The sequence below is a fragment of the Rhinoraja longicauda genome, chromosome 6, assembly GCF_053455715.1.
Source record: "Rhinoraja longicauda isolate Sanriku21f chromosome 6, sRhiLon1.1, whole genome shotgun sequence".
Classification (NCBI taxonomy): domain Eukaryota; kingdom Metazoa; phylum Chordata; class Chondrichthyes; order Rajiformes; family Arhynchobatidae; genus Rhinoraja; species Rhinoraja longicauda.
Genome location: NC_135958.1, coordinates 62,656,049 through 62,759,743, shown reverse-complemented (window position 1 = coordinate 62,759,743; position 103,695 = coordinate 62,656,049). Strand labels below are relative to the sequence as shown.

At 42.1% G+C, this 103,695-nt stretch overlaps 2 protein-coding genes across 7 annotated transcripts; one reads left to right on the top strand and one right to left on the bottom strand.

The window, feature by feature from the left end:
- Window positions 1-12,479: 12,479 nt before the first annotated feature.
- srp68 (signal recognition particle 68) lies at window positions 12,480-54,652 on the bottom strand. The gene is made up of 16 exons (XM_078401135.1): window positions 54,525-54,652; window positions 51,414-51,480; window positions 50,453-50,566; window positions 48,724-48,919; window positions 48,344-48,426; window positions 47,141-47,250; window positions 44,260-44,330; window positions 43,357-43,497; window positions 32,008-32,106; window positions 30,214-30,284; window positions 27,572-27,725; window positions 25,402-25,496; window positions 21,560-21,689; window positions 20,109-20,184; window positions 17,687-17,739; window positions 12,480-14,919 (listed from the first exon to the last, which is right to left on the bottom strand). The coding sequence occupies exons 1-16, from the start codon at window positions 54,601-54,603 to the stop codon at window positions 14,692-14,694; spliced, it is 1,767 nt and encodes a 588-aa protein (XP_078257261.1). The 5' UTR covers window positions 54,604-54,652; the 3' UTR covers window positions 12,480-14,691.
- A 79-nt stretch (window positions 54,653-54,731) lies between these two features.
- nat9 (N-acetyltransferase 9) lies at window positions 54,732-73,803 on the top strand. 6 transcript variants are annotated; one of them, XM_078401140.1, is made up of 7 exons: window positions 54,881-55,023; window positions 55,432-55,551; window positions 60,331-60,440; window positions 61,906-62,046; window positions 63,805-63,864; window positions 66,015-66,109; window positions 72,543-73,803. In XM_078401140.1, exons 2-7 carry the CDS (start codon window positions 55,526-55,528, stop codon window positions 72,714-72,716), a joined length of 606 nt encoding a protein of 201 aa, XP_078257266.1. In that variant the 5' UTR covers window positions 54,881-55,023; window positions 55,432-55,525; the 3' UTR covers window positions 72,717-73,803. The 6 variants fall into 6 exon arrangements, with proteins under 6 accessions (XP_078257267.1, XP_078257266.1, XP_078257265.1 ...); XM_078401139.1 differs by lacking the exons at window positions 54,881-55,023; window positions 55,432-55,551 and adding exons at window positions 58,580-58,701; window positions 66,922-67,025 and having other exon boundaries at window positions 72,543-72,679; XM_078401141.1 differs by lacking the exons at window positions 54,881-55,023; window positions 55,432-55,551 and adding an exon at window positions 54,732-54,782.
- The last annotated feature ends 29,892 nt before the right edge of the window (window positions 73,804-103,695 follow it).

Sequence of the window (103,695 nt, the reverse complement as noted above, 5' to 3'; positions counted from 1 at the left end):
ATCCTCCAACATTTCCGTCACCTCCAACGGGATCACACTACTGGCCACATCTTCCCATCTCCTCCCCTTTCTGCTTTCCACAGAAACCGTGCCCTCCGTAACTCCCTGGTCCACTCGTCCCTTCCCACCCAAACCACCCCCTCCCCAGCTACTTTCCCCTGCAACTGCAGGAGATGCAACACCTGTCCCTTTACCTCCCCCCTCGACTCCAGCCAAGGATCAAACAGTCTTTCCAGGTGAGGCAGAGGTTCACCTGCACCTCCTCCAACTTCATCTATTGCATCCGCTGTTCCAGATGTTAACTTCTCTACATCAGCGAGACCAAACGCAGGCTCGGCGATCATTTCGCTCAACACCTTCGCTCAGTCCACCTTAACCAACCTGATCTCCCGGTGGCTCAGCACTTCAACTCCCCCTCCCACTCTGACCTTTCTGTCATGGGCCTCCTCCGTTGGCACAGTGAGGTCCACCATAAATTGCAGGAACAGCATCTCATATTTCGCTTGGGCAGCTTACACCCCAGCTGTATGAACTTTGATTTCTCTAACTTCCTCTGAGGATAGTTCCTCTGTCCCTCTATTTCCCCTTCCCAGTTCTCCCATCTTCCTGTCTCCTACTACATCCTATCTTTGTCCCCGCCCTCTTCCCTGACATCAGTCTGAAGGGTCTCGACCCAAAACGTCACCCATTCCTTCTCTCCCGAGATGCTGTCTGACCCGCTGAGTTACTCCAGCATTTTGTGATGCCTTTGAAATTCAGACAGACTGATGATGACCTGCATTTATGAACATTACCCTCACTAATACTGATGTCTCCTTTCATCTTTGTAGCATCTCCTGCCTGCCACAGGCCACCTACATCTGAAGCTCCTGTTCATACCTTGTAGTGTGTGGCACGTTGGCTCAGCAGTAAGGTTGCTGCCTTACAGCGCCAGAGACCCGGGTTTGATCCTGACTATGGGTGCTTGTCTGTATGGAGTTTGTATGTTCTCCTCGTGGATTTTCTCCGGGATCTCCAGTTTCCTCCCACACGCCAAAGATGTACAGGTTTGTAGGTTAATTGGCTTGGTATCCAGTGCATTCAGAAAGTATTCAGACCCCTTCGCTTTTTCCATATTTTGTTACGTTACAGCCTTTGTTTAAAATGGATTGAATTCTTTTAAAAAAAAATCATTAATCTACACACAATTCCCCATAATAAAAAAGTGAAAACAGGTGTTTAGAGATTTTTATAAAGTAATTAATAAGAAATAACTTAAAAAGTCATATTTACATAAGTATTCAGACCCTTTACTCAATACTTTGTTGAGGCACCTTTGGCAGCAATTACAGCCTCATGTCTTCTTGGGTCTGATGCTACAAGCTTGGCACACCTGTATTTGGGTAATTTCTCCCATTCTTCTCTACAGATCCTCTCAAGCTCTGTCAGGTTGGATGGGGAGCGTCGATGCACAGCTATGTTCAGGCCCCTCCAGAGATGTTCGATCAGGTTCAAGTCCAGGCTCTGGCTGGGCCATTCAAGGACATTCACAGGCCTGTCACAAAGCCACTCCTGCGTTGTCTTGGCTGTGTGCTTAGGATCGTTGTCCTGTTGGAAGGTGAACCTCCGCCACAGTCTGAAGTCCAGAACGCTCTGGAGCAGGTTTTCATCAAGGATCTCTCTATACTTTGCTCCGTTCATCTTTCCCTCGATCCTGACTAGTCTCCCAGTTCCTCCCGCTGAAAAACATCCCCACAGCATGATGCTGCCATCACCATGCTTCACCATAGGTATGATATTGGCCAGGTGATGAGCGGTGCCTGGTTTCCTCCAGACGTGACGCTTGGCATTCAGGCCTAAGAGTTCAATCTTGGTTTCATCAGACCAGAGAACCTTGTTTCTCAAGGTCTGAGAGTCCTTTAGGTGCCTTTTGGCAAACTCCAAGCGGGCTGTCATGTGCCTTTTACTGAGGAGTGGCTTCCATCTGGCCACTCTACCATAAAGGCCTGATTGGTGGAGTGCCACAGATATAGTTGTCCTTCTGGAAGGTTCTCCCATCTTCACAGAGGAACTCTGGAGCTCTGTCAGAGTGACCATCGGGTTCTTGGTCACCTCCCTGACCAAGGCCCTTCTCCCCTGATTGCTCAGTTTGGCTGGGCGGCCAGCTCTATGAAGAGACCTGGTGATTCCAAAGTTCTTCCATTTGAGAATGACGGAGGCCACTGTGCTCTTCGGGACCTGCAATGCTGCAGAAATTGTTTTATACCCTTCCCCAAATCTGTGTCTTGACACAATCCTGTCGCGGAGGTCTACGGACAATTCCTTCGTCTTCATGGCTTGGTTTTTGCTCTGACATGCACTGTCAACTGTGGGACCTTATGTAGACAGGTGTGTGCCTTTCCAAATCATGTACAATCAATTTAATTTACCACTGGTGGACTCCAATTAAGTTGTAGAAACATCTCAAGGATAATCAATGGAAACAGATTGATCCTAAGCTCAATTTTGAGTGTCATAGCAAAAAGTGTCTGAATACTTATGTAAATGTGATATTTCAGTTATTTCCTTTTAATTACTTTGCAAACATTTCTAAACACCTGTTTTCGCTTCTTCATTCATGGGTATTGTGTGCAGATTAATGATAAAAAGAATAATTAAAAATAAGGCTGTAACGTAACAAAATGTGGAAAAAGTGAAGGGGTCTGAATACTTTCTGAATGCACTGCAATTGTAAATTGTCCCTAGTGTGTGCAGGGTGGTGTAAGTGTACGAGGATCTCTGGTCGACGTGGACTTGGTGGGCTGAAGGGCCTGTTTCCGTGCTGTCTCTCTAAACTAAACTAATCCTTGGGTACTTTAAGGCCAATACCATTCTGAGCCCCTCCTGGACAGCCTTCCAACCTCTAAGCTTGACCTAGGGAAAGCCTTGTGGTCTCGTAGGCAGCTTGCACCACATCCTCCCCTGTGCTAGCTGATCCGCACGGGGAGAGCAGGAGCCAATTTTAAAAACCTCATCATTTTCAAATCCTTCTATGGGATGGACTCACTCCTCCCTATCTCCACAGTCCGCACAATCCCTACAAATCTTTTGAATCTTGCCACTCCTCCCAAAGCTACGGTGGACACCATGTCATGTCAGGTCTGGCCACTCTCCCTGCTTCTGTCATCAATAATTGTACAACAAACCTTAACAAAACCTGTTATCTAATCAGAGAATTGCAGTCAACACTTTGCCAGCAATGATTCATGGATGTGGCAACACAAATCTCACTGTAACAACCATATACTTTAAGAAAGCTGTGAGGAAGGATATAGTGGGACGGAAAATAAGCCATACAGTTGGATTTACTGTTGAAGGGATTGTAAAACCACAATGGGGGGGGGGGGGGGGGGGGGAGGGACCAGCTTTCTGGTCATGCCCAAACCAATCATTGTAAATTGGCATTGTATACTGTTTGTAATTTACAGGTTCATGTCCGACTCAAGAGCTTTGAGCTCATAATCCAGGGCAAAAAAAAGTGAAGAGGGAATACGAAATGAACCATTAAAACAATGCCACATCTCATGTCACAAATGTAAATATAATTGTTGTGCCAATCCACTGGGACTATAGGGTGGACAGTTATTAGTGCTGCCGCCTCTTAAGGCCAGAGTTTCGGTTTGACCCCAAACCCCTATGCTGCCTGAGTGTTCTCCCCACGACTGCATGGGTTTCATCTGACTGCTGTGGTTTCCTCCCTCATCCCAAAAGTGGGTTGGTTAATTGGATCCTGTAAATTACCCCTTGTGTAGGTGAGTGGCAAAAGAGCCAGCGGATAGCAGGAGACAAGGGGAATCGCAGATGTTGGAAATGTGAGCAAAGCACAGGAGCTGGAGGGAACTCAGTGGGCCAGGCAGCGTCTGCAGAAGGGATGCACACAAGATGTTTTGGGTCGAGACCCTTCCGGGAATCACAGAGGATGATTAGTGAGAAGCGTCCTGATTCTAGGAAATCCACAATGTCCTCTTTCATTAATAAACGTGGTTTCCTCCCAGTGTTGTGGATGGATACCTCAACAATGTCACCTCTGTGTCCTTCAGTGATGCTCTTGCTTCCACTCCCCCCAGAGGGAGCAAGAAAAGTGTTGCCCTGACCCTCACCTTTCACCCCACAGCCTCTGCATCCCACACATCAAGCTTTGACAATAACGCCACTTTCAATGTGATCTCACCAAAAGGTCACATTTCCACCGCAGATCCCATTCTCTGTAACGTCCACTCCCTCAGCACCTCTTTAGTTCACTCATCCCTTCCCAGAGACTTGATACCCTTTAGGGGAAACAGACCACGGGTCTCCAGAGCTTGGGCAAAGGTCATGCCAAGCATTTTCCTTTCTGTCCCAACCTCTACACCACCCTCCCCTCTGAGCCCCAATAATACCTCCCCCCTTTACTTCTCCACTCCCTTAGAGGCTGGGTCTGACCCCAGTCCATATCCCTGTTGGGTTTTAACCATCTTCCCCTTACTTTTGTACACCTACACCTCAATGAGTTCCGAGCCCGCAATGATGTTAAGCTCTTCTTCTGTCGCCTCTGCATCTGGTCTTTTTCTCTGTAGGAAAATAACTGCAGATGCTGGTACAAATCGAAGGTATCACAAAATGCTGGAGTAACTCAGCGGGTCAGGCAGCATCTCTGGAGAGAAGGATTGGGTGATGTTTCGGGTCGAGACCCTTCTTCAGACTGATGTCGGGGGGGGGGGGGGTGGGACAAAGAAAGGATATAGTTGGAGACAGGAAGACAGTGGGAGAACTGGGAAAGGGGGGGGTGGAAGAAAGGGACAGAGGAGCTACCTAAAGTTAGAGAAGTCAATGTTCATACAGCTGGGCTGCAAGCTGCCCAAGCGAAATATGAGGTGTTGTTCCTCCAATTTGCGGTGGGCCTCACTATGACACTTCATCTATTGTCTCCGCTGTACCAGATGTTAACTTCTCTACATCGGCAAGACCAAATGCAGGCTCTGCGATCGTTTCGCTGAACACCTTTGCTCAGTCCGCCTTAACCAACCTGATCTCCTGGTGGCCGAGCACTTCAACTCCCCCTCCCACTTCCAGTCTGACCTTTCTGTCATGGGCCTCCTCCAGTGTCATAGTGAGGCCCATCGCTAATTGGAGGAACAGCACCTCATATTTCTCATTATTTGGTCACTCCCCTTTCTCCCTTCTCCCATCAGGCAAGAAGTACAGAAGTTTGGAAACACATTCGTTCAGATTCAGTTTCTTCCCAGCATTTATCAGACAATTGAACTACTCTCTCGTCAGCTAGTGAGGTCCTGACCTCCCATCTATCTAATTGGAGACCTTTGAACTATCTATAATCGGACTTGCACTAAATGTGGTACCCTTTGTCCTTCATTTGTGCACTGTGGACGGCTTAATTGCAATCACAGATAGTAATTTCTTTGATGGCTAGCATGCAAACAAAAGCTTTTCACGGTACCTCGGTACACGTGAAAATAATAGTCTCCACTTTAACTCAGTGGAAGTGGTATTTTGTCAAATATCAAAAGGGTGTGTACAGGACTGCTCTATAAACCTGGACCACAGGTGGTAGGTCCAGAATTGAGGAAAGTGCACTTGATGCTTCTCAATTTGTCACGCCACCAAATGCTCCATCAAACTTCAACAAAGGCATAGTGGAGAACATACTGATGTCAGAATCACAGACTGGTTTGATGACCCAAGAACAAAGGAGGCTGGAGAAAGTGGTGGACATTGTCCAGTCCATCATAGCTATTGATTCCCCACCATTGAAACAATGAAATAGCAACCATACGAGGACCAAATCTAGCTGACCGACTGGAGCCCTTTCATCTGATTCAGTACATATTGGACGAGTACAAGCCCAAACATGCTAAGTGAAACACAGAAGCATGAGTGTACTGGTAGGGAAACTAATGGAATAAATCCTAAGGGACAGGATTTATCTTCACTTGGAAAGGCAGAAATTGAGTGAGGATAGTCAACATGGCTTTGTTCATGGGAAATCCTGTTTCTAGAATTTGAATGATTTTTTTCAGGTGATAACTGAGCATGTGGATTAGGGGGTGGTGGTATATGGTGTGTACATGGGCTTTAGCAAAGCCTTTGACAAGGCTTTGTGTGATAGGCTGGTCCAGATGGTTGGAGCCCATGAGATCAGGGGCAAGGTGACAAATTGGATCCAAATTTGAAAATTGGCTTGGCAATAGGAGGCAGAGGCCGACACTTCCAATTGAGAGTCTGTTACTAGTGGTGTACCACAAGGATTGGCGTAGGGACCCTTATTGATTGTGATTAAATGACTTTGATGTGATTGTAGAAGGTATGATAAGCAAGTCTGCAGATTTACATAAAATGGTGGTGTTATAGAGCCATAGTCATAGAACTATATAGCACAGAAATAGGCCCTACAGCCTAACTCAGTTATGCTCTTCAAGTTGTCTAACCGAGTTAGTCCCACTTGACTGCACATGCCTCATATTCATTCAAACCTTTCCCATCCACATACCCAAGTGTGTTTTTAAATTTTATAACTGTACCTCCCCCATCACTTCCTCTGGAAGCTCTTTCACGTACGTACCACCTTCTGTGTGGAAAAAGTTGCCCCTTGGATCTTTTTTAAATCGTCCCCCTCTCATCTTAAACCTATACCCTCTAGTATTACTCTACGCTGGGGAAAAGACTGTGGCTATTCACCTCATCTATACTCTCTCATGATTTTAAAAACCTCCGAGGGCACTCCTTAACCTCCTTTCCCTCAGGGAGAAAAAAAAAGACCTCACCTATCCTTGCAATTCAGACATCCTCAAGAATCCTTTTGATATACTTTCAATAGACAATAGACAATAGACAATAGACAATAGGTGCAGGAGTAGGCCATTCAGCCCTTCGAGCCAGCACCGCCATTCAATGCGATCATGGCTGATCACTCTCAATCAGTACTCCGTTCCTGCCTTCTCCCCATACCCCCTCACTCCGCTATCCTTAAGAGCTCTATCCAGCTCTCTCTTGAAAGCATCCAACGAACTGGCCTCCACTGCCTTCTGAGGCAGAGAATTCCACACCTTCACCACTCTCTGACTGAAAAAGTTCTTCCTCATCTCTTTCCTGTTTAATGACATCATTCCAATGGGTGGCCAACCAGATCTGTACACATTACTCCACATGTGGCTTTACATTTGTACAGGTGTAATTTGATGTCCCAACTCCCATTCTAAATTTTCCGACCAATGAAAGCAAATGCGCCAAAGCCTTCTTTACCACCCTATCCAACTGCGTCGCCATCTTCATCAAATGCAGATAAATGCGATGGGTGTAGATTGGTACAATAGGCAGCCGCTGTCAGAGATCAGCAACACAGTTGTCAGAGTGGCTGTTCAATCCAAACAGTTGGGCTGGTGAGAGCAACTGGATGCACTTTACATCTGCTCCCCCAACTTCTTAGCAGGTAGAGCTACCACATAGACATAGTTCTATTCATCAGAACAGGTTGGTCGGCCAGGTGCAGAAAGGAAGGTGGAAATGTGAAATGAATACAAAGTGCTGCAGGTGTGCAGCCAATCATGCAGCATCTATGGAAAAAGAAACCAGGTTAATATTTTACATAGAACGGCATAGTCTGGTCTACCCCAACAGCTGCTGACGACCTTCTACCGCTGCACCATAGAGAGCATCCTAACGCATGACATCCCTGTGTGGTACCTCAGCTGCACGGAGGCAGAAAGGAAAGCTCTACAGCGCGTAGTCCATAGAGCTCAGAGGACCATCGGAACACAGCTACCAGATTTGGAGGGCATCTACAACACACGATGCCTCAGAAAAGCCACCAGCATCCACAAAGACTCTTCACACCCCTGCAACAGTCTGTTCGAACTCCTTCCAACGGGCAGACGATACAAGGCCTTCTACGCCCGCACCTCCAGACTCAGGAACAGCTTCATCCCCAGGGCCATAGCTGCTATGAACCGGTCCTGCTGAGCCGGATGGTCACAATGCATAGTGATCCGACACAGATCAACTTGCACTTTATCCTGTCTAAACTGTTACAATTGTTTCGTTGGGTTGCTGTTGTCTAAATTAATTAAATTATTGCATCGTATGGGAGGTGCATTCCCAATTTCATTGTACCCCTGGGTACAATGACAACAAAGATATATTGTATTGTATTGTACAGTACAGGCTGCTCGGCCCATGTTTGTGCCAAAAATGGTCTAGTTAAACTGATCTCATCTGCCTCTGCATGATCCATATCCCTCTATTCCCTGCACTTCCATATCTAAAATGTTTTTCGCCACTATCATATCTGCCTCCACCAACACCCTTCGTAATGCGTTCCAGACCCCCACCACTCTGTGTAAATTAATTTGCTCTGCACATCTCCATTAAACTTCCCCCCTCTCACCTTATAGCTATGACCTCTAATGTTGGACATTTCCACCTGGGAAAAAAGGTTCCAACTGTCTACCCTATCTATGCCTCACATAATTTTATATATTTCTATCAAGCTTCCCCTCAACCTCTGACGTTCCAGAGAAAACAAAGTTTATCTAATCTCTCCCAGTAGTTGAAACTCACCAAGGAAGGCTGCATTTCGGTGCACCTTCGCCAAAGCATTCACATCCTTCCTACAATGGGGACACAAGAACTGCACGCAACACTGTCACTGACCTCCAGCCAGAATATCCACCTTCCACAACCTTGAATCCATGCGATCAAGTCATCGTGAATCCCATACATTTTAATTTTCTGGATCAGCCTACCATGAGGGACCTTATCAAAATCCTTACTAAAATACAAGGATACAACATCCACCACCCTACCTTCATCAATCTTGTCACCTCCTCAAAAAAACATAATCAAGTTAAGCGAGACACGACATGCCACATACAAAGCTGTGCTGACTATCCCGAATTAGCCCCGTCTCTTCCAAATGGGAGTAAATCCTATCTCGAAGAATTCCCTCCAATAGTTCTCCTAAGACTGACATGAGGCTCACTGGACTATAGTTCATGGATTCCCTCTACTTCCTTTCTTAAACAACGGAACAAATTTGACCACTCTCTAGTCCTCCGGGACCTTGCCTATGGCAGGTGAAGACACAAAGATCCTCATCTTGCCTCCCTTAATAACCTGGGATAGATCTCATCAGGCCATGGGGACACATCTGCCTTCAAGAGCCTCAGCACCACCACCTTCTCGATCCCAAACTGTCCTAGCATATTTGTATTCTCCACGCTGATGTTATAACCCCATTAGAGTAATTGCTCTCTTCTTATTTTTGAACTAAACCTATAATACTTCAGTATTCGTACGCTCTAGTATATCCTCAGAGTACCACAGTGACATTCTCCCAGATTAGCCAAGCAACTTCACCTCTTTTATCCCCCTCCCCATCTCAGCCGAAACATCAAAACGCAGGCATGTTGAGCTGCATGTTGCCCTATGTTCCTCGCAACCAATTGTAATCACCACATCATAACTCCAAGCATGTACATGTGTGTGCGTGCATATATACATATATATATATAGAGGCATATATATGTAAAAGTGTGTATATATAAATATATATAAAAAATATGTGTGTGTGTACATATACACACTGAATTTTTTTTTCTCTCGTTTATCATATTGTTTACAGTGTACTATGTTTACATATTCTGTTGTGCTGCAGCAAGCAAGAATTTCATTGTTCTCTCTGGGACACACACTCGACTCTTGATCCATGTTCCAAGTTAATCAGTTTTACCCACAAAACTTCTTGCAAAGAGTTTTGATAAAGGATTTCACAGCTGAAATGTTAACTATTTCTCTTCCCACATATGCCATCTGACGTACCAAGCATTGGCAGCACATTGTTTTTATTTTACATTGAATTAAATACTTCCTTCAGTTCAATATATATATTTTTTTCCTGGTACATAAAAGGTGTCTTTAATTTTTAATATAATTTAGTTATTCAAAAATACTTGTCCTGATTTGAAATGAATCTGAGATGTTAAAAAAAACGTCAAAGGCAATTTGCCAGTAGCCAGCAAAGACCAACAATCTTCAGTGTATTCCTGGAGTGGGGCCTCAATTCTACAGTACTTGAGGTTTACACATCTCTGGGAACCTTCTTTGGTCTGGAAGGTCAGTTCATTTAGCCTCTATATCTGGGTGGGCATCCTGACCCATTATCCATTTTCTAGTAGTTGGTGGTAAAGGGATACATATTGATCAGAGCACCAAAGGAATCCCTCAGTTCTGTAACGTTTAAATCCACGGTCCCTTTCACATCCAAGGGACAGATGATACATCAGATTAACATCTCATTCAAAAGCCGCACCCTTGGCAATTCAGTCTCTGCCAAGTTGGAGGGTCAGATTGGACTTTGTGGAAGTCACCAAGATGGTCTTCAAAACGGGAGCCACCAGTGAACCACAGTTCGTTCACACAAGGGTCTGTACAAATAGGCGAGCATAGCAGATGTCGATCTGTTCAGGTATCAGGAGAAAGTAGTGTGCGACATTCCTGTCAGCATTCCTGCATTTAAACACCCAGAGTGGGTGCGGTTCAAGAATAGCTTACGCAACATTTGGTATCGTAGCCCGCAAAAGAAACCACCCAGCCCACCCCAAAAGTCAAGCAGCTTTAGAAGGGAGCTCCAACAAATATTTTGTAATTCAGTGGATATACCTAAGATCTTTAAAATGAGCTCAGCTACAATTACATTAAGTAGTATAAGAAGATATACCTAAGATCTTTAAAATGAGCTCAGCTACAATTACATTAAGTAGTATAAGAAGATAACTGCAGATGCTGGTGCAAATCGAAGGTATATATTCACAAAATGCTGGAGTAACTCAGCAGGTCAGGCAGCATCTCGGGAGAGAAGGAATGGGTGACGTTTCGGGTCGAGACCCTTCTTCAGAGGGTCTCCCCCTCTGTGATTTCTCCTGCCCTCCTACTCTACGACTACAATTACATTAAGGTTGTTCAACTAACATCATGATAATGACATGACTTTACTAACAGTAGCATAAAGTCAGTTCACAGTTCATTGCATTTCACAATCCCTTGCTAATGAGATATTCACTGGGGAAGTTGGTAAGATGCCAGAAGCAGCTTGTGCCTAAAGTCCTTTCCATGAAGGTGCTCCCAACTTAGTGTTCGTTGAACTCAATGTCTACTGGCCAGCGTATTTCACTCAGTGACATTTTCTATGGCAGTCAGAGTTGCCAAGACTCTGGTCTGATAATGTTGGTATTTCTCCATGATGGTCCTTATATTAGGTTACAAACTTCATATCAAAGGATACATGTTGCCTCTGGATGATTTTCTCAGACCCAGTATTGGGGTATGCCTGCTGCCATTGCCTGGATGCTGAGAAGGCAAGTAGCCCTCCCATCTTGGGCCAGAGGGGAACACCTGGTTCCCACTGAAGAATGATCACTGATGGCCAGGAGACGGCACCAGCACCTTCTAAACAGGAACCACCAGACAATTATTATTAGCAAGTAAAGACACAAAGCGGTGGAGTACCACAGCGGGTCAGGCAGAATCCCTAGAGAACATGGATAAGCGATGTTTTCTTCAGACTAATTGTGGTGGTAGATGGGGGTGTGTGGTGGTGAGTGACAAGTAGAGGTGTAGGAATTTTTGAAAAGCAGATGGTTGGACAAAGGGCAGAATGAAAAGACAAAAGATTTGAGATATAGATAGAAGGTGTGACATGTGAAGCTGGCAGAAGGAATATAGGTTGGAGGGTTAAAATGGGTGAGACTGGATGGAGTGGAGTACAGGGAATTTATGGGGTGGGGTATTATTTTTTGTGGGTAATGGGCCTGTCCCACTTAGGCGATTTTTTTGGCGACTGCCGGCGACTGTCAAAGTCGTAGCAGATCGCCAAACTTTTCTTTTACCCGGCGACAATGACCCCGATAATGCCGAGTCAGGTCGAGATTCCAGCGTCTTCTGAAACATCGCAAAAATTCCCACGCTGTCAATGCTTCTCGAGCGTACTAGTTTTCGCTGAAATCACTGACAAGTCGGTAAGTACTTGAGAGTTTTGAACTATAACACCTTGTTACTTAAAAACCAAGCTTCACTGTAACAAGGAATAAACTCGATTTACTTCAAGTTTACTAATAGCTGTATTAAAAAAAAATATTTAAAAGTGGTTGAGTGGATTTTTGTGAAAAGTGTGTGGGCATTCTTTGAAAATGTACAGGAGATATATATCTGGTTTCTGGGTTGCATATCTGGGTTTGGAGCTCACTTTAAATGTAATGGCTGAGGCCAAAAACATCACGAAAATTCCTTACCTGACCATCAAACTGTCGCCTCCAATCTATTTGTCAAATGTCCCGACGGTAAATAAATTGGTTAAACACAAGTATTTTATGGTATTTTGAAATGACTTTACTTATTTTAATATTATGTGCTTCTAAATGCATCTAAGAGAACCTATCAAACCTGGGGACAGCATGCGACAGCGCCCGCAATAAGCTACGATGTTTGGCGACAAGCCAGCTGTCGCCGAGAGATTTCAAACCATTTGATTTCTCGGCGACGCGCCGAGATCCACTCCGATCTTTGGAAGACTCCTCACCATCATGCCCGCGACATCCCGGTGAATGTTCGGCGACAGCCTAGTCGCCGGCAGTCGCCTTAAAATCACCTAAGTGGGACAGGCCCTTTACTTATTTAAATGTAGAGAATTCAATTTTCAACTTGAACTTACTCCAGCACTGTCGTTTTTTTTGTAAACTGGCTCCTTGTGTCTAAAAAAAAAATTCAAGTTCCCGGTTGCATCCATTTCAATTCTCCTTAACATTTCCATACTAACATCCATTCTTTGCCTTCTCCACTAGAGCAAGGCCAAACACGATCCAGAATAACAATATCTGTATTCCACCTGACTGTCATCTACAATCCAATGAACACTGCATTTTCTAATTTTAGTTAATCCTTAGCTCCAATGCTTCTCTCAATTATCCTTGAGGTCCAATGCCTCAAGGATAAGGCTCATGATGTTTTCCGTTGACAGAATCTGATGTAACATTCCAACTTCAAGGAAACACACTGACAAAAGTCCAGAATTCATGAGTTCTGCAATCAATTGAAGGCTTAAACTCTATGGTCAATACCTAATGACCACCATGTCCTGGCACACGACTGTCAGTTAATAGTCAAGCCTATCATTCCCTTGGTGAGAAGGCTGACAATATTTATCTCTTACACAGTAGCATAACATTCACTTTTTTGTAAAGAGTTTATTTCAGGGCTTTTAAAACAAAACTTGAATTTTCTAATTTAAACCAAAGATAATAACTCGAGCCAAGGTTAGTGAAAGTACAATGGGAATGGCCCAGGGTTTAACAGCTCCGCTCTTTGGATATTTTAATTCCAGTTCATTTGGACAGAGGATTATTAGTACAGACCAATCTTTTCTACTTGTTTTGTTTCTTTGCCTTGTTTAACAGTTTAAAAAAACAAAATACTATTTACCATTGGTATGCTTCCAGAATTTAATGGAATTCATTAAATTAAATAGTTAGCAAACTCTTCAGTGGCACAAGTTACTTTGAAGTGCTGAGATGGCATTATTCCAGCTCACAGCTGACTGAACTTAACCCAAGACTTAAATTGGCTTTCTGTGTTGTTTCCCCAAGTGGTCTGTCACATCATGAACCATTTAAAGAACTGCACAATAACGTTAAACTAGAGTGTTGGCGTTATTAATGAACAACTTCACTTTTGCAAACACTAAACCCCCAGTTCGTATGTACACAGTAGCTGCAAGATCAAGTACAGAGCAACACATTTGGGGCTTGCAGGCTGGTATCTGATCAGCTAACCAAGGAATTGGTGTGGGCGCACAATGGTGTGTTACAGATTTCTACGGTGACTCTTTTCATTGGGTCCTGCTCAACATGACAGAATACTCGGACAGCTGTTCTGGCCCCAGTCTTATACAAGGATGGACAATACAAACCAGAATCTTCACTCTTGAAATTTAGCAGGAGACAAACACCAACAAAAAGTCAGCAACAGAGTAAATGAACAACGATATACTTTGAAAGGCAGAAGATGCGTCAAAATATCTATGGAACAACAAATTAATTTGCAAGGTGATACTGGGACAGGGAAAGGAGGAGGAGGAGGAAGAGAACTAAAGCAACATTTAAAAAAATGTCTCCCTGACTTATGTGGGTGTTTTGGTGCTAAATCACTCTTTTATTAGCTAATTTTAAAGAAATCAAACAACCAAATATCATGTGGCTGCTGTAATTTATGGTAGCATTCCTGAAATTCTACTGGTCCTAGCCAACACCCACAATTGGGTTGACAGATAAAGGCAAGAATAAGACAAGTTTTTGGACTTTGCTGGTTTGGTGAAGCATTATTGAAGAAAACAGCAATTGAAACCGTATTTGAGCAATTGAGCCATATTTTTAAAAAAGTTTGAAGAGCCTGTACATTTGTACTTTTACGATTGTTCTGTCAGTAATTGACCCTATAACATACACATGTTTGAGGAACAAGGTCCATTCAGCGGTGCAGATAATGAGACAGGGTTGATTCCCGGATCTTGAGGTTAGCACCAGCGTTCAATTCAGCCTCTTGTGTTCTCTGTTTCGGTTTTCATTTGAACCATTAAAACTGCTTTGAAAGATGCAGCAAATGACATTCAACAGGTGTTCAATCCAAACTTTAGCCACGGAAGCCAAAGAAACCTTTGATGTAGCCTGTGAGGCCTCCCCGCCCTTTCTGCTCCACTTTCTCTTCTAAAGGTGGGAATGCAGCATGGTTCAGAGCCAGGTCAAAGAACAGGGGTTTGCAGGGAATGGGCTGGAACTCTGGTGGGAAGCACACTAGGTTGGCATGTTTGGTGACCAGAGAGGGATCGATGCAGAATACATCCAAACATTCTCTGAGGGGCTGCAAAAAAAAAAAAAAGCAAATCACAAAGTTACAATTGCAGCTCCATCAGCACAGATATCAATAAATTGCAGGCTTCATCTTGGTCATGGAAATAACGAGATCCAGTGTTGCCAAGGCAACACCAAATTATCCAGAATATCACTTGGGTGGCAACTAAAAGCACAATAATTTATTTTAAATGCCCCTAACGTATATGCTTTCCTGAAGCAGAGAAGTATAAAATATACAGATTAAGAGGCACATAAATTACACACAGCTCCAGCAATCCAGATTCAACCCTGGCCTCTGGTGTTGTCTGCATGTTCTCCTTGTGACCACAAAGGGTTCTCTTGGGCACATCAGTTTCACCCACACCAAAGAGATGCAAGCTGATAGATTGATTGGTTTATTGTGAAATTATTCCTTGCGTGGTTGCAGTGTATGTAAAGGTGAGAGAAAACAGGTCACAGGGAAGTAAATGGAGGGATGAGATCAATGGAAATCCTGAGCGCCAGCAGTGACTTAATGGTTTATTTTTATATTGTGGGAAATATGAAAATAATTCTTCGTTCTTGAGATATCACAATGTTCATGGAGGCAACACAATCTGGATCTCATCAAATGTCATCAAGCAGCAATTGGAGTGGAAATGGGTACGAAGCCTTGGACTTTCTCTCCAGCTTTGCTCAGGAATAGAAACCTAACTTAGAATTCAGCACTGTCATCTAGACTTACTTAGTATGATACAGAATACAGCTAATCAGCCCATTCGATTCATGCCAATAACCAAAACAAACCCCATCAGATTTCCGCATCTTTCTGTTGCCCTGTAACTCTGTTTTGACTCCCTTGCCCCATACAAGGCAAATTACAGGAGCCAATTAACCTGTCGGTTACTTTAAAATGTGAGAGGAAATCAGAAATACAGTGGAAACTGTCATCGACAGGCAAGACATGCAGATGGAAAAGACTGCACCGAGGCTGTAGAATTGCTGTGCTGTGCTTAACACACTGTGCTGTTTAAGCTCTAATCATAGACTTCAGCAGCTATCATTTGCTAGACTTTACCCTGCCTCCATCTCACTTCCAGTTTTGTCCGTTACCATCTGTCTGAAGAAAGGTCCAACCCGAAATGGGCAGCACAGTGGCGCAGCAGTAGAGTTGCGGCCTTACAGCGCTAGGGACCTTGTTTCGATCATGACTACGGGTACTGCATATTTTGTACATTCTCCCGTGACCACGTGGGTTTTCTCCATGTGCTCCAGTTTCTTCTCAAATTTCAAAGATGTGCAAGTTTGTACATTAATTGGCTTTTGTAAATTGCCTTTGAATGCAGGATGCAAAACTGGGATTCCATATAATTAGTGTACGGGTGATTGTTGGACTGCCTGGGCTCAGTGAGCCGAAGAGCCCGTTTCCATGCTGTACCTCTAAACTAAACAAATCCCCGATCAAAGAGCTAATATGAAACATGCAGGGTTCAGTATAAGGCATAGAATTTATACAATAATGATGTAAAGCAGATTCCAACAGATTACATACTATAGTTAGCAAAAGATTGACCAAAACTGAATGGAAAGAAAAAGAGGAAATACCAAGTGGGTTTTTATGATCTGCTAAACATTGCAGGAATATGGGGAAAGATTGGCAGCACCAGGTTCCCTTTTGTAAAGACTGGCAGAAGGTAAATATGAAACAGCCCATTTACTAAAGATAGTGTCAACAGGTAATTTGGCTGCTTCTCTTCATGTAGGCTTCCTTGTTACCTCATGGGATTGTGACCTCAAGGACTGTGACTGCACAGCTCTCAATTTAATCATAACTTTCCTTTATCTTGAGGAATAGCCACGTCATATTAGTGACCATAATATGATTAGTTTTAATCTGCATTTTGAGAGGGAGAAGGTTAATTTGATATAATTTATTGGTGGACCTGATATGTTCAGTTTTTTTTCTCACCTCCACCTTAATTTCCCCCCCCCCCCCCCCCATCTACTTTGATTCTGAAGAAGGATTCCGATCCAAAAGATCACCTATTCTTTTGCTCCAGAGACTCCAGTATTCTGTGTCTATCCTGCACCTGCAATTCCTTTCCACATGAAAGTAACTTTTCTTCCCTTCCACCTATATTCCTTCTCCTGGCATCGCGTTTCACACCTTTGGCATCTTCTCTCAGCTTGCCTTTTCATGTCTGGCCGTTGTCCAACCATCTGCCGACGCTGACCCTCCCCCTCCCCCTCCCACCTGTATCCATCTACCACTTGCCAGACTTTGTCTCGCCCCCGTCTCTTTTCTCACTTTCTCCCCTTGACTAGAGTCATATAGCATGGAAACAAGTCCTTCAGCCCAACAAATCCATTTCCACCTATCACTTGCTGGGCTTTATCCCGTCCCCACCTTCCTTTCTCCCCCCTACAGTCTGAAGAATGGTCTCAACCCAAAACATCACCTATCTATGTTCTCCAGAGATGCTGCCTAACCCACTGACTACTCCAGCATGTTGTATCCTTTTTGGTAAACCAGCATGCACAGTTCTTTGTGCCTTAAACCTACCAAGTACCCTGTGACCCAATAGATTTTTATCAGTCTTCAATTGGTGTCATACAGTATTATGCACCAAATACAGCTAAATATAATCAATTCAATCTGATAAATTTGATTTTGCTCAATTTCTAACCACACATTTAGATTTAAATCAGTGAAGCAATTGCCTTCTATTGATCTCAAAACATTTCTTACTAGTTCAGGGGAAAAAACCTCGCAGAAATGGTTGTGAACCCCTTACCTTCTCGCCTTTCACCTGAAGCTGCGATACCATCTCACCAACGTCTTCAGTGTCTAGATGGTATGGGGAAAGGCAAGTATATAGCATCACAATAGTCTGATAAAACAGTTACATAATCATTAGCCACAAATATTATTCCTGCCAGTACTCTCCCCAAAACGTCATAGGTACAGATAATAACAATTGTTACCCCCTGTTGCAGAGAATAAATTATAGTCATTCTTCCAAACACTATTAGATTACATTCTTCATTATATAGAGCCAAGACACCATTACTTATTTCATGACATAAAGCTATAAATTCTATTACTTTCCATTACTGTTACTTTCTACAAATAACTTGATCACAGTGATTAAAGCATTAAGTTAAATAACAAAATAACATTTATATGGTGATCGAGTTATAGAGTGATACAGTGTGGAAACAGGGCCTTCGGTCCAACTTGCCCACACCGGCCAGATGTCCCATCTGCACTAGTCCCACCTGCCTGCGTTTGGTCCATATCCCTCCAAACCTGTCCTATCCATGTACCTGTCTAACTGTTCCTTAAACGTCAGCATAGCCCCAGCCTCAACTACCTCCTCTGGCAGCTTGTTCCATGCACCCACCACCCTTTGTGTGAATTATAATATAGTAAATAAGATTCATAGAAGTGATTTTTCAACAGAACCTGAGCTAAAAATAAAGTGCTGGAGGAACTCAGCAGGTCAGACAGCAGGTGGAAGAAAATGGACAGTCGAAGAAGGGTCCTGACCCGAAATGGCATCTGTCCATTTCCCTCCACTAATGCTGCCTGACTGGGTGAGTTCCTCCAGCATAGTTTCCGGTTCAAAATTGCACCATCTGCAGTCTCCACTCGAGAGATTGAAAAAAAAAATTGCAAGGCAAGTGAATACATGAGATGAGCAGGTCTTGGTTAGAGAGATACCTTGAAGAAGTGTTAAATATTGAAAGAGCCAGGGAAATGTAAGGAAGGAATTTTAGAAATTTGGGTCCAAGTCCCAGAGTTACAAACCAGGGCAGTTGCCTACAGAGTGAATGGCAGAGCTCTGGGGAGTGTTGTACAGCAGAGGGTTCTAGGAATGCAGGTACATAGTTCCTTGAAAGTGGAGTAACAGGTAGATAGGGTGGTCAAGAATGCTTTTGGCACATTGACCTTCATCAGTCAGAGGATTGAGTATAGAAGTTGGGAGGCCATGTTACAGTTGCACAAGACATCAATGAAGCCTCATTTAGAGTATTGTGTTCAGTTTTGGACACTGGTATAGGAAAGACGTTAAGCTGGAAAGGATGCAGGGAAGATTTACGAGGATGTTATCAGGACTGGTGGGCCTGAGCTATAGGGAGAGGTTAGACTTTATTTCTAAGGACACAGGTCGATGAAGGGTGATCTTCGGTAGAGTTGCTGCTTTACAGCGAATGCAGCGCCGGAGACTCAGGTTCGATCCTGACTACGGGTGCTGCACTGTAAGGAGTTTGTACGTTCTCCCCGTGACCTGCGTGGGTTTTCTCCGAGATCTTCGGTTTCCTCCCACACTCCAAAGACGTACAGGTATGTAGGTTAATTGGCTGGGTAAATGTGAAAAATTGTCTCTAGTGGGTGTAGGATAGTGTTAATGTGCAGGGATCACTGGGCGGCACGGACTTGGAGGGCCGAAAAGGCCTGTTTCCGGCTGTATATATATGATATGATATGATATGAGAGGAATAAATGTCAGGCCAAAGGGTCTGTTTCCATGCTGCTTGACTATGTAACCTTTCATGATTTACCACAAAAAAAAATGCTTTACTTTTATTCTATTAAAGTAGATGACATCACATTTTTCAGCAAGTTCCAGCTAGCAGAGTAATGAACACCCGAATATAAATATAGCAAAAGCATGATTAGTATTAAACACAGGAAATAACAGAAACATTCAGTAAGCCAGGCAGCATCTGTAAGGTAGCTGGAAATAGACAGCAGTGAGGCAGAAACCATAAAGAGCAACTAGAAATTTCTCAGTCAGGGAATATTTATAGAGACGGGAAGTACTCCAATTAGTCAGCATCAGCAGAGAAAATGTTCCACAGATAAACACCACTGCACATGAGCTGGGAAGGTTGATGGTGATGTTGGGAACAGATGAATCTTGGTAAAAAGCTTGATTGGGTCAGATGTTTACTTTGGCACAGATAGTATGTTAACCCTGCAGTCTGTCTCAGCCTCAGACACTGGTCAGGAAGAGGGATGGCATCAGTAATGAGTTCATTTTGCTCATGGTGGCAGGAGAAGATAAAAGAGTTGGTGGTCTCGTTGAGTTACTCCAGCTTTTTGTATCTATCGTTGGTTTAAACCAGCACCTGCGGTTCCTTCCTATGTAACAGGATGAAATGTTCATGATACATAACCAAGCGCCAACTCAATAGAGTTAACCTACTCACCTAAAATAGCAGCTGCTTGGACAGAGTATTTCTCAGCATTAACTCGGGCAGCTAGTTCTTTCACATCAGGAAGATCCTGCATACATGGAGCACAGTATTATTCTAGTCCAATGACCACAATTGTATATATTTTAAAAAAATGCAAATTATCCATGATTGTTCTTGCAAACACAATTCCAATGACAAAACAAATACCGTACATTTTATATGCAGCTTTATGAAGTGGAATTTATAAATATTACTCTTGTATCTGATTGAACTAGGTTGTACCGTATCACTTGACTCAGACTATTATGTCTGGCATTTACATTAAGACAAGGAAAATAAAAAATCAGCAAATTGCTATAAAAGCCTTGAAAACTGGAGCTGTATATGCAATCATAAAAATCTTTACAGAAAAAATGATAAAACCAAAAGATAGTTTAATACTGTCCTGGTTCCAGTTCAGGTTGTTGACTCATTCAAACGGGTGATTAAAAACAGATCTTAAATCTAACCCAACACGACAAACTGCTTTGTGGCCAGTCTTTGGGTGAAGTTTGAAACTGCACCTTGGTCGCCTGTTCAGACAATGCAGTGACGGCACAGCACAGCCAAATGTGATTGGCATTCATTGCAGGGAGGACTTTCTCCACCATATGATGCAATGAAATGTTTCACAGCCAGTTACTTTATAAATAGGTTTTGTAGCCAATCTCAAATCTTTTTTTTGTACAATGCAACAGGCAAAATCAGAGAGAAGGGCAGAAACAGCTGGCTCTCACAAGTGCCTTTTTCCCCAAGGCGCCATCCCCTCCCATTTGCCCCACATATCTCACGTTGTTTAGTTTAGAGATACAGACACTTCGGCCTCCCAAGTGCACGCCGACTAGCGATCCCGGTACACTAGCATTATCCTACACACACACACTAGAGACAATTTTATAATTTTACCATGACAATGAATCCGTATGTCTTTGGAGTGTGGGAGACAACGGGAGCTCCCGGAGAAAACTACCGCTCTCTATTGGAGCAACTCTACCCGCTGTGCCTCCTTGGTCTGATTGACAAAGCTGAGGTCCAGGGAAAATATATAGAAGACAGACACATGGCTGCCTCACAACTCCTGCTGTGACATGTGACCGACCCAGTTACTGTCTGCATGGAGTTTGTATGTTCTCCATCTAACAACTTGGAAGTTTTCTCTGTGTGCTCTAGTTCCAATCCACATGTAATTGAGTGCTGGCTCAGACTCTGTGGCCCAAAGAGAAAATATTTGTACTGTATGTCTACAAGAACTCCAATTATGCCTTTCCCAACTGATTAATCATGAGACACATTTGAATTCCATTACCCAATGTAAGAAGATAGCAGCACCAAAGCACCACACGTTTCTTTTTATACTGTTTATTTCCTGAAAACACCCATAAATTAATATTTTTTATTAGAATATGGATTTGGCAATACCGTACCTGTAAAATACTTGTCAATTTTGCAGTTTGGGTCTGTGCTTCACTGGTGTATTTAAGGACTCGCTCATATAGAACCAGGGCTTCACTCCACTTCTTTACCAGCACATAGGACTGAGCAATGAAAAAACACCTATAAAATAAAAGACATTGAGGCAAAAGCTGAGGAACCTTTCCTGCAAAGTCACATTACGCCGTGCAACTGCTCGGTAATGCAAAAAATAAACCACCGGAGACTAACCAGTGGTTAGTTTGATATCTCTGGTAGAAAGAATCTCTAGAAAGCTGAAAAAGTGATGGGGGCAGGACAAGGCCCCATCAACTGTATCCACCTACCACTATCACTTACAAGTAATAAGTGGATACAGGTGATGGGGATTTTGATTAGCAGATGGGTGGACAAAGGATAGAGATGAAAAGGAGGATTCATGGGAGGTGGTCTTGGAGGGGAGGATGCTCCTCAAACTGCGGAGCATCTTGGACAATACAGCTCACCCCCTCCATGATACAATGGTCAACCTGAGGGGGTACCTTGAGCAACAGACTGGTTCCACCAAGGTACAATACAGAACACCACAGAAGATCCTTCCTCCCTGTGGCTGTAAAACTGTACAACTCCTCCACCTTTGGTCGTGAGGTAGACTGACCCCCCCTCCCCAATCTTTGCACATCCCAATCCTTTCCACTCGTCACTTTAATTTCAAGTTTCATGTATTTTGTGTTTTATGACTGTTTGCAGATCAATTTCCCATCTAGGATAAATAAAGTTCTACGTATCGTACGGAGATAAAAGGATGTCAAGTAAGGATAAGAATACAATGTAAAGGGATTTAGGTGGAAGGGGACTGGTCAGGTGGGTAGTGTTTGTGGGAGAAGGGGGCAGGATAGTGGAGAAATGGGTGCACACGGGGGGGGGGGGGGGGGGGGTTGGGGGCACAAGAAAGGGGTAAAGAAGAAGGAAGGGTGTAACCCGGAATTGGAGAATTCAATGCTTATACTGTTGGGGAGTAAGCTACCCAAGCGTAATACGAGGTGCTGTTCCTACAGTTTGTGTGTGGCCTCACTCTGGAAAGAGAGGCAGTCCAGGACAAACAGGTGGGTATGAGAATGGGAAGGGGAGCTAAAATGATTAACAACAGGAAGATCCAGCCTTCCTTGGGCGGACCAAGCACAAGTGTTTGGCAAAATGTTCGCCTAATCTATGCTTGGTCTCGCTGATGTAAAGACCACATTGGGAACACCAAATGTAGGAGGTGGTTAGAGGAGATGCACATGAACCTCTATCTCACTTGGAGGGGCAGCTGGGGTTACATCTCCTCCGGTTGCAGGGCAAAGAATCCGGGGAGAGGGTGGTGTGGGTGGGAAGGGATGAGTGAACCAAGGAATTGTGGAGGAAACGGTGTCCAAGAAAAGGATGGGAATGTGACCAATGGTGGGATCTTTTTGCAGACTCACTGCATGTCCAATTGTAAGGAAAGTATTGGAGTATTGGAGAAAAAACAAAGCAGGGACTGATTTGGAGGCAACATGGTTTAGTGAAGGGGAAGTTCTGTCTCAAAACTCTGATTGTTTTTTGAGGCAACTAAGAAAATTGACGAAGCCAATGTGGTAGATGTTGTTTTACATAGACTTTAGCAATGCTTTTGATTAGGGTACATGGGATTCAAGGTGTGTCGGCAAACATACTCAAATTGGCTCGATTTAAAGGAATGCTATTCTGTTAATGTGAATGAGTTGAAGGCAGGGCACCATTTACATCAAACAAAGCTGTATATTTACTCAACAAACAATAAATAATGCATGTCATCTATCCCATACAATCCCATGAGTAGAGAACATTCACAAATGATGTGGATGATGTAAATGTCCATCTCTGACAGCTGTCACAAGGTAGGACCAACGGGGTACCCTTTGTTCTAGACAGGCATAACCATTTGGGGTGACCATATAATCTTAATTTCACAAATAATCCCTCAGGATTGAGACCGATTGCTTCCACTCCAGTGCTGAGTGAAAGATGCCAGAGTGTGATCTAAAAAAAATGTGGTGTGGCCATTACACACAAGCAACCATATAATATTGGCCAAAAGTTAGCTTACCCAGCACTGGACACTCTAGATGGCTACCTAACTCTGCGCTATGAAAATGGGTAGTCATTGTTCCCAGCATCAGTCATAGAGTATTAGAGTGTGGAATAGGCCCTTCAGGCAAACCCGCCCACACCGGCCAACAATGTTCCAGCCACACTAGTGCCAACTGCCCACGTTTGGTCCATATCCCTCCAAACCTGTCCTATCCATGTACCAACCTGTCCTAGCCATGTACCTCAAATAACTTTTTTGGGGTTAGACAATTAACATACAGACATTGCTTACGAGGATATTGCCAGGACTTCAAGGACTGACCAATAAGGAGAGGTCGGGCAGGCTAGGACTTTATTTCTTGGAGCACAGAAATATGAGGGGTGATTTTATAGGCATATATTAGATCATAATAGAATGATCTTATTGAGATGTATAAAATCATGAGAGGAATAGATCGGGTAGATGCACAAGTTCTGGATTATTGTTCCAGGGACTCGAGTTGTAATTTCACCATGGCAGATGAAGAATATAAATTCAAGTGATAAGCAAATCTGGAATTTGAAAGTAATCAGGAAACTACTGGATTGCCATAAAAACCCATCTGTTTTTCTAATGTCCTACAGGTATGAAAATCTGCTTTCCTTATCTGGTCTGACTGATACTGGATTTGAGATGCATCAATGTGATTGACACTTAACAGTCTCCTCGGTTTAAGGGCAATTAAGGCCAATTCCATGCACATCTCATGAACAAATCTTTAAAAAAAACTAATTAGAGAGCAGGGTGCCACTGATATCCAGGGAATCATTTGACACGTTTCAACCATTCATGTGAAAAAGTCACATAAAGGGAATAAAAGCATCACTCTGTATCTTCAATACTGATTAGGCAGCAAGTATTAATTTATTTGTATTGAAATAGAACATGTAAAATGCAGATCAAACTAGAAAAGCATTAAAAAATAGGCACAACATTTAATTGTGCAACTGAAAGGGAATATTAAAGAAACACAAGGCTGCTTAACACAGATGGACAATTGAGACCTATTCATTGTAATTCCGATACCATAATGGTAGACTATGTCTTGCAGTGATCAAGTTCAAGTGCAGTGTTTCTAGCTTGAGGGAGAACTGGAGTCAGTGCAATGTAAAGGAACTCAAAGGGTTCCAGGATTATATATACATTTTCATCCTAGTCGTTCAGGATAACAGGCAGGTGACCATCTGCAAGGTAAGGAAGAGGACAGATGTGCTGTCTCTTTCAGGACACAGGCTAGTCTAAAACAGATACCGACCGGTGGGTTGATGAGACCCAAGGACTGTGACCAGAACTTAGCATCATGGAATCCAGGTGTGGCAACACCAAATGTAAATTCCCTGTTCTGCTCACACACACCACCCATCTGCTTTTGCTTATTAGCATTACCACCACCCTGCTACTGGTTGTCAACACAAATACTTTCCTCACACCTCACCCATTTGATTGCATTTTCTCCCAGAGGGCACTTATGACTCACATGAGGTTACATCTCTTGCAGAAAAAAAACATTTAATCTAACTTACTAAATGTGGGTGCGTATTGCATTTCACGCAGAATGGTGGTCAGTCTGCAATGTTACCCGATATCTCTCATTTCTCCAGCTCATTGGCTGTAGAATACTACCTAAATTGAGAACTGCCCAAAGGCAGGGATTAAGAAATTAATGGAGCAGTTGTTTCATTGAAGAGTCATGAAGAGAACACACCCCTCCTCCATTCTTACCTGTATGCCTTGTAAACTGAAGTCTTCAGCTCCACCTCTGCCTGGAAATCTTTATCGTCTTCCAGCCCTGATAGTTGTGGCAGTTCTGAAAGATTCTAAACAAACAAAGTGTAATATTAGGAAAAGATGTAGAAGGAATCAAATACATCACAAGAGCATATGGGTTCCAAAAATCTTTCAATACCGTTGAGCAAACATTTGGAAATGCTATTAGTTATAATTAGACAAGGCAAATGCAATGCTAGCATTTATTTTAAGAGGGCGAGAATACAAAAACAGGGATGTAATGCTGAGGCTCCATAAGGCACTGGTCAGGCTGCATTTGGAGTATCGAGAGCAATTTTGGGCACTATATGAGGAAGGATGTGTTGTACTTGAAGAGAGTCCAGAGTAGGTTTACACGGAATGAGTGGGTTAACTTACGATGAGCATTTGACGGCACCGGGCCTGTACTCGCTGGAGTTTAGAAAAATGAGGTGGGGGGGGGACCTCATTGAAATGTACCAAATAGTGAAAGGTTTGGATAGAGTGAATGTGGAGAGGATGTTTCCACCAGTGGGAGAATCCAGGACTAGAGGTCATAGCCTCAGAATTAAAGGACGTTCTTTTAGGAAGGAGATGAAAAGGAATGTCTTTAGTCAAAGGGTGCTGAATCTGTGATTGCCACGGAAGGCTGTGGAAGCCAAGTCAATGGATATTTTTAAAGCAGATAGATAGATTTTTGATTAATATGGGTGTAATGGGTCATGGGGAGAAGGCAGGAGAATGGGGTTAGGAGGGAGAGATAGATCAGCCATGGTTGAATGGTGGAGTAGACTTGATGGGGCAAATGGATCATTTCTGCTCTTATCATCTATGACCCAAGGCAACCAATACCCAACAATGCCTTATGGTACCTACTCACATGTACGCATCGCCTAACGCTCATTGTTATTGGTCATAGGGGCGGCACAGCAGTAGAGTTGCTGCCTTACAGCTCCGGAGACCCGGGTTCGATCCCTACTACGGGTGCTGTCAGTTCAGAGTTAGTATGTTCTCCCCGTGACCCTGAGGGTTTCCTCCCACATTCTAAAGACGTACAGGTATGTAGGGAAATTGGATTGGTATAAATGTAAATTGTCCATCGTGTGTGTAGGATATTGTTGATGTGCGGGGATCGCTGGTTGGTGCAGACATGGTGGGCCAAAGGGCCTGTTTCCACACTATATCTCTAAGCTAAACTAAATTCCTATATGTACAGAAGACTGAAATGTTGAATTTAGACCATCAAAGAGGAGAAACAGGACGTGTGCTAAAGTATTTGTGCACAGGAGTCAGCTTTGTCTTATTTCATACAATGCAAGTTTAACAACCATACTTCATTGCAGCTCAATTTTACCCTTCTCACAGGATATTTGGACAGGTACACAAATAGCAAAGGTTTAGAGGGATATGGGCTAGTGGGATTAGAGTAGATCGGGCATCTTGGTCGACATAAGCAAATTGGGCCAAATACGGTTCTGCGTTGTTCTATTAGGTCAGGTGGTGCTGGAGACAGAATTGAACTGGGCTAATATTACTCAAGGATGACCAACACCAGAAACTACCAGTCACAAAACAACAGAAAAAGCAAGTTACCAGAAATTGTAGAATTCAATCCAGAGTCTTATGCTGCAACAGGCCTGACCAACAGTGGGAGTGATCCTCAAACTTTGCAATAACAATTCAGGAGGCAAGACTGATAGGATTGGGATTGAGATCACCCAAACACAGATTGGCAACTGCCTTGTAAAGCACCCATGGTTGGACCATAGAGGGAATCCTAAACTTCATTGATTGCCACTTTAATTCTTCATCCCATGTTAACCTGTTTGTGGTCCAACAAAGCTTGAGGAACAGCACCTCATCTTCTGCCAAGGGATGTTGCAAACCTGGCCTAATCCTATTAGATCCTTTGGTTGTATCTGTGGCCGCTATCAATTTAAAACATTTGCTTTCATTCCCAGTTCTGATGAAGTGCCTTCAATCTGAAATATTAACCCAGTGTCTATTTCCACAGACGTTAGCCGACTGCTTCCAACATTTTCTGTTTATTTTATTGCATATTTTAACTAGCTCAAGGGCAACCGAATCAGAGTTAACTCCACAAAGTACCCAGATCCACGTATCAGCTTATAAACACAACCCTTACCTGCAGGATAATGTCATAAAGTCGGATCAAGTCTTGTGGCCGCAACACACGTTTCCCATCATCTTGTGTTGGGTCATTCAGTTGCTTCTGCAAGGCTTCAGCCATGATGACATTGCGTTTTATTGCCGTGGAAAGCTTAATGTACGTAAGGTAGCTGTGTGGATGCAAGCAACAATGACTACTGAGCTATGGAGAACACAAAGCCTTACTCAAACTATTTTACTGAAGAGTGTATTTAAAACTTTTTAAAAAATCAATTGGTAGATGCAAAAAAAGTAGTTAAAATTCAGATTCGTCACGAATACTAAAATAGGCTTATGGTGCTGAATAATCTATTCCGTTTCCAATAATGCTCACACGAGCTTAACAAATTGAATATGAATCTTCGGAAAAATTATGCCTGCAGCCTGTTCTTCATCCTCCTATCTCTTACCACTATGGACAACAGTGTATTTCTTATGCATTACAGTATTAATGAAAATTGAGCTGAGGCAAGAAGCCAACGTATACACCAGTTGCAGGTGACTAAAACCTGCTAATATTATTTGGGAAAAACAAGGAACTGAGATGCTGGTTTATACCAAAGAAAGACACAAAATGCTGGAGTAATTCAGCAGGTCAGACAGTATCCTGCAGAACGTGGATAGGTGACATTTTTGGTTGAAACCGATCTTCAGACACTTTGTGTCATTTTATTTTGGAATACTTTGACTCTATGAGTCTACAAGACTTCGGCACCCCTGACATAAATTGTGCAGGCATAAGCACCAAAGGCAGCAAATGATATCATGGTTTTCACAGCAAGAGATTTAAGTACAGGAGCTAAGATGTCTTGCTGCAGCTATACATGGTTCTGGTGCCACTGCACCTGATGCATTGTGTGGAGTCTTGATCACTTTACTGAGAGAAGATGTACTTGCCATAGGAGTGTATTGAATACTCACCAAACTGATTCCTGGGATGGAAGGCCTACTATACAAGGAGAAATTAGGTTGACTAGGTTTTGTATTCACTTGGGTTAAGAATGAGAAGGGATCTAATTGAAACGAGGGTGGTGAACATATGGAATTTGCTACAGAGGTTACAGATGTCAAATCAATGAATATTTTTACGAAGATGGATTATATGCCTGCCTGCTAAAGACATGGGAAGAGACCTGGAATACCATATTCATATCAATGAGAAACTAGGAATAGAGGTGCCATTATATGCAGACAAGGATAAGGATAAGACAAGGATAAGGATAAGACAGTGCTGGAGATAAGACAGTGCTGGAGCAGTTCAGCAGGTCAAGCAGCATCATAACACAGATAAGCAACCTTTTGGGTCGGGACCCTTCTCCAGACTCCTTTTTTCTTGCATTAAGAAAGGAGGGGCAGGATAAAGCCTAGCAGGCTACACAGGTCACGAGGATTATTTGATAGACAGCTGGCCAGACAAAGGACAGAAATGAAAAGACAGGTCTGACACTAAAGGATTGAAGAGTTCCAAACTAAGCTAGAGGAAGGAATGCAGAAGGGGGCCAGGACAGAAAGGTCAGTATAGGAATGGGTACAGGAGCTAAAATGTATAGCAAGCGGGAGATCCTGCAGGCCTTAGCCGACCGAGCGTTTGGTGAAATGGTCACCGAGTCTACAATTATCTGTGCCGATGTACAGGAGACCACGTCGGGAATACCAGATCCTGTAAATGAGGTTCGTCACAGTGCACATGAACATCTGCTCACCTGGAAGGACTGCTCGGGTCCCTGAATGTTGGTGAAGGAGGAAGTGCAGGGATATAGATATAGGTGCAATGATCATTTTACCTTCTCAGACAATCCTTCAGGATTAAGGTAGACACGAAATGCTGGAGTAACTCAGCGGGACAGGCAACATCCCTGGAGAAAAGGAATGGGTGACGTTTCAGGTCGAGACTCTTCTTCAGACCGAAGGGTCTCGACCCGAAACGTCACCCATTCTTTTTCTCCAGAGATGCTGCCTGTCCCGCTGAGTTACTCCAGCATTTTGTGTTTACCTTTGATTTAAACCAGCATCTGCAGTTCTTTCCAACAACCTCAGGATTAAGGATAATTTGTTTCCACTCTAGCGCTGAGTGAAAGATGTCAGAATGCAATTTTTCTTAAATGTGGGGTGCCATTATACAAAAGCTACCATATAGTCTTAGCCCACTTCTAGCGTATCCATCACAGGGAGAGATGCTCTCGGTGGCAACATAACCTGTTTGCGCTAGGAAGATGGGAACATTATTTCAAGGCTCAGTCTCAGAGGGATTTTATGAGTATGAAGCAGCCAAATTAGTTATAGTTCTCACCTTGCAAAGCAGGCTCAAAGGAGCAAATGGTCTAATCATGGCTTTACTTAGATTTGTGCATGGTCCATTTCTGGAATGCACATTGCCTCCAGCAGATTTTGAGAGACTACTGAATAGCAGGAGTCAAGTAAAAAAGACTTTACTCTCATTCACATACACGTTCACACAGATGAGCTCTATCATCCCATAGCTGCTATCAGCAATGAATATACAGCACCAGCCATCGATATCCTTCCTGGTGTCTGCAGTTCAATTGCATGCTGTTAAAACCAGAGCAGTCTTCAGCAGCGCTCAAAATAAAAAGCACATCAAGTCAAAGATATACATACCTGTGGAGATATTGTAGGCCAGACACCTTTCCTGGGTCAAGCTCCAGAGATCGCTCCCGCTGCTTCTGTGTCTGAATGAAGCACAAGAAAATAGCCAGCAATGCTACAATCATGCATACGGCACCATCTTCTTTCACATCTCTTGCATCTTTCCTGGCAAGATCATTGATACTTATTTTCCGCCCCCGCCCCCCACCCCACAATCTTCTGTAGGAAGATTGCCCTCTTATTTATTAATTATGTGCCTACGGTATCTATGTAACATCTGCCAATAAACTCAATTGGTCCTAACCTTATTAAAGTTACATTTTCTTGCACCATGTCTTTGTTTTTAAAAACACACAAGAATACACCTTTTAGCTTTTTCTTCCCATTGTCCATTATTTACGTGTGATATTGTTGGATGTTCTATTGCCAGATACATCAGAACTTTATTTTTGCCAAATGCCTAAACAAATGCATTATTTGGGACAGAAATCCCTTCAATATCTCTTCCTCATCAATTCCTTCATGGCCTTAACCCTAGCCATCCTTCATTTCTGCCTGCCTTTAATCTCATTCCAATACTAGCACTCTTACACTTGCCATACTAAAAATGCCAGCTCAAAACATATAAATGCAAGTGAATAGGAAGATCAATTTGCTCTTTACTACATGGTACTCAATACTCCTTGTTTCCTTGCATTACATGTCCAAGTGGTTCACAATGTCCACACTTGTTTGATATTAAAATGGAAATCCCAGCTAATTGCTAATAGGTCAGCATTCCAACCACACAGGATTAGCATTAAACATGTTATTCAATGACCAAACTCAAAGTACAGTATTTTAGGCACTGCACCTCGAAGAATGTCAGTTTTGTAGAGGTGCTTGGAGATAACATAACCTCAGAGTCCCTTCAGTACAAATGACAGAGATATCAATTCAAGATGAAAAAAGGATCTTATATAATAGAGAAATTAAGACAGAGACAACAAGAAACTGTAGCTGTTGAACTCTTGAGCAAAAAAAGTGCTGGAGAAATGTGACGGAAGGGTCCAACTCGAACATCGCCCGTCCATTCCGTCCACAGATGCTGCCTGACATGCTGAGTTCCTCCAGCACTGCTTTTTTTTTATAGATCGCGAAATTATTTCCCTTAGTGGGAAACCGGGAACTCAGGGACATAATATTAAATTATTTAGGAGTAAAATCTAAAAATGTTATAAAGAGAAATAGAGCAAAGGCAGAAAGATGGAACTGACCCGATTAGCCATGATCTGAATGATGAGGAGTAAATCAGCCAAGAAGGTTGTTGGCTGCAATCTTCCCCCCAGCGACAAACTGTACACTGCACGGGCCAGGAAGCGAGCGGGCAAGATCATCTCTGATCCTTCTCACCCTAGCCATAAACTCTTTGAAGCACTTCCCTCTGGAAGGTGACTCCAGACTGTAAAAGCCGCCACAGCCAGACATAAAAACAGCTTTTTTCCACAAGTCGTAGCTTTACTCAATATCCAAAAGTCTGTAGTCACTTTTTACTCTGGTTTATTTCACTCACATGTTTAAACTGTAATGTTGTATTCTTAATGTTTTAATGTTTTATGCTTTATTCTTAATTGTTTACTGTATATTCGTGTTGTTACTTGCGAGCGGAGCACCAAGGCACATTCCTTGTATGTGTACATACTAGGTCAATAAACTTATTCATTCATTCAAAATGACTCATTGCTCACAGCTACACTAGCACATATCAGTATATGATCATCAGCAGCCTTTATTACATTTCTCCAAAAGCCTTTCGCTCAATCTTACCGGATCAACCCTCAGCTCCTCACGAACTGCCTGAATGGCATCACGGCACTCACTCAACAAGCTCTCGTACAGTCGCTCCTTGGCCTCATCTGTTGTCGTCTGTAACAGAAAACCATTTGAGAATAAGACAACTGCAGCTATTTCCAGATAGAAGATAGAATGCTGGAGTAACTCAGCGGAACAGGCAGCATCTCTGGATAGAAGGAATGGGTGACATTTCGGTTCAAAACCCTTCTTCAGACGGAGTCAGGGGAGAGGGAGACACAGATAAGGAAGTGAAAAGTGTGAGAATGAGACATCAAAGGGGATGCGGTTCATAGAAAATGTAGAATAGATCAGTGTTAGCTGGGAGAGGATGACAACGAAGCATACAGAGATAAGATTTAATCAAGGGGACAGTCAGACTGGTCGGAGAACTAGGAAGGGGGAGCGATGGAGAGGGAAAGCAAAGGTTACTTGAAGTTATAGAAGTCAATATGCCTACCGCTGGGGTGCAAGGGGCCTAAGAGAAATATAAAGTGCTGTTCCCCCAATTTGCACTGGGCCTCACTCTGACAGTGGAGGAGACCCAGGATAGAAAAGTCAGTATGGGAATGGGGGAGGAATTAAAGTGTTTAGCAACCGGGAACAAAGGTAGGTGGGTTGAGGGCTAAGGGGCCTGCTGAGAGAATTGTGGATGGGCAGATTATGGGGGTGAGTGAGAAGGCGGGGTGTGATGGGAAATAAGTGTGTGGATGGGAATTTGAGGAATGGGGGATGGCAGAATGCCAAGTTACCTAAAATTACAGATTTTATGTTCAAGCTCTCAGGATGTACTGAGGTGCTACTCCTTTAGTTTGTGTTTGGCCTTATCCTGGCAGCAGGGGAGGCCGAGGACAGATAAGTGTGGAGATAGGGAGGTGAATTGAAATGGCTGGGAAATAGGATCACTAGGTGGCAATGGGGGACAAAACACAGTTGCTTGCCAATACAGTTGGCTAGTCTGCATTTGGTTTCATCAACATCGAGGAGGCTACATCGAGAACACGTAATGCAATAGACAAGGTTAGAGGAGGTGCATGCCAATACCTGCTTAACCTGGAAGAGCCGTTAGGGTCCCTGCATGGAGGCAAGGGAAGAGATGTAGAGATCTGTGTTGCATCTCCTGGCTTTACATTGGGAAGGATACAAAGAATGATACAAAGAATGATACAAGATACAGTGCATCCTTAAGTGCTCTCCGAAGGTCATAGACAGATTTCTTGTATCACTTGGAACCATTTGACTTGAATGCTGTAGACTTGGACTTGACCTAGGAGTGGAGCTCGCTGTTTAAGGTTTATAGTCAGGGAACATACATATCATCTTTGTTGATACACAGTCCTCTACACACTTGACAAACACTGCGACTACAGTAAAACATTCATCGAGATTTGCTGCAGTGTCATCGAATATGGAGCAGTCCACGGATTCAAAGCAGTTATAAAGTAATTGTCATACAATGGTGGTACTTTCCACTGCAACCACAGGAGATGTAACACCTATCCCTATACCTCCTCTCTTGCATCCATCCAGGGACCCCAGCATTCTTTCCAGGTGAAATGCGTTCACGTGCACCTTCTCTAACCTCATCTACTGCATCCGTAGTTGCTGATGTGGTCTCCTTTGCAAGACCAAGCGTAGACTCAGCGACTGTTTCACCGAGCACTTGTGCTCAGCCGCCAAGGGCCCCGTAGAACTCCCAGTTACTAACCATTTTAACTCATCTTGCCATTCCCATTCTGACCTTTCTGTCCAGGGCTGCCTCCATTGTCAGAGTGAGACCATACATAAACTGGAGGAATATCACCTCGAATTCTACTACAATCTAACAATATTGAATTTTCCATTTTAGGTAACTAACCACAATGCTTTCCCATGCTCCCTCTATTCCCTATGTGCACCCATTCTCTCCCCCCCAACCTATATTTCATGCAGATACTCTGCAAACTAGCCTGCACTTGATCTTTCCGATGTAGCTACATTAGGACCACTGAATGCTGTTGCTGAGGTAGGGGGAAGGTGGTCATGAATTTAAACATGAGGAACTGCAGATTCCAGTTTTTCAAAAAAAATGACACACGGTGCAAGAGTAACTTCAATGTTGACCATTGAATTCTGCAAATCTAAGTAACCCACAAAAAACACCCCCCACCCAGTTTCTTCCCAGTGCCCCATCTGAACCCATTTTTTCCCTTCCACCTACATTCTTTCCTCCAGCTTCACATTTTGCACCACTTCTAACATTATCAAGCACCTTTTGTCTTCTCATCTACCTATCAAAACCCTCTCACCTGTATCCATCTATAACTCACCAGGCTTTGTCCTGATTCTTCTCCCTTCCAACTTTCTTCCACCACAAATTAGTCTGAAGAAAGGTCCCGAGCTGAAACATCACCCACCCTTGTTCGCCAGAGATGCTGCCTGACCCGCTGAGATACGTGAATGCTTTGTGTAAACAGCTTCTGCAGTTTCTTGTTTATCTATGCTTCAGCTGTGGTTTTTGTGCACCAATATAAATTTAACTCTTTAAATAATTTACAATTATTGATCAATACTTTGCGAGGGGTGAAGGAGGATGGAAATATGACACACACAGGTGTGGTTGGGTAAACATTCCTTGCTGAATGAGTCTAAGATGAGTTGGAAAAGCTAACACCCTTTTAGCAAGTTCTTAGCCAGTACAACAGGCTGTGCAACATTCACATACAAACCCAGCATGTCTTCTTTGGGTTGGGCACCTAGTTAAGCAGGTTTGTAAACAATTATGCCCAATATCACATCAATGTTAGGTATATGAAAAATGCAACAATGCTAACAAATGCTAATGGTAAATGTTGTATGTGCCTTAGTCCTTGCTAATGACCTGCAGACTGAAATGATGGGGAAAATTTGTGTTTGTGTAATAACTTCATAACTTCTAGATAGCCGAACGTGCTTTAGGATCAGTGAAGTATTGTTCATGTCATTTTGCCAATGTATTTTGGTAAATAGCCATTTTATGTGTAGGGAGATCACATCTATGAGAAATTTGAATGGAAAGGCGTTGGCACTTTGAATAATTATATTCCCAGAACATGTAGTCATGTGCTGTGGAAACAGGCCCTTCAGCCCAACTTGCTAACACCAACCAACATGTCCTATCTACACTAGCCCCACTGGCCTCGTTTAGCCCATATCCCACAAAACGTATCCGGTCCATGTATCTGTCTAATCGCGTCTTAAACGTTGCGATAGTCTCTGCCTCAACTACCTCCTCTGACAGCTCGTTCCATACACCCATTATGTGAAAAAGGCTACCCCTCAGATTCCCATAAAATCTTTCCCCCTTCACTTTAAACCTATGACCTCTGGTTCTATATTTTGAAAATCCAAATCTGCTAAACCTGCTTGTACCATTGCAGTTAACCTGTCAATGAACATTCTCAAAGAACACCAATAAATTTACCTAAAATCGCATTATATTATTATTATTAGGGTTTTCTAAGCTCCCTAATGCTATTTTCTTCTTATTGGATTCCAGGATTTTAATTCTAGATTTTGTGCTACTTGGCTGGTGATTCGCTGCTTTCTCTCCCCATAGTTATATTTCTAGATTTCTATCAAGGCTGCCTTCACATCCCTTATGTCACCCTTCACATCTGGCACATCATTCTTTGTATCTGCCAGGCCGATACCTGTAACTGCAAGAGTTTTCTCTGGGTGCTCCAAAGATTTCTGTCCCAAATCTGTGCGGGTTTGTAGGTTAATTTTCTTCTGTAAATTGCCCCAGTGTGTAGGGAGTGGAAGCAAAAGAGGGATAACAGAACTACTGTGAACGGGTAATGGATGGCCATTGTAGACTCGGTCGGCCGAAGGGCCTGTTTCCATGCTGTTTCTTTAAACTAAACTGACCTTCCAATGTTCACTTTGCAGGAACTCATCCTTTTTCCTACCCATGTCCAATTGCACAACAACCTCTGCACTACTCACCCTCCCCATGAGAATATTCTGCAACCGCCAGAGATATCCTGCACCTTAGCACCGGGGCAACATGGAACATAGAACAGTACAGCACAGGAAAGGGATCTTTGGCCCACAATGTTTCTGCCAAACAGGATGCCAAGTTAAACATATGCCAACATTCTAGAATCTTGGTGCCACAGAATCTGCTGTCTATACCCTGAACTGACAAATTTCCTATGTCTATGGCTCTGTCTAACTTTTCCCTTCCACACCGTGCCTAAGAGCAATGCCCGTCACTGCAGATCAGACCACTGCTGCACTTCCCTGACCGGTCTTATTCCACAACAGATCAGCAACGAATCGAATAGCTGGAGGGTAGTATAGCGGTAAAGCTGCTGCCTCACAGTGCCACAGACCCAGGTTCAAACCTGACCACGCGAGCTCTTAGGGCTAACGGAATCAAGGGATTATGAGGGAAAAGCAGGAACGGGGTACTGTTTTTTGATGATCAGCCATGATCATATTGAATGGCGGTGCGGGCTCGAAGGGCCAAATGTCTTACTCCTGTACCTATTTTCTATGTTACTATGCCCGTGTGGAGTTTGTATGCTCTCCCTGTGGCCGTGTGGTTTTTGCCACTTATTTCCCTCCACATTCCAAAGATGTGTGGGTTTGTAAGTTAATTGGGTTCTGTAAATCGCCCCTAGTATGCAGGATGCGAAAGTGGAATAACATGGAACCAGTGTGCGCAGTGTTTGATGCTCAGCATGGACATAGTGGGCCGTTGGCCCTGTTTCAACGCTGTATGTCTAAACGAAACAAAAAATAAATCTACATTACTTGGATTTAATGAGAACGTTAGTCATCTTGTCTATGGTAAGTTACTGCTTATAATTTAGAAATCCTCGTGTTTACTTTCAGGCAGAAATGATAGAAGGAACCAGCTTGAAAATGCTGCAGAAAAGCACAAACAGAAGTGTAATCAGAAGTGGAACAGTGTAAATCCTGACAAGCACTACCCAAGTAATTCAGACATGACAAAAAAAAACATTTATCCCATGTTGGTGAGACAGCATCTGAAATATTATGTTTGGTTTTGGTCACCTTAAAAAGGATATTGTTAAGCTGGAAAGAGTGCAGAGAAGAATTGTTCCAGGACTTGAGGGCCTGAGCTACAGGGAGAAATTGGGCAGGCTAGGATTTTATTCCTTGGAGTGCAGGAGGATGAGGGGTGATCTCATACGAGTGTATAGATAGAGTAGATGCATAGATAGAAAATAGAGTATACTAGAAGTAAATTTCACCTACCCAGGGGGGAAATTTGTTGATTCTGGATTTGTACATATTGATTGACTGTGTTTGGTTCTGGTATACATTAGTTGTTCATAAATAAGTGAAATAACATTGTTATGTGCTATTATTATTGTTACTTGAACTTAAAATAATAATGTTAAAAACAGTATTTTAAAATTTCCCGTTTGTCAGTTGCTTTATTATGGTAGAAGTGTAAAGTCAAATTACTGAACAAAACAGGGTGGGGGTAAATTTACTTTCAAAAAGTTGCAAAGGGGTAAACGGGGCGAAAAAGGTTGGGAAACCCTGCCATAAATTGAGAATTGCATATTTGCTTTCAGCTCCACAGAGCTGCCACTCCTACAGCAACCCAACAATTACCATACCTCTAACTTGCTTACAGTCACTGCAAGATGACTGTACCCCAAATAAATACAGCAGTGTGAACACTGTTCAATTCAGTGTAAACATTCAGATTCGCATTTTCTAGCAGTGAGTTACAATTGCTACTTGGAAAGGTTACACAAACACACCACACCCTTGTCTGCAATGAGTCACTGGAACCTTCTCAAAAAAGGAAATGTCCTGAATATTTTATTTATAAATGAGGACACAAATTGCTGGAGTAACTCGGCTCTCTGGAGAACATGGATAGGTGACATTTCGTGTCAGGACCTGCTCTTCAATCTGTAGTTCCTTATTTCTACTTAATTTATGAATGATCATTTGGAAAGGACGGATGTTGCTGGTTATTGTGACAAGTACCAATTACGGATGAAGTATCCCATTGTTGCAAAAATGGTACTGGTTACTTAGGACCTGAGCACAAATATTTATTCACAATCATTTGTACTTCTGTGATATTACTACTGCAGCCAAAGCTGAGAACCGTGTGGCTGGTTTTGCAAATTAAATTAAAGATCTTCATTCAATAAGTGCCTCGTACAATTCCCAGGTAACTCCAAGTGCTTTACAGACAAAGTAGACCACAAGCCAATTGCTGGGATGAACTCTGGCTCTTCTGCACTAGATTATTTATTTTTGCAGTGGTGAGGTGTTTGAGGTGTGATGGTCAGTGACCCAATGCCAGCACTTTTAGCACCTCACCCTGCTGTCCTATTCTCTCTGTATCTCAGCAAAACGTTGTTGGCAGTCAGATTCAGAGCATGATAAATTGGTGCAGCAAAAGGGTAGTACAAAAAAAAATTCAGCTTGGATGCTTTTGTTACAGTAATGCAAGTTAAGAACCTTTGATGAATTTACTGTTTGTCATCTACATTAATGATTTGGACGAGTACAGGACAAGATTAGCAAGTTTGCTGATGATACAAAAGTGGGTGGTTTTGCAGATAGCGAACATGGTTGCGAAAAATTGCAGCAGAATCTTGAATCACCCAGAGAGTTGTGAATCTGTGGAATTCTCTGCCACAGAAAGAAGTGGAGACCAATTCACTGGATGTTTTCAAGAGAGAGTTAGATTTAGCTCTTAGGGCTAAAGGAATCAAGGGATATGGGGAAAAAGCAGGAAAAGGACACTGATTTTAGATGATCAGTCATGACTATATTAAATGGTGGTGCTGGCTCGAAATGGTGGTGCTGGCCTACTCCTGCCCTTTTTTTTTGTTTCTATGATCGATTGGCCAGGCGGGCTGAGGAATGGTTGATGGTATTCTAATACAGAGAAATGTGAAGTGTTGCATTTTGGGATGTCTAACAAGAGCAGGACTTACACAATGAATGGTAGGCCTCTCGGGAGTGTTTGTAGAGCAGAGGGATCTAGGAGTGCAGGTGCATGGTTCCTTGAAGTCGAGTTACAGGTAGGTGGTCAAAAAGGTTTTTCGCGCATTGGCCTTCATCAGTTAGAGTATTGAGTATAGAAGTTGGGAGGTCATGTTGCAGTTGTATAAGACGTGGGTGAGACCGCATTTAGAGTATTACTAGACCAAGTGGACCCGTTGGGCCCAAACCACTCCTACATTGGTGCAGCACACTCTCCTCCCCACTCCCCCATTCCACCCATTCCACCCCTCCCTCCCCCACCTCCCTCCCCCACCTCCTTCCTCCCCCCTCCCGGGAACAATCCACGGTTGCCGTAGCAACCCGCCTCCCAGCCCGGGCGGCTGCCATTGGTGGAGCTGAGGGGAGGGGGGCGGGGTTAAGAGTCCTGTCCCGTCCCGGTGCGGGGATGTTCAGTGATAGACGGTGGCGGCTCTCCCACTGTTGCTGAGCAAATGAGAGTTTTAGTATATAGATGTTCAGGTCTGGGCACCATGTTGTAGGAAAGATATTGTCAAGCACTACCCAATAAAAGTCAATAAACCATTCAACAAAACTGCATAACTTAATTTTAAAAGAGAATAACAGAAAAATAAACTGGGAATGAATTTAAGATGACAACCATCAAAAGGGAGATACCAAGTTTTATCTTCCAGTCTCAACATCACCCTGGGCCAGAGATTCAAGTGTTTGCACAGGTTTCTTTCCTTGCATATGCTTTGTTGTATTCGTTCTTAGCTTTGGTTATTTAAGATTAATGAGTACAAATACTTCTTTACCAATGCTTCAATTGCTCTCACTTGGAGTGCACTTGATCAAACAAAACAGCAAGCTATGATTCATCACTTGCAGGGGCAAGAGTGACTTTGTAAAAGGTAAGAAGCCTACATTTCAAAATCAATAATTCTCTGTCCTTATCAAGGACTACGGTACTGAAGTAGACATATACCATGGGTAGGGCAACATTCTCACATCTACCCTTCTGGGCTACAGGACATGTATCAACTATTTCCAAGTTAACCTTGAAACTACCTTATGACTGGTTCTGGCTTTGGCAAGATAGCATGGCCCACATATTGCCACAAATGAAATGACCAAATGATCAAAAGGTGCACACTGCCACCTATTGGCAGCAATGACCTTACTTCCACAAATGTGCAGAAATGTGCACCTACCCAAAAATGCATTGCAAATGCTTCATTGTGTTATGCGAAACGTTACCTCCAATTCACTTGCTGCATTTTGTCTGACCTGCTTAGCATTCTTTTCAGATTTTCAGCATCTGTAGTTTTTAAAATGTTGCTTTATTGTCTGGACTTCATCACATATCTGTCCTTGAATGTGGGCTTCAATACCAAGATTGTATCTACTATCCATGTCTAAAGGTGGCAGTAGCCCTCTGACCCTCTAATCTTGATAGCACTGTGAGCTGGTAAATAGGGTGTTGGCCCATGAAGACAGAAATGTAATGTACCGTTATCTTAACTCCTTCCTCCATTATCTCCAGTGTTCCTCTCTGCCTTCCATCACCTCATTTCTACCTATAGACTTTAGAAATCCAAACTTGTTATTGCCTGCCAACACTGTAACTAAATGGAACATGGTGACTCAGGAGGGGGAATGGGACTGCCCCTTGCTTTCCTATGATGCTCCCACCTTGATGCACATTCATTTCTCCCACTACCTCCCTGCACTCCAATCACCCTGCCCTATCTGCCAATCAAAGCCCCCTCACCTGTATGCACCTATCACGGAGTCAAAGTCAGAGCACGGAAACAGGCCCATCGACCACCTTGCCCAAGCTGACCAAAATGACATACCTGCCTGCGATTGGCCCATATCACTCCACTTTTTTCTACCCATGTACCCATCTAAATGTTTTTTTAAATGTTGGCATAATACCAGCCTCAACTACCTCTTCTGGCAGCTTATTGCACATACCCACCACCCTTTGCATGAGAAACCTATTAAATCTTTCCCCTCTCATCTTAAAACTATGTTCCCTGGTTCTTGATTCCCCTACTCTGGGTTCAGCCTATCTATTCCCCTCATGATCTTATAAACCTTTATAAGATCACCCCTCAGCTTCCTGCGCTCTAAGGAATAAGTTATAGCCTGCCCAAGCTTTCCCTATATCTCAGGCCCTTGAGTCATGGCAACGTCTTTATACATTTTCTCTGCACTCTTTCTATCTTAACAACACTCATCCAATAGCAAGGTGACCAAAAACAGAACAAAATTCTTCAAATGCAGCCTCACTAACTTCTTGTACAACTGTAACATAACATCCAACCTTCAATACTCAATATCCTAACTGATGAAGGCCAATGCATCAAAAGCCTTTTTGATCATCCTATCTACTTGTGACGTCAATTTCAAGGAAAAATGTACCTGCACTCCGAGATACCTCTGCTCCACAACACACCCCAGGGCTCTAACATTTACTGTGAAGGTCCTGCCCTGGTTTGACTTCCAAAATACAACACCTTGCACATCTACAGTAAACTGCACAAACCATTCTTCAGCCCACTTGCCCAACTAGAACATAGAACAGTGCAGAATAGAAACGAGCCCTTTGGCCCACAATGCTCACGCTGAACATAATATTCAATTAAACTGATTATGATCCATATCCCTATATTCCTTGCACATCCATGTGTCTATCTAAAAGCATCTTATAAGCCACTTTTGTATCGGCCTCCACCTTACCCTCGGCAATGCATTCCAGGCCCCCACCATTCCTTGTTAAAAAAACTTGATCCTGTCTAAAAACACTTGATTCCTGCTGCCAAAATCTGTCCCATGCCTCCTTTTTCTTGTGCACAGTCTCAATTTCTCTCTTCATCCAAACTCCTTTACTCCCACCTGCCTTGCCCTTTACTCCAACAGGAACATGCATGCCTTGCATCATCACACTTCTAAAAGTATCCTACTTTCCAGATGTTCCTTTTTCCGCGAACAACCTACTTCAATCAACTTCAGCAGGTTTCTGTTGAATACCATCAAAGTTTGCTCCAATTTAGAATTTTAACTTGTGAGCCTACCCTGTCTTTATCCATAACCATTTTAATGCTAATAGAATAGTTACTGGTCCCAAAAGACTCATCACAGGCACTTCCCAATTTCTTAAGAGTTGATCAAGTTTTGCCGCCTCCGTGTAGGACCCTCTACATGCCTGAGGAAACATATTTCTCCAATTCCACCTCATCTAAGCCCTTGGCAATGTGACAGTCCCAGTCTATATTGGGAAAGTTATAATGCCCCACTATGACAACCCTATTTGTGCTGCAGCTGCCCTGGCTTATTATCACATTTTAAATTCATGTTGGCTATTTGGGGGGCGTTAGTACACTCCCAACAAGGTGATCATGCCCTTTTTATTTCTTGGCTCCACTGATATAACTTCACTCTACAAAGTAATATGACGTAAGTAATGACATCTCAGACTAATGGCATGACATTCCCTTTAATCAATAAAGCAACACCCTATAGAACCTGTACCATGAACATTAAGCTCCCAGTCCTGTCCCTCTCTTAGTCTGGTTTTCCTAATAGCTACAATATTACAGTCACACATACCTATTCACACCCAGAGTTCATCCGCCTTACCCGTCAGGCCTGTCATTAATATAAACGCAATTCAATCCATCAGTCCTTTCTCGCTCCTGTCCACTAAGCTTTTCTTCGCACCGACTTCCTATCTCAGTCCTGCATTGTATCGGGGGGGGGGGGGGGGGTAGAGGGGTGAAAGCTAGAAAAGTGGTAACGTCATCTGCAAACTTACTATTCAGACAACTTGCATTCTCGCTCAAGTCATTTATATATAAATTCATCACTCGCTACAGACTTCCAGTCAGAATAACACTCATCCACCATTACCTTCTACTTCCTCTAACCGCGTGGGTTTTCTCCAAATGTGCAGGTTTTCTCCCATTCTCCAAAGACAAACAGGTTTGCAGGCTTCTGTAAATTGGGTTCTGTAAATTGTTCCTAGTGTGTAGTAGGTTAGTGCCAGTCTATAGGGTGAGCACTGATCGGCACGGACTCGGTGGGCTGAAGAGCCTCTTTCCACGTCGCATCTCTAAAGTCCCATCATGAACGATAGCAGAAATGATCTCCCCACCACAATTTCACGCCGACTCCTAATCAATCCCTGTCGTTCCAAGTGAATACAAATCTTATCTCTCAGAATCTTTACGAACTTCACTGCCACTGATGCATAGCACGCCAGCCTGCAGTTTACAAATTTATCCTTTTTGCTGTGCTCAACCAAGGAACATTAGCAGACCGCCAGCTTGCTTCTCCAAAAAGTCATACCTGTGCAATTGCTGCTTCATTGTCTGCTAGTCCAAGAAGGAAGATGCGCACTTTGTCGATTTTCACTGGGATAACCCGGCCCCTCCATTTCACTTCGCTCATAGAGGCGGCATGCTTGGCTCTGGTCTGCGTTAGCAGAGTCTGGATGTTGCAGAAAAGTCTAAATTAATTTCCAGTTCAGTCAAATAAAAATACCTTTCTTGTACCAACAGATCTTGCTATTTCTTCACTTAGGTTAGAAACTTGAAATCTACAGTGAATCACTGCAGACTAATGCAGAACTAGAAATATCCCTAATAAATTGCAAGGTGGCCTCCTTTTACATTGTAAATTTTGATGGCTCAATAATGGGACTAGAATTGAGTGCAAAGCTTCAATTGTAACCACAAGGTGCCAAAGAAGTTGGACTGAACAGGCCAAGAAAAGCAAGCAAAGGTAGAAATTAACCTAATATGCCATGTGTTTTTTAAAATATAAATGGAAAGAGCAAATTTATTTTGAAACAAAATTTAATGGGCATTTAATCGAAATGGTTGACAAATTAAAGTTAACTCAATATTAAGTTAACATAGCTGAGGAAATGGATGGTAAACTATTCCAACGGAAGCAAAAGCAGATTAGTAGTGAATGGCACTAATGTGAGGGAGCTGTTTTATCAAAAAAGCACCACTAAGATATTAAATTAAAATCACTAATATTAACCATATAGGGCAGTGAAAGCATATTCCTCACATCAAGTTTGAACCTTGATTTAAAGAACATACATCACAGTTTTCCCAGGCAATATTCTGAACATAGAGTTAAATTTCTCTGTTCTTTTACTCCCAAGAGCTGGGGGTTACATCCAATGATATCCGATTCAGTCTCGCAATTATAAACAAATTAAAAGCAGCAATTCCTTACATCCAATAGTCCACCACTTTCTCCTGATTTCATGCGCATCTGAATCAGCTCCTTTATTGCAGTCTGGTCACCTGGCCACAAATAGAGAATGTTTAATAATCATACAGATGTTCTTCAATGTGCATTGTCACTTATACCGACAATGAAATAAAACTTTAGCGACTAATTATTTCCAAATGATCCTCCAGAATGCACCATTTGAGTTTATAGCAAATAGGTCAAAAGGTACAAGCCACTAACCAATGCAACCCCAGACATCAGGCTGCACTATGTATAATTCGTCCCCACCTGCTTTAAAACATACATAATACTACTATCCAAGAAGAGCAAGGAGACATGCATGGTGAAGTGTTTTGAGATTGGTTGTGACGCATTTCAACCTTAGTAAGGACTTGGACCCATTATAATTTGCCTATTACCACAACAGATCAAAGGGGGATGTTGGCTCTCCACTCTGTACTGAACTACTAGGACAATAAGAACACTTAGGCCAGATTGTTGCTCAATGGCTATAGCTCGACATGTCACACCATTTCCTCTAAACATTAAACTTAGGGAAATAGGACTCTGCACATGTAATTGGAACCTTGACTTCCTCGTCTGCAGACCACAATTATTACAAATTGGCAATAACAATTTCTCCTTAATGATCATCAACACAGGAGCACCAAGGTGGCACGACGGTAGAGTTGCTGCCTTACAGCACCAGAGACCTGGGTTCGTTCCAGAACTACATTAGTAGTACTATAATTGTATTATAGTTTTTGTACATTCTCCCCGTGACAATGTGGGTTTTCTCAAAGATTTTCGGTTTCCCCCCACAATCCAAAGACGTACAGGTTTGTTGGTTAATTGGCTTGGTATAAATGTAAATTGTTCCTAGTGTGTGGGGGATAGTGTTAGTGTGTGGGGATCGCTGATCGGCGCGGACCTGGCGGGCTGATGGGCCTGTTTCCGCATCTCTAACTAAAACACACATTCCAAGGATAAATAATATTCCAAGTAATATTCCAAGGATAAATAAGATTTAAAAAATGACATTAGTAAGGTAAAAAGACAATATTAAAAATAGGTAAAAAGACAATATTAAAAATAATCAACATATATGATTTGAAATGTGTTTATGAGTTCAGAAGCCTTATTTTAGCTTATTTTAATTTAACGGGGTTATGAACATAATAACTACCAATTATAATAGGAGCATGCTTATGTCATTCCACAGTGTTGATTTTTGGTAATTTGGCAGTTAGTATCTCAGGTAATTGGCTTGAGCAATGTTTAATGAGTGCAGTTTCCATGGACACTGGCGAGTAAAGGACTTCAGTGAATAAGACAATTATGACAAAATTGAGTAAAATAATACAAATAATTAAAAAATAGGCATGGCAAGTTCAGTGATGCAATGCAGCTGTAATATGTGGATAGCAATGAAAACATTGGAATCTATGACTATCACAAATGCAATTTGCACATGAATTAATTTTGATTCAATGTTGGTGAGCTTGAATCTCAGAATATGGCATTGTGAAGCATCATGCAGAGAAAGGTATCTGGATACATTATGCTGGGTTCCAGGTTACATAGTGTAGAACTGGTCAGTCAGGAGGAACAGGGTGGTTCAACTTCACACAAGGCAGGCAAGAGAATTCAGAAGTTAGATTCAATCGAAGGTAGACACCAAATGCTGGAGTAACTCAGTGGGACAGGCAGCATCTCTGGCGGGAAGGAATGGGTGGCGTTTTGGATCGAGACCCTTCTTCAGACTGGAATTGGGTTGTTACAGAAGCTTCAAGCCTTTCTCTTTTACAATAGGTACAAGGTTTTTGAGGTTTGCGTGGATAAGCTAAACAAATAGGAAGGAGTGGAGGGAAAGATTGCGATCCCAATGCAGGGTAATGTAGAAAATTAGAGAAACGACAAAGCACAGCTTAAGACTGGAATGTGGTAATGACGAGCAGAGCATATCAGGATAGTACATATGAACAGGATGCCTTTACATTATGAGACATTGATAGGGTAGACAGTCAGAATCTTTTTTTCCAGGATGGAAAAATCAACTACTCAAGGGCATAGTTTAAGGTGAGAGGGCCAAAGTTTAAAGGAGATGTGCATGGCAAGTGTGTCCCCCCCCCCCCCCCCCCCCCCCCCCAGTGCCTGGAATTTACTGCCGGGGGTGGTGGTTTAAGCAGATACATTAGTGCCATTTAAAAAACTTTCAGCACCAGCACTCCCAAATCTCTTTGCTTCTCCGATTTCTGAATTGTCTCCCCACTCTCCCAACCTGTCGAAGTCCTTCTGCAGAGCCCCTGCTTTCTCTACACTACCTGCCCCTCCACCTATCTTCGTATCATCAGCAAGCTTGGCCACAAACCTTTCAATTCCCTCATCCAAATCATTGATATACATTGCGAAGAGTAGCGGCCCCAGCACCAACCCCTGCGGAACACCAATAGTCATTGGCAGCCAACCAGGAAAAAGTCCCCTTTATTGCCTTTTGGGACGTAGATCCAAATTATACAGGCCCCTGGTGAAACCGCAACTGGAATACAGTGAACATCAACGGTCTCCCAACTTATGGAAACATATACTTGTGATGAAGGGAGAATGATTCCTAGGTTGGCATGTTTATTATACGAAGGAAAGATTAAGCTGACCGACCCCCACAACCCAGTTCAAAAGAATTAGAGCTCATTCACAAAGAACATCCACTTAGAGAAGGCAACGGAAAGCTGCACCACTGAGATTCATCTCAGCATATATACCTGTCACTGATACTTTCTTCTCCTCAAGAACTCCAGGATCGTATACATCAAGTGATCTCCTCTAATGCCACTTACTCTGGAAGGATTTTGGTATATGCTTCAAGTCCCCATGATCTTACCTATGTTATAATCACAGTAACGGATGTTCGGCGAGATTTCCTCCACTCGTTGACGGTATAACACTGCCTGCTCATCTGTGAATGCACTGGCAAGCTTCTCGTAGATGGTTCTATTGAAATGAAGTGAAAATTAGGGTTCAAAACTACACACAAAGAACAGCACAGCACAAGACAAGAAGAAGCCCATTGTCTCAAAATATCCTTGCTGAACATGACTCTACTCTTATCTGACTGCACATAATACATAGCACTCCATCTCTGCATATCATGTGCCTCTCCAAAAGTCTGTTAAACACCACTATCATATCTGCCTAATCCTCTAACTCCAACCTTTTGGCAAAGTACCATATGCCTCTGATCCCATGTCACATGATCATGGGAAAGCAGTTCTTCAAATTATTGGAGACCATGTATCGGTGATATTATGGGTCAGAACCCCTCTTCAAGCTGATTGTGGTGACGGTGGGGGGGGGGGGGGGGAGGGAAAAGCTGGAAGAGCGAAGGAGCAGTACAAAATGTGGTGAATGATGGATGTAGGTGGATGTAGAAGGGGGGTTTGGATAGGCAGATGGTTACACAAAGGCCAGAGATGAAAAGAATAAAGGCGAAAAGGAGTCGCACCCATTCTCCCCTCCCCCCCACCTACATTCCTTCCTCTGGCTTCATAATTTGCAACTCTGCTATTCATATCTCAAACTTTTAGTCTTTTCATCTCTGACCTTTGCCCACCCATCTACCTATCCAAAACCCCCTCACCTGTACCCACCTATCAATGGCCATGCTATGTCCTGCCCCTCCTCTCTGCCAACTTTCTCCCTCCCTTACCCGCAACACAATCAGTCTGAAGAAGAGTCCCAACTATCCATTTTCTCCAGAGATGCTGCCTGACCCGCTGAGTTACTCCAACACTGTGTCTCCTTTTGTAAACCAGCTTCTACAGTTCCTAATTTCTACTACTTCTTCCGCCAAATTACTGACTTGGAAATTTATGAAAATAACTGCTTAGATGCTGGGATAAATTTTTGAAAATCCCTGCTTTGTGGGAATTTTTAGCCATATTAGTTATGACTAATCACCTCTAATTATGGCCAATGGGAGCAACAAAATGCTGAATTGATGTGGACAGAAATAATGGAGACAGAACATTGATAGGAACTGGCAAGGCAAACATAGCCACACATGAAAGAAAACAAAATCACTTACTTGCATTTGTGTAATGCCTCCATTGCACCTTTCCATTCTTGCAATTCAAAACTCAGCATGCCTTTAAGATAGGCAGTGTATGCCTGAAAAATTTGCAAAGCAGTCAGCATGGTAAGACATTTTTCCTCTACTGGCTTTTCAAGCTAGGAACTGAAGCAGCAGATGACAGAACCACTGTAGATCCAAATATGCTACATTATGGTTTAGTTTAAAGCAAATCAAAACTGTGTCTCTAATTGTAACAAAAACTAAAAGGAACTAGCTCTATGAGTGGTACATAAAAACGAACAGAATCAATAAGAAACAAAACCAATAAGATATGTACACTCCACCCAGAACACTTCAATGAACATTTCCTGATCAATACTACTGCCTTTTACCTGAGCTTCTAATTTTGTTTTAGCATCAACACAATTGCTATCACATAGGTGTTCCAGCTCTTCTGCATGTTTGACAGCTTTCCTGAGTCGAGAGAACAAGTGAAAGCGTTTGCGAGGTTCAGTGTTTGCTTCTTGTTTCAGCTGCATGGCATAGCTCCAGGCTCGTTCTGCATCCATTAGAACCAGCAGCAAATACCTAAGAAAGAGACAAAACGATTTGAAAAAGTGTTTGGCTAAACAGCGATAATGGTTGAATCCAAAATTGTCTGAATTTATCGTAATTAATTAGTGCTGAAAGTACTTCCCAGAATTTAGAGTTGAAGAGAGTTTAAATGGTCATTCTAGGAGCACGTGGAAACATTCTTTGCTTCAGCACATGAAAATGATTTTAAAAATGTATGGCTCAAGCCTATCAATTCTTTCTTTAAACATTACTAACTTTAAGTTTAACTTTAACCAAGCTTTAGTGACATCTGCACCTCCATTTGTGCCTTGGTGTCTTTATAGGAGTTGAATTTACATTGTACTTTTCATGGCCACAAGACGACTCAATATGGTTAACATCCAAGAATAAAGCTTGGACGGTTGATCGTTGTTGTAGTGCAGGAAACCTACCGAGTTCTAAATGACCAAAGGAACTTTTAATTACGATTGATGGTAAATACCAACCAGTAATCTACAGATAATTCCCATCGTTTTCTTCATTGTGCAGCAGAGTGGCACTGCAGTAGAGTTAATGCCTTATAGCGCCAGAGAAACGGGGTTGATCCTAACCACGGGTGCTGCCTGTAGAGTTTGAATGTTTTCCCTGTGACCACATTGGATTCCTCCAGGTTTCCTCCCACACTCCAAAGACATACAGGCTTGTAGGTCAATTTGCTTTAGTGAAATAGTAAATTGTCCCTAGTGTGTAGGAGAGTGCTAGTGTATGGGGATCGCTGGTCGGTGTGGACAGTGGGCCAAAGGGCTTGTTTCCACGGTGTATCCCTAAAGTCTAAATATTTGTCTTGTTCTAGGCAGTTCCCCTGATTGAGGATAACCTGCATTCCAGTTTGCAGACTCCGATAGGTCTGATGGGTGGGTGGGAGTTGCAAGGTAGCCCGGTCCTTCTATTTATGCTGGGTTTCTGTGTGTTCCTGATGCCCAGGCACCAAGATCTCAAATTGGATTATTTAATTCCCCAAGAGAACACAAATGGCTTAAGTTTAAAGTTTCGTCTAAAGTTGGTAATTGCAATAACAAGTTCTCGCATTGTGGAGATCGCAGTTACTTTTATTGCGCAAGTGTTTGATTCGCATGTGAATAAACCATTTAGCTCAATGGAACAGAACCTGGCTAAATGTGAGGAGAAAGAGTACATGCAATATGACAGGAATTCAAATTGGGAGAGATTATGGTTGTGAAGGCCTTACAGGAATGCATTGAGCCACAACTATTGCCATCATTTATACTTTACATCTGTGTTTAGCAAAGAAAACCACGGAGGAGACAATTCAAAGACATGGGCTAGTAGGTTAATTGGCCACTGTAAATTGCCTCGTGTATGGACAAGCAGTAGAACCCGATGGAATTTGATTGGAATGAGTGAATGTGAGGTTAGTGTAAGACTGGCATAAATGGGTGCTTGGCAGTTGGCATAGACTGGTTGGCTGAAGAACCTGCTTCCCTACGTTACGAACCTGCACAGTGAAAATGAAGATTAGAATAGTATCATTCTCCGGTCTCCTACCTGCTGTCTGACAGAATCTCCACTGTGACCTTCTTGCCTATGAACTTGTGACGGTTTCCCATTTTAAAGCCAAGTGCCTTCCTGAGACGGCGAAGTCTGCGCGAACAGTAGCCCCTAATATAATCCAAAGAAAACGTTAATATAGGTCAGCCAATTCTAGCGTAGTTCCAACAATTAATACAAATACAGTGCCATAGCCAAACTGCAACTTATACAAAATAAATCATTTTCCTGTTATATCTGTGCTACCCAATTACTCTCATTGCCCTGCTTGTCCCCTACAAAGCCCTGCAATTTTTTTCTTTAACATTCAAGATTCATTTTAATTGAAGCATTCGTGAGTACATAAATAGAAATATAAGGCAGATGAATAAGTAACTGGAGTAAGAACAGAAGGGCAAAATTGGGTCTGTGTACAGATGCTAAGAGCACCGTTAAAGAACTAGTAAGTGCTTTCCATATGTCTCCACCAGAGAAAATGGTTCTGAAAAATAATAACAAAGGAGGAATAGTTGAGACACTGGAGTGGGCGGCATAGTGGCGCAGCGGTAAAGCTGCTGTCTCAAAGTGCCAGAGACCCAGGTTCAATCCTGACTACAGGTGCTGTGTGTAGTTTGTCCGTTCTACCTGTGACCGCGTGGGTTTTCTCCGGGTGCTCCGGTTTACTCCCACATTCCAAAGACATGTACTTTTGGAGATTAATTAGCTTTTGTGTCCAGGATAGAATGGGTGATCTCTAGTCAGCATAGACTTGTTGGCCCGAAGGGCCTGTTTCCATGCTGTATCTTTAAACTAAACTACTTTTAGTTGAATGGCACCCACCATACCGGAGAAAATCATGCCACACTAATTGCACTGTAATCTGATCATTACTTAGCATGTGCAAGTTCATCAGAGGCAGCTAGGTGCTGCATATCCCTCTGTGACCCTTACCCATAACCAACAGAAGATCTCCACTGACCTGTATCTCTGGTAGTCTTCATGACGTAGACCATGCTGTTGCTGAGATTCCTTGATGATCTGCAAGACTAGAATTCAAACATTAAGGAAAACGGGATGTGAAATATCTGCAGGGGAGTCTCTGCTTCAAATGCTTTGCGGAATTCAGAGGAGCTTACAACTGAGGGGGAAAACAATACACTTGGGTCTCACTATGGCTGGTATAAGAGTGCTTACATCTCGTGCTGAACAATATATTTGAGCAGTGTTACAGGAGAGACATCTAGAAAGTTCCAGTTACATTCAAATAACTGCTTTGCCAAGTTCTGCAAGCTCAGAAAAACTCTTATAGGTATCAAACTCATTCAGATGGTTGTAATGTTTGGCTGAAATTCTGCAACTATTCCAACTATAAAGTTGAAAATATTTCATCCCCCCCTAATGCTGCCCAACTTAATACTCTTGTTGTGGCATCATGATTGCTTTGAATGGTTTTAATAAGACACATCCCTACAGATATATGATTACATATGATTACATGAAACAGTTATTGAACAGTTACAGTATTTCATTAACCTTCCCAATTATCTGCTGTTCCTGGAATCAGTGACATGACGTGGAAAAACACCCATCAGCCTGCCAAATCTACACCAACTAGCAAGAATCTACTTATACTGCACCAACACAAATTCCATTTCATTTTCCCTCACACAGGATCATCCCAGATTAAACATAGAAAATAGGTGCAGGAGTAGGCCATTCGGCCCTTCGAGCCTGCACCGCCATTCAATATGATCATGGCTGATCATCCAGCTCAGTAACCTGTACCTGCCTTCTCTCCATACCCCCTGATCCCTTTAGCCACAAGGGCCACATCTAACTCCCTCTTAAATATAGCCAATGAACTGGCCTCAACTACCTTCTGTGACAGAGAATTCCACAGACTCACCACTCTCTGTGTGAAGAAATGTTTTCTCATCTCGGTCCTAAAAGACTTCCCCCTTATTCTTAAGCTGTGACCCCTGGTTCTGGACTTCCCCAACATCGGGAACAATCTTCCCGCATCTTGCCTCTCCAACCCCTTAAGAATTTTATATATTTCAATAAGATCCCCCCTCAGTCTTCTAAATTCCAGCGAGTATAAGCCTAGTCTATCCAGTCTTTCTTCATATGAAAGTCCTGCCATCCCAGGGATCAATCTGGTGAACCTTCTCTGTACTCCCTCTAAGGCTAGAATGTCTTTCCTCAGATTAGGAGACCAAAACTGTACACAATACTCCAGGTGCGGTCTCACCAAGGCCCTGTACAACTGCAGCAGAACCTCCCTGCTCCTATACTCAAATCCTCTTGCTATGAATGCTAACATACCATTCGCTTTCTTCACTGCCTGCTGCACCTGCACGCTTGCTTTCAATGACTGGTGCACCATGACACCCAGGTCACGTTGCATCTTCCTTTTTCCTAATTGGCCACCATTCAGGTAATACTCTGCTTTCCTGTTCTACATATACCACTCATCTACATATCAGGGGCAATTAAGTTACCTACCCAGGCGCCTTTGGAATGCATCAAGAAACCAGTGCACCCAGAGGAAACTCATTGTGTTTAGGAATGAACTGCAGAAGCTGGTTTAAACCCAAGATAGACATAAAAAGTTGGAGTAACTCAGCGAGACAGGCAGCATCCCTGGAGAGAAGGAATGGGTGACGTTTCGGGTTGAGACCCTTCTTCAGACTCGTCTGGGGAAAGGGAATCAAAAGTTATAGACGATGATGTAGAGAGATATAGAACAATGAATGAAAGATATGCAAAAAAGTAAAGATGATAAAGGAAACAGGCCATTGTTAGCTGTTTGTTGGGAGAAAAGGAGAAGCTGGTGCGACTTGGGTGGGGGAGGGATGGAGAGAAAAGGAATGCCGGGGTAACTTGAAGTTGCTAAACCCCAGTGTCCATCTCTTCTTTTAATCAATCCTTGCTCTGTACCTATCTTGCTTCAGCTATGCGAGCTGTTACTTTACAAACTTTTACGTGGCTTCTTAGTAAAACCCTTTAAAAATAACTATTCTTCTTTAACAAAACCACCTGGGCATCCTAATTTTAGCAATTATATTTTACCCATATTTTTCCCACCATGGATTACAATTCGTGGTTGCACAGTTCCAAACACTCTATATGCCCAGGCTAGCTGCTACAGGTCCTTGGTTTTTGACTGCTTTTATTTTCCACAATTCTTCAGCATTCTGTTTGCTTTGTTCTTCACTCTCAATACACCCTACTATTTTGTGAATTATTTGTTTTCTATTGACTTTTGTTCATTTATAGATATAGCATAGAAGCAGCCTAGGTTTCTCCAGGTTTGTAGGTTAATTGGCCTCTGTAAATTGCCCCTAATATGTGGGGATTGGATGCAAAAGTGGGATAACATTGAACTAACGTAAATGGTTGATGTGGACTTGGTGGGCTGCTTCTATGCTATATTTATAAATGAAAACTAAGCAATTCCTTTATTACCCATTATTTCTCCAGCTATTTGGACTAAGGGACACAGTTACTTTTGTTGCTTTCTTCCTTTTAACATAGAAATACCCAACCAATTTAGAACACGATATAATCAATGACTAATCATTTCACCCCTAAATTTTATAATACTCAAATTCCCATCCTAACCTTAATTTTCACGTACTGTCGACTGGAAATACTCTTAGTTTGTTTGACACTTGTAAGTTAGAGTACAACTCAACACATTGCTCAATCAATACCAGATAGCGTACAACTTAATAGTTACTTCATATTGTCTAAAAGATGGCAATTATCAGATGACACTGAACCCAACAGCTTCTAAATGATGGTCGGCTGTGAAGTCTAGCCGAGGAGATTTATGAAAAGCTTTCTGATCACATAGTCGCGTGTCTGCCTATACCGTATGGCGCCAACTTGTCCCCATTTCACCGCCACTTCCCACATTCAGAATGCGTTCTCTCCCTGACTTCAGACCCCGGACTGACACGTAATCCTTATGGTCGGTCACACCAGGTCTGCTAAGGGCGCTGCCCGTCACCCTACCCCACTCTATCAACAGGCGCGTCGCTCTCTCGGCGAGCCTTGATCAGCACTCTATTCGGGCAAAGGATACTTTCCAAACTGAGGGTAGCGCCCACTTCCACCACTCGGTTCTCTTTATCTTCTCCTGCATCCTCCCGAAATGCCGCCATGATCGCTCGCAGCTGAAGCACGCCGGGATAGTGGAGGACCAGAGGCCGGGCGACGGCCGCTCGGCACGCCGGGATACTGGAGGAACTGAAACCTCTGCCACGGATCACGTGGGATGCCAGGATACTGGAGGGACTGTGATTCAGCGTGCCCAGAATAGGTCAAGGCACAAAGTGCTGGGGTAACTAACTCAGCAGCATCTTTAGAGAACATGCAAAGGCGACGTTTCTTGTCGGGACCCTTCCTCAGATTGTCTGCATGTGTGGGAAGAAATCTGGAAGAGAGGATGGGCAGAGTAAGGAGGGTTAGCGAGTGATACAGATGAGGGAAGGAGAGAGGGAGGGTTGACAGGCGGACGGTTGGACAAAGGCCGGAGGAGATGAAAAGGCGAAAGGTGTGACCCAAAGGATTGAAGAGAAATGGTGCGAGTCCAAGTGGGGCACGGGGGGGGGGGGGGGGGAGGGGAAGGGAAGGAGGAGGGGGGGGAGGGGAAGGGAAGGAGGAGGGGGGGGGGGGGGGGAGGGGGGGGGAGGGGAAGGAGAAGGGGTTTCTAGTTAACTAAAATTGAAGAATTCAGTGTTCATATAGTTGGATTGTAAACTACCCAACCGGAATATGAGGTGGTGTTCCTCCAGATTGCATGTGGGCTCACTCTGGTTAGCAACTGGGAGATCCAGTGGTCCTTACCAAACATTTCGCCGATCACTTGTGTTCGATTCGGCGACTGTTCTGCTGAGTACGTGCTTGATCCGCCAAGGCTTACTGGATCTGTGGGCTGCTAACCATTTTAACTCCTTTTCCCATTCCTTTTCTGACCTTTCTGTCCTCAGCCCCTTCCATTGTCAGAGTGAGTGAGGTCATATACAAACTGGAGGAACAGCATCTCCTAGTCCACTTGGGTAGCTTACAACCCAACAGCACAGTATGACCATTGAATATTCCAATTTTAGGTAACTACAAACTCCACCTCCTTTTTCCTTCCCCCTCTCTTTCATCCGCCCCTCTTGTCCTCTATGTCCCACCTGCACTCGTACTTATTCCTCCCCTTCCACCTACATTCCATCATCCATCTCTAGTCTTTGTCGGACGGTTGTCTGCCTATTAACCCCACCCCACTCCGCCCCTCTTATCTAACAACCCCCCAAAAAAATCAATCTGAAGAAGAATCCTGACCCGAAATGTCACCTATCCATATTCTCCAGAGATGCTGCCTGACTTGCTGAGTTACTCCAGTGCTTTGTATCTTTATCCTGCCATGTCATTTTTGTAAACCAGCAGTTGAAGTTCCTCGTTTCTACATGATGGGATAGATTCCTTGACCAGATTGCAATTGGCACTGCAGGGAGCAGATCTTAGTCCGACGTAAGGAGGAGGTATTGGAAAATTGCCTGTCAGATTCATCCCTCCAGCAAGCAGTTCACCTGCCATTAAAAGTGGATTGTTGTAAAGATTTAAAAAAAAGGAAATGCTGGAAGCAGCAACAGACCAGGCTAGATCTGTGGAAAGAGAAATAGAACAAATGTTTCAGGCCAAAGATAATGCTTTAAAAAAATTCATTTGAGATATTCAAGTAAAAATAGAAAGTTTGTTTAAGATCGCCTTCGTGACCTTGAGTCCTAAATTACTCACACCCCATATAATGTTATTGAGTAACATCATGTGGGAAATTCAGTGACAAATGTAGGTACAGGCACAAACATCTACAAATACAGAACTTGGAGCAGGGCAGGACCTCTCATTCTTTCAATTATAATATATTCCTTTATTCGTCCCGCACCGGGGAAATTTACAGTGTTACAGCAGCAAAGTGAATAGCAGAGAGCAAGAGCTCATTCATTATAAATAAAAGATGCATAAATTGTCATTTGTTTCCTTGTGTTCATAGCTGTTATTGTTGACTCGTCTGCTGGGTGCAGTGCTGGTTGTGCAGTCTCACAGCAGCGGGAAGAAAGGACCTCCTATATCTCTCCTTCATGCATTTGGGGTGAAGGAGTCTGTCACTGAAGGAGCTACTCAGTGCAGTGACAGTGTCCTGCATGGGGTGGGAGTCGTTGTTCAGCAGCGATGTTAGCTTTGCCATCATCCTCCTCTCTCCCACCACCTGCACTGAGTCAAGGGTCAACTAAGGACAGAGCTGGCCTTCCTGACCAGCTTGTCGAGTCTCTTCCCTTCCGCCGCTGATATGCTGCTGCTCCAGCAGACCACTCCATAGAAGATGGCCGATGCAACCACCATGTTGTAGAAGGTCCTTAGGAGTGCCCCCTGCACTCCAAAGGACCTGAGTCTCCTTAGCAGATAGTCTGCTCTGGCCCTTTCTGTATAGCGCATCGGTGTTTTCAGTCCAGTCCAGTTTATTGTTGAGGTAGACACCCAGGTATTTATAACAATCCACCCTCTCGATGTCCATTCCCTAGATGTTCCCTGGTGTCAGGGGGACTTGGCTGCGCCTGCGGAAATCTACCACCATCTCCCTGATTTTCCCCACGTTGATCTGGAGGCAGTCCACAAACTCCTTGATCAGTTCTCTGTCCTCGTCGCCCGTGATGAGGCCGACGATGGCAGAGTCGTCAGAGAATCTCTAGATAGGAGTCTGCAGAGCTGTGCCTGAAGTCTGCAGTGTACAGGGTGAACAAGAATGGCGCTAGCACTGTTCCCTGCGGAAAGTGCTGCAGACCACCCTGTCCGAGACCAGGTCCTTTGTCCTCACATACTGTGGTCGGTTGGTGAGGTAGTCCAGAATCCAGGATGTGAGGTGGTGATCCATTCCTGTGTGCTCCAGCGATGTCAGTGCCACCGCCCTGTAGCTGTTGAGTTCCTTCGGGTGCGGCGTCTTTGCTACCAGTACCACGCAGGATGTTTTCCTCAGCTGTGGAACTCTCCCCAGTTTCAGGCTCAGATTGAAGACATGCTCCACAATTCCGCAAAAATTATTTTCTACCATTCAATAACATCATGGCTAATTTGACTAACACCCAACTCCACATTCCAATGTAGAAACAAAGAACTGCAGGTGCTGGTTAATACCAAAGTTAGATACAGCGGGAGTAGCTCAGCGGGTCAGGCAGCATCTGGAATAAAAGGAATAGGTGACGTTTCGAGTCGAGACAAAGAAAGGGTCCTGACCGGAAACGTCGCCCATCCTTTTCCTCCAGAGATGTTGCATAACTCACTGAGTTACTCCAGTACTTTATGTCTCTCCACTTTCCTATGTTCACCAGAGAATCTTTCACCTGCTTCCGTAGAAAAAATCGATGTTCTTTTGACTTAAAATGTTTAGTCTCTGCTTCCATTGCCGTTTGATGGAGAATTCCATAAATACACGGCAATGTGCGAGAAAAAAAAGCCTCATTCACCTGACACTCAGTCTGAAGGGTCTCAACCCAAAATGTCACTCATTCCTCTCGTGAGATGCTGCCTGACCCGCTGAGTTACTCCAGCATTTTGTGTCTTTCTTCGGTTTAAACTAGCATCTGCAGTTCCTTCCTACACATTACTCCAGCAGTTTGTGTCTTATCTTTGGTGTCAACCACCATCTGTGTAGTTCCTTCCTACACATGACTCCAATAGTTTGTGTCTATCTGTGGTATAAACTAGTATCTGTAGTTCCTTCCTACACATTACTCCAGCACGTTGTGTCTATATTCGGTGTAAACTAACATCTGAAGTTCCTTCGTACACATTACTCCTTGATTATGTGTCTATCTTCCGTAAAAAAACAGCATATGCAGTTCCTTCCTACACATTACTCCAAAACTGTGTCTATCTTTGGTGTAAACCACCATCTATAGTTCCTTCCTACACATTACTCCAGCAGTTTGTGTCTATCTTCGGTGTAAACCGGCATCTACAGTTCCTTCCTACACATCACCCCGTTATTTTGTGTCTGTCTTCAAGTCAAAGCCACATTATCAGCTGGTTCCAAATCGGCGCATGCGTATCAGGGCGGGTTGGGGGGGTCGGGCGCTGGTGACACGGCGCATGCGTAGCGCTGCCGAGCGGGTGCCCAGGCGGCGGTTGGCGGAGATGCGGCTGAACGAGGACGTGGCGCTGCAGGGCCAACTGGCGGCGCTCGTGCCCTACCGTGCGCTGCACGTAGCCAGGTGGGAACGACGGCGGGAGCTGGGGGGGGGCCGGGGCGCGCTCACAGGGTTGGGAGCTGGTGCGCGCTCACGGGTTGGGAACTGACGCGCGCTCACAGCCCGCAGGGTTGGGAACTGACGCGCGCTCACGGCTCGCAGGGTTAGGAGCTGGTGCGCGTTCACGGCTCGCAGGGTTAGGAACTGATGCGCGCTCACGGTCGGGGGGGGGAGATGGTCAATGCGCGCTCACGGTCTGAAGTGTTGGGAGTCAGTGCGCGCTCACGAACGTGGAGTTAGGAGTTGGCGAGCGAAAGATGCACATATATTTTCATGTCACCATCAGCATTACTGATCCATTCATGTCTACATGGGGGTATAAGGCACCTGGATCAGATAGACTACACACCAGGGTTCTGAATGAAGTCGCTTTAGAGATTGTGGGCTGCATTAGTAATGATCTTTGAAGAATCATTTGAGTAAGAAGTGGTTCTAGAAAGCTCTGCAAAATTGTAAGTGGCACTCTGCTGTTTAAGAAGCGAGCAAGGCAAAAGAGGGGAAACTATAGGCCGGTTTGCCTGACTTCAGTGGTTGGTTAGAATTTAGAGTCCATTGTTAAGGTTGTTTCCAAGTACTTAGAAGCACATGATAAAATAGGCCAAGGTACTCACAAAATGCTGGAGTAACTCAGCAGGTCAGGCAACATCTCAGGAGAGAAGGAGTGGGTGACGTTTCGGGTCGAGACCCTTCTTCAGACTGATGCTGCCTGACCTGCTGAGTTACTCCAGCATTTTGTGAATAAATACCTTCGATTTGTACCAGCATCTGCAGTTATTTTCTTACACTATAAAATAGGCCAAAGTCAGTCCGGTTTTGTGAACGGGTGATCTTGGCTGATAAATCTTTTGGATTCTTTGAGGAAGTAAATAGCAGGAGAGACAAACGAGAGCCAGTGGGTATACAGGAAGGAACTGCAGATGCTGGCTTGAATCGAAGATGGACACAAAAAGCTGGAGTAACTCAACGGGACAGGCAGCATCTCTGGAGAGAAGGAATGGGTGACGTTTCGGGTTTCGTTCCGAAATGTCACCCATTCCTCTCCAGAGATGCTGCCTGTCTCACTGAGTTACTGAGAGTCAGTAGATGTTTACCTGGATTCAAGTTTGCATGACTGCTGATTTTAACATTGCATGTTCTCATGTGCAAACTCTGCAGAAAAACTTTTTTGATAGCGTATCAGAATAATGCCTGAGACAGATGATCGACCAGAACTAAGTGCTTGGGATTTCTCTGCAGAGACTGTTGGTGACCAGAACTTGGAAAATAGTTCCTCATATTGTAAGTGGAAAATTAGACAAAATCTCAATTATAGAATCACTTATTTCACTTATGGAGGAGAGTAACCTCGACTTTGGACTACAATATAAATACAGTGCTGGCAAAGTGATCTGGTTTACTTAGATCATACGGCAGGAGTGGAATTAGGCCATTCAGCTCATCACTTCTCACACATTTCTCATTTTCAGTGACTTTCTGCTGATTCACTGTGCACAGTACATGGTAGATTATGAGAGAGCAAATCCTTTTTCTTCTGTTTATTGTCGTTGATACCACTCAGCTTTCTGGTCATCATTTATATTTAATTGGTTACAGGTATCACCAATGGATGAAATCAGAAGAGTTGCTGAAACTCACAGCTTCAGAGCCTCTTACCCTGGAACAGGAGTATCAGATGCGGAGAAGTTGGTGGGAGGATAATGATAGTAAGGGTTTGCTACTTTGCAGGATTACTTGGAATGGCTTCATTTTGGTCATTTGATTTTTCTTTCACTGACCCTACATCTTTTTCAGAACAGTGCTAAATTTCTTCTGGCTCATCAATCTGAGGAATGCTGATGCTAGAGAATTGACATGACTCCATGTCATAAACTTTTCAACCATGTCCCAGGACATGCTTCTGCTGGCAAGGCCTAGAGATTGCCCAACACTAATTGTTTTTGGCGGTTTGTGAATCATTTTATGGAATCATTACAACCTGTGTACATTCCCTGGAGCGCAGGAGGATGAGATGTGATCTTATAGAGATGTATAAAATCATGAGAGGAATAGATTGGATGGACGCAGAGTCCCTTGCCCAGAGTAGGGGAATAGAGGACCAGAGGGTATAGGTTTAAGGTGAGGGTAAAGATTTTATAGGAATCTGAGGGGTAAGTTTTTCATGTAATGGATGGTGGGTATATGGAAGAAGCTGCTGGAGGAGGTAGTTGAGGCAGGGACTATAGGAACGTTTGAGAACTATTAGTCAGGTACATGGAAAGGACAGGTTTAGAGGGATATTGGGCCAAACGTAGGCAAGTGGGACGAGTGTAGATGGGACAAGTTGGTTGGTGTGGGCAAGTTGGGCTGAAGGGCCTGTTTCCACAATGTATGACTTAAGTAGAAAAAGTGAGAAAGAAGATGTATGCAATGCTTACCTTCATCAGTTGGGGCATTGAGTATAAGAGTCAGGGAATAATGGGGTTGATTTGAATTTTGGTTACAGAGATAAGGGCCTAGCCTGTAAGTGGAAACAAGGAACTGCAGATGCTGGTAAATACGCAAAAGGACACAGTGCTGTAGTGACGTAGCATGCCAGGCAGTATCACTGGAGATCGTGGATGGGTGACCATGGGATCATGGGTGGTTTTGTGTCGAGACCCTTCTTCAAATTACTTTTTGGTCTATAGAAGGATCTCGATCCAACACGTCACCTATCCATGTTCCTCGGCAAGGCTGCCAGACCTGCTGAGGCCGGTCTATAATGTGTGCTGCAAGCAGTCCCTGATTGGTTTGTGCAGAGTGCAGTCGAAACAGCACAAGATATAAAGTGTATCACTAATTTGTGTCAAAATGTGTTTCCATCTGTAAACCATATTAACCATGGAGTTTTGCCTAGCTCAGGCAAATGGCGATAACAATTAGCGTAGTTTAAACTGCAAATGCCATACTCAAAACCTGCTGACTATTTTATGCAGTTCAGTACTTACTGCTTAAAAGCTATGATAAATACACGTAAAATCTGTTTTTCAAGCAGTTAATGTTCTATTTTGGTAGAACTCAATCTTACACAGATTGGTTAACTCAATCTTACACAGTAAACACATTTTGTAAACATGAATGTACAATCTAGTGTGGTCACAACTTTTTTTAAAGTATCTGAACTGATGTGCTTCCTTTGTTTCATGGCAGAATGTACCTTCATAGTGTTGGACAAGGCGAAATGGATGAACGGTTTATGCACAGAAGAGGATTGCATGGTGGGAGATGTAAATCTGTTCCTTATGGATTCTGAAGACCTCTCAATCGCTGAAATTGAAATTATGATTGCAGGTTGGCTACCACTTAAAGCAGTGTCACTAAGGTTTCATTCATACAGACAATATTCACATAGAATGAGTACAGAACATGAATGAGCCCTTCAGGCCACAATGTGACAAGTATGATGAACTAAACTAAAGTTGAATTGATCTCATCTACCTGTACATGATCCATATTCCACTATTCCCAACACCAAATTACATTTGCTGCGTCTAACTTACTATACCAGTGATACGGCTAATATTTTGGCTACATTTTATACTTGAAAGTTGCTGAAAGGGAGAGTTGAAAATCAGAGGAAAGCTGAGAAGTCATAAAGCTGTTCCTTTTGAACCAATCAGATGAAAAGGTTGAGGAAATATGAATTTCAGTTGGTGATTTATAGCAAATAAAGCAGAGGAAAGAAAGGAGGAAACAGATTATATTGAGAGAGTGAGAGGATGATTAAAAATAATGTAATTTTACTTCACACGTTGACTGTTGGAACTTAAGAAAATGTTAGTCATAACTTTTCAGTGTTGTGGAGTTTCAATGACAGGACTTATGATCAGAATGCTATAAAATGACTGACAGCAAATCCAATGAATTCATTTAATAATGGCTAGCACAATCTCTTCCTTCGTGGTTTCGGAAGCTAGCAATACTATGCCATCTTCTTCACGGGTGAATTTACATCAATTTTTTGTGTATGATTGATTAATAATGTCCAATAGTTGTAAGTGTCTGTTTGAGAAAAAAAGATCACTGTGTGCAGAGTTACGCCAATACGTTGTGTCATTTTGGCTTTGACTACATTGGTATAGAAATTATTTGGGAGTCCATAAGATTTGTAGTAGCATTCAATGGTCTTAACTTCGAGCCCCAGATCTTTAGGAACGGATATGGTGTATGATTTAATTGTCTTTTCAGACTGGTTCCTGCAGAATGTGAACATTTTTCTTCTTTCTACTTCCTCTTTGAAGATCTCTTTATCTTTTTAAGCATCTTTTTAAGAGGAGCAGCCAAGCTCTATAAAGTACAAGTTAACTGAGTAACTATATTTTCAGCCACTGTCAAGTACTGGCTGTATTAATTGTCATGAGCATGCAATAGCATATTAGTTTACATATTGTATCCAAACATCTGTTTCTCAATTCAGCCACAATTGTGTCCATTTAATCTCTGAAAAATAATTCCAGATGGTGCCTTTCTGGGACGCTGTATTGGGAGAACAGCTTTTGTACTGTTCTGCGCTAGGATGATGGCTTTGAAACCGTTCTGCCATAATCTTCAGGGCTCTTTTCCAAAGTGTAAAATATAGCAGTTTTACAAGTATACTTTAGTTGTACAAGTGCACTTTATTCTGTATTCCACACATGGCATCAGTGTACTGCATTTTTCTGTTGCACGTGGTTTAGTTTTTAGCGATAGTTTAGAGATACACTGGCCCTTCAGGCCATCGAGTCCATGCCGCCTGCTGATCACCTGTGTACTAATTCTAACCTACATTCTAGGGACAATTTATAGAAGCCAATTAACCTCCAAGTCATTGGAATATGAGAGGAAACCGGAGGACCACAATTGTGGCTGAATTCAGAAATAGATGTTTGGATAATGATGTAACTAATGTGGACTCGGAGAAAACCACGCTGTCACAGGGAGAACTGAGAGACAGCACCCGTAGTCAGGATAAACCCGAGGGTCTGGGGCTTTAAGGCAGCAACTCGATCGCTGCACCACTGTACTGCTCTAATTAATAATGATATTAAATTCGGTGTTTTTCCTTTTTAGAGCCTGGTTACCGAGGGAAGGGTTTTGGCAAAGAAGTGACAATGATGATGATGTATTATGGTGAGAAACTGCACCCACTAATTGTGTGCCCATCCCTAACACCTGATCATAAAAGTAAATTATCTGTTCCTTAGTGAAATAAAATGTGAATCTGAAGGCTGATAAATTTGTAAGTACATAAGAGTCAATAAAGTAAAGTAATTGGGGAATGTGAAAATGTTCACAGTAAGAAGTCTGAACCTTCAGTACAGAGATGGGAAGAGGAATTGTATTTTGATAACCTGGAAAATGCATTCAATGCAAAGCTTTTTCTTATATTCAATATTTATTAACTTCAACAAGAATCTGGCATGTCTGTCTGTCTCCAGTGTGTACTTCACGTTAACCACTCCAACAAACTGACAGCCATTCTTTTAATCTTGCCATATAGATAACCATGATCCTTATCAATCCCTTCTTCATCTCTAGTGCTGTATAATGTAACCCCACTTGGCGGGACTGACATATGATGAAAGAATAGATCTCACTGGGCTTATATTCACTGGAATTTAGAAGGATGAGAGGGGATCATTGAAACAGAAAATTCTTAAGGGATTGGACAGGCTGGATGCAGGAAAAATGGCCCTGATGTTGGGGAGTCCAGAACCAGGTATCACAGGTTAAGAATAAGGGGCCATTTGGAACTGAGATGAAGGCAAACCTTTTCCCCAGAGAGTTGTGAATCTATGTAATTCTCTGCCACAGAAGGCAATGGAGGCCAATTCACTGGATGTATTCAAGAGAGAGTTAGATATAGCTCTTGGGGTTAATGGAATCAAGGGATATGTGGAGAAAGCAGGAACGGGGTACTGATTTTGGATGATCAGCCAAGATCATATTGAATGGCGGTGCTGGCTCGAAGGGTCGATTGGCCATTATGCATGAAAAGCTGAGGGACCTTTAGTCTATGTTCCAGTTCCCTCACCCGCAACCCCTGCCCATCTTCTGTATTAATTCCCTCGTGGTAGAATGTACTCCATTCAGTTCAAAATCATGGATATAGGTGGGTGTACATGGGTGCACGAGAGCATAGATGTAATATGTTAAAAAGGAATCCTTAATACTATTTTCATTCTAAGCTATCATACATACATATCTTCAACTATCTTATGCTTGTACCTACTTTTTACTTAGAACAGTAGGGCACAGAAATAGGCCTTTCAGCCCACCAAGTCTATGCCAAGCATGATGCCAATATAAATTCATCTCCTCTGCCTCTATTCCCTGCATCTCGCATGTGTCAATCCAAAATTATTTTAAGTGCTACTATCGTATCTGCCTCCAATACAACTCTTGGCAGTGCATTCCAAGCACCCATTGACTTTTGTGTAAATAAAACTTGCCTTGCACACACTTTGGCCCAACTGCCCATGCCGACAAGATAACTCATCTCCACTAATCCCACCTACCCATGTTTGGTCCATAACTTTCTGAACCTTTCCTATCTGTCCAACCTATCCACCTTTCTCTGGTACCTGTCCAAATGTCTTTTAAATTTTGTTATAGTACCTGCCTCAACTACCACCTCTCGCAGCTATGTGAAATGGTTGCCCCTCAGGTCCTATTAAATCTTTCCCCTCGCACCTTAAACCTATGTCTTCTGGTTCTTTATTCCCTTAGTCTTGGTAAAAAAGACTGTGCATCTACTCTATCTATTTCCCCTCATGATCTTATAAACCTCCATAAGATCGTGCCTCACTGTCCACCCCCTGACTCTTTTGAAGTCTGGCCTTTAAACAAAGATCTTCATCATGGCTCCTACAATCTTCTCGTTGCATCCTATAGATCAAATCAGGACTTTGATGAACTGGCCTTTAAACAACCACCACGTCACTTGAATAGAAATACTCTGTAACTCCACCACCAATAATCTAAATTCTGCCAAATCAGTTCACCTCAAAGGTGACTCAGGACTTAATTCTGTGCTCCTTTCTGTTTAATATCTGTATTTTCTGTCAACCACATCAGTGCGAGGCAAGCGTCTGCTTATCAGCAACTGAATCTAACCCATCCTTGCATGTATCTGAAAAATAGGCTCTGTCCTATTTGAGATTCCTGTTAGTTGGGTCTTTGTCTTGTACCTTGAACAAGTCATGCTAATTGTAAAACCAATCCAAATAATGGTTATGTGCTGGATATGTATTTTTGCTTTGCTTTTACTTCCTTTCCAGGAGTGACTCAGCTGCAGATTACAAAATTCCAAGCCAAAATCAACCTGGAAAATACAATCAGCATTGCCATGTTTCGAAATATGCACTTTGAAGAGGTATGGAAAATCTCCTGTGCTAACATTCCACACTAACTAACCAACTAGACTGAATCCTTACGCTCCATTCACCAACAGGATCTGTACGCCAATAGTGGATGGCAACTATCATTCAATTAATATTTCAGTTCTACTGCATGAATCGATATAACATGGAACTTTCTAGCTCATCTTAGTTTTCTGACTACTTTGGTTCTCTCTGGTTATCTCCTCCTCTAGATTAAGCTCTCCTAAGTACCATTAGCAGGTTAAAACTAGAGAGGCAGGGGGGGGTGAGAACCAGAGTAGTACTTTAGAAATTGGAAGGAATGAGTCCAGCTGATGGGTGTCAATGGACTTTCAGATTGAGGTGGCAACTTCGGCAGAAGAGAAACTCTTCACACAGTAGAAATTGGAGTGGAAACCCTGCCTAAATAAACTTCGTTCAGGTCAAAGAATATGACAGCACTTAAACTCTTCCACAACCTAACATATAATAGACTAAATAATGCTTGGATAGTCGTCACTTGGAAGTATTTGATGGGCTAAAGAGTCATAAGCACGGAAACAGGGCCTATAGCCTATCTCGTCAATGCCGACCAAAATGTCCCATCTAAGCTATTCCTATTTGCCCATGTTTGGCCCATATACCTATAAACATTTCCTATTCATGTACCTGTACAAATGTCATAAATTGAATTTGAGAATATTTTCTTGCTGTTTCACGAAATCAGTTTATAGTGAACTTTTGATGCAGATGTGCTACATCTCTGTGCCGCCTCAACATCTTGTGTTGAGTTCTAAGAAGTGTTTTGCTTTTTGGCTTTTTATAGGTTTCAATCAGTCATGTATTCCAGGAAATGACACTCCAACTGATGGTAGATAATTGCAGAAAAAAGTGGCTCCTCGAACAAATGAATTGGGTGAAGGAGGAGAGGTATAGTGACATAAAACAGCTGCTGGAACAGGAATGAACACTTACAATGAGGACTGATGACCAAAGAAATCCATTGCTTGATCAAAAAAAAGCAGCATAGAAATGGGACCTTTGGCCCACCAAGTCAAACATCGATCATCCCTTCACACTTGTGCCACCTTCACGGCACTCCCTACATAACTTTTGAGGCTGTGACAAGGAGATCAATCAATGGATGATGTATACATGGATATTAGTAAGGGTTTTAATAAGGTCCCTCTGATCCAGATCCTATGCTGATCCAAAAGATTAAGATGTAGGAGATTCACGATGACTCGGTCGTATGAATTCAGAACTGGCTTATTCATTCCTTGGCTGAATATCTGTGACCAGTGGAGTTCTGTAGAGATATGTGCTCAGACCTCTGCTATTTGTTTTATATATATCTACACCCAGGTCATATATATGTTTATACAGCCCTCCCAACCCTTCCGAATTTGGCAGAAAGTTTCCCCTTTCTTATTTCATTTCCGCCATTCCGATTTCGTCTCACATTTTTCCACAAAAAGGTCGGTAATTGCAATTTGTCAATTCGGCTGCTAGAGGTCGCTAGGGATTCCGCGAGAAATCCCCCGCGCCCTGGAAGTCTCCCCGAAAATGTGGCACCTAGGCTGGGCAAGGCAGCCAATCTCGACCTTATCGGGACTTCCATGGCCGGTCGATGAGTTGAATTTGCAACCTGCGGCCGGGGCTCTGGAACTCCAGCCCAGCTGGAGCCAGCACATCTATCCCCACAGTCGTCTTCCTTGGCCGGCTGTATAAACCAGCAATGCTCTGGAATCATGAGTGCCAGAAAATCAGTGGTGGAAGTGTAATGAGTAAATATTAAATTTAAGTGCAAGATTATATAACTATATTAATTAATTAAGACGGGGTTAAAATATAAAAGACAGCAGAAAAGCCATTTACCACCTTTTTGGGCTGATTATCAATTGATGTGCGAATTTACTTCAACAGGTAACTTAGTCATACATGTTATGACCAGTGTTCTTATTCTATATCAAAAGAACTGGGATGTGTAAGGAAAAAGCAAATTAGAGAAACAAAACAAAACAATTTTTTCTTTGTGTTGCAAAAAAGTATCTCTGTTCAATAACCTTTCTATAAATAGCAGAATATACTCATGATAGGCGTGACATTGTACATGTAGTCCAAGAACTACAGACTGTTGGTAATAATAGTCGTTTTTCACACATGAATGTCGCCCAATGTGTATGCACATTTGGCATGCATACCTTTTTTTTTGCTGAAAAGTTGCATTAAGTGCCATATTATGAATTTTGATGTAAAATTCTGAATTTTGGACATAAATTATGAATTTGTAAAATCAAATGTTGGGAGGTCTGTTTTTATGTTTGCTGATGATACTAAAATTGGAGGAGTTGCAGATAGTGAGGAATGTTCTCAGAAGATACAGCGAAATGGAGATCAGCTACCGAAACATGTAGAGAAATGGCAGATAGAGTTTAATCCAAGCAAGAGCGAGGTGTTGCACTTCGGGAGGTTGAATTTAAGGGGAAGTTATGCAGTTAATGGCAAGACCCTTAACAGCAAAGGGATCTTGACGTCCAATTTCATAACTTGCTGAAGGTGACAGCACAAATGGGGTGGTAAAGATGGTGTATGGTATGCTTGCTTTCATTGCTAGGAGCATTAAGTATAAAAGTCAGGAAGTCACGATGCAGCTCTTTAGGACTTTAGTTAGGCCACATTTGGCTTTTTTTTAGACTGAAAGTGGTGGGGTATTGGAACATTTTGTCAGGGGTAGTGGTGGAAGTAGATACGATAATGGTGTTTGAGAGGCTTTTTGATGGGAGAAAACCACAGCGTCTAGAGGGAACCCACGTGGTCACAGAAAGAATGTGAATACTACACAGACAGAACCTGAGGTCAGGATTGAACCCAGATTTCTGGCACTGTGAGGCAGCAGTCATGTGTTCCAGGAAATGACACTCCTGCTAATGGTAACTGCGTTACCGTGCACTGTTGTGTGTTCAAAAGCATATCCTTCCGCAACCAACAGGATATTATGTTAACGTGGTCGTGAAATGCAGTGTTGAGGTCAAGGTCGAATGTGCCCCGTGCCTGATCTTCCTCCCGTGGATATGTAGTCCCTGCTCCTGCCTGGCCCCAGCGCCCCAGATCATCACCAGACTACACACGCGCACACACACACACACACACACCTCCTCCTCCCGCTTCACCATCTTGTGTGCGCCTCCCGCCGTGGGTGAGGGGGGGGGAGGAGGGGGCTGAGGGGGGGGATGGAGTGGGTGAGTGGGGGAGGGTGCTAGACCAATGCAGGAGAGGTTTGGGGAGTTGAGGGGGGATGGGATGGGGGTGAGGGGAGGGGAGGATAAGGGGGGTTGAGGAGGGATGGAGTGGGTGAGAGGGGAGGAAGGGGGTTGAGGGGGAATGGAGTGAGTGAGTGGGGTGAGGGGAGGAGGGGGGATATGGGGGGGTTCAGGGGAGATCGAGTGAGCGAGGAGGGGGGGTTGAGGGGGAATGGAGTGGGGGGAGGGGGAGAGTGGGGGAGGAGAGGACCAATGCAGGAGAGGTTTGGGCCCACTTGGTCTAGTTGAGTATTAAAGTTGGGATGCTATGTTACAATTGTACAAGGCAATCATGATGCCGCATTTGGAATATTGTGTTCAGTTTTGGTCACCCTGCTACAGGAAAGACGACTCAAAATGCTGGAGTAACTCAGCAGGACAGGCAGCATCTCTGGAGCGAAAGAATCAATGACGTTTGGGGTCAAACAGAATAGATACCACTAATTCAGATGACTGGTGTAATTTAATTCACAGTTGAATTATGTGGCAAAATCCGTCCTTGAGGTAATTGAAACGAGACATTTACAGTAGGTCAAAATTAGAAAGAGAATTTAAAAGTTTCAAATTAAGATAGAAAACATAAATTTAAAAACTAGTGTGACTTAATTATAAAGCATATTAGAAACAGTGATAAATGCTCCGAAATAGTTTGGTATTTTAGGAGCAGCTGCTGGCTTGTGTCCTTGACTTTTATGTGCATATTAAATGAGCATTCTATGAAATTAACAGCTTATATATTTGCTTTTCATACATTCTACCGTTTTATGTATCGTTTATGACAAAGAACATTCAGCCATTGGGACATTGGCATTAAGATTCCCAAAATAACATTACTAGCTCATGTTTGCTATCAGTTGTGTAGATGAATAATGAACTCATTTTATTCTGAGGGTGGTTTTATTAATGTTTCAATACTCAGTCTTATTTGACTATTAATAGTACGCACCCCCTGGAACTCCAACTAGTATTAGGAAAGGAACTTGACTAATTTTAAGGAAATATATCTTTTGATACCTTTGATTCCGAATTTCATTCAGTAAAATAATTATTTTGGCAAGACAAAAATGATAGAATCTAGATTTTGATTCCCCTATCCTGGTTGAAAGACTCTGCATTAACCCTATCTAATCCTATCGTGATCTTATACATCTCTATATATGTATAAATTGGCATCACCAACATCTTGTACAAATGTACCCTAACGTCCCAACTTCTACACTCAATACCCTGACTAATGAAGGCCCATGTAACAAAAGCCTCCTTTACTGTGTTATTTTCCTGTGACACAACTTTCAGGAAAATGTATATGTAATCACACACAGCATGTTAATAGGCCCTTTGGCCCAATTTGTCCATGTTGACCAAGTCATGGTCATCTACACTAGTCCTGCCTGTTGGTGTTAGGCCCATATCCCTCAAAATCTTTCCTATCCATGTAACTGTCCAAATGTCTTTTAAATGTTGCAATAGTACCTGCCTCAACTACCTCCTCTGGCAAATTGCTCCTGCCCTGATGTGACTTCCTAAAATGCAACATCTCACACTTATCTGCATTAAAATCCATTAGTTATTCTTCAGCCCACTTTCCCAGCTAATAAAGATCTTGCTGTAATTTTCGATACCCATCTTCACTGTCTACAAAACCACCTACTTTGGTGTCATCTGCAAACTTACTAATCATGCCCTGCACATTCTCATCTAAATCATTGATAACAAAACCACAAATAACAATGGGTTCAGCACTGATCCCTGAGGCACATGACCAGTCACAGACCTATAATCTGAAAAACAACCTTCCACTATCATCCTCTGCTTCCTTCCATGAAGTTAATTCTGCATCCAGACAGCTAGTTCTCCCTGGATCTCATACAATCTAACCTTCTAGAGCAGGCAACCATGTGAAACCTTATCAATTACCTTTCTGAGCTCCATATAGACAATGTCTATGGCTTGGCCTTGACAACCTTCTTGGTTACTTCTCAAAAAAACAAATTAATGAGACATGATCTCCCAGGTGCAAAACCATGTTGGTTATCCCTAATTAGCCTCTGTCTATCCAAATGCATACATATCTTATCACTCAAAATCCTTTTCAGTAAGAAACCTACCACAAATGTAGTTCTCAGGCTTTTCCTTACAACCCTTCTTAAATAGAAGCACAACTTTATCCACTCTCCAGTCATCTGGCATAATGTGCCCATATGTAACAATGATTTACATATTTGTCAGGGCTCCTGCAATTTCTTCCCTAGCTTCTCACAGTTTCCTTGAATGTATCTGATCAGGCCTAAGAGATTTATTTACTTACATACGCTTTGGTCTTAATTGTCTACTTCATGTCAGGGTGACTTGTTAACTTGAACATAATTGCGCCCATATTTACATAGCTAGGACTGCCACTAAAACAGTAAGTATCTGAAAGGCAGTAGAAATGTTGTTTTTTATTATTATGTTCATTTAAAGAGCATGGGACAAAATGTTGAGATCACAGGATCTCTCCAGGTACAATCCATCCAGACGAACAAGCATTTGAGGACCGCCAGTATTGATCTGCTGGCTACTGCGGGACTCCAGACATCTTCTGCTGTTTGGGAACTTGGTTAACATTTGAACAGTTAAATATCCCGGTTACTCTCGATGTTGCCCTTGGTTTTAATTTAATTTAATTTATTTTAATTTCAATATATTGTCAGGTGGCCACATGTCTGACTTAACCTGGGGAGAACCTTTCATAAATATCAATAGACAACAATCATACGTTGTTCTGGGAATGTGCTCTAAAGCTAAGGCAAGATTCCATTTCCTCCATGAAATATGAATTTTATGATAAAATCGGAATTAGATTTTGGTTGCAGCTTGGACATTGAGTGTTGGCAAACAACATACCTTAAACTGGGTGATTCATTACAAATGAGTTACAAGCAAATTTAATAATAATGATAATCATAATTGTAATTTGTTAGCCAAGCATGTTTTGCAACATACGAGGAATTTGGTTTGCCATACAGTCATAACAAAAAAGCAACAAGACACACAACTACATAAAAATTGACATAATCATCCACCACAGCGGTTCCTCCACATTTCCCATTCTGATGGAAGGCAATAAAGTCTTATCTTCTTTCCTTCTTTCTTCCTGCGGTAGGGGGAGTTGAACCATCCGCAGCTGGCAATAGAGCTCCCTCATCAGGGGGGTCTAAGCTCCCGCATCGGGGCTGTCGAAACTCCTGTGGCTTGGAGTACCCGAAATCGGTCCCTAACCAGGGACAGCGAGCTTCACAATGTTAAAGTCCGCAGCTCCCACAGGTTGGAGCACTAAAGGCCGACCCCTGGCAAAAGGATCACCCGCTCCGAGATGTTAACGTCCGCAGGCTCCATGGGTTTGGAGCTCTGGAAGTCCCAAACAAGAGGTCGAGACCCTTCAAAAGAAAAGAAGGGTCTCAACCCGAATTGCCACCCATTCCTTCTCTCCAGAGATGCTGGCTGTTCGGCTGAGTTACTCCAGCATTTTGTGTCTATCTTCGGTGTAAACCAGCATCCTTCCTCAAAAATCCAATCTTTTGTCTGTGTTCTCATTCTGCGAACTAATTTAGGAAATAGTCCTACATTTTTACCATATCTTTAATAAAAAAACATATCTTTCCTGAATTTCCCAAAGGTTTTGTTAGTGATTATCTCACGGATTTCACATTTATTATATGATTCTTCATCGCAATTGGTTTTTGGACAAAATTCAAGACCATTTCAATGCCATAAATTGATTTAAAAAAATCATATTAATCATGTTCTAGAACTAAACTTTAGCAATTTAAATATGCCGCTATGTCCTGCGAAATGCACTTCTCAGAGTTAACTTAATCATAATCAACCTTTCTAGTCAATTGGATATCTTGTCATGTCATTGTTTGTACTGACAATGATTTAAGAGATGTTACCAGAAGGCACTTTCATCACAATGTAGCCATATTTAGCATCTCTTACACTATAAATGTATTTATTGTGCAAGGTCATCTGGCAGCTTCCAACCCCTGCTTGTCAAATCAATGGTGCAGACCATTGACTAAATTCCAGAATAAAAATCAATGCAATTGATTAAAATGTCTTCCCGATCATTGCTACAGCTGTTCTGTTCAACAGCAGTTTGTATTGTTAATAGTTCTTACAAGAACTGTGAAAGGTCAATGTCAAAATGTATTACTACAAAACAGCAAGTAAAGAAAGTTGTATTCTCTTCTCAGGCAGCATGTAGTGTAAATTCTAATGTCTCATTCATAAATGCACCATCCCTTCTTACTTCCTACACTTGCCTCTCTATGAGAGAAGGGAATGGATGAAAACGTTTTTTTTTATAGTGATGTTATGTCGGTGGTACTGAGCACAGTGAAGGATGTGCAAGCTAGTGGGGATGAAAGTCAATTATAATTATCAAAAATAAAAGTTTTCCTTTCTCCTCTGTTTTCTGTCTCCTTCTGCCTCACCACTTTTTTTCACCATTTCCTTTCCCCTTCCCTCAGCCATTTCTTGAACGACTATCATTTTCTCTCCAATCCCCAGTTTTCAAGCAAACTGATATTTTACTTATATTTCTTTCAATTTGATATTCTACATTCGCTCTATTCACAATGTGATATCCTTGCACTGAAGAGCAAACGCATATAAGGTGACCAGTTTGTGCAATACCTCCAGATATGTCTACTTGAATGGCCCTATATTTCTGTCACATTAACTCTTTGTCCCACTCTGATCTCGTTGTCATTGGAGATGCATGGTCCAACTACAACTCATCTTTCGATGAGAGACATTATAGCCTGCCAGACCCATACATCAGTTGTAGGTACTAAGTCTATTGTTCCCATTTAGACATTTTTCTTGTCCAGTTTATATCCCTTTATGCCTTGCTTCACCACCCTTACCGAAATTTAATCACTCCTGCATTGCACCCTCTCATGGACTGTCCATTTTTCCCTTAATGCTTTCCCATTTGCATTCTTCCTTCTCATTTTAATACATGTTATCTTTGTTATTTAAGTTCCATGCAAGGACATCAACCTGCAGCATTAAGCTGGTTTCTCTATTCAGCAGTTGCTACCTGACCTGCTGAGGGATTGCAGTATTGTCTGGTTTTATTTCAGAATCTGTCACAAATCGCTGTCATGACAAGAAGGGTGGGATGGCATTTTGTTTGCTCTGATTTCTGCCAGTGTGTGCCAACATATATTCCTAATGGTATTTAGGTATGGGAATTTTACATATATTTCTCCACTCTTCCACACTTCCCCACTTAATATTATCGTTTTGTTCTCTGGTCCCTGGTATTCACTGGATGGAACTGCTGGTGCTTCTTCCCCAGCTACATGGTGGAGAATCTTTATCAAAAGATGTGGAGCAACACAGTACAGGAGCTTGCCACCTACCCTCTTTACAAGGGCAATTAGAGATGGGCAATAAACACTGGCCTTTTTGATCCTCGGAATGAATAAATTAAAGTCTACAATCAGTCAGTATCCTCATGAATCTCACCGATCGAGCAATTCTATGCATATTAAAAAAATTACTTCAGAAACATGCGTCGCACAATGGTACAGGTTAAAAAATATATAACATTTTCTTCATTCAGATGAAAAATTGTGAAAGCAAAAACTTTAGTATTGCTTAGAATTATTTTTCTCTCATAGGATGGTTGCCTGTCGATCGGTGTTTTCAAATATCTTACTATTGCTGTATTTTAAAAACACCAGTGACTCATCTCCCAAAGTGGCTCATTGAACCATCGAACCACAGAATGAAAAGGCATTCATCCCATTGAGGCTTTGATATGGCTTTTGAGGTCAAACATTTTAATACAATCATAGAAACCTCCAACACAGAAGGAACCATTTTGTCCTTTGTCTCCTAATGGTTCAGCCATGGAAAACTTGGTATTCTCTGAGAATCTAAAATGATGCAATATAATTATTATTTTTTAGTTTATTATTATCCAGTTAAATCAGGAATCCATTTTTAATGTGCCTCTCTTGTATCCCCCCTGGGTTCTTTCTTAAGGCCTGATTTAATAGTCGGGTTTCCTGCCTGAACTTCACTAATTGGATAGTTTAGCTGATGAAGACCAGAAGTATGAGAGCCAAAATGTTAATGCATTTATTTAAATTGTGATTTTTTTATGAAGCCAGCAGCTATATCACTCATTCAAGCTTTCAGATATGATGTGGATATTTAACATGAGTTAAGATCCTCCTTTGAAGCATCTCAACACTTTTAATGAACAGTGCAGCCAATTTAACTAATTTTTGTAGGTTTGGAAGCTTTGAATACATGAAAAATACAGACCAGATCTAGTGAGAGATGTGAATTTTGGAAGCTCACATACATAAGTTCATATGTTCTGGGGGCAGAAGTAGGCCACTCAACTCATCAAGTTTACTCTGTTATTCAATCATGGCTGACCTATCTTTCCCTCTCAACTCCATTCTCCTGCCTTCTCCTCATAACCCCTAAACCCTTACAAATCAAGAATGCATGGGGATTTAAAAAAATGTATATGATATATGCTGCTTTTATTGTTTTATCAGTTTACATAATCAGTGTCAGTGCATTCCAATACACTACTACCTCGCTTAGCAGTTGGGATGTGTTTCTAGACTCAGTGGAATCGGCACTTAATTGGAGGTTACTATTTTCCAATGACCTCTGGAATAAATATTTAAAGAGCCTCACTTGCAGCCCTGCTGGGTTGATTGCTGCTGCATCGATGATGCGGCACTGCAGCAGCAATAAGATGGCACAGTTATCGCCCCATGACAGTGGGGAGTCAAACACAAGGCAGAGAGCAGGCACTGTAGGTGATATCGGGCAAGTAGAGTGCTGGTCAGTACTGGCTGGAGCAACAAGTGATGGCATTGCTGGGGATTGGCAGAAGCTGGTCCATGTGTTGACAGACTGCCCAGGACCATGGTTCAACCTCATTACCCGATAAAAGACCTGCGGAGAGCTGTGCAGCTACGCACAGAGAAGGAGATGACAACTCTCTTCACATCCAACAGGGGTTGAGAGGGACTGGAGAATCTGGATAGTCTGGCAGTTCATGCAGCACATTTAACAGTCCCCGGCAGTGTAATGAACATAGGACAGTACAGCAGAGGAACAGGTCCTTTGGTCCACAATGTCCCTGTTGAACATGATGCCAAGTTAAACTAATCTTCTCTGTCTGCACATGATCTCCTCTGCCTTTCATTCCCTGCATACCTATCAAAAAGTCTCATAAACGGCACAATTAGATTTGCCTTTACCACCACCACTGGCAGCGCATTTGTCCACTCCATCTCATAGAAAATAGAAACATAGAAAATAGGTGCAGGAGTAGGCCATTCGGTCCTTCGAGCCTGCACCGCCATTCAATATGATCATGGCTGATCATCCAACTCAGTGTCCCGTACCTGCCTTCTCTCCATACCCCCTGATCCCTTTAGCCACAAGGGTCACATCTAACTCCCTCTTAAATATAGCCAAACTGGCCTCAACTTTAAACCATCTCCTTTAAACTTTGCCCCTCTTACCTTATAGCGATGCCCTGTAGTCTTTGACATTCATTCCAGACATTCCAGAACAAGGGGCCACAGTTTAAGAATAAGGGGTAGGCCATTTAGAACGGAGATGAGGAAGAACTTTTTCAGTCAGAGAGTGGTGAAGGTGTGGAATTCTCTGCCTCAGAAGGCAGTGGAGGCCAGTTCGTTAGATGCTTTCAAGAGAGAGCTGGATAGAGCTCTTAAGGATAGTGGAGTGAGGGGGTATGGGGAGAAGGCAGGAACGGGGTACTGATTGAGAGTGATCAGCCATGATCGCATTGAATGGCGGTGCTGGCTCGAAGGGCTGAATGGCCTACTCCTGCACCTATTGTCTATTGTCATTACCATCCTGGGAGAAAGGCTGACTATGCTCCTCATTATTTTATATACTTCCAATTGGTCTTCCCTCAACCTCCGACATTCCAGAGAAAACAATCACAGTTTGTGCAACTGATAACTTTCAAGAGTGTTTTATTGTCATATGTACCGAATGGAACAATGAAATTCTCATTTGCAGAATGGATACCAATCCAGTTATCATCCTGGTAAACCATCTCTGCACCCTCCAAAGCCTCCACATCCTTCCTGTAATGAGGCAAGCAGAACTGCACAGAATATTCCGAATGCAGCCTAACCCAAATCTTATAAAGCTGCAACGTGTCTTCATACCTTATACTCAATGCCCGAACAATGAAGGCAGGCATGCCACAAGCCTACTTTGCCACTCTATCTTCTTGTGTTGCCACTTTCAGAGAACTATAGACTTGAACCTCAAGATCCCTTTTTACATTAATACTGTTAAAGTCTTGCCATTAACTGTATATTTTTGCCTTATATTTGACCTCTCAAAGTGCAAAACCGCACTCTCGGATTAAACTCCATCTGCAAACTTTCTAACCAACCCATCTACATTTAATTCTACTGAATTTATTTCTACACTTTCTCTACATTTATTTCTAAGTCATTTATAAATAAACCACAATTTATAAATAAATCCACAAACCACAGATGTCCCAGAACAGATCCATGCCGAATTTTACTGGGTTGTAAGACAAGATCGACCTGCTCTGCCAAAACCATGTCAACAGTCCCTAATTAGACCATTCTCTTTCAAATGAAAGTAAATCATAACCTGAGGAATACTCTCCAATATCTTCCCTACCACTAACGTGAGGTTCACCGGCTTATAACTCACCGTGTCAACTGGGCTACATATTGCCTTGGTGTTTCACTCCACATTGAGATCACATCTGCATTGCGATCACGGGTTCATGGTTGCAAGAGCTTGGGTTTGTGCCTGTGTCCTGATGCACAGAACACAGCAAACAGTTTGAGTGGATGTCCTTTTCTAAAGTATGGTGAGGTATGTATTTTTAGGGTTAGGACTGGAAGAACAAGGGGTACGACATCAGAGGGTGGAGTTCAGTAGAGGTGTTCCAGAGTACTCGTGTGATGCCTTCACCCATATTGTTTACGTGTCTGTCATAACTCTTGCCCATGTCACATTTGATTATTCTTGCTTTGTCTTCATTTTCATGAGTCTAAATCATTGGGCTTTTTGCCCTTTGACCCACTCTGTTCCTCTCTCAGTGGGTTACTTGTATGCATTTATCAATAATCCATCTGATTAAATGATAGCAGCACACACATACTTCATGCTTCTTTCATATTGTTTGAAAAATATATATTATTTTCACTAATTCTTCAAAGGAGAATTCCTTAGTGATGGTTGCAAGATCATTCTGTAAATTTTGCTTTCTTTTCATTCCGGTCTGAACTTTTAAATTATTTATCTATTTATTTTCTGTGGTAAAGACTTGCTACCCCTTCAGAAGCTCATTGCAATTCAAAATACATATCTTCACTACAATTGCTCTACTGTTTGAGGAAGATCTTCTAACTCATCCGTGGAGTACCACCACATCTTGACGACATAAACTAAAGATTAAACGGAAGGAACTGCAAATACTGGTTTACAAAAAGTCTGAAGAAAGGACCCAACCAGAAATGTCACCCATCCACATGTTCTCCAGAGATGCTGCCTGACCTGAAACTGTTCATTTACCAAACTAAACGGCAACTTGAATATATATATATGTGAAGACATTATAAATTAGTGACATGGATAATAGTTTGGATTGTTGACCTACATTGGCTCTCACTTGTCAAGTTACTTATTTGAGTTTCTTGCGCCCAAACCTTTTGTGACCACTTGTTGGTTACTCTCTGTGTGGAGATGAGTGCTGCACTGTTGTGGTAAAAAAGAATGATTTGCTTCTCTACGGCACGGAACAGTGGCGTGACTTATCATCAAACTCCAATGCCCCAAGTTTAGTCATGTCACTATGGAAAAGCAGTGTGAAAACATGGCTGCCCTGACTGATGCTGTCAGATGCCTAGACATGCATGCCTTTGTTTAAGATCAATTCTGTCAATTGCTATCACTGCAATAGCCAATGTTCACCGCATGCCTGCCTGTATAGAACACAAATCATTTCAGTGGCTAAAAGGGAGGTCATATTTCAACAGCCTGCAGATCCTTCAGTCTGAAGAGGGATCCTGACCCAAAACATTACCTATCCATGTTGTCCAGAGATGCTGCCTGACCTGCTGAGTCACTCAGGCACTTTGTGTGGGTGTGAGCTACAGGGAGAGGTTGAGTAGGCTAGGTCTCTATGCCATGGAGCGCAGGAGGATGAGGGGTGATCTTACAGAGGTGTACAAAATTATGAGAGGAATAGATCGGGTAGATGCACAGAGTCTCTTGTCCAGAGTAGAGGAATCGAGGACCAGAGGACATAGGTTCAAGGTGAAGGGGAACAGATTTAATAGGAATGCGAGGGGTAATGTTTTCACACAAAGGGCGGTGGGTGTATGGAACAAGCTGCCAGAGGAGGTAGTTAAAGCCGGGACTATCCCATCATTTAAAAAACAATTAGACAGGTACATGGATAGGACAGATTTGGAAGGATATGGACCAAGTGCAGGCAAGTGGGTCAAGTGTAGCTGGGACATTGTTGGCTGGTGTGGGCAAGTGGGGCCTAAGGGCCTGTTTCCACACTGTATCACTCTATGACTCTATGACTATTAAAAAGACCTTTCCTTGGTCATTGATACATTCTATGGTCATTGGGCCTGTAGAATTTTGCTAAAAAGGGACGGACAATTTCCAGGTACTGTTGGGTAGTCATGCAAATGTGAACCACATGGATCCCACACGATACGATACGATACGATACGATACGATAGAACTTTATTTATCTCAGGAGGGAAATTGATCTGCCAACAATCAAAAAACCCACAAAATACATGAAACATGAAATTTAGGAGCATTTCAGGCAGACTTTTGTCTTTTCTTACCATCCACCCTCACTTGTTTCTGCTGAGATTTCATCACAGTAATTCAAGAACATCTTATGAAGTAGGCTTTGCACGAATAATCAAAACTCTGCAGGCAACGACACATGGCCAATTTCTTTTTGAGGTAATTACTATGGCATGCAAGGTCCTAGCAGATCCATCTTGGTTCTTAGATCAATCCCATTAGTCCTACTCCTGGGTCTAGTTTCCTTTTAACCCTGTAACGTATTCTCTCTCACAACTCCCATTTGATTTTTTTCTTTACTACAGGTGTAATTTAGTCACCAATTAACTCACCATCCCATGTTTGGGATATATATGACACTAGAGCATTTGGAGAAAACCTATATGTATGTGCATCTTATTCAAGACATGTTGCCTAGATTGTGAAAAAAAAATGTTCAGGGGTCAATAATCCATGTTAGCAATAATTTAAATAAAAATAAGCAAATATTATGAGACTGGAGTGGAAGAAGACTTAGCTGTGGATCATTAGAATCACCTCTTGTTCTGACTGCAACAGTGTAAAAAGATTCAAGAGTTCTCTCTCACACATGGGTGCAGCAGCATTCATGGAATGGTATATGTAAATATAAAACTAAGCTTCTACTATATCTTTAATCATCAAAGATTATTCCTCGGACAATGTTTTAAAATAAACTAAAATCAACAAGCAAGTTACTGAGGGTGTTCAGGAGGTAATTAAATATGAGTAATTTCATATATTTTTTATTGAAGGAATACACTTTATTGAAGGAATCAATTGTTATTGAAGGAACTTGTCACTAGAGGGCAGAAAAGTAACATCATTCTTGAATTTGTTTTGAGCCGTGAGCAGGAATCACCTGATGTAATGTGCAGAGACACGTCCTTTCTGCTTGCACCAAAAGGCAATGGCCACATGTTTTGTTACTGAATACTTCAAGTACATTCTGTATTTGTTGTTGCATAGAATGGGTGCGTTTTGATGCTAATCCTTTTTAAGTATTGGATTTTGCTTATTTTCCAGCATGGCAGTCACACTTGAAACCAGTAATCTTATGTCAGGTGAAATTGTAAAATGGGTTGTACCTTCAGCCTCCTGCCACTGTGTTTTAAAATACATTTGGCAAAGAGGTAATTAATCAGTTGGTGTGTATTTGTGGATGTGTTTAACACTGGTTGCATTTTCCAGAGAAGATTGACAAATGTACTTTCCACTGTAAAACCCATTATGGCATAAAACTCTGGAAAGATCACGTCTCTCCCTGTGGTTCTATTACCGAGTCTGGCCGTGGATAAAATAAGTGACAGGTTACTTAAATTTACCTTCCTGAACATGTGGTTGTTTTTTTAATAATGGTTTAATATTGAAACCAATAGTGCTGCTTAAACACCACTATCTGCAGTCTGCTCTTTAAATGTGTCTCCAAGGTGATAAAGGTGGTGCTGGACCCGACAGCAAATAGATCATTCAGCCTTGATGCAGAAGTGAATTCCACCCACTAGGTGCCAGTCCCTTCCAATTAGCAGAACCGTGGCAGGATGCTTCAGAGCAGGAGAGAGAGGAGAGATAGTACTGCCTCCGATAAAATCCACCTCTTTAAAACAAGCCAAGTTTTCCACTAGCATATTGAACAGTAGCCTTCGCGTGTGGGACTTCCCAACTTCATGCCAATCCGGGAGTTGTGATTAGAAAAGTTTGTGTGATGCATCTAAACAGCTTCTCGCTCTGTAACAAATGCATGCAGACTGTAGTGTGTCAATTTTCAAACTATTAAATTTTAGTATGAGATAATGTTGATTTGACAATGTTGAGTTTCAACTACTTTATTTATCATCCCAACATCCTCTATAGTACCCGTTTCTTTTAATACATAGTCAATTTTAACTTTTATTTTGTGAGCATCCAGTTTTGGGCATGATTGAGCACATTGATTGATACAAGGTGCATTATCCATAGATTTAATTAAAACAAGATGCTCCAAGGTAAATACATGCAGTGAAAATGCAAAGCAAATAATTCAGCAATACTCTGTAAACAATAGAATTGCTTCCAAATGTTCTTATAAATTGTAAACTTTTTTGTTTTACAGTCATTACTCTTGGACACTTGGGGAACACCTAATTGGTCACTAAAAATGGGAAGCTGAAGCTTAAAACCACACACTTGCGATTCCCCACTGGCACAATGCTAGTAATTGCCTTCCTTGCAACCAGGAGGAGGAACAGACAAGGCTTGGCTGTTGCACATATTATTTTGCTGGAAAAATCTGGTCCCCCAATCTCTTGCCTTAAAGCTTCCAATTTAAGCTTTGGTCTTTTCCTCTCTGCTCCCATACTAACTACAGTGCCATTACTAAGACAAAAATTATGGGAAGGAACTGCAGATGGTGGTTTAAACCGAAGATAGACACAAAAAGCTGGAGTAACTCAGCGGGACAGGCAGCATCTCTGGAGAGAAGGAATGGGTGACGTTTTAGGTCGATCCAAAACATCACCCATTCCTTCTCTCCAGAGATGCTGCCTGTCCCGCTGAGTTACTCCAGCTTTTTGTGTCTTTCTTGGGTATTATAAGGCACTGAGATTCCAGTCATTACCAAAGGAGCTAAGGCAACCTATGGTCAAGTAAGCCTTGCAGTATTATAAGATGTAGGGAGATGATTAAAATATGTTTATAGAGAGTCCTTGAATTGGATCACAGGTCCCCTTCCATGGTAGATTATACACAGTTGCTTTTAATGATGAAGATGATTATTTTGAAACATCAAGGGGTCTGGCCTGGGAGCTTGTTACATTCACTGGAATCTGCATTTTAACTAAATGTTATTGTGGATCAAGAATCTTTTCATGCCGACTTGAGGGATGTTAAAAATAAATAATTCAAAGGCTTTTATGCAGAACTGCTGGGTATTAATGAAAGTATTCTTTTGTTATGAGAGTCTGCTGTTCAGAATGAGAAGTTAGAGCTCTCCTGCAGTTGTGTTGTGACAACACAGGTTGGTTTTTGTGAGGAGGAAGTCGGCCTCTGGGTAGTTTCATGCCAATTTGCTAATATGGGAATCCTGATAGAATAGAGACAGGAAGGAAAATGAGGCAGAAATTGAAACATGTCTGCACATGTGGTTGTCAGAAAATCAATCCTGAGTGGTTTCAACCAGCTTAACCATGTTTTTGTGTTGATAAATGAACCTTGTGTTTGGTGTTTTCACAAGAGAAAATATTCCCCCTACTTTCCAAGGATATGCTTTGAAAATCTCCAAAGACAATCAAAAATGTGTGAATCTTCTCCGTCAGTCGTCTGCTGCATACTTCTCATCCCACGATATGTTATGTGCCTGTTATCTGGCACTTGTCCAAGTTATTTTACGATGTTCAGAAAAAGAGAATGTCAGAAATTCCCGATGCATGTTTAACATTTACCTTAAAATGTAGAAAAGGTATTTGATCCTGTTTAAAAGCAATGTTTCTTAAGAAGGGTCTTGACCCGAAACTTCACCCATTCCTTCTCTCCAGAAATACTGCCTGTCCCGCTAAGTTATTCCAGCTTTTTATCTCTTTCTTTGGTTCAAAACAGCATCTGCAGTTCCTTCTTACACATTGTTTACATTCTTAAAATGATGCAAGTTCTTTTCCATTATTGCAATGTTTGTTTGTTTCCTCCACACCTCCATGATCAGATATCTTACAACACTGAAGCGACAGATGACCTTTAGTTCCATGTCCATCCCATTTCCCTTCCCACAATGAATACCTGTAACTACCTGGCTGAAGAAGCGTTTCGACCTGAAACGTCACCCATTCCTTCTCTCCAGAGATGCTGCCTGTCCCACTGAGTTACTCCAGCTTTTTGTGCCTATCTTCGGTTTAAACCGGCATCTGCAGTTCCTTCTTACTGAACTGCACTTATTTCCACTGCACTTCCCTTTGGTTAAAATATCTGTGGATATTTGCCCTGATTTAGTGTTGTTCCTCCCCTTGTCCTCGATTTTGTCAAATTAATCGTTCAACACCTGACGTTGGCAACATTTAAATCAATCATTTTCAATGACATTAGGAGACTGAGTAAGATCATTCTGGAGTGAACGATTTGCTTTGTTGTAAATTCTCCCTTGGGCTTTGCCAATAACACATCTTGTCCTTGAAAGATGAGGAACTAAAGTTCATTTTCACATAAAATCTTAATGCCAAACGCTCCAAGCTGCACATTAGTAGAGCAGTAGATGTCACACAAAGGGGTCATTGGAAGCGGGTATTGAATTTTACCATCATATTTTAGTGGTGTTCACAGCTTTACATTGTTGATTAAAGGGAGGTAATTTGTGGAATGGGAAGGGAATCATCAGCAGGTCTGACCATTGTTTTTATTTGTGATCACGTTGAACAGTAATTGAGCTTTAAATATTAAGTGAGAATTGAACAAGGGGGCACATATAAATATTCCAGATACAGACTACCCTCTGAGTGAGAAAGTTGCCCCTGTGGTTTCTCTTAAACCTCTCCCTTCTCACTTGTGCTTGTTTCAGTGGGTGAGAGAGGGATGGAGAGTATCAGCATTTTTCTGGTTATATTATTCTTGAAACTTCTCTGACTGATAGCTAACGTGGAATAAACAGACATACTGCCAGACTGAGGGTGCATGCATTTCCTAACAGGTCACAGAAGACATTGAAGAGCTGGAGCTTTCCCTAAGGTGTTTGCACATTGGCCTCATGCATTGAGGACAGTAGCTGAATAGTTCCCACTGATTCAGGTGATGGCAGCTGGAGAAACTTACAAAAGTGTAGCAATGGCTTAAAAACTCACTGACATTTACCTACAAGTTGCAGAATGAAAGTTCCCTCACTCCCCTCATCCCTCCTTTCATTTTCCATTTGATGTTTCATCTGCCTGTTCTGCAATCAAACGTTTGACTGCATGTTCGACAAATTGTGAAGCGCCGGTTCTTTCACTACTCATGAGGCGGTGAGATGATTAAAGTTTCAGGTACAGCTTGGCCAACCTCAGCTGGCAGAGGTTGGAGCAAGCCGGACATCACTGGCACCTGTCACATTACACCACCATTGTACAAACTAGTGCAAGTTTGTGAACTTTGGCTATTCGGCTTCTGCATCCATAGTTTGATACAACATGACTGTCTGGTAGGAAGATCTATCTACCTACCTCTTTGATGACCCTCAGACTATCCTTGATCGGACTTTGCTGGCTTTACCTTGCACTAAACGTTATTCCTTTATCATGTTTTTATACACTGTAAATGGATCGATTGTAATCATGTATTGCCTTTCTGCTGACTGGTTAGCACACAACCAAAGCTTTTCACTGTACCTCGTTACACGTGACAATAAACTAAACTAAACAAGATGTCTCTCAGCTGTTCTGACTACAGCACATGCTGCATCCTGTGTGCAGGTAGAAACAGATACAACGATCGCATGGGGATCTGGATTTGGTAGGATAATATAAATCAACAATACAATAAAGTTTCGGAGGAGTTTCCAATGCCTGCAGTAGTGTTATTCTAGGTGACAACAACCAACTGGTGCTGGCTGTATCAACGTCCAGTCAGAGTGGGCATCATAGAGTGTATTAAAATATTGTGATTTAAAATATCTTTGTTCACTGCACTTAAATTGTCATCATGAAGATCCAAATGAAGATTCACTTTCTCATTAGTGTCTCTGGTGTGTAACTAATTGATAAAAAGCTGGAAAGATTGGCCTTGGGGAGGAGCACGAGAGAGAAAATATATACTCTGGTCAAAAATAAAAGTCTGCTACATTTTGAAAAATTAGGGCATTTCCACAGAAAATTGAGGATATTTTGTTTAATCCAACTCAAAATATCAGTTTTTACAATTATATTGCTTCTCGCATTTTCAAGTGGCTTTGTTGGCTCCTATTAAATGTTTGTTTGCAAAATGGAACTAGAATTTATCTTGGATTTTTTCCTCCAAAATATGTGAACCACAAACGAATAAGGAATGTAGAGTCTTTGTGCTTCTCCGTTTGGCATTTCAAATAACTGTACAGCATCATCCTAAGAGATGTTGGAGGATTTGTGCTTCAAAAATTAGATAAGTGTGCCGATGTCCTCTCCCTGGGAGTAAAAATTCAGTGTCATTTTTTTGTTGTCTCTTCCTGGAGTGTATCTGAGTAATGCATCAACTTTTTTTTTTCCATCTGCATTACCAGGGCAAACACTTTCCACTCTGCATTGGTGGCTGCATCGTACAGCCGTACAAACCACCATTCCTCTTCATAAGTTCCTAGGTTGTAGGAGGAGTATTAGGACATTCTGCCCATCAAGTCTACTCTGCCAGTAGATCATAGAGTCATAGAGTGATACAGCGTGGAAATAGGCCCTTCAGCCCAACTTGCCTACATCGGCCAACACATTCCAGCTATACTAGTCCCACCTACCCGCGTTTGGTCCATATCCCTCCAAACCTGTCCTACCCTTGTACCTGTCTAACTGTTTTTTAAATGTTGGGATAGTCCCTACATCAACTACCTCCTCTGGCAGCTTGTTCCTCTGCGTGAAAAAGTTACAATAGACAATAGACAATAGGTGCAGGAGTAGATCATTCGGCCGTTCGAGCCAGCACCGCCATTCAATGTGATCATGGCTGATCATTCACAATCAGTACCCCGTTCCTGCCTTCTCCCCATACCCCCTGACTGCGCTATCTTTACTCCTCAGATTCCTATTAAATCTTTTCCCCTTCACCTTAAACCTATGTCCTCTGGTCCTCGGTTCATCTACTCTGGCCAAGAGACTCTATGCATCTACCCGATCTATTCCTCTCATGATTTTATACACCTCAATAATATCACCCCTCATCCTCCTGTGCTCGAAGGAATAGTCCCAGCCTATTCAACCTCTCCCTATAGCTCAGACCCTCTGGCCCTGGCAACATCCTTGTAAAACTTCTCTGTACCCTTTCCAGCTTGACAACATCTTTTCTATAACATGGTGCCCAGAACTGAACACAATACTCTAAATGCTGCCTCACCAACGTCTTATACAACTACAACATGACATCCCAACTTCTATACTCAATACTCTGACTGATGAAGGCCAATGTGCCAAATGCCTTTTTGACCACCCTATCAACCTGTGACTCATAGAAACATAGAAACATAGAAAATAGGTGCAGGAGTAGGCCATTTGGTCCTTCGAGCCAGCACCCCCATTCAATATGATCATAGCTGATCATCCAAAGTCAGTACTCCGTTCCGGCCTTCTCCCCATATCCCTTGATTCCCTTAGCCCTAAGAGCTAAATCTAGCTCTCTCTTGAAATCCACCTTCAAGGACCCTTGCAACTGCACTCCGAGATCCCTCTGCTCTACAACACTCCCCAGTGCCCTACCATTCACTGTGTAGGATCTGCCCATGTTAGACTTCCCAAAATGTAACACTACACATTTCTCTGTATTAAATCCCATCAACAATTCCTCAGCCCACCTGGCCAATCGATCAAGATCCTGCTGCAATTTTTCACAACCATCGTCACTATCTGCAAAACCACACACATTTGTATCATCTGCAACCTTGCTAATCTTGCCATGTATGTTCTCATCCAAATCATTGATATCAGCATCCAAGTCATGGCTGATCTATCTTTCTCTCTCAACCCCATTCTCCTACCTTCTCCCCGTAACCCCTGAAACCCATACTAAGCTGTGTCACCCATACTAATATGTCAATCTCTGCCTTAAAATATCCATCTACTTGGCCTCCACAGCCTTCTGTGGCAATGAATTCCACAGCATCACCACCCTCTGACTAAAGCAATTCCTCGTCATCTCCTTTCTAAAGGTGCGTCCTTTTATTATGGGGCTATGGCCTCTGGTCCTAGACTCTCCCAATAGTACAATACAAAAGGGCCCCCAGGGCCACAATGTCTGGGCTGAACATGATGCCTAGACTATCTCCTATTTACCTGCACATAATTTATTTCCCTCCATTCCCTGCATATCCATATGCTTAATCAAAACTTCCTTAAATACCAATATCACATCTGCCCCAACCATCACCCCTGGCAGCGCGTTCCAGACACTCTTTGTCCTCTGTGTAAAAAGGTTGCCCCCCACACTCCGTTTAAACATTGACCCTCTCACTTGATGTTTGTTTGCTTTACTTAAGAGGAATTGTGACTTTCTCCTTCTCACAAACTATATAATATAATCTCACTCTTTAAGAAAGAAGGAGCAGGGAAAACAGGGAATTATAAACCACTTAGTCTTGCATCAGGTGAGGAGAAAATGCTGAGTTACTCCAGCACTTTGAGCCCGTCTTGCAGAATTAAACACACTGATACGACTTCCGTACTTTCCCGATGATGACTGCAGCTCACAGATATTACTGGGAAGACCGGCACTTGCGCAGGGAATCACTGTCTTTTGTCCGTGGCCACGGTGAACAGCCCATCATTCTCAGCTGCTCTTACCAGCAGCTTTTGACAAAGAGCTTCACCCCTCTAGTATTTCGATGGTTCTGAATATTTTCAGCTTGCAAGCCTCAATTAGACAGATGTTCCTTGTCACGACTGGGATGCATGTGCGGCCCTGAGGCAGGCCTTCTGTTCGCTGTAACCTGGAGATTGCTTAAATGCTCTTGGGGCTCTAGCAATTTTCATAAACTACTGGTCTTTGAGCCAATGTGGAAAATTTCCGATTTGATAAACTTTTAAAGAATTATATATTGTGAATGGAGAATCTGCTTTAACTCCAGTGGCAAGATTGCAGAATTTCATGTGAAGTTTGAAATGATCTATTTCAATCTGAAACCCAAGTTTTAAATTTAAATAAAGTAAACCATGAGCATGATAGATTAGGTATCTACAGTGTATATAATAGTGTATATAATGGCAACTGTAACTTTAAGAACAGAGTACCAGAATGGTGTGATTTGTGTCCTGTGATATATTCATTATCCTATCAGTCTGGTGAATATGTGTGAGTATGCACAGTGTACTTTTGTAAAATAAAGAACACAGCATATACTGAAAACCTGTGGTTTGGTTCTATCTACATAATACTGCCGTGATATCGTACAGTATCTATATTGAAAGGTATGACAGCAGGCAAGACTAGTTAACCTTTTAAAGGATTAATACATAGTTTTCAGCAAATATATATTGCCTTAGAGGCACAAAAGCTTAGAGTTAAAGGTAATATCGGAGAAAAGGAAAACTGTTGATGTATCTGAATTGAGTAGGAAGGATGAGGATTGGGAAATATTTCGAATTCGGCAAAGAAGGACCCAGGCGATGATAAGGATAATAGGGCAATAGCAAGGTGGAACATGGTAGTAGGGCAAATTTAAAATAAAAAAAACTACTGTAAAAAATGCTATAGCTATAATAAAAGGAACAAATTATCCAAAATTAATCCAAGTCCTTTACAATCTAAATTAAGTAAATTTATATTTGGGATGGATGAAATGATGGAGGGGGTAAATGAATATATTCAGTCTGTCGTTTCAGAATACAACACAAATTCCAAGTAAAGAAGAAGCTGAAATAAATGGCATTAGTAAAAGTGAAGCACTGGGAAAATTAAAGGAACTGAGATCCAATAAATCCCCAAGTTTTGGCGATCTGCATCTCCGTGTGTTGAAAGACTTGGCAATAGAAATGCTGACTACACTGATGGCCATTTTCCAAAGCTCCACAGATTCCAGAATACTTCTCACCAACTGAAAGACAGGAAATATAATCACACCATTTAAGTTAGAAAGAACAGGGAAAATAGGGAATAATAAACTACTTCGTCTTGCATCAGGTGGAGGGAAAATGCTGGAATATATTATTTAGGAAGTGGAAATAAGTTAGGTAGAAAGTAATAATAGGCTCACCATAGATTGATACTGCATAGAAATGCATCCCTCATCCCATTGAGTCTGCTCCAGCCTTCAATCACTTGTTGGGAAGTCAACCTGGAAAGGAAAATTAAATCTAACAAATCTGCGATTTTTGAGTTTGCAAACTAGCACAATAGAAAAGTAGAAACCAGTGGATATGGTGTTCGATAGCTTTGAATAATATGCCACACAAAACAAATCTGACAAAATGTAGGCACTGCAGTAAGTGGCTACTGTACTCTTCGTACATTACAGATATTAAATCATTTGTTTCTTTCTCGACAGAAGATACTCCAGAATGTGATGGAGAATTGCCCATCTTGAGATGAGTAATCAGCTGACATAAATTCATCTGATTAAAAGAAATTGGAGAAATTAATGGTTCCGAACGTGAATACACCCCCAGGACCTTAACACCTGTGTACCAATATGTTGATATCGGTGGAAATAGTGGATGTCCCCTTCCAAAAGTCCACATCCAAGAGTGGACCCCAAAATTGGAAGCTACGAAATAAAACCTCATCATTTAACCAAGGAGGAGGAGACAAAATAGGAATGGCAAATAGGAAACGCTGGAATATTTCATGAAGTGGTTGCAGTGATCTGAGAAAATATCAGCAGGGTTCAGCATTCAATGTGAATTTATGAAAGGTAATTTATGTTGATACATCTGTTGATACATTTGAGAAGCTTACCATGGATATCCACAGGGATCATAACTTGCCTTTCATGGTAAATATTAATATTTATACTTAAAGGTTGAGAGCATGTTAAGACATTTATAGATGATAGAATAATTGACCATTGAGGGTGAAAGCGTTTGACTCCAGATGGACCTGAACAGCCTGGTTGTTTGGCAGAAAAGTGGTGAAGGGAATTTAATCCAGAAAAGTGAAAGGTAACGCATCTGAGAAGGTGTGATGAAGTAAAGGGAAATATGACAATCAAGTCAAGTCAAGTCAAATTTATTTGTCACATACACGTACACGATGTGCAGTGAAATGAAAGTGGCAATGCCTGCGGGTTGTGCACAAAAAGAATTACAGTTACAGCATATAAATAAAGTTAATAAGTTACTATTAGTATCAACAAAAATTTAGTCTCTGGGGTTATAAAAGTTGACAGTCCTGATGGCCTGTGGGAAAAAGCTCCGTCTCATCCTCTCCGTTTTCACAGCGTGACAGCGGAGACGTTTGCCTGATCGTAGCATCTGGAACAGTCCGTTGCTGGGGCGGCAGGGGTCCCTCATGATCTTGCTTGCTCTGGAACTGCACCTCCTGATGTATAGGTCCTGCAGGGGGACGAGTGTAGTTCCCATGGTGCGTTCTGCCGAACGCACTACTCTCTGCAGGGCCATCCTGTCCTGGGCAGAGCTGTTCCCAAACCAGACTGTAATGTTGCCGGACAGGATGCTCTCTACAGCCCCAGAGTAGAAGCAATGAAGGATCCTCAGAGACACTCTGAATTTCCCAATGCGGGAGGATATGAGTGATGAAACAGAGAACTTAGTGTTTGTACACATATGCTTGAAAGTAAAAGGACACATCAATGAAGTGGTTAAAAAGGCAGTGGATACACTTTCCTCTACTAGCAAAATCACCGAATAAAAGAGTAGAGAGATGATGCCAGATCAATGTGTATTCATCAGGATTGAAAATTATCAGTCAGATTGGATTAGCAACAGTTTAGTTTAGTTTTGTTTATTGTCATGAGTACCGAGGTACAGCGAAAAGCTTTTGCTGCATGCTAACCAGTCAGTGGAAAGACAATACATGATTACAATTGAGCCATCCACTGTGTACAGATACATGATAAAGGGAGTAAAGTGCATAACATTTAGTGCAAGATAAAGTCCAGTAAAACCCGATCAAAGATAGTCCGAGGGTCCCCATTGGGATAGATAGTAGCTCAGGACTGCTCTCCAGTTATTGTTAGGATGGTTCAGTTGCCTGATTACAGCTGGGAAGAAACTGTCCCTGAATCTGGAGGTGTGCGTTTTCACACTTCTATACCTCTTACCTGATGGGAGAGGGGTGAAAAGGGAGTGGCTGGGATACGATTCATCCTTGATTATGCTGAGGCAGGCCACCAGACAATTGTGTTTATTACAACACGGTGGGGCAGCAGTAAAGTTGCTGCCTTACAGCGCCAGAGACCAGGGTTCAAACCTGACTACAGGTGATGTCTGCACAGAGTTTGTATGTTCGCCCCATGACCTGTGTGGGTTTCCTCCCACACTCCAAAGATGTACAGGTTTGTAGGTTAATTGGCTAGTTATAATTGTAAGTTGTCCCTAGTGTGTAGGATAGTGTAAGTGTGCAGGGATCGCTGGTCAGCGTGCTTGGTGGGCCGAAGGGCCTGTTTCCGTGCTGTATTTCTAAACTAAACTAAACTAAACTAATGTCTGGAGTTGAGAGAAGACTTAATTGCAGCATTTAAAGTTATGACAGGACTAGACAGAATAAATAGGAAGGAGCTAGTCCCCTTAACAAAAAGGGTCATAAACTAAGGGGCATAGATTTAAAGTCAAATCAAGTTTATTTGTCACATACACATACACGATGTGCAGTGAAATGAAAGTGGCAATGCCTGCGGATTGTGCACAAAAAAGAATTACAGTCACAGCATATAAATAAAGTTAATAAAGTTAATATAGTGTAGACAAAATTTAGTCCCTGGAGTTATAAAAGTTGACAGTTCTGATGGCCTGTGGGAAGAAACTCCGTCTCATCCTCTCCGTTTTCACAGCGTGACAGCGGAGGCGCTTGCCTGACCGTAGCATCTGGAACAGTCCGTTGCTGGGGTGGCAGGGGTCCCTCATAATCTTGCTTGCTCTGGATCTGCACCTCCTGATGTATTGTTTAGAGGGTAGATGAGAGAAAAAAAAATGCACTGCATCAAAGAATGGTTCTCACATCTAAAATAACATAGGAGAGTACCTGAACAGCTGCAAGCTGTAGACTTGGTGCTAAAAAGGTGTATTGGCTGGGTAGTTCTCTTTAAATAGCGAATAACACTGACACAAGTTGCTGGATGGCCTTCCTTCCTGGCATAAACCCTCTACGATTATGATTAAGAAACCAGCATTACGATTGTCCGGTGACCTCTGTTTCTCTTTCAGCTGCATATCCATATTTCAGCACTTCAGATAATTCTGCAATGTGTACCATTTCTACTGTGCCTTTATAATCTGCAAACATCAATCTAATTTGTTTTCGGTGGAGCAAGAGACGTACTTTTAAAAACTTCACCCGGGTTTATAACACTACAAATCACGTAGTATGGAGTTGATAGTAGTCGCCTCGCTTGCATTCCTGCAGATTCTATCTGCGAGCAATGGTTGTAGAAGGCCTTCTCTGGTCTGCGTGCTCCTTGGGGACAAAAAGTTTCAACAACGGTGTTGGCTGAAGATTGCTAGGATATCGAGCAAACAAATCTCTCCACATCCATTGCCCATTCAACGCTAAACCCATTTTCAAAAGCTAATTTTCTAATTTGTATGAAACAATTGTACGTGTTTCTTCTTTGAGTAGTCTTAGATTTTGTTGGCCTGATTTTAATTTTAATGACTACTTAATTATTCTAATGAGTAATTTACTGCTTCAAATTCATAAACATGTTTCTCACCACAGATTTAATTGTCAATTTTTTTTAAATAAAGAGGAAACAGCATAAATAATTAGTGCTGAATTTGAAAGGACCGTGTGGTAATTAACTGGAAAACCGCATTGTTTAAATTTGTTTTCCCCAATTTCCTCCGAGACATCGATGAAGGAGGGAGGTGCACGTGGTTCACGAGGATAGACCTGACATGTCATCCCCCTGGACTTCAGCAAAGATACAAATGCAGGCAGTAGTTATAAACCCTGGAACAGTAGAATTACTTTTGATCTCAACTAATGCTGCCTTGTTGAAAAACACTGCATCAATAGACTTAAGCACTAGGAAAATATATTTGTGCTGGTCGATTATGAAATGGATGGATTTAAAACTGTGTAATCCCTTTGCCAGCTGCTTGTTTGTGTGAACTGCCTATATATCAATAGACAATAGACAATATCTTCTAATGAATCACTTTTGCCATTCTAAAGGTAATCCGGAATATGCAGAATTTCAGCAGAAATAGCGAATTAACAGAATAGATGGTAGCCAGCAATTATACGCAACATCACCAATAATATAAACATGATTTCTACTCAGCTGTACTGTTATTCAATTACTTTCTTATAACCATGAAGTTACAGTCAGGCATAAATTCATTCCGATGCTCTGTTTTATCACCTCCTTGTTACTTATCCTATTTTGAATAGATGGCTAAGATGAAAGTGAACGGGTCTTGAAAACAAAACGGAATAGAATCAAAAGTAGGCTGTTGGTGCCCATGTGATGCTCTGCCCCTGAATAAGATTGTGTTTGATCTTCTACCTCAGCACCACTTTCCTGTATAAATCTCAAATCCCATATTTTCCACAATATCTAAAAAAAAAACATTGATCGCTATTTTGTACATATTTTGCCTTCCATGCTGCTCTTAGGTGAGCACTTAAATAATTTATGACTTTCTTCGTGACATCTTGTCCTCTCTGTTGAATGGCTGCCCCTTGTTTTGAGACTGTTTTTAGGCATTACATCATTGCTGCATCTACCTTGCAACACTTCCCATTCTTCTGAACTCCGGAGTGCAACAGAAAGTCTCAATCTCTTCCCACAAAGGAAAATCCCCAAATCCACACAAACCATTGAATTTTAATTTAATTCCCTTTCTCATGTTTATCCTTTCTAAGGTAGGGAGACCAAAGCTCTACACAATATTCTAAGTGCGGTCGCACTAGGGACCTACATAATTTCTAATATATTGTTTGTCTTGTATACAATTGTTTTGCAGTCAAGGGCAATTTATTCTTTCCCTTCCAAGTTGCTTGCTGTGATGGCATCTTTTTTTTAATGATTGATGAATAGGATACCCAGTTTCTCCAGGACAACACCTTATAGTCTCTCGCCATTTAAAAACATTTCAATGCTTCTCATTTTGTGTACACCAGTGTGGATGACCTCAAATACTGACCCCATTCACATAACCTATCACTATCCTTTTAAACACATTGCATCATCTTTTAAATCGTCACCAAATCTGCATACGCCGCATGGCTTCTTTTCTGATCAGTGACGTACATTGTGAAAAGAGATGATAACTGCTACATATTCCGATTTCCCCCAGCCCAAAGGTGACCCAATTCTGGTATTCCTAGTATTCTGGTATTCCTGGTATTCTCCTGGTATTCTGGTATTCCTAGTATTCTCCTGGTATTCTGGTATTCCTAGTATTCTCCTGGTATCCTGGTATTACTGGTATTCTCCTGGTATTCTGGTATTCCTGGTATTCTCCTGGTATTCTGGTATTCCTGGTATTCTCCTGGTATCCTGGTATTCCTGGTATTCTCCTGGTATTCTCCTGGTATTCTCCTGGTATTCTCCTGGTATTCTCCTGGTATTCTGGTATTCCTAGTATTCTCCTGGTATCCTGGTATTCCTGGTATTCTCCTGGTATTCTCCTGGTATTCCTGGTATTCTCCTGGTATTCTGGTATTCCTAGTATTCTCCTGGTATTCTGGTATTCCTGGTATTCTCCTAGTATTCTGGTATTCCTAGTATTCTGGTATTCCTGGTATTCTCCTGATATTCTGGTACTTCTGATATTCTGTAGATAACCAATCCTTATTCTGCACCACCATATAACCATCCCAGGTGTTCTACTTTTGCTGAATAGCATCATGCGACTCTCCCCTATCTATTTGGTTAAAGATAAATGTCTAAAGGGGGAGAGTAGCACCATTAAAACCAACCAGTTACTTGCTCTTCTCAGCTCTGATGTCTACGACTCTTTTCTGGATCCAGGCTTTCAGCTTGTACTCATGGCATTTCCGACCTCCAACAGATCTTTGTCCATGGGGAGGTGGCAATGGAGGCTTGGGGGGAGGGGGGAGATTTTGGCATCCCCAGCCAATATCGGGTCAGTGGTGTTGTTATACGAGCTTCTTTTCTTCAATGCTGGTGACACTGGGCTCATGGGTGCAGTGAGCCTAAGATCTTGTGGAGCTATCGTGACAGATAGCAGCAGAAGCAGGAGAGCTGTCGGAGGGTTTCACAACCAGAGAGATAGAGAGTCGAATTTTGTTTAATAACTCTGCTGTGAATTGTCTTGAAATATTGAAGGTGCTATAAAATAAAAGTTGTTGGGTGTTTATTTTAGTTAGAAATTGAAATTAATTGCAGAATGAACAATGAACCATAATGACAATTGTTCCCAAGTTAATATTTAGATTAATTACCACTAGCAGGCTCATAAGATTCAACAGCAAATATTAAACCATCTTTCAAACTTTCAGTATAAAAGTAATTGTAATAGAGTAAATGTTTGGTTTAAATTAAATCTTAATAATCGAGAAACACCTAAGCAAATTCATCTTTTTGCAATTTCCCCTCAACTTTTCTTGTAATATAATATATTAGTAGATAAAGACTTTTTTTCATCTCCCTTTTATCATCTAAGACTAGAATCATAACGCTGGAAGTACTTAACAATTTATTACTCTCTCTTTGAGGACCATATCACGAGAGCTTCATTAAGGTTTAATATTATTTATCATTACCCTCCTGGGCTATCGTGTCAAACATGATTAGTTGAAAGATAGTCATATGATAGCAAAGCTTTGCAGTTGCCTGCTAATTTATTAAAGATGTCTTTAGTATCCAGCGATTGAAAACAGGATCTTTGCACTCAAATAAGTATCTTCTGAGCAAATTATAACACCTTGCTTCAGGAGATAATGATTGGATTTCAAACTTTGGGCAATAATTAATTATAGGACAAGTGAAATAGCATAAGATTTTCTGACTTCAGTATAAATGAATAAATTAAAAAACACAATGCCATTTTATTCTTCTCAACAAAGGTTACATCAATTGAGACCGTACCTTGTTAATCTGCATTGATTATTGGATAACATTCGCAGAATATTTAGTGGGCTCAGGAGCCGTTCGATATTATTAGTTAATTTTTTTGCCCACTTTGTATGCAGCTATCGGTTTATTGATTACACCACTGGCAATCTACAGCTTTGCTTAATGACAGAATTCTGCAGAAAAATGATTAGTATTTCAAAATAATCAAAAGAAAAGAGATACTCAGCAAGTCAGGCAGACAGAACCTGTGGAGAGAGGTTTTTCCATTTCATTTCGATAACCTTTCTTCAGAAATCTCTCATTAGATGCTACTTGTTGTTCAGTGTTGAGAATGTTTCATTTTTATTTCAGATACACATCGGCTGAAATTTTGCAAGAGTCGAGCCATTTGCCTGATTTTTGACACATCTACACAGACTCAAGCTAATTACTATCAACAAAATATATGCTGTTACTTGTTTAGATTACAGTGTTTTTCTCAGTTGTGTTTGGTATTCTGATATAATTCAGCAGACTTTACAATTTACAGGTGACATTAAAACACAACAAAACATTTAAACCATCAAAATTATTAAGGCGTAGAACAAATAGTACACTGTGTAGACATGTAACATTTTACATCAGGTATCTTTACTAGAACATTGATCTCACAGGTCTCGGCTAATTACCTCCTCGGTGTTCGAAAAAACTTAATGTTAGTGCCAATAATTTTCAGAATAAACAAGGCTTGATATGAATATTTTTTCAGAATACAGCTGAGAATTTCCTTCTGTCACTTTACTGTGCGTAGAGGTTGCGATTCAATGTATTTGCCGATGCTTTGAGGCTTTATTTTGATGATTTCAACAACTTTTGCCTGGAGTCTTCCAGATCACTTTAGGAATCCGATCTCCTCCCATCACACAAAACCAGCGGAACCCTGCCATACGTATTGTTCATTCACAGCCAAGCTTTCAATTGCAGAGAGAACCTGTCTACAAAGCTGGCAAAGTCTGGCGTTGTAATATATTTCCGTCCATCATTTTTCTCCATTGTTGGGTCTTTATTGGAAACAGTCCCCACAGCTCAGAGAGTGACTGGTTCGGTGGTTTTTGATCCATTAGTCTGAGGCCCCTTCCTTCTAATTCAACTAATTGATTCATGGCAAACCTCGGGTCACCTACGCTGTCCTGCTGATTGTATTTTATTTTAGTTTTCGTTGAAGCAGGTTGATGGCTTCAGCTTTGTGTTTGCTTTATTTTTCTTTTACTGGCTAATGATCTACAACTAATTCCCCATGATCTGCACCAGCTGACTGCCATTATTTGCATCAGTCTGTTGTTTCTCACAAGAGTAAACTGAAACCTAAACAAAATGTCGTTTTAGAACTTCTTAATATGTACATATATTTAAGTATTTTTAACAATCAATATAAAAATGAGAATAGAGGATTCTCCAGATTCCAACTGCAAGATATAATTCCCCTCGCAAATACTGGCCAAACCGTCTAATTAGATTGGTTAGATTATAACATAATTAATAGTATCAATCTATTTTAATGAGCCATAAATAAATGAATAGAGCTTCTTGATTCCACACATTCATCTGCAAATGGGCACTCAGAGTCTCTGCGAAGGTGATGATAATTTACTGAATCTCCAGACCTGGTGTCTCTCTTGTCCTCATGGTTACAGCTCAATATTGAGACAAGGATCGGAAAAAAAACAAGCAGGCAGCATTCAATCTGATGGTAAATACAACCTGTAGAGGGGAGATGGTGAAGGGAAATTATTTCAGACAAAAAGGGAATAAAAGTAGAGTGAAGAAAGTTTTTAGATTGAAGAAAGCAGAAACCTAAGCAGATATAAGGAGATATGTAGGGTCTGACATAAGGTAGGGACCACCTTTGTTGTGCAGGTGAAGTTTAATGTTCTTATCACTAGTGAGCTGTGAAATAAGTGTGTGAATTTTCAGTAGCCCCGAGCACTTGCCTGATCTCTCCTACCCAAAACTGTGACAGGGTTTCCCTTATTCTCAAAGGAAATTCAAACTAGACTATTCATGAACAAGAAGCAAGAAGCAAAAAGCTGGAATAACTCAGTGGGACAGGCAGCATCTCTGGAGAAAAGGAATGGGTGATGTTTCGGGTCGAGACCCAATGTTAAAAAGCAGTTCTTCAGCCAGGGTATAAACTAGAATTCTACACCCCCCCCCCCCCCCCTCGACCTCCCTCCCACCTCCCTCACCCCAATGAAATTAATAAGGTTAGGCCAACAAATATTATATGACAGAGACTGACATGCTTTGTTAATAAAGGGCATTTAGGGTTGTTTTTAGTTTAGAAATACAGCGCGGAAACAGGCCCTTCGTCCCACCAGGTCAACGTTGACCAGCGATCCCCGCACACTAACACTATCCTACACATACTAAGGACAATTTACATTTATACCAAGCCGCTTAACCTACAAACCTGAACGTCTTTGGAAGGAAACCAAAGATCCAGGAGAAAACCCACTCAGGTCACGGGGAGAACATACAAACTACGAACACACAAGCACCCGTAGTCAGGATTGAACCCGAGTCTCTGGCCCTGTAAGGCAGCAACTCTACTGCTGTGCTGCCTAATGATCTGGAGGTTCCGGAGTTAAGGTATGTAGATTACCATAAAGGTTAATCCTTTACTCATTGAAGTCTTTGAGTAGGCTCCGGGGGTGATGGCTCCATTACTGTCATGATATTTACGAACTGCTTCAGGAACTGTCAGTGGTAAGTATGGGCACAAGTAAAATTATTTGACTAACACTCTTTTTAATAGAGACTCTAAACAGAGACTCAGTTGCCTTCTTAATAGCTGTAATGTTTCTTAACGTTTTATTTGACAGACAATATGTACCAGCAGTTTGCTTGTTTTATTCCCGATTTTACTGGAACATTGTAAAATGGGGGCTATTTGTTGAAGTTGCTCGCAATAACTTTAATTCAATTAGTGCTGCTGTAGAAAAATTGATTTTGTTTTTTCAAATGGTATTTGGACTTAGCAAAGGGAGCATTTCTGAACCCATAACTTTAAACATTGGCTTTTCCTTTGAAGGAAAAATCAAGAAGCATTGATTAATTTTGACAGCCCTTCACTTGCATGGTTGCCTGGCCCAAGAATCGCTGACAGAAATACTAATTTATCGGTACCTCTCCTTGAGACAAGTACATTAGATTTGTCTTAATCAGCTAAAGGTTGATACTGCAGAACATGATCACAGTTATCATGGTTGAGATCAGCTTTATTATGTTTTAAGGAGGCAGCATGTGTCCATGGCATCAATCATACTAATTGTCTCTGACTGTATGGATTGAAAGCATTTTGGAATCTTGCTGGTGCAAGACCCAAGATAAAGAGCACAAGACCAATTAGTTTGGACTATCGCTGTATTGAAATTCCACTGTGAACCTGCATGACTGTGGAGTGCATGTTCTTCATAGAAATATGTAACTTTCTGAATCAGCAGTAAAGGGCAGACTGGGTGGCACTACACATTTGTATGAACGTGTGTATCCATATATGACTGCAATCGCAAAATTCACCAGCAGAGCTGAGCATAAGAATGCTCTAAGGCTCCAAAATGTGCTCCAAACCACTTTATTCAGCTGGAATAGCATACACTGGGAATGTCCAGTTCTGAAGCTAAGTGTTGGGATTGTAACAAAGGATCGCTGAAGGCAATTGACACTTGCCTCCAACAACTTCACCTGCAGGTGAGCTTGGCTGTACCTATGAATTGATGAAGATAGACAGAAAAAGCTGGAGTAACTTGGAGGGCCAGACAGCATCTTGTGAGAAAAGGAATAGGTGACATTTTGGGACGAGACCCTTCTTCAGATTGTCTGAAGAAGGGTCTCGACCCGAAATGTCACCTATTCCTTTTCTCCAGAGATGCTGTCTGACTCGCTGAGTTACTCCAGCTTTTTCTGTCTATCTTGGGTATAAACCAGCATCTGCAGTTCATTCCTAACATGATTGATGAACTTGTTTTACTCTCTCTGTCTTTAGTCAGCCATTTGACCTTGATGAATCCTGCAGCAAGACTTTCCTTATTTCTATGACATTGAAACCAATAATGGACTTTATTCACAAAATGCTGGAGTAACTCAGCAGGTGCATAACTCGTCACCAACAAGTAGGTGAAGAACATGCTGACAATATTTTGAGTAAGGTGATATGAACAATATTGAACTCTTTCCGCATGTCCCATTTCCTTTTTAAAAGCCAAGATTATTTGTGCATTTACCCTATCTATTCCTCTCATGATCTTTTGCACCTCTATAAGATCACCCCTCATTCTCCTGTGTTTCAAGGAGTGAAGTCCGAGGCTTTTCAACCTCAGAATCAGAATCAGAATAACCTTGAAGAAGGGTCCTGACCTGAAACGCCACCTATACTTTTTCTCTAAAGATGCTGTCTGACTGGCTGAGTTTCTCCACACATTGTGTCTATAAATCTTCCACTTGCCTTACAAAATACATGGTTAGAATAAGATGTTTCCAAATACACAGTATGTGATGTTAAAAATCCAAAGCGCCAAATGTCAACTGGCTGCCGGTGGTGATGGGAGGCTTATGCTCTCACCTATGCTCCTCCAATGTTGAGAAAGGCTGGGCAGACACGTCATTGGGCACCTACTTTCATCGACGTTTCGCTGATTGGGCCCACAACGTCTCCAGTAGGCTCAGCGTTGCATTCTTGCTTCCCAGAACCACCCCCCCTCTGCATCTGCCTAGCCGGCTTATTTGGGAGACCAAATGGGGTCTTTCCTCTTCAGCCAGAGCCACTGGCTACTCCGCTCTGCCACCCCTGATGTTTCCTTGATTGAATATATATCAAAAGTAATATGGTTTGGGCCAACATCTGAAATAAAATGCATATTTTCAGCCCCTCTGCTTGGGAAAACAGATCTTCAGTAAGTTGCTGGTTACAAGACTGGATCTGTAACCCATTGACTTTTAAATCTCACCTGAGAGAATGGAATATCAAAAGAGAGCCTTCTTTAATTATATTGAATTGTAGAAAATCGCAGCACAGTGGTAGGAAATTCATCAATCACATTCATGCCAGATATCAAAGAACTTGATGGCTAAGATCGGTTCCCTGTTCTTAATTCATGGCCTTGATGATTATCTTGAGGCTCACACAAGTATTTGTGAAATTTTTGGGGTTTTGCTTTCCATTCCTTGTCATCACGTCTCTGCACGGGTGAAAAAACCCATCTCCTTGACTTCCCTTTAATCCGTCTAATACTACCTGAAATGTACACCCTCCGATCAGGGCTGTAAAATCTGAGCATTGGTGAGCAGTCCTCAGAGTGGCGGTGTCTGAAGAAGGGTTGGCGTCATTTATCTCAGAAAATCCATCAGGTTGTCTTTCGCCAGTTTTATATTATGTAGGAACTCTTGCAAAATGCCCAGTCAATTCATGGACACAACATTGAACATTCAGCTGCTAGAGGGCATTCTGTATTTGCAGAACATCAGCATCAACTGAAATAAAGTTTCTCATGATAAAACCCAATATGGACAGAAACCCAGACTAATAACTAGAAAAAGATGGAACTATTTAATGTAATTGAAAAGCCCCCTAAAAAAATACAGATGATAGAAACCTGAAATAATAACGAGCAACTCCTGGTGCATCTGATGAGAGAGAAACATAGTTGATGATTTAGGTTGATGTTTAATGAGCTTTATTTAATAATCTCATTAAAGGTTGTTTGTGAAGGATATGGGCCAAAAGCAGGCAGGTGGGACTAGTGTAGCATGTTGGTCAGCGTGGGCAAGTTTGGCCGAAGGGCCTGTTTCCACATTGTATGATCAGCAATTTGATCATTAAATTTAAATGGTAGTTCTATAAGATAGAAACATAAAACATACTTGAGCTGTGTTAGGCGTCACGTAAAGTGGGCATTCAGGGGAATTGTATTGCAGGATTTGCGGAGAAGAATCAATCCTCATGTCAACAAGAAGATTGAATAAAACTCTGACCACCCACGTGCAAGTCATGTCTTTTTGTGCACGCAGAAGCTGTTGAATTCATTCATCCCGAAAAAATATTAGCATAAATCCATTTATCATTGATCCAACATCACGGTCCTCTAGGTGGCTGGGTTGTAGAGTGCACTGTGACCTACAATAAAATTGCAACTCTGGTGATCTCGACATAAAACGCCAGCTGCAAGGATCATGATCTCAGCGTGATTATTTACGCAGTTTCTATTGTGTGTCTGCGCCACAAGCCAATTTTGTTTGTAGTTTAGTTAGAAATACAGCATGGAAGCAGGCCCTTCGGCCTACTGAGTCCACACCAACCATCAATCACCCGTTCACACTAGTTCTGTTATTCCACTTTCTCATCCACTCCCTACACACTAGAGGCAATTTACACAGGCTAATTAATCTACAAACCTGCACGTCTTTGGGATGTGGGAGGAAACTGGAGTGCCTGGGGGAAATCCATGAGGTTTAGAGGGAGAATATGCAAAATCCACATAGATGCACCCAAGTTCAGGATCAAAGTTGGGTCTCTGGTGCTGTGAAGCAT

Bases quoted from the DNA above. Each gene is read 5' to 3' on its own strand.
- nat9 (XM_078401137.1), top strand. From the start codon at position 58,580: ATGCGTAGCGCTGCCGAGCGGGTGCCCAGGCGGCGGTTGGCGGAGATG. The intron at 58,702-60,330 runs GTGGGAACGACG...AATTGGTTACAG, and splicing joins CGTGCGCTGCACGTAGCCAG to GTATCACCAATGGATGAAAT. The intron at 60,441-61,905 runs GTAAGGGTTTGC...GTTTCATGGCAG, and splicing joins TTGGTGGGAGGATAATGATA to AATGTACCTTCATAGTGTTG.
- srp68 (XM_078401135.1), bottom strand. From the start codon at position 54,603: ATGGCGGCATTTCGGGAGGATGCAGGAGAAGATAAAGAGAACCGAGTG. The intron at 50,567-51,413 runs GTCAGTGGAGAT...GGATTATATTAG, and splicing joins GAAGACTACCAGAGATACAG to GGGCTACTGTTCGCGCAGAC. The intron at 44,331-47,140 runs GTAAGATCATGG...ATTTGTGGCCAG, and splicing joins TTACTGTGATTATAACATAG to GTGACCAGACTGCAATAAAG.